The 127514-nt window shown below is 38.9% G+C and overlaps 1 protein-coding gene across 1 annotated transcript; it reads left to right on the forward strand.

Moving 5' to 3' along the window:
- The first annotated feature begins 20420 nt into the window (after positions 1–20420).
- On the forward strand, positions 20421–120213 carry LOC130924415 (short transient receptor potential channel 7-like). The gene is made up of 12 exons (XM_057850966.1): positions 20421–20974; positions 30004–30766; positions 44633–44815; positions 49173–49337; positions 53157–53373; positions 54591–54824; positions 60549–60813; positions 91636–91831; positions 94275–94496; positions 100593–100679; positions 107468–107543; positions 114128–120213. The coding sequence occupies exons 1-12, from the start codon at positions 20505–20507 to the stop codon at positions 114265–114267; spliced, it is 3018 nt and encodes a 1005-aa protein (XP_057706949.1). The 5' UTR covers positions 20421–20504; the 3' UTR covers positions 114268–120213.
- Positions 120214–127514: the final 7301 nt, after the last annotated feature.

Here is a 127514-nt window from a genome sequence, read left to right on the forward strand (position 1 = left end):
AATTACTTAGACAACTTCCTGTTTGGCTGCTGGAGTAAACCTGCAGAGTGAAGCAAACATCCCTTCAGATAGGTAGAGCGTGACAGTTGAACAATCTTGACAGTGAAAAGTTTTTTGCTTTTTTTTTTTTTTCTGGTTTTCCCACCAAGATCCAAAACTATTGAAAATATTGCAAAAAGACAAAAGTCAAACTAAAAGCTTGACATTTCTCTGGATTGATGATTTCACCTGTTGGCCTTTTTTTCTTTGCTGTCATGGAAGACGAGGAAGCAAATGATGACTTGGAATGATGTTGACTTTTGAAAGACACTACACTTTGACTTCACTGATGTTGTTTTGTCATACCGATGAAGATTTATCGCAGTCTTCTTTGGTTACTTGAGCTCTAAACTCGATAGAGACACATAAAAGATTTTGATGCCAAATTTTCTGTCGTCAAGTTCCTAACTTCTACCTATCGTCTCTTTCAATGTCTGAACATTAATGTAATCAATTCAGTTTTCTTTTCCTTCATTTTTGTCCCAACATTCAAAGTACTCTATCACCTCCTTGCTTTCTCTTGCAATTCAGACATTCCTCCTAAAACACATGGCAATTCCTAGTCTGAGTTAACCATCCTCATATTGAATTTGCTCTCCACTTTTTTCTGTATTTTTTTTTCTTTTTCGCTCGTATTTGTCAAGCGACCCTAGCTCCCCAGTTCAATCCAAATTGCATTTAAATGTCGTGCAAAAATGGGGCTGTGCTGACGTTCAAAGATCTTTGGATTTCTGCCCCCCCACCCACCCACTATAAAAGGACTAAGTCCTGCCAGTGGCTATTTGGTGTTATTGCAATTTCCTCATTCATAACTTGGCTATCAGTCTATGCCAACAAGTTACAAACCCTCCAAAATACTTCTCTCGGTCCTTGTGTTCTATGTTATTTGGCTTTCTCTAATATTGCACAGCCAGACAACTGTCTAGCCACAACACAACACAGCGAAGGAGGAGTGAATGTAATTAAAAAAAAAACAACAACAAAAAAAAACAGCATTCCGTGATGCAAGGATGCCTCTGAGGCATGTAGTGCATCGTCCAGCCAAACAGGTTTGAATTATCTAGGTTTTATTACAAGGCACATTTGCCAACCAGTATATCACAAAATTAGCAATTAAACTATAACCATAATCCAAGCGTTGCTTGCCGAGGTAGCCACAAGGTATGCCCGAGAGACGTTCTCCTCTCGTATGCATACACAGAGCTCAGGTGCCGTGGAGGCGGGCAGAAAATTTGGCTGAGAGATGCTTCACCCCACGTACACGCTCACACAGCCTAATGGCATGCTATTTGAGTTATTCAGATATACAGTCCCTGACAAAAGTCTTGTCGCTTATCAATTTTGTAGAAACAGTTGCTAATAACCTGACTTTTAATTATTCATTTGGTTTCAGAAATGGCTCATATGAAAGCTAAGACCCTCCCAAATCACGTTGAATGTACAAAAATATATTTGTTTCACCGAAAAAAGATTTATCATTTAATGAAGACATAAAGGTCAAATTTTTGCAAGACAAAAGTTTTGTCGCCTACAGAAAGTAGTGTAATAATTGAACAAAAAATGTATTTCAGATACAAAAATATGTATATGTATAAAAATAACACTGACAAAATGACACTTTGACACAATGAAAAGTAGTCTGTGTGCAGCTTATATTATAAAGTTAATTTATTTTCCTCTCTATATAAGTCAAAATATAGCCATTAATATCTAGACCCCCCCACTTTTGTTGCCAGTGTTGTCCCATGAAAAGAAATACTTAAATATCTACAGAAATGTGCGGTGTGTACTCACTTTTGTTATACACTGTAGATATTGGGTAAATATTGTCACTTGTTTCACATTTGCTGTTGCACCCTTATACAAATTCAATCATTTTCCATAATGCTTATCCATTCCCTTTAATTCTTGTCTCTAGTGTTCTTTACAGTGTCCTGTTTTATCATCCTAATTCCCACTTTTTGAACGGAATGGAAATTTATTATTGAATTTGCACAGTGTACAACGAAATACCATTTACCTTTGATTGCCTATTGACCTCTGAATTGCCTGTAGCTGCAAGTGGGTTCCTGTTGGATTGGAGTTTGCTTTCTTTGCTTCTTGAAATCTTGAAATAATGCTTGGTGTTTGGAGAGGGGTAATTGCATTTCTTTATTGTCCAAAACATGAATGATGAATCATGAACCATATTCAGCTGCAGCAGCTATTAAAAATAATCTGCAGTTAGCTGTGGTTGTCAGCTGATTTCTGTCACGGTTAAGACAAAAAACATTTGCTTTTTGGGCCTGCCGAGCAGTTTTTATCAACAATTCTCGAACAATTACTGGAGGAGACTGTCACTTTTCCTCATTTTAATGCAGAGAGAAATTGATGCATGCTGTATCATTTGAATTCCAGCTTTAGCTGGGCAGTGGAGCATTTATAAATACCGCTGAGCCACTTGGTTTGTTTATCTGGGAAACTAGCACATTCTAGGTCTAGCTCCCAGAATATTGGCTCTGGAGATATGTTACTTGATATTAAAACTGAGCATGATCTGCATCACTCGTCATCAGGGCTTGAGTTATTACAAATTTGATGTCGTTGTGTCAGTATTTTTCTGCATGCCTTGAGTGAGTGATTGACATGCATGACTGAGAACCATAGTCTTGGGTGCACATGCTTTATATGCTAATATCACAGATCAAGGCCGGCCCAGCCTATAAACAGACTATGCAGCTGCTTAGGGCCCCTGACCACTAGGGCCCCCCCCAATCTGGCAACCTCATTTTTTACGTTGTTAATAGAGCATCGTGAATAATGTGGCGCGCATTGCCGTTTATCTATGCAAACATCCGTTTACTACAGTTTGCTTTATTTGACTTTTGTGAGTTTTGATACTTGATTACAAGCTTAAAAAATAAAAGTTCTTCATTAACTTATTTCTTTTCCTCTTTTGGAAAACGGTTTGGCGCCATCTACTGTAAGTATTGACAATCATTTGGGGTGAGAAGTTTGAAGTATGCAGTGCAACAAAATCTGATTAATATATAAAATATGGACGTATGGGTTGGATTGCATGTATGGGTTTCACAGTATACTGTGACGAAATGGTGGGCCAAAAATACGGGCCCCTTGGCATTATTTTTCTTAGGGCCCCCAAATGGCCTGGGCCGGCCCTGTCACAGATTTAAATTCCAAGTCAGCACAGATGAGCGTGAAACGATAAATTATCAAGCTCTAGCTCATTAGCAGCCACATAGTGTACATACAAATATATTCTCACTGGTGAGTGGCCAAAACATTAGGTTCCCTTGTTTAATCCAATGAAAGAGCAGCATCTACAATTCTGCCTTGACAGAGATAATAATGCGCACCACTGAACTTGACAACCACAATAATAAAATTGTTCAATGAATACTTTTCCTCTCTGACACAATACATCAAAGCTGAACAACGAAACGAAAACATTATGAGGTGTTTTAATATAAAATTTCTATAACTTGCTCTAACATTTATCTTTTAAGAACTACAAGTCTTTCTATCCATGGATCGCTTTAACAGAATTTTAATGTTAATGCCATTTTGTTGATTTATTGTTATAATAAACAAATACAGTACTGATGTACAGTATGTTGAATGTATATATCCGTCTTGTCTTATCTTTCCATTCCAACAATAATTTACAGAAAAATATGGCATATTTTATAGATGGTTTGAATTGAGAATAATTATGATTCATTAATTTTTAAACTGTGATTAACTAGATTAAAAATTTTAATCGTTTGACATCCCTAATTAGATTTATTTTTTTTTCCCCAGCGAAACCTAGAGTAGCTTTACCAAGTTCACCAATGAGATGTTGCAACAATGATCACATGACTTAATTATACGCAATTAGACGCAAGCTTGCCGTTCTATGATCACAACAGCCTGTTCAATCACTTGGCGTCTTTAAAGCTTCGTAAAAAATGAAGTATTTGACAAAGAGCGCTTCCCTCAACATGACTCACAAGCGCGGGTTTTAACCTCTCTTCCGGTCTTGATTTGGCAGCGATTGACCATGGAAAACTGGAGATATGATCCTTTTAATTTCATAATAGTAACTATGGAAGAACTATTATTCACTATTCAAACTAGGAACTATTTCTCCACTAGAGGGCACCCATGCCTTTTGGACAATAATGCTTCATCTCTGTCATTTCCTTTCTCTTGCATTAATTTGGCTTACTTTGGCTTAATGTGGTTATGTAATGGGTTATTGTACAGTATCATTGTAATACCAGTTCATATAGATGCCTTTTGCTGTGAAAAAAATAGCATTGTTTAAAAAAAAAAAAAAAAAAAAAAGTCAAACTACTTGAGTATTCTTTTCACCAAATACCTTTTCACTTGTACTTGAGTACATTTTTGGATGACCACTTTTAGTTGAGTAATATTATTTTGATATTTCATTGATATTTCAATGCCATTGACGCAAATGGACATCCAATCCATCTGAAGTGGAAGCGGCTGGGAGCGATTACTGGTCCATAATTCAAATGGAATTGACTGTTGCAGTCGGTGGCAGCGAAGGTATGAATAATTTAGTTGTGTCCTTTCATTTTGCTGTATATTTTAGTGAACCTGATTGAACATCAGTTGTCATCAGAGGTGGGCAGGAAAGTGCTATAGTAACTGTTATAGTTACTTTTAGAGATGAATTTCACTTGCCTGTGTAGTTTTATTATGACTTTCTTTTTGCTTCTATATGGAATTTTATTGAGAAGAAACTTTTGCACTAGGCAAGGCATATTTATTTATATAGCACAATTCAACACAATGCAATTCAAAGTGCTTTACATCACATGAAGATCATAAAAATCACTTTAAAATCAATAGAACGTAAAACCAAAGACAATCGAAATAGGAAATAAAATTATACATAAAAATCGCATTTAGTCACGAATAGAATAAAACATAAATAAATAAAAAAAATAAAACAAATACTAACTTCTACTACTGCTAATAATTGAAATCAGCAATGGAGATAAGCACAAGAGGAATAAAAAGCAAATACATTGACATATATAGAGTGTTATGGACATGCAGTGTTAAACAAAAGCATTTTTAGCCCTGATTTAAAGGAGCTAACAGTTTGGCCATACTTCAGACCTTCAGGTAACGCGTTCCAGAGGTGAGGAGCATAATAACTAAATGCTGCCTCACCCTGCTTGGTTCTTGTTCTTGGAACATACAGGAGACCGGTTCCAGATGACCTCAGGGGTCTAGATGTTTCATAGGACTCTAACAAATCAAGCATGTATTTTGGTCCAAGGCCATTAAGTGTTTTGTAGATGAGCAGTAGTATTTTATAGTCTATCCTTTGACTCACTGGAAGCCAGTGTAACGATTTCAAAACTGGTGTAATGTGGTCCAGTTTCCTTGTATTCGTGAGGACTCTGACTGCAGCATTCTGTACTAGCTGCAGCTTCCTGACTGATTTTTTAACAAGACCTGTAAATATACCGTTGCAGTAGTCCAATCTGCTGAAAATGAATGCATGCGTAAGTTTTTCCATGTCTTGTTGAATCAGAAACCCCTTAATTCTGGCTACATTTTTTAGGTTGTAATGAGCAGATTTAGTGAAGGACTTTAGATGGCTATCAAATTTTAGGTCTGAGTCAATAATTACGCCAAGGTTTTTGACTTGATTTGTAGCTGTAAGCGACATTTTGCTAAGGTACCTGCTTATCTTTGACCTTTCCGTTTTTGGCCTAAAAATGATCACTTCTGTCTTCTCCACATTTAACTGGAGAAAATTCTAGCACATCCATTCATTGATTTGATGAATGCATTTACTCAAGGAGACTAAGGAATTATAATCATGTGGGGGACACAGAAATGTACACTGTAAAAAATTTCAGCGTAAAATAACGGTAAAGAGTTGGCAGCAGGGTTGCCATTTATATACTGTTCTTCTACAGTCTTGGTAATGTAAAAATGTTTCACAGTAATAGTCCGTAATCCAGAAAAACTCTTGATACCTGTATTTATAGAAAATAAAATAAAAGTCCGTCAGCAGGATTGCCATTACCAGACTGTTATTTTACAGTCTTGGTAGTGTAAAAATGTTTCACAGTAATAGTCCGTAATCCAGAAAAACTGTTGATTCCTGTTTTATAGAGAACACAGTAAAAGTCCGTCAGCAGGATTGCCATTACCAGACTGTTATTTTACAGTCTTGGTAATGTAAAAATATTTAATAGTCTGTAATCCAGGAAAAACTGTATATTCCTGTATCACCAGAATTCACAGTAAAGAGCAGGCAACTGAGGAGCTGCAGTATGTTGCATTTTTAACGATATACTGTGTTCTAACAGTATTATTTGGGAAAATGACTTTACAGTGCATGAATGCATATATTTCCGTCTAGTACAGAAAAAAATGCGGATGTCAGGTTTGAAACAGAACAGGTTTTATTTCATCGTGTTGGCAGGCAGTGAAAACTGACAGGAACTAGAGAGATGGTGCAGTTGGGTCGTGTAGGTCAGGCTGGAGATCTGGCGTAATCGGGTCAAGCAGGACAGGCTGGGTCAGAAGTGGTGATCGGTCAAGGACAAACGACAAGCAGGAGTGTCCTGAATCGTTGACGAACTGATACCGACTTTGGGAGGCCGTGCCTTTTTTTTTTTCTTTTATTTGAGCAATGTGGAAACCTTTCTCCATTAGGTGAAAACCCTCAATAAACAATACAAAAAGAAAATGTCAACAGTTGCATTTGACTAAATTCAACATTAACATTGAATCTCTAGCACTTAAACTACAACTATTTTAGAACAGTCAATGAACTCTTTAAATTGCACAGTCAATAACTAATTTCAAATGACAGTGTTTAAATCTCTCCTTTTTAAATATTTAAACTTTTATACCATAAAAGGACAAATTCATTACATTGTTTTAATTAACACAACAACAAAAAGTGAAAGCTAGAATAAATTACATGTGAATGTCAATTTTAAAACAGTGTCTCAAATCCCAAATTACCCCTAAAATATATATATACTACAATTGTCCAAACATTTCCATCGGTGAGTCAAGCAATGTGGTAATGGCCGCTGCTGGCACATTTAATCTTTTAATTCTGCTGCTTACCGGCTGCCTCTCTGGTTATCTTTTGCCAACGTCTCCAGCTGCACAGGACTGCAAGTTTCAATAGCCAAACCAGGGTGCCATCTTCCTTTCCTGCTTTTATAGCTCTGGGTTGCTTATGGGTTGATTGGCCAATCTCTTCCAGCTGTGCATCGTTTCCATAGTGCTTGCATGCCGGTGATTTTCCAGTTCACACCCTGGTTGTCTGCTCAATGCTTTTTTGTTGATTATCAGGGTTTGACTTTACAATGGTTGAAAAATAATTGTCCATGTTGTTCTTCAATATGAAGAAGTTAGAGTTTGTAAAAAAAAAATTGAAGCAAAAAAGCACCTGTCTAATTTACTCCAAATGTAAACATTGGTCACATGTGTGACGTGGGGACAAAGTTTGTTACAGCCAGTGACATTTCCACAGTAATTCACCGCCATACCACTAGATTGATGTGGCTTTGGTCTTTGCATGGTTTTGGGGGACTCTTGTCAAATTCCTTTAATTTTCCACCAGTCATCGACAGCAATGGCAATGGAGATGGAACGTGTGCATTTACAGCTGCAGCTAATTAATATTAAACAACAAATGTTGTCAATACAAATGTTGAAGCATAGGCGACACAGAAGTCGTTTGCGAATGTTTGAAAATGGTGTTGTTGTTGTTGTGCTAAACCGGAAACAATGTTCTGAGCGGACCAATCAGTCCTTCGACGTTCACGTCACGCGCGTTGATGTGATGTGTAGTCAGGACTTTTTAGAGGTGCACATTAGGCTATGGCGTAGGGTCGTAATCGGGTCTGCGTTAATGGCGTAGGTCTGCCGTCACCGCTATGCAGAGGCATAAATCAGCCTTCATAGTGATGGAATGCTACAATTTTTGGAGAGGGGCCAGTTTAGATCAGAGTGGGGATACATCAAGAAACATAACATATGAGTAGAATAGAATGGAGGCGACGTTAAATAATATAATCATACAGCATATAGGCCAACCAAACATCCAGTCTGGTGTTTGCGTCGATGTGATTGTGTTGTAGTCTGAGGCTCAACACCCATACATCATCCGGTACAGCTAACGCTAATGCATTTAGCTAACATTTGCAACATCAAAATTTAAAACTACTAACAAAATCAAAGCATAAACATAATACATTTATTAAATAAATATTAATATAAATAGAGAAATAATTAAAAATAAATTGTATCGTATTGTAACTCCACTGTTGGATACATATGAGACACTTTTATTTATTTCCCCAAAAAATTCTCTCAGCTGCATCTTTTGCTCAGAACTTTAGTTTAATATAAAAAATTTTTAGGTAATATGAGTAAGACTTAATTAACTTACCGTTTATAAATAGGTACATATAAATCCCAATATAAGTTGAACAACAAGCAATGAAGAGCAGCAAATGTCATCTAAAGTCATTCTCTGAAGAGTCTCCAACATCCAAATTATGGGTAAATAAGTCCTCCGGGATTTGATGGCAAATTATTTGCGGTGTCTAGTTATTTTCATTTAAATTGGCAAAAAACATAGTCTATATTGCCACAATGCTCCAAATTTCCAGTCAAAACTCAGTTTCCAAAAAATACGGTAGTGTCATGTAATTTAAAGATTAACATACCGTTTACAGCATTTGTCTGGTTGCTTTAATGTTGGTAACCCACAATGCATTGCTAACTACCCACAATGCATTGCTAACTACGGTAATAAACTGTTTAACATAAAAACGGTATTTTAGTGTTCAAAATTGGCCGTAAATTTACAGCAATTTTTTACAGTGTAGAGTTGTGTGTCATCTGCATAGGTGTGATAGGAGATGCCATACTGAATCCATAATCTGAGCTAGGGGAAGCATATAAATGTTCAATAAGAGTGGTCCAAGAATTGACCCTTGAGGGACTCCACATGTGAATTTGGTTCGTTCTGATTGATGGTTTCCGATTGACACAAAGAAATCCCTATCATGTAAATAAGATGTGAACCACTGAAAAACAGTGTCAGTGAGCCCTACCCACTGTTCCAATCTGCTGAGCAGTATGTTGTGATCAACCGTGTCGAATGCGGCGCTGAGATCCAATAGTTGCAGAACAGATGATTTGCCTGCATCGGTATTCCGACGAATATCATTTAGGACTTTGATAAGCACGGTCTCGGTGCTGTGTTGTGGCCGAAATCCAGACTAAAATGAGTTAAAAAGATTGTTTTGCATCATAAAAACCTGGATCTGTTCAAACACAACCCTCTCGATAATTTTCCCCAACTACCTAGCCACTTATCCTTAACCATATTATTACAGTTAACTCTTTGAGTTCCTGGTGCTATTTTCATGTAGTATCACATTTTTATATCAACAACCTTTCAAGCTAAAAATATTTACTAACCTTTTTACCTCCACAGGATCATTGTACAGAGGCCGCAGGTAGTTGACTTCTGCAATTGCAGCCATGACGCATTTTCCCATCTTCAGAAGAGAGAAATGGTAATCTAGCCATTCGCTTCATTCTCTCTGGACCTTTTTCAATTTGTGCAATGGATTTCCATGGCAGTGACTGGGTGAGGCTGGGATGATTTACACGCACACACACAACGACTCACGTACACACAACACAAACACAGTGAAGCTTGTGTGGTTTGGTAGGTGCATAAATGCTTTAAAGATGATGGAAATGGGGAAAAAAATCAAATAGTTTCAGGTGATAAAAAAGACATCTGATTTATCTGATGCTTATCAAATATTCAACAACTATATCTAAAAAAGTAATTGAACCACACTTGACATCGTAATGTTAAGGGGACCCATTTCGTATTCCCTATACCGCTAATCTTAAATGATGTTGTCGCAAAACCTTGATGGATGAATGCAAAAAAATCGTTTTGACTCCATGGTAGACTTGATGTGTTTTGAAGAGATAGCTATGGAATGTGTGTGAGTGATGATGTAGTTCTGGGTTCCTTGCAGGCTGCATAGAAAACCATTACTAGAATGAAGTATTAGTTTGTTTGCTGTCAGATCTTTAACGGAAGATCTATCATTATCATTTAAAACTTTTTTTTTTTTTCTTACATGTATTGTATATCCTAAAAAGGATAATGCAATGTGTATCTTTCATGTAGTACCCGCCTTCCCAAAAACAGACATTGATGCGCAAAATCTGATAGGGGCATCTTTCATATTGAGTACAGTGCATTAAATGATGTAGAAAGATCACAGTCTGGCTGTTGACAACAAAAGATTAATGTGTTGTCCATTAATTTAACTTGCAGACATGAAGCCAGTGTTCAAGGAAGTTACATTTGTTGCCATTATATGCTTATTAATGTCACAGTCCAACAGCAGCTGTTGTCTAGGTTATTGGGTTGAAAACATGAAAATGTAAAATTTAATGTTGCATGATCAGATCAATGTTAGATAATATTATTGCATGCGATTGGATTATATTGGAATGTTGCAATGTAAAGAAGCACACACTCTTGTCAGACATTGAACTTGACTGAAGCAGCAAGGAATGATCATTCCTTCAGGAATGAGTTGAATACATTTAGACAAATACATTTGTAATTGCTGCAAAATAAAAAAATATGATTCAAGTATTTCAATTTACAGTGAAGAAAATAAATATTTGAACACCTTGCTATTTTGCAAGTTCTTCCACTTAGAAATCATAAGGGGGTCTGAAATTTTCATCGTAGGTGCATGTCAGTAGGATGATGTTCTTCAGATAGTAGTCATCGTTCTTTTTCCTCCAAGCACGGTTAGTGGAATTATGACCAAAAAGTTCTATTTTACTCTCATCTGACCACAAAACCTGCTCCCATGACTCCTTGGCATCATCCAAATGAACAATTTTGTCTCTGATGTCTTTGGACAGCTGTTTAGTCATGACCGTGTTACAAGTATGAGTCTAACTGATTGTATGGGGTGGACAGGTGTCTTTATGTTGCTATCAACCTCAAACAAGTGCATCTGATTCAGGATAATACATGGAGTGGAGGTGGACTCTTAATAGGGTTTAACAGGTCTTTCAGGGTCGGAATTCTAGCTGTCAGACAGGTGTTAAAATACTTATTTGCTGCTATATCAGGATGTATAACTTGCAAAATAGCAGGGTGTACAAATACTTATTTTCTTCACTGTCGGTCTACTGAGGTGTGTGGCTAGTGAAGATGATGTGTTGACATCATACATATTCAGTCCTATTATTAAAAATAGACACATGCAGAGAGAATCCCTAAAAGGACCTCTCGACTTTTTTACCTGATATCGTTGTCCATTGCTTTCGCCGTTTGGCTGAAGGCCAAATCTACAACTACTGTAGCGACTCTGTTGATGCTCTTTTCATGGCCCACTGACGAGGATAATTAATGGTTAGGTCTGACTCTTGATTCACTTGATTCACTCTGCACCAAGGAATGAAGCCACAGAGGCATTTCAGTCTTCACCTCATAGAGGCCACCAGGTAGGTTCTGCTACCACCGAGCCAAAATGCATTGGCTACAGTATACAGTACAGCGGTGCGTTCAGATATAAGTTGAATTCTTTATGTGACCATGCTTGTAACTCATTCGTATTCTAATTAATGAAAATGACAATAATCAATTCAAATTGAAAATAGCTCTCTGTGATACAATGTGATTCAACACATTTTTGCTTCAGTTTACCTAGCATTGCCCTGCTCCTTCTGTTGTGTATGCATTAGCCACCAGTAGTGGCAGTATAAAAAGCTATAGGCTACATACATTTGTGTTCAAAATTATTCAACCCCAACAGTAGGTAAGTGTTTTTGCAAGTTTGACATTCATTTTTTCATGTCGTTTATAATCACATCAAATAATGACATGTCAAATAGACAAATACAACTGAAATAAAAAAAAAATTTTTTTTTGTAATATTCCAATTAAGTCTTTCTGTGATTACCTCATTGACAAAATTATTCAACCCCCCAAGTCCACCACTCTTAAGAACAAAGGTTTCCATCAGGTTTTAAACAGATGATAAAACCATCTGTAGATGTGAAGGGAACCCTAATGAAGAGCAATTAAGCAGATTTAAAAGGTCTGTGACACATGGCTCTTCTTGGCAGTTAATGACATCTTTACAACATGGTGAAGTCCACGGAATGGTCAAAAAAAGTTCAGAGAGGATGTCATTTCACTTCATAAGCAAGGATATGGATATAAAAAGATAGCAAAAGGACTAAAAATTCCAAGAGACACAATTAGGAGCATAGTCCGCAAGTTAAAAGCTAAAGGCACAGTGGAAAGGCTACCTGGGCGTGGTAGAAAGAGGTAACTGTCTGCAACTGCTGTGCGATACTTGAAGTTTAAGGTGGAGAAAAATCTTAGGGTGACAGCTGAGGAACTACAACAGGACTTGTCATAGGAAGGTATTCAGTTTTCATCCCCGACAATAAGATGCACACTGCGAAAAGATGTCTTCCATGCAAGAACTCCCAGGTGCACCCCCCTGCTGACTCCAAAGTACAAGAAGTATGCCAAAAAACCATGTGGGCAAACCACAAAGGTTTTGGGATACTGTTCTCTGGAGTGAGACCAAACTGAAACTTTTTGGACCAATGGATCAACGGTACGTGTGGAGGAGAAAGAATGATGCCTGTAAAGAAAAGAACACCCTATCTACTGTGAAGCAGGGTGGGGGGGAGTCAGTCATGCTCTGGAGTTGTTTTGCTTCTTCAGGTACAGGGAATCTTCAGTGTGTGCAAGTTATTATGAATTCAGTTCAATACCAGGAGATGTTGGATGCAAATATCATCAGTTATTGACAAAGTTGGGTGAGTTTGGAATTTCCAACAGGACAATGATCCTAAGCCTACCTAAACATCTACCGCATTTTGGTTGCAAGAAGTGCTGGAAGATTCTGGAGTGGCCATCGCAATCGCCAGACTTAAATCCCATTGAAAAACTCTGGTTGTGCGTGAAGAAGGCAGTTGCAGCACGCAAGCTCCAAAAATGTTAATTAACTGGAGGCCTTTGCCCATTAGGAATGGGCAAAGATACCTGTGGATGGCTGCAAGAAACTTGTGTCAAGCTATGCTTCATGTCTAAAGGATGTTGTTGTTGAAAAGGATGTTGTACTAAGTACTGAAATTATACATACCTAAGGGATTGAATAATTTTGTCAATGACGTAATCACAGAAAGGCCATAAATTGGAATATTCCCAAAAATATTTTTGTGATTTCAGTTGTATTTGTGTATTTGACATGTCATTATTTAATGTGATTATAAAGAAGATGAAAAACAAAAGTCAAACTTGCAAAAACACTTATATACTTTTAGGGTTGAATCATTTTGAACACAACTGTAGATGCACAAATGTGCACACACAAGAAGAGTTTCCCAACTAACTCTGTAAGCTACAGTGATGGTGGGCATCTTAGTAAAGTTTAAAGATATGCCTAGAATATGTTTGATCACTTCAGGATAACACCCTTGCATATTGAGATCGATGCTGTCTTTGTGCCTCTTGGGTGCTATTAACCACTGGGAAAAATCAAATCACACAGCAAAAGTCAGTGTGGCCTCATGAAGCTAAATCATTTTCACCATTTACCTCTTACCTGTATTTATTTATTTATTTTGTAAAATATATTTCTTCACCCTCCCTCATAAATGTGGAAATCATAAAAGAAAAGAAGCCATCACTTCCTGTATTGGTTTGTCAAGGTATTTCAGTATTAAGTGCTGTGTTGAGTAGATGAATTTGTTTGTCGCACACCAATAAAAATGTCTGTCATTGATTGATTGATTGATTGGTTGAGTGACCTTCAGCTATATCGTGAACGAACACTTGTTCCTGATGTTGTTTCACTGAGAAATTAGAATATGGCTGATTGGATGATGATCATGATGGATGATTTACTCAACGCTGGGCATTTTGGACAGGACTGAGGATTTATTTATTTTTAGATCAATTATTATTCATCTAGGAGTGTCAAACAATTAAAATTTTTAATCGAGTTAATTACAGCTTAAAAATAATCGTAATTAATCGCAATTAATCGCAATTCAAACCATCTATAAAATATGCCATATTTTTCTGTAAATTATTGTTGGAATGTAAAGATGAGACACAAGATGGATATATACATTCAAGATACGGTACATAAGTACTGTATTTGTTTATTATAACAATAAATCAACAAGATGGCATTACCATTATTAACATTCTGTTAAAGCAATCAATGGATAGAAAGACTTGTAGTTCCTAAAAGATAAATGTTAGTACAAATTATAGAAATTTCATATTAAAACCCCTCTTAATGTTTTCGTTTTAATAAAATTTGTAAAATTTTCATTCAAAAAATAAACTAGTAGCCCGCCATTGTTGATGCCAATAATTACTTACACAATGCTCACGGGTGCTGAAGCCTATAAAATCAGTCGCACCCAAGCGCCAGCAGAGGGCGACAAAACTCCGAAAAACACAACAAGTACACATTTCACTGTGCTGTCATTTTAATGTTTGAGCGGGGCATGTGTGTTAATTGCATCAAATATTTGGTAACACTTTATAATAACTATCCGTTTTACTAGTTAATAGATCATTAGTAAACTGTTAATAAATGATTTATGGTTGATTTGTGAAGTATTTGTTAACAGTTTGTTAAGCATTTACAGGGTGTTCCAATATGGTTGACCCCATTCTAAATGCCCATGCTAGTTGATGGATCTTAATAAAACGATATACACTTTATGTTGAAGGTCATAAGAAGGTCATAAATGTGCAACATGAGCGCTGCCTGCAAAATGCCTTATCAAAATGCCTTTTCTTTTGAAGTGAACGGCATTTCTTAACCTGAAAAGATAGAAATGCCAAACGTTACACACAAAAACTTGAAACGTTTGTACACAAACTGTGTTTCAGGTTAACAACACCCTGTAAATGCTTAACAAAGTGTTAAAAAAATACTTCACAAATCAACAATAAATCATTTATCAACAGTTTACTAATGATTTATTAACTAGTAAAACGGATAGTTATTATAAAGTGTTACCAAATATTTTAACGGGATTAATTTTAAAAATTAATTACAGCCCGTTAACGCGATAATTTTGACAGCCCAATATTATTTTTTTTACCAACTGATAAACATTGAAATATTTTTTTCCTTTTTATAATTTGAAATGGATGCTGGACAATAATGTTATTTTAAAATTAAATTGAGTGTTTGGCTTAAAGAGCATATAGTGATGACCAGTGCAGCAAAATTTAGGGACGCTATAAACACTTACATGGTGTGGTGGTCTAATAAATATTTCAAGCACTGTGTATATTCTGACCCCTCAGCTAGAATGATTGTACTTGCCTTCATTATTGTGAGTCTGTTGCATTCATTCATTCCAAGATATTGTTTTAGCAAATCAACATACTCAACAAATCAGTCTTTTAGCAATAAATCAAAATCCCATTGACATGACCCTATTTAGTGTTGAAAAGTATATTTTGATAATGGGATTTTTAAGAAGTACATTGGGTCCAATATACTTTTGTTCACAGTTGATTGGGCCATTATTCTTGGTATCAGCTATGGAAACAAAAAGGATTGATGGGGAACCTGTAATTACATTAGTTTACACAAATCACCAGATCTAGTGGGTTGAAATACATCAGAGACCAATTGGAATGTTGCACCGAGTGATTTGGAATAAGGGAAGGCTGAGAAACTAACTTGCTTTTACTTCTATTGACTTCAAGAAGCCAATTGGTGTCATGTCAGAAGATGAATGACACAAAAACAAATCACGCCCTTCATCGATCCAATGATAATTTTACCAGTCACTTGATCAATCACGCATGAGGTCTTCAGTGTGGACAGAAGCCCCCTTGGGTAAAAATGTGACAACTGTGACGTTTCCCTCCAGCCATTTGGTTAAATTCACTCAATTAACATCATGTCTCCCTCTTCTCACATCAGCGAAATATGATACCAACAGAAAGTCCAATACATGCATATTTTATATTCAATGGTAGAACAAGAGATGCTGTGTAGTATTTCAAAACTTTTATTATCCTGTGGGGTGTGATAAACAACTGTAGATGTGTTATTGCTGTGGGCACACTGTATAGCCATGTAAAACACTTACTTACATTGCTGGATTTATAGCATTGTAATACATACCAAACATTTATATCTTTCTTTTTATGTAATCCGTATTCTATATACACATTCATTTTGTGCTTGTAAATATGACTCGTTATTGAAAACTGAAATAAGACAGTCTTTTGTTTGTTTCAACACTAATCCACCTCGACTTCAACACTTGCCCGACACAATACTGACTTCGATACATTGTTTACTTTCTGTATACTAGTAATCCAATCAGGAAAATAATGATTATTTAAATGAAAATTGCAGAAATGCATGTCATTCAGTAAGCTTTAACGCAACCATACACGGCCATTAAAGCTTAATTTTGAAAACCATTGATTGCTATGTTGTTTAAAACATTGTATAATCACTACAAGGTTACCTGAGAATGCAAAGAATATAGGCTACACCCCACCAACATAGAGTGAGAATACCCCAAATATACCTGCAGAAACAAACTGTGATGAGATCAGGAAAACACACCTACCTTCCAAAACATCAGGGAGTTGATTACAACTACCCAAGGACTCACAAAATTCTGACAGCAACAACACAATGACAATTACATAAGCCAAATAACAAAATAATTTCTTAATTAGTCTCTACTGTAGCAACTGTGTCACAGTCACACACCAGACACCCTCACAATAAAGGGATTACACAACTTGCATTAGAGCCAACAAGGGGAGCGTCCTACCAGAAACCTCAAATGCATTAACATGCTCCCTCTCAATCTCTTTCATTAAATTAATACATCTGCCACTCCCTGTAAGCATTCACAAACCAGCATATGTTCCGTTATCATGTCATCCGTTTTCATGTAGCAGTTGTGATTAGTTAAATTACACTTGCATGCCATTCTGCCACTATTGAGAAAGTTCAACCGCTATCAAAACTATCCTGTGAAACGAATCAGAATCATGTTAATCTATTTGCCCAAACAGCCTGTGCCATGCTAGACTTAACCATCCATTTATCTGTTATTGTTCTCATTTGGGTCACAAGCTGGACCCTTACACTGTTGACTTCGTGGAAGACGTGATGAACACCCACATAACTCGATATTCCAAACGCAATTTCTGAACAAACTGCATACAGATGTTCATTGTTTTTTAAGCTGTTAATTAGAATGAAATATTTGACTACGACTGCAGCTACATTCCATTCACTCTTGTACAAAGCTTTCCAAATTTGGTGGTGGGGGGCAGGCAATCTCTAAACGAGAGTGTAATATAGGTTAACATTCAGTTAACCTCCAAATCATCTTTTTCACCCTAATCAATGTTAGAGGCCAATAGGGCATCAGAATGAATTGAGTCGTTTTGCATTATTTAAGCATTCATTTATTCTTTCACCTTACATTGCCTGTCTTTGAGCCTTCATGTTTAGCTGGTTTGGTGCAGTGAACACTCGCTAGGTTTCTGGCACAAGGCTCTAAGAAATATATACAGTATGTATATAATTTGATCACTAGGTCTCAACGCAAGCTACATCTTTAGTGGCCTCGCTAAAAGAAAGCACACAACAGTTTAATCAACAAAGTGTAATGTTTTCAGTGCCTCTGGGCTTCTTCACTGCAGGACTGAGCCAGATCTCTAAATTGACATGCAGCGACAAAATGTCTCGGTGTGGACAACTGGATAATTGTTTACTGTATTTGGTGGATCATTTAGTCACAAGTACTAAAGCGTAGTTCAAGTCACAAAAAGAAGTCCTGTATGTGTTTATTCACAATGTAGACATAAGCATATCTGTGTCGCGGTAAAGTTAAAACTGAATGAGGGTCAGACTTACAAATTTAGGAGCTAAAATTTTACATTCTAGTAAAGTATTAACGCACTTTCACATTAGACCAAGAGGACCAGGGTCTAGTTGGAGAGTTACCTCGCAACAACACTTGCAAATGACTTGTTGAAAAGGTTCAGTATTCACACTGTGCCAACCGAACTTTCGAGTAGCATCATAGGGACGAAAGCCGCACTCATTGATTGGACAAATTTAGAAAAGGAAATACTTCCCTCCAGGGAGGGGAGGAAGCGTGGAGCGTCACAGACGCTGCACGTAATGTCGCATAAGCAGACCGAGACCCATGATTTTTGGAAATCAGTGTTTTTTTTTTCCTGACAAAATGTTTGAAGCAACTCTTTAATCTTTAGCGTTGGTCTTCCTTTTTGTAGATGGTAATCCAGTTTTGAAGACTTTGGTTAGATAAAATGTTTTCTCTAAGTGGTTGTCATTTAAAGCAGCAACTGATAGCAGCTAGCTCCCAGGGAGGCAAAAGTACAGTCAGCTTCAGTCAGCGCATTTTTTTTTGCAGTTTTTTGTTTTTGTTTTGTTTTATTTAAATTCAATCAGGAATATTATTCAAGTATATAAGGTCACTTTCGCAATGTACAATATACATGGCAAGGCACTCTGGTCTTCTATGGTTTCAATTGGATTTCCACTTCAGTCCATTATGGACCGATGAATCACACCATGCGAGGTGTGACTTTGTGATAAGTCTTAAGGGGAGTGTAGGCTTCTATCTATTTTACAATCCTGGGGTTTTGGAAGGTGTTGTGCGTTCTCATCTATTTTCCCCTTTTATTCGACAAGAAGGCTGTTGTAGGGGACCCAATAACACTTTTTTGTCAGTGTCTTGCGACTGTTTGTACGACAGTCTTGTTCGAAGTGTGAGAGAACACCAAACATTGCACATACGTTCCAACTTGCTGTCAAACTGAGTCAAAGGTAGACCTAAGTTTGCAAATCTTTAAAACAGACTTTTGGTTTTATTCAACAAAACAAAATCTATTCTTTAAAAAAAAAAAAAAAAAAAAAAAAAAAAAAAAAAAATATATATATATATATATATATATATATATATATATATATATATATATATATATATATATATATATATAAAAGATGATGATATTGAACTTTTGATCGTTTCGATAACTTGTGCTTAGCAAATCGTGATATCGATCCAAATCAATTAACTTTTATACCCCTACAATGTGTATTCTGAAACAGACACATTCCCATTACCAACCTCCTCAACTCCGTTTGGGAGGGACTACGCCATTTAAAATTAGGCTCACTTGCCCACTGTCTTACATCCATAAGCGGGGATTAAGGGGAGGGGGGGGCATAGCCGCCCCCTGGTAGCCGAAATTGTCATTGTATGTAATTGACTTTCTTATACATTAATTTAAAATTAAGACTTAGCCTGTAAAATGTTGCCTATAAAAGTTGTAAAGCAATAAAACAAACAACAAAAATGAATGAAATGGATCCAAATTAATTTTCGAACAGATCATGTGACGAGCACCTTTGCTTAGCCAAAACCACTTGAGAAAAAAAGAAACAAAATAGATATACGTAGTTTATTTCTAACCTAAGCTTTCAAAAGCGACAACTACTGAGCAAGAACCAAAGTTTGAAGGTGTGAACCAAGAAATGCCGGAGAGCACCGCCAAAATGGTGAGCGGAGTTTCAGTTTGTCCACTAAGGACGCTAATTGTACAACAGAGCCAAAACTGGGGTAACCATATTCAAGGGTGTGAGTGACTGGAAAAACTTGGCATAAAACTGGATATCTCCGCGGAACGCAAAAATTGGCGTCTACTTGTCCACAGAAAAACACGCGTGCTCACACTCGCACGAACACGCGCACACACATAACTGGGATGCCTGTATTTACAAGTATGGGCTAAGCTACTAACCTAGCATATATCGTGTAAGTTAATTTTATTGCTGACCCTGCGTTTCGGGGACAGCAACATGTTTTGCCAACCCTGCCACAAAAGTCAAACCCCGCCTTGCTCACTTCACATACCTATCATGTGTTTGTAAAAGAAATATATAAATTCAACAAATCAAGAACATTTATTGGATTAAAAAAAAAAAAAAAAAACTATAAGCAGACAATATAATATAAAATAAATAATTGTATTAATTCTCTTTCGGTGTTGTTGTTGACTCTTCAAGATTGCTCCCCCTAACCACAATAAATTATATGGACAACGACCGCAACAGATGTCACTTTTGATTAGTGTCTTCCATTTTAGAAAGGGCTGGTTCCTCGTGCGCGCGCTGAGCGCGCGTGCGCATTGACGTAAAGAGAGCTGGACTCCACGTTACCGCGCAGCTAGGATGAAACTTGTCAGGATGAAACTTTACCACGGGGAGCGCAATGTCCGTCACATAAAGTAAGATTGTCTTGGGGTGGAAAAAAACACTTATTCAGTGCCCACAACTCTGTCAATGTCTGACGACGGAGAGCTCGAAGGCGACGGCCGCGAGAAAGAGCGTCGCTCCAAGTCTCCTTCTCCGTCTTTGTGTCTCCCACAAGGATCACCTTCCTGTCGGCGGCCCCCGGATCTCTTTTCCTCGGCCTCTCCGCTCCTAGAAGACACGGACCCCCCGTACCTGGCTTCACCGGAGTGTCTTCACTCGTCACCGGATAACCGAGAGCCCCACGACTCCCCTCACCTCACGCCGTCAAAGTTCCGCAACCACGCGGGGGACTCTCCGAGCCAGTACGGGCATCTCGACGTGGTGTGCGAGCACTACGACCAGCAGCTGCCCCACTGGAAGGGACGCGGCCCCGGGAGCGACGGGAGCCTTCAGCACCGCGGACAGAGATCCCACAGAGCCCAAGAGTCATCGGAATATGGGAACCACCACGCCAATGAGCACATGAACACCGAGCTCAACTCCGACTCCCGGCAATCGTGAGTTTTTTTTTTTAATTAACTTGTATTTTTGTTGTTGTTGGGGGGTGATCAAAAGATTGCATGTTAAATGTCGTTAGACGTCATTCTGGAATTGGATGTCAATTTAAGAACCAATATTCTTTAAATAATGACCTTAAATGATTTTAATCTTTTCAAGAAAAAAGTATATCACTGAACAATAATGTAATTCAACTCTCAATGTACTTTTTATGAGTTGTTTTATTTCTTATTGTTGGCGCTTGACCCTATACTCAGATATCTGGAAAGCATTTTGAGTGTATTTGTAGTTAAATAAAGACTGGAAAATTTTATCGAATACTTATTTATTGTCACGGTTGACCACATCGTTTTCATAGTTCGGTATATGTGTACACATCAATGTACACATTTATTTCAGAAAAACTCGCCTGTTCACATCTGTTCCTAACAATTTAGTTTTTTGGGGGGTGTTGAGGGCTGCAAATTATTGTTAATAATATATTTTTGCTATGAGTCTCTTCCCAAATATTTGGGCGCATAGTATGTATAGTATATTTGTGTTTTTAAACTATTAATGTGGGTGACTTTAATCACCTGGGAGAGTTGAATCATAGTCAGGCTCGAACCCTATACTTAGGGAATGGCATGGCTAGAATTACAGTGTTGCAAAGCAATGCTAATGTCAGACAATTTTTAGAGTAAGTGTGTTATGCTAACTAATCAAAAGGAAACTCGGTTACTGGTCAAAATAAAACGACAAAATCTACACATTATAAAGAAACAGGCATTTAAAAAAAAAAAAAAAAATCATAATGAGCAGAAAGGCATTGAGAACAATTGTTTCACATATCAGCCGCACAGTTCTCAGATTTTAGGTTCTCCAGGTAATAGGATGTCCTCCCACTGCCCAAAAACATGCATGTTAACTTGCCAAGTTAATTGAATACTAGTTTTACAATAGATGTGTTTATTTATCAATTCCAACCTTGGATTTATTGTTGACCACTTGAGGGTCTACCCCACCTCTCGCCTCTAGTCAGCACAAGACATCAGATCCAGCCTCTTGACCCCAATGAGGTTAAACAATTAAAAAAATATATATGATATAGCTGCAAAAATGGAGATTCTTTTTTCTACCTGAATGTCTCTCTGACATTTTCAACTGTCTATGGAAAATAAACAGGACTTATACCAAAGTGATTGAAGTGAATGATTTGCACAATTCAAATAGTTCATGACAACAACAAACTTAATCAATACTCCCAACGTGTCAATAGAATTATCATATGTAAGTCTTCCTAATGTTGTCATAGCAATTTGATCAACTGTCCCAGAAGGAGCTCTAAAAGGTAGAAGTCAAGCAATAAAGATCTCTGGTGCTCCATTGATGATTATGTACACTAGTAATTCCATCAATAGAATGGAGCTTCTTGAATCAAAAGTACTTATCCAACCTGCTGCACTGGTTGACCCTCATTTGAACAGCACAAGTCTCTCTTAAGTGGGCCACTTTGCCTTTTTGGATTGACTGCTATTTGTTTTCCTCAAATATTGTGTTGTACTCTCTGAGCTTTTCCTTTTCCCCTATTAACCGGCAAGAACAATGTGTTCACGTTATGCAACTATATTAGTTCAACTGAATTAGTGTCTGGAAAATGTGTTATTTTTCCAATCCAGAATTTGTCACCTTCACATTTAAAAACTCAAATGCTTGATTCATTCAACCACCTGACTGCTTAGGCTGCAGTCAACAGGAATTGTTTCAATTCTCCTATATGCTGAACCCATTCACTGTGAAAATTAACAATTGGATGAGTACAGTGCATATGTGATAGGTGAGAAGTGTGCACAATGCAAGGAGTAATGTGACTTGAATGGTGATTGCATAATCATGGTGCCCTGGCGACTCAGGCAGGACAATCAGATATTAAGAGTGGCAGGTCATACTGCTGGCTCTTTGATCTGGTCGGGCCTGCAGCTTTGATACACCAATGTTGAGCTTGAAAGGGCTTGAAAGACGCTCAGGATGCTCAAAATGAGTAGACTGGGTGAACATGTCTGTTTCCCATTACCAGTGAAACATGATGAGCAACGTGGCTTTGATCCGTCAAATGAGCTGTTAGTGCATGCAAGTGTGCTGTTCACCTCCTTCACAGTCTAGATTAAAAAAAAAAAAAAATCATCCTTGATTGCACCTGTTTATTTTTAGTCCTAATAAAAATTGGCTAATCTTTTCAGTCGTTCAGTTTGGTAGAATTGCTGGATTGTTAGAGTGAAAGAAAAGCCAAGAGAAACGGGTGGTTTCATAACCTTACCATTTCATGTAAGAAACAATTTTACGAAATTGCCTTTTTTTCTTTGCTCATTTGAAATACAGTCTTGTTTAAATAGAATTACTCTAAGCTCTCTAACTCCATCTTTTTATACCTAAATTTGAACTCTATAACAATGGATGATATAAAAAGTCTTCACACCCTGTTTGAATGCCAGGTTTTCGTGTTAAAATGAAAACAAGATAAATCCCGCTTAACAAAAAAAAAAAAAAATCCACAATAAATATGACCTATACCTACACAACAAAATAGAAAACTAAAATATTTTCAAGAAGGGATGCAAAAATACACATCCGAAATAACATAGATGCTCAAGTGTGCAAAACCTCTTCTAAATGAAACGTGACTGTATTCAGAATTCGGCAATGTCATTCAAATAAAGACTAGTGCTGCTTGATTTTGACAAAAAAAAAAAAAACTAATTGCAATTTTCCTGACAAATATTGCAGGTGCTATTCTATATGCGATTTTTACCTTTCATACTTTTAAATGAAGAAAACCAGAATTTTGAAAGAAAGAACTCATTGCTTCTACAACAGTGTTACATGGATTATGTTGACAAACATGAAAACGTGACTGGTGATGGCTCCAGTGTAACACGATGACATGCATGGGATGTGGCTTAATGCAGTTCTACACTCCTGATGCTTTACAGAATCACAGAAGATCATGCGAACTACAAAAACAAATGTGTACTTTTATTACTCAGTTTTCTTTACAGATCTGCAACACAGTTGAAGTCGACGAATGGTGAAATCACGTTTGATCGCAGGCAGTTTTTGTTTCACATTCCTCTCGCTTCTGTCTAAAAAAACTGCATTTTTAAACAAAAGTGTGGTTATATAGTGATAGTGAAAATACAGTTTATAAATCGGAATACAAATCATAACTTACGTTTCCCTATTTTATCAAACCAAACAGCATGAAACAATGAAAAAAAACTCTCATTCATGGTTGCAACATCGGCGGCTTTTGCAGAGCTGTGAGCCCACACTAATAATACAAACTATTGTAGAGGAGCACCCAGAGAGAGCAGACTCCCGCCTAAACAGCCAAATTCAAAGCATCGTCATATTTGGTAGATGCCCCAAAATGTCACTCTTGAGTTAAATAGGCTAATATGATATAAAGATATTGCAAAATTCCTTTTCTTTCCTATATGACCTTTGCCCTCATTACCCCAGTTTCATTTCATATTACAAACATTCTGTATATTGCAAGTTTGATAATTATCCCTTTATTTGTTCTTGAGTTATTTTAAACACAAACAAACAGACAGACAGAACCGAATACACAACCTCTTTCTTCCTTAGGTTTTACATACAGGTGAAAGTAATGAATATAAAATAATGCTTAAACAACACTGAAATGCACAATACTGATCGTGAGATGCCTACGAACACTGCGCACACCACATCGTCAGGTGTTTTGAAGTTTGATTCAGTAATTCATAAAAAAAGCTTGATCTAAATTATGAGTGTGTCTGTGGACACTTTTGAAACCATAATGTTTATTTTTTACCTCCTTGATAATATGACAACGCACTATTGAAGTGAGTTGTACAGGAATATTCACAAATTGAATGGTAGCTTTTGAAAGGATTTATCTCAGTCTCATTTTTATACCACAATTGGTTGTCATTTGAACATGCGTGTGCTAATCTTTAATATCAGCTGTATTTATTTCTCACCTGCTAGAATTCTGAAGGAACAAGGTGTTTATGGAGACAATTTAGACAATGTACCATCAGATTGGTGTGGCATTAGTTTACTGTTTACCTGTACCTGGAATGTAACCAACCACTGGTAGGAAATGGACAGCTTGCAATGAGCAAAATCAATCTATCTCACCACTGCGCACATCCTGGACCCAGGAGGGACATGCATTGATTAAAGGACAAATTAAATGTCCAACTGCACTTCACGGTACATCAACTAGAACCTCAAGTCCTGGCACCTGGCTATAGACTATGTTTTGCAATTCCTGCTTTAATGGATCAACAGGATCCATAACTAGTTCCACTGTCTGATATGCCACAATAAAATATCAAATGATCCAAAAGGAGTTGTAGCAGGAAATTGTTTTGAAAATACAACTGAAATAGTCATATTTTATAAAGATTCATCACAAGATGGATGATGGATTGCCTACAATGAAGAGAAAAAAGTTTCAATTGTTATTTATATACTTAGTTGTCAACAAAAAATAACATTCTGGATGATTTATAATGTTTCCAAGTGCAACTGAATGAAAACAAACGCAGGCTGAGTAATCTTCTCGAGGGTCGCAGATGTTATCCACAGTATGTCACCTGGTTGCTCAAAACTGCTGATAACGCAGTAGCAAAAACGCACCATTTGAACACATTATATTGATCTATTTTGCAGCACACGCACATGTGTCAAAACGTTCTTTGTTACTCTCATTGTAAGTCAAATTCAGATCTGAATTACAAAAAGTCAAGAAGAAGAAATGAAAATATGATGGAACCTAACAATAAGGCAAGGCAAGAATAATTTTCTCAAGTGTAGGCATATGCTAGAATACAATCATTTACTGTATACAGTAGCTACTTGTAGATGTAATTTGTCATTCAAGCACTTTTAATTGTAGTCATATACAGTAAATCTATGAGAGAGTGAAATTAACCGCGGTATAATCCAAGATTTATCACTGTGAATAAAACACAGACACTAATACACTGTCAATAACAACATATTGATTTTCACACTTCCAGATTGTTTGAAAGTCCAAAAAGAATTAAAAAATGGCATCATTTTGCACCTGTTGTTTGTAACCTTTATGACATTGGCTCACCTCGTCCTGCTTCAAAAGAATAGAAACTAAACAGGTGAGCATGTGTCCCTCACACACGAGTTGGGAATGTCCATCTAAACTGACAATATTAATAAACAGCTGAACAAGCCCGCATTATCTGTAACTTGAACATACCACATAGTTTCCATGGAGCACAACTCCCTTTCGATCGTACCACAGAGTTCATTACCTGCTTGCAAGTGTGCAGGCTCCTTTCCATGGTGTCATTTCAAAGCGGGAATGGCATGGCTCTTTTGTACCACCATCCTTTGAACATTTTTCCATTTCATTCCTTACAGGAGCTACTCTCATATTCTTATGGTGTCTTGTAAAGTTGGACCATTTATCAACTAGCCAAATGAAAATTTCTTTTGACATTATCTACTATATGTCTAAGTTTTTGGCTATAGCACAATGAGCACATTGACATGAGACTTTTTGGGGAGTGAGTTTGCCACAAGAAAATAGCTTTTTTTTTTTTTTTTTTTTTTTTTTTATGGCAAAGGTTGATGAATAAAAGAGAAATATAAAATAAATATAATGTTTAGTATAAATTCGATAGAGATAAACATACAGTACAGTGCCAAAGGTTTGGAGACACCTTATTCGTGTGTTTTCTTTATTCTCATGACTATTTACATTGTAATTTCTCACTGAAGGTTATAAAGCTATGAATGAACCCGTGTGGAATTATGTACTTAGGAAAAAAGGTGAAATAATCAAAAACATGTATAACATCTTCAATATTTCAAATAATCTTCAAAGTAGCCACTGTTTGCCTGATTACCGTACTTTTTTGCACACTCTTGCAATTTTCTTTATGAGTTTCAAGAGGGAGTCACCTAAAATGTTTTTTGACTTCACATGTATGTCTTTTCAGGGTTAATTTGTGGATTTTATTGCTTTATCATTGGGGTTAGGACCTTCTTTTGTGTTGCATTGAATGAGGTGTGTCCAAACCTTTAGCCTGGATTGTAGAAAACATTTTTTTTTCATTTCTTTTTTAAATTTCCTTTTAAAAATATTTTCATTTATTGAAAAGAAATATTAACATCATGCCTCCCTGGAGAGGTGTCCGGGCATGTCCCACCGGCAGTAGGCCCCAGGGATGACGCAAGACACGCTGGAGAGACCATGTCTCTCGGCTGGCTTGAGAAAGCCTTGGGATTCTGCCGGAGGAACCGGTTAAAGTGGCTGGTCCCCCCAGCGACCTGACCCCAGATTAAGCGGTAGATAATGGATGGATGGACTTTGTGTGTGGGCATAGACTTTATAATGTATTGACGGGAAACGGGGCGCAGGGCCGATAAATAGGGGGCCTGCATTGTATGTGAGGCTGTCAAAGCTGACCAAGTGGAATCACAGATAAAGAGCTTTTCTTGTTGAAAATTCTTGTGAATAAATGCTTTAATCCCCGAATTCTTTATTAATATGGACGTAAAACAGTCCCGGTTCTTGGTTGAAAGAAACAACAACAAAAACGTGCAGTTAGCATTTATTTTACGTAAATATGTCGAAGTACAATGCTAGTCTGTTAGTAAATGTAGCTAGCAGCCGCCTGATGTAAACAGAGCTTTTTTGGTGAAAATTTTTGTGAATAAATGCTTAAATCCTCGAATTCTTTATAGATATGGACGTAAAACAGTCTCGATTCTTGGTTAAAAGCAAAAAAAAAAAAAAACATACAGTTAGCATTTATTTTACGTAAATATTCCGAACTATGATGCCAATGCAGTAGCGGCTAATTTCTCCCAGTGATTTTCTTCACAACGTTTCAAAATGCATGCATGGTACGAAAAATATAATAATTACCTTGAGTCCTCCAACAAATCACTCCTGAGACAATCCTTCCTGTTTGTATGCGGTACAGCTTTTGTACTTTTTCAATAGAAATCCGGCGTTAGATAGCTGTGTGCGTGTGTTTGTGAATAGCTCCTGTCGATGTAGGCGGCCCCCTACTTGAATGTGAGGCGCAGTGCATGACTGATCTGTGCCGTCAATACATTAAGAAGTCAGTGGTGTGGGAGTGCGTGTGTGTGTACATTGAACGTATAGACTAGCTACTAATATGTTGGTGCTATCTTCAGCTATATGTACTGTATTTCCGGTTAACACCATTTGGGGGCCTGTTGACCAGTGAAAGAGGGGGACGGGGGTGGGGGTGTCTATAAGCTAAGTGATTGACAGGGGTAGAGTGTACACAAATCAGTTCTGTGATCTAGAACCCAGTAATTGTGTGAATCCTTTGTGAGTGTAAGCCTGTTGGCGACCGACCCTACCCCGCCCCATCGCCAATCCCGGCACCGGGACCCCCCCACCCGAGTGCACCCTAACACATCTCGCCGCACGAATATTAATTTGAAACTCCAAGAACTAGCATAGAAAATCCAATTTTCCCTTTTCCCCCAAACAACGCTGGGCCATTCTGCTAGTATTTAAATAATCTTGTAGGAAAAACATAGTCAGCAGTTACATAATAGTGTGTAGCTATTAATGATAGCCTAATGCTCTAAATAGTTTTCTCATATTAGCGATATTGAATTAGCAACTTGCCACAGGCCAAATTACCTGGAGATAGGTTACATCACCATAGCCGGTCATTCATTTGTTATTATCATTGTTTGTTTAATATAAAACCATAAAACATCCCTCTCACCCCTTGTGAGGTGGTGTCTGATTCATCCTCAAGCTCGGGTCCTCTACCAGAGGCCTGGGAGTTTGAGGGTTCTGCGCGGTATCTTAGCTGTTCCTAGGACTGGACTCTTCTTGACTGAGGCTTCAGTTGTTGTTCTGGGATCTACTGGAGCCATTCTCCCATTTTGGGGGTTCCTGTCCCGAGTGCTCCCTTTACCACAAGAACCACGCATCCCTCCACCTGCTGTTTCAGCCCATGGTATTTCTCCACCTTCTCGTGTTCCTCTTCCTGATGTTGGCATCAGCTGGTTTTGCCACATCTCACTGTCACTCTCTTCTGCTCTTTGTCCACCACCAAAATGTCCAGTCGGTTAGCCTGGAGCTGTTTGTCAGTCTAGAAGCTGAAGTCCCACAGAACCTTGGCCTTGTTGTTTTCATCCACCCTCTGTAGCGTGACACATAGGGATCTGGGCACCTGTATTTCATACTGGTTACAGACGTTCCTGTTTATTATAAACACCACTTGATTGTGCCTTTCCATGTATGCTGATCCATCTACCATCTTTCACCCTACTACGATATGTTAGACTGTCTCCAGAGCATTTTTGCACAGCCTGCACCTCGGGTCTGATCTACTCTGATAGATCTTGGCCTCTATGGCCCTTGTACCTAGGGCCTGTTCTTGTGCAGCCATGATTTGAGCCTTTGTGCTGTCTGTCAGTCCAGCGTACTCCAGCCACTGGTAGGATTTCGTGATGTCAACCACTTCTTCAACTTGTGGTTGAAGTTGGTGGTTGTACAACTAAGCAACTTCGAAGAGGGTGGTAGGAACCATGCCACATAAAGATACTCCAAAAGTGCTGCCTGCTTTACAGCATATGTCACTTGCGCATTTCCCCATTTGTTGCATTGTCATATGATATTGTTTAGCTTCAAATAGATTCATTACCTTATCGCTATTTGTTCTTCACACAGCCACTGGATACACAAATGTAGTTCAGTCCGACTGCAGGCGACCGGGAGATCAGAACTTTACGACACTTGCTCAGGTCCTCATGGGAAATGTGGTCAGCCGTTAGGCAAAACACAACGGCTTTTGTCCATTGCCATTGCCAAAATCACAGAAAACTGAAAGTTATTAAGTTTTGTTTTGAATCGTGAAGTATGGTGCATTTAATGATACTACTTCCTTGTATTGTTGCCTTGCTATTTTGAAGCTATAATACCTTGAATGTTCCTCATCATTTCCCTCTATTTCTACAGGGTGGAGGTGATGCACCGTCGCCACACCACACTGAGGGAGAAGGGGCGTCGCCAAGCAGTCCGGGGCCCAGCCTACATGTTCAATGAGCGCGGTTCAGCTCTCACTGCAGAAGAGGAACGATTTTTAGATGCTGCAGAGTATGGGAATATTCCTGTAGTACGTAAAATGTTAGAAGATTCCAAAACTCTCAACTTTAATTGTGTGGACTACATGGGCCAGAATGCATTGCAGCTGGCTGTAGGAAATGAGCATCTGGAGGTAACTGAGCTGCTCCTGAAAAAGGATGGCTTGGCAAGGATTGGAGACGGCCTCCTTCTGGCTATTTCCAAGGGTTACGTTCGTATCGTCGAAGCCATCCTTGGACACCATGCCTTCGGTGGGGGTCTCCGTTTGGCTCTGAGTCCCCTAGAGCAGGAGATGCGTGATGACGACTTCTACGCTTATGACGAGGATGGGACACGCTTTTCGCATGATGTCACACCCATTATTCTGGCTGCTCACTGCCAAGAGTACGAGATAGTCCATATTCTTTTGACCAAAGGGGCTCGCATTGAGAGACCTCATGACTACTTCTGCAAGTGCTTAGAGTGTGTGGAAAAACAGAAAAAAGACTCATTCAGCCATTCACGCTCAAGGATGAATGCTTACAAGGGTCTGGCAAGTGCAGCTTATCTGTCACTCAGCAGTGAAGATCCAGTATTGACCGCCCTGGAGCTCAGCAACGAACTGGCTAGACTGGCCAACATTGAGACAGAGTTTAAGGTAATTTACAGTCATTTAATTTAGATTAGTCTAATCTAAGACTTCTAGCTTTATGATAATGTGCTTGTTGCACACTAGGTTTTCAGTGTAACATTGTCATCCTGAAAGGGAATCCACTCTTCTCAAGGTTTTTTTTATTTTTCCTTAAATGAGTTATTGAGGTTTTCCTTGCCCTGATGGAGCATTAGATCAGGGGATGGATGTTTTCAAAAATATGTCCTCGTTTCTGTTTTTCGTATTTTTATGTAAATAGTTAGCCTTGATCGAATGTCTTGACCTTCCCGAATAAACCTAGCTATTGATACAATAAAAATAAGGCATTAGATAAAAATCTTCATTACATTATAGCAGTTTACAAAAAAAAAAGTGACTGTAATATACTGGCAACTGCGGTTGCCAGAATTATCCTGTTGAAAAAAACAGGGAAAACAACAAACTATAATGAAAATAGCTATATAGTCAGGGGTGCACATAATTTTTTTGCCCAGGTTCTCAGAGGAGGACCTGGAGATGTGACTTGGTCCTCATTGAGCTTGAGAGCCAACCCGCCTGATGCGATAAATTTATGACAAGCTTTACTTAGAGCCAATTAACTTTAATTAATTATATTAACAATTAATGCTAGATTAACATCAACTGGCACAACAAAATTGCCATTACTTTGAAATGTAAAGAAATAAAAAGCACCAATTCAAAATAAAGGGCATTATGCGGCTCCCACATTAACTCCAAGCCTTTTTAAAAGTGGGATGTCCTCCTCATAAGACCTTATTGAACGTGCATGTTTAGCTTTGTAAAATGCGAGCAAAAACACGTTTGTCAGTGCATGTCGCTGTTCATTACCTTTATTCCGCCACTTGTCCATAGGGCGAGCGGGGTCCTGTTTAACATCGATAGTTTGCTTAATTGCCACATGCTCTCTGTTTCTTTCGTGCTTTTCAAAGTTTGGATGGCTGAAATTCTTTGACCCTACATAAAATGCGCTGCTCTTATCGGCGACATTGGGATTCTCACAGCACATTTTGTACCGCATTTCCGTGCGAGCATCATTTGCTTCTAGCCATGGTACCTCCTAATTTTCAGCAAAAGTCCTTTTTTTCGGTAGCTCCGGTGACGTCTCTGTCGTCTGTCTGTCTTTTGACGGGGGTGGGGGAACACGGAAGTAATTACTCAGTGTGGCCTGCCTCTTTGACATTTTGAGAAGTTATTTTCTCGTGTCCGCCGCAAATACGGTGGTCAGCCATCGGTACGCAAAAGCATATGGAAGTCGTTGAGGGCCAGCGCGTTTGTCTACGTCCGGTATGCATGCGCGCATGCGGACCACTTATGTGCACCCCTGTATATAGTATTGTATACAGTGGGGCAAATAAGTATTTAGTCAACCACCAATTGTGCAAGCTCTCCTACTAAAGATTAGACAGGCCTGTAATTGTCAGCATGGGTAAACGTCAACCATGAGAGACATAATGTGAAAAAAAAAAAAAAAACAGAAAATCACACTGTTTGATTTTTAAAGAATTTATTTCCAAATTAGAGTGGAAAATTAGTATTTGGTTACCTACAAACAAGCAAGATTTCTGTCTGTCAAAGAGGTCTAACTTCTTCTAACGAGGTCTAACGAGGCTCCACTCGTTACCTGTAATAATGATACCTGGTTTAACTCATTATCGGTATAAAAGACACCTGTCCACAACTTCAGTCAGTCACACTCCAAACTCCACCATGGCCAAGACCAAAGAGCTGTCGAAGGACACCAGAGACAAAATTGTAGACCTGCACCAGGCTGGGAAGACTGAATCTGCAATAGGTAAAACGCTTGGTGTAAAGAAATCAACTGGGGGAGCAATTATTAGAAAATGGAAGACATACAAGACCACTGATAATCTCCCTCGATCTGGGGCTCCATGCAAGATCTCACCACGTGGCGTCAAAATGATAACAAGAACGGTGAGCAAAAATCCCTGAACCACACAGGGGGACCTCGTGAATAACCTACAGAGAGCTGGGACCACAGTAAAAAAGGCTACTATCATTAACACAATGCGCCGCCAGGGACTCAAATCCTGCACTGCCAGACGTGTCCCCCTGCTGAAGCCAGTACACATCCAGGCCCGTCTGCAGTTCGCTAAAGAGCATTTGGATGATCCAGAAGAGAACTGGGAGAATGTGTTATGGTCAGATGAAACCAAAATAGAACTTTTTGGTAGAAACACAGGTTGTCATGTTTGGAGGAGAAAGAATACTGAATAGCATCCAAAGAACACCATACCCACTGTGAAGCATGGGGGTGGAAATATCATGCTTTGGGGCTGTTTTTCTGCAAAGGGACCAGGACAACTGATCTGTGTAAAGGAAAGAATGAATGGGGCCATGTATCGAGAGATTTTGAGTGAAAATCTCCTTCCATCAGCAAGGGCATTGAAGATGAGACGTAGATGGGTCTTTCGGCATGACAATGATCCCAAACACACAGCCAGGGCAACAAAGGAGTGGCTTCGTAAGAAGCATTTCAATGTCCTGGAGTGGCCTAGCCAGTCTCCAGATCTTAACCCCATAGAAAATCTGTGGAGGGAGTTGAAAGTCCGTGTTGCCCAACGACAGCCCCAAAACATCACTGCTCTAGAGGAGATCTGGATAGAGGAATGGGCCAAAATACCAGCAACAGTGTGTGAAAAGCTTGTGAAGAGTTACAGAAAACGTTTGGCCTCCGTTATTGCCAGCAAAGGGTACATAACGAAGTATTGAGATGAACTTTTGGTATTGACCAAATACTTATTTTCCACCATGATTTGCAAATAAATTCTTTGAAAATCAAACAATGTGATTTTCTGTTTTTTTTTTCCTTCACATTCTGTCTCTCATGGTTGAGGTTTACCCATGTTGACAATTACAGGCTCTCTAATATATTTTCAAGTGAGAGAACTTGCACAATTAGTGGTTGACTAAATACTTATTTGCCCCACTGTATTTCTGTAATGTATAACTTTCACTTTACATTAAATGACGGCGATAAGTACATATATGTAGTCGCGGTGACGTCACAGTGCTCCAGTTCTTGTTTTCTCCATACTCCAATCCAAACTGTCACTGTGGCAGTTATGTGTGCTGACTACTGAGCAAATAGCACAGTCTAACTGCCAGCACACTGTTGTGAGCTGTCAGGGAGTCATGTTTTTCAAACCTTCTGAATGCATAGTAGTTCCTCCTACTGGTCTGTAATGGCGTCTATTCAAGACTGGAGAGACATTATGTTACCACTATCATGTAGGGATGTCCCGATGCGGATTTTTTTTACTTCCGATCCGATTATTTTCCAAGATATGTTTTGCCAATACTGATCCAATGCTAATCCGATGCCGATCTGATACCTATATTTTCAGACCAGTAAAGATATGCAAAAAAAAAACAACAACATTTTTTCTATTAAACTGAGTTGTACTGGTACCTCCTCATGACACACATGATTACATGATTTACTATCATTACTTTTTAAAGAGCAGTCGTCTCACTCAGCGAACATATTTGCCTAGTTGATTGATTTACAGCAGCCGAAAAGCACGATCTTGTGACCAAAACCGACACTGGCCAATACTCCAAAAAATTGCCGTATCTGGTACCGATACAGAGTCTCAGATTGGGACATCAAGCCAGGTTACAGTATAAAAGGTAACAACATACAGTATATTTTCAGTTTAAATATTTCTACAAAAATCAACCATAAATTTTAGGGTTACCGTTCGAAGCACTATACCACAGGTGTCAAACCGATTCCAGAAAGGGCCTAGTGGATGATGGATTTTGTTCCAACCGATAACGCGCAGAGAGTTTAACCAATGAACTTCCTGCTGAAACAAGCAGCACCTGACAAAGTTTAACTGATTACACCTGTAAAAGATCTAATTGGTGAAAAGGCGTTCTCTTCATTGGTTGGAAAGCAAACCTGCACTCACTAGGCCCTTTCTGGAATCGGTTTGACACCTGTGCACTATACCATTTTACAGTGTATATTAAGTGGTGTTGCAAAGGTACCATTTTTGGCCCCGATACTAATACCTGGCTGTGCAGTATTGGCCGATATCATACCTGTTTCACATTGTTTGAAATTCAAATACAGTATAGACTAGAGATGTCCCGATCGATCGGGTCCGATCACATCATTTTCAAAGTATCGGAATCGGCAAAAAAAATATCGGCCATGCCTTTTTTAAATATATATATATATATATTTTAATTAAAACGTTTTCTAATTGTATTTAACGTTACAAACATAATATGTTACACTCATCCAGAGTCTTTAGTTTAGGCTTAAGGTAGGGTTATCAAATTTATCCCAATAACGGCAGTAATTAATTTTTTCAAAAATGTATTACATTAAAATATTTAACGCAATTAATGCATGCCCTGCATGACCCACCCACGCATTGTCGCGCTCAATCCGTAATGGCGCCGTTTTACCTATATAGAGAGATAAAAGGCAGTATAAAATGAGTAGAGTGAATTTTGGCAGCCTTTTAAGCCTTTTTTAAATTAGCTAAAACCTTACAATCCCTCTCCCTACAATTAGAAATATCATGGGAAGCAATGAGGGGAAGCAAGGTAACAGATGATCTTTTTCTTAACACCTTATATTATTTCCCAATGCAGAGAAGATATATCAATTGGTAGCGCACAGTCATGGTTCCACTTCCCATCATGCATTTGGGCATGGCTGCAGTATCATTTACTGAAAGCTCAACAAATACACTAGATGGCGATATTTAGTCACAATATACAAAGTCACAAGTCTTTCTATCCGTGGATCCCTCTCACAGAAAGAATGTTAATAATGTAAATGCCATCTTGAGGATTTATTGTCATAATAAACAAATACAGTACTTAGGTACTGTATGTTGAATGTATATATTTTTCCGAGTTTTATTCATTTTTTTCTTAATGCATTGCCAAAATGTATATGATCGGGAAAAATTATCGGGAATGATTGGAATTGAATCGGGAGCAAAAAAAAGCAATCGGATGGGGAAATATCAGGATCGGCAGATACTCAAACTAAAACAATCGGGATCGGATCGGGTGCAAAAAAACATGATCGGAACAACCCTAGTATAGACACAAAGTGACTCCAGATGAACTTTTTATTGCATACCTGGTATGTGTTTCAAAACTGCAGCTATCACTCCAATCCTCAAGAAACGACCACTCCGACTTCAATAACTTCCGCCCCATATCCAAGCTCCCTTTCATTTCCCAAATCCTTGAAACAACAGTCGCCTCCCAACTCCACTCTCACCTATCCCAGAATAACCTTTATGAACAGTTTCAATCTGGTTTTCGCCCACTACACAGCACTGAAACAGCACTCGTTAAAATAACTAATGACCTCCTCATGGCAGCTGATTCTGGACTACTCTCCATCCTCATCCTCCTAGACCTATCTGCAGCCTTTGATACTATTAGTCACCCCACACTCCTCCACCGGCTTTCCACTATCGGCATCACCCGCACCCCGTTTAACTGGTTTTCTTCCTACCTTTCTGAGCGCAGCCAATATATCCAACTAAAGTCATTTAAATCTAAACCCTCCCCTGTTACCTCCGGTGTGCCTCAGGGCTCTGTCCTGGGGCCCCTACTTTTCATCATATACCTACTTCCCCTTGGCAATATTTTTCGTAAATTCAACATCCACTTACACTGCTATGCCGACGACACCCAACTTTACCTCAATTCTGAACCCTCCTCCTCTCTCCCGCCCTCATCTCTGACTGACTGTATCACTGAAATAAAAATCTGGTTTACCCACAACTTACTAAAACTTAACAGTAGTAAAACTGAGGTGCTCCTCGTTGGTTCTAAATTCACCCTCTCAAAAAACCATAACATTTCCTTTACCATTGGCAACTCCACTGTTTCACCTCCCCCCCAAGTCAAGAGCCTAGGAGTAATCCTAGACAACACACTTTCCTTTCGATCGCACATCTACGTATAACATCACCCGGATTTCCCACTTTCACCTCCGCACCATTAATCGCCTCGGCCCTTCCCTCACCCCATATTCTGCTGCAATTCTGGTCCACAGTCTTGTCACTTCCCGCCTGGAGTACTGCAACTCTCTCCTCTTCGGCCTCCCTCATAAAACTCATAAACTACAACTGGTCCAGAATTCAGCTGCCCATCATAACCCGTACCCCATCCATCCACCACATCACTCCAGTCCTCCAACAGCTTCACTGGCTCCCGGTCTACTTTTGAATTCAGTTCAAAGTTCTCCTCACATTCAAGGCCATCCATAACCTTGCCCCTCCATACTTGTCCGATCACATTCATGTTACTACTCCCTCCTGTGCCCTTAGATCCTCCTCCTCCATACACTTGTCTGTCCCCCCTGCTCGCCTCACCACCATGGGGAGGCGACCGTTCAGGCGCTCGGCTCCCCGGCTTTGGAATTCACTTCCACCCGACCTCAGGAACACAGATTCCCTCCCCCTTTTTCAATCAAAACTCAAAACTCACCTGTTTAGACTAGCCTATCCACAATAATCAATAAGTTCTGTTTTTTTAACTGCCCATATATCTCTTTTAGTATTTTAAATGTACTTAAACGTTCTATACATTCATTTTCTGACTTTTAATATGTTTAAATGTTTTAAATGATTGTACGGTGAACTTGAGTCCCAGAAAGGCGCCTTCAAATAAAATGTATTAATATTATTATTATTAATAGTTAAATAAACCTTTGGCTCTCAAAGGCCAAAGTAGTGCTAAATTTGTGAAATTAAAACATGTATAATACTAGCCCAACAGTAAGAAAGTAAAAATACAATGAATGAATAGTGAATACAATTTTGTTAAACCCTGAGTTTTCACTCTCAAAGGCCAAACAGTGCAACTCTCATGAAATTATACGTAATAATAATTGACTACAGCATCCTGTCTCTCTATTAGCCTCCCTCTCTGTGCACCAGCAGCAACACACACATAGCCACTAAGCTTAGCTTACTTTGCTCAAATCTACAGCACTTTTGAATAGGCTTGCCAACCGTCCTTTGAAATAAGAAATCGTTCCGAACTGGGAATTAAAAGTTGCGTTCCTTCCGTATTGAACCAATACGGAATACAGTGGTACTTCGACATATGATCGCTTCGACACACGATCTTTTAACATCCGACGTATAATTTGTTTCTACGTCCGACGACATGCTCTAAATACGACGATCTATGACAGCACCGCAGTTTCTTTGTTTTCCTGCAAGGCGGACGCATGGTAGATTGTCTTGTGAGAGAAAGCAACATGGGTTACAACAATGTTAGTGCAGGTGGTGAAAAAAAAGGAAAAAAAGGTGATGCTTACCATTACCATTGACATGAAGATAGATATGATAGAAAAATAGGAGCATGGGGTGCGCATCCGTGATATGGCTCGCTCAACAATACAGCCGTAGACTGTCTATGACGGTCCTCCTCCGTTCACCAGTCTTTAGAAGTTAAAGTGGCAATTATTATTGTGGTAACATCGCCAAAGAAATCGCCAGCTTCGTCAGGTTTCTAATCATTTATTCCATCAACTTGTGCCTAGTGTCCCCCGCCCACAGCAAGTAAACCAAGTGAAAGTGAAACTAAAAAGGCTCACCAATTGGGCCAGCCACGCGATGCGTTCAGGTACACCACCACGCAAACACATTCGCCATATTAGAACCCGTTTGTTACATTATTACAGGTATTATTATTATTATTGCTATTATTATATTAGTATTCTGATTTTTATTCATAATGTATTTGTTTTGCTCTTTGTAAATTATGTTTGCAATAGTAAAATCAATATTTATTGAAAATTTAGCGTAGGTTTTCGGGCTGTGGAACGAATTAATGGAATTATATTGTATTCTCGTGTGAAAATCCTGCTCGACATACAACCATTTCGACTTACAAACAAGATCCTGGAACGAATTAACTTCGTATGTAGAGGTACCACTGTATATATAAATAGACACATTTCTATGCATTTAAGAGTTTTGGTGATGTCCCTTTTTTTTTCGTTGCCTGTACGGCTTTGAGCACGAGGAAGGCGTCCCTTATTTCTATTTCTTAAGGGTGGCAACCCTACTTTTGAAACAGGTCTCAAATTACTGCGGCATTTTTTTCAGTAAAAGACAGTAAAAGTAAATTAGATGAAGTGAGCTTACCAGGGTTTGTAGCTCCGGTCCAGCCCCCTTTTCTCTTGGTAGCAGTTGCTGCTGTTGTAGCCTCAAACTCTTTGTGTTCGTTCACGTTTGGTCTTCAAATGTATTATTAAGGTCGAGGTATTGAAACTGGTCGATTTAACTCCACTTTTCGAAACTTTCAGGCCACAAATCTTGTATGCAGCCATTGTATTCGACGGACATTATAAGCTGAAATATTTTCAGACCGCCGACATTTTCCTCTCGTAGTTTGTTTTTCCTACATATAAAAAAGCTGCCCCGGCATTGGTTACGAGCAGCCATTGGCCCACTTTCATTGGTTTGGAGCAAGCCAATAGCAATAGTTTTTTGGCATGCAAAGTGATCACGTGTCTTCACACAACAACTAGTGTAGTGAGCGTCAGGAGAAAAAAAGGCTGTGGTCATGTTTTATAATACTGGACCGACAAATGGTATCGGTGCCCTCTTTGTTGGTACTCACCGATACCGATACCACCATTTTGGGCCGGATCGGCCCCCTTTGCCGATACTGGTATCGGTGCATCTTTAATATTAAGCAATTCCCATTTTTTTAAACAGAACCTGGCAAAACATTTGTCAATATTTCACCGTAAATGTAATTTTATATGTTTGTTCTTACGCCACAAATACATGTGAGCTGCTGGACATTTGTACCTAAACTCAATGTAAATCTATCTACCTGCCATTCTTTACTTTCCGATTACCTTTTCTCTTTTTAAAAGTAAGTTCGTTGAAACAACACTTATTGACATAATTAGTCAATCAGGTTTGGTAATGGTTCTGAATTCCCGTTGAATCTTAATTTTCCTTCTTATCAGTCTATTCTGTACAATTGCATTTGTGTCGGAAGACTCGGGGAAAGCACATTTCTGCTCCAGGATTGTGTGTACAGTGCACAATGCGAGTGCCATAAAGGAATTCCCAAATGAGCGAAAGCTATCATAGCAGTAAAGGGGAGGCTGATGTATTTTTCTATTTTCTCCTCCAATGGATGTAATGGCTGAGATTCCCAATACATTTGTTCACATTGTGTTGTTCAGGTTGATTACACACTACATTGTATTTACAGTTTAATCATCACATGAGATAACAGTGATCTGATAACAATTTCAATTTCGCTGATGAATCGTCTCCTCCCTTATCAGCCCATGTGCTTTTTCTCTTTTAATTTCTCCCTCACCTCATTCATCCGCTCATCCTTCTCTCCGTCCAATCTTGTTTGTCATCCAGCCTCTCCACTCGTCACTGTTCTTCTCGTCTCCAGACAAGTTAATGAGAAGGGCGCACCTAAGGGAACAGAGTTGTGTCGGCGCTCATCTGTCTCATTACCATTTCATTATCACCAGCCTGTCATCTCTCCCTGTCTTTTTCCCAAAAATATTTTTGGTCATCATTTCACTATGGCACAATGTCTGAAAATGGGGAATCTGGGAAGTTTGGAAAAAGGAGACCCTGGCTAGGGTTCTCAAGGGTGGGCAGGTGGTGGAATCCAGTAATGGAGTTGAAGAGCTGAACAGTCCTGTTCACAAATGTTGCTATCCTACTGCAACACAAACATCAGAAACACATCCTGAGGGAAGCCACACGAGATAGGAGGACTGATGAGATGGCGGTGCCTCTCATCCATGTGTTTGTGTTTGTGTCTGGGGGGAGGGGGCATCCGACTGATACAAAATACAAACAGCAAAACAACCTTTACCAAGGGAAAAGAATAATTTTTCTGTGTCTGACCTTGATTTCACTACTCACGGAAAGCTTTGCTGGCTTTTGACATGGTTGTAATCAATCATATGATTCAGTCTCATCCTCAGTGTCAACAACCTGATTAAATGCATATACTATAGTTAGGCTTTATGAGATGTTTGCCCACACAAAAGGGCGGGTTTAATGTTATGAGCACAAAGTCAAGTGCAAACAAGCCGCACAAACACAACGTGTCAGAGCACAGTGATGAGAGCAGTTTATGAAAACATGGATCAGGACTTTCCCTGGCAGCAGAATATTTATCTCCGAACAACATGCTTTCCAAGACAGCACATCAATTTCTCATGAGAGCCCATGGACACATGCAGACACTTAAACTCTCAATCATTTGGAGGGGCCTCACCAGGATGAGGGGCAAATGAAGGTGATGTGATCTACAGTAAGCTAAAATGCATGTCACTACTAATTGAGGTTGTTTAAAAAAGGTAAAATATGCAAGTTGTAGCTAAATCCTTAAACAACATTTTTTAACAAAAAATGAACATGAAAGAGTGATGTTAGCCTTTTTATAAGAATAACACAACCTATGCTTTTTGGTAAACCCATCTTCACACATCCTGCATGACTTCACTTTATATTTCAGTCACTCAACAGTAACCGTTTTCCCTCTACTTCACACAACTGGCTCCATTTTCATTCTCACAACAGAATTTCTTTATCTCAACCTCATGCCCCACGGCACCAACCACAGACCCTGAATCGTGAGTCTAATTTCATACGTACAGTGTATCATAAAAGTGAGTAGACCTCTCGCATTTCTGCAGATATTTAAGTATATCTTTTCATGGGACAACACTGACAAAATGACACTTTGACACAATGAAAAGCAGTCTTTGTGCAGTTTATATAATAGAGTTAATTTATTTTCCCCTCAAAATAACCCAAAATATAACCATCAATAATTAAACGCCTGGCAACAAAAGTGAGTAAACCCCTATGAAAAAACGTACATCCCTAAATGTCCAAATTGAGTACTGCTTGTCATTTTCCCTCCAAAATGTCACGTGACTCGTTACAGGAGTGCTGTCTGCATTGCTGCAGCGATTGAAGAGGTGGGGGGTCAGCCTGTTAGTGCTCAGACCATATGCCACACTCTACATCAAATTGGTGTGCATGGCTGTCACCCCGAGAGGAAGCCTCTTCTGAAGACAGTACACATTAAAAGCCCACAAACAGTTTGCTGAAGACGTATCAACAAAGCATATGGATTACTGGAACCATGTTCTATGGTCTGATGAGACGGGTGGGCTTTCTTGTGTACCGTCTTCAGAAGAGCTTCATCCTGGGGTCACAGCCATGCACACCAATTTAATGTAGAGTGCGTCGTATGGTCTGAGCGCTAACAGGCTGACCCCCCACGTCTTCAATCTCTGCAGCAATATTGACAGCACTCCTGTAATGAGTCACATGACATTTTGGAGGGAAAATGACAACCAGTACTCAATTTGGACATTTAGGGATGTGCGTTTTTTCATAGGGGTGTACTCACTTTTGTTGCTAGGGGTTTATACATTAATGGCTATATTTTGAGTTATTTTGAGGGGAAAGTAAATGACCTCTATTATATAAGTTGCACACAGACTACTTTTCATTGTGTCAAAGTGTCATTTTGTGAGTGTTGTCCCATGAAAAGATATACTTAAATATCTGCAGAAATGCGAGAGGTGTACTCACTTTTGTGATACACTGTATAGGTGTACTAACCTGATGCAGGTCTTTTCATGCAAACATTACTTAATAATAATAATAATACATTTTATTTGTAGAGCGCTTTTACCAATGCTCAAAGACGCTTTACAGTAGGAACAGAAACAGCAAACAACGTGGACAGAACAAAACAAGAAAATAATTATAAGTTAAAAGCTAGTTTAAAAAGGTGAGTTTTTAACAGTTTTTTGAATGTGGGAAGGTCTGAACATGAACGAATGGGTTTTGGGAGTGAGTTCCAAAGGGAGGGGGCGGCAGCGGAGAAGGCTCTGTCCCCCCTAGTTCGGTGTGTTCTTTGTTTGGGCGGTGCGAGGATGTTTCTGTTAGAAGAGCGGAGGTGACGGGAAGGGGTGTGGGGACAGAGAAGGTCTGTGAGGTAGGGCGGGGCCAAGTTATTGAGTGCTTTGTAAGTGAGAAGGATGATTTTGAACTGAATTCTGTATGAAATAGGAAGCCAGTGCAGTTTGTGGAGGACGGGGGTAATGTGGTTCCTATAGGGGGTCTGGGTGAGAAGGCGTGCAGCAGAGTTTTGGATATATTGTAGTTTTTTGATGAGTTTGGATGGAGAACCGAAGAGAATGCTGTTGCAGTAGTCAAGTCTGGAGGTTATGAAGGCATGGATGAGGGTTTCAGCAGTAGAGAAGGTGAGGGAGGGGCGAAGACGGGCTATGTTCTTGAGGTGGAAGAAGGCAGTTCTGGTGATATGGTTGACGTGGTGGTCGAATCTGAGTTTATTGTCAAAAATGATACCAAGGTTGCGGGAATGTGTTGAGAAAGGCAGGGTGCAGTTGTTGAGGGTGAGGGAAAATTGACTGTCTATGATGTGGGCTGCAGGGTCGAAGATGATTATGTCTGATTTGTTACTGTTGAGTTGAAGATAGTTTTCTTGCATCCAGGAATTAATTTCACTGAGGCAGTTTTGAAGTGTGGATTGGGTGCTGTGCGAGATTTGTTGTGTGGTTATGTAAATTTGGATGTCGTCAGCGTAGCAGTGAAATTGGAGTCCATGTTTGCGGATGATCTGACCAAGGGGGAGGATGTAGAGAATGAAGAGGAGGGGACCTAGAACTGAACCTTGGGGGACACCTTGTGGTAGGGGAGCAGGAGGGGATGTGCAATGATTGATGGCGATGAATTGTTGTCGGTCAGTGAGGTAGGAGCGAAACCAGGAAAGTGCGGTACCAGTGATGTGTAAAGATTCTAATCTGGAGAGCAGGATGGTGTGGTTGATTGTGTCGAAGGCAGCAGTGAGGTCCAGAAGGATGAGGATGGTGAGTTGTCCGGAATCCAAGGAGAGAAGAATATCGTTGGTTATTTTGAGAAGGGCTGTTTCGGTGCTGTGCTGTGATCGGAAGCCAGATTGAAAGAGTTCAAACAGGTTATTATTGGTGAGGTGGGTTTTGAGTTGAGAGGCCACGGCCCTTTCCAGGATTTTTTACTTACATTCTTATACACTATACATTCTACCCTGAAGTCTTGTCTTTCTCTTTTTCTTGGGAACAAGCATGATTGTTATCGAGATAAAGACTCATGTTATGTCTCATAGAGAAAGTATGCTTAACTTTTGGATTATTATCATTACACTGCTAAAATGTTAGATTAAATGAAAAATATAAATCGGACAGTATCTTCTGGTTGCAATGCTTCCAACTGTTTTTGTTGAAAGTCATATAATGTATTGTTGATCTGTTTTTATGACTGTCCCAATTATTATTTATTTGATCATTATTTACTCTTTTAACTCCAATATTGATTTTATTCATTCAGCTGAACAGACATAAGTGATTTGGTCCTGTTCATTTATCTTCTTTTTTTTATTCATTTTTTTTCATACCCAACATAAAACAGGAGACTTTCCCCACTGGCAAACAATATCATGAAAACCACTAGCATATTATAGTATTCCTTTTTATAATGTCAGGCAATATTTCATAAAGAAGAGTGAAACAAATCCCAATATAACCCTGTCTAACCTTTACACTTATATTAAAAGAATTTTGTATTATATTATATTTGTACTTTTAATAGATGCAAGCCTAGGCGATCATTTGTGTGATGGCAATGATGCTTATAACTAGGACAATTCAAATTCAATTCAGAATCAAATGAGTCAAAGATTCTAAACCACATTGTGATGAATCTGTAAAAAATATACTGAATATGACATTTAGTTCAGCTCTATCTTCCTCCCACTTTTCAGAATGATTACCGTAAGCTGTCCATGCAGTGTAAAGACTTTGTGGTGGGGGTGCTGGACCTTTGTCGGGACACGGAGGAAGTGGAAGCCATTGTGAACGGCGATGTTGACCTGTGTCCGCCAAGCCCCTACAACCGTCCCTGCCTCAGCCGTGTCAAACTGGCTATCAAGTATGAAGTGAAGAAGGTAAAAAAGTCGGACACGGTAATTTAAGCACTATCAGGCGCACCTGCCAACCACCAAATCTGATACGAAAACAGCATTTGTTCATAGATAAAGCGTACTGGACTATAATCCGCAGCTGTCCTCACTGTATTATGGGATATTTACACCAAAAGATATTACCGGTACCCCTTTATTTGACATTATATGAATGTCATAAGACCAAATGAACCACCATGAAGCTTTGAACCAATTGGCTGCAAAGCTTCATTGCTTCAAGAAGCTTCATTTGGCCATCACTGCTCCCTTGGGGGAGATAGTCAACCTCTGATGCCACCTGCTGTCAACACTGTTGTTGTCCAACATGCCTCCTAGCATGCATTGCAGTGCTACAGATGTAAAAAACAATCAAAATTCATATACTGTGCTAAATATTTCTTCACTGACTGTTCCAGTTGTTTCATTAATTGCTAGTTATGGTATTTGGTAACACTTTATTTGACAGTGGCGCCATTAGACTGTCATTAGACTATCACAATTATGACATGACACTATCATGAGCATTAATACATGCTTATAACAGATGTCATTTAGTGTTAACCGGCAAATTATTTTACTTTTGAATGGATGTAAAAGATCCAAGCTGAACATAAATGGAGTTAGTGATGACACTTAATGACACAAGCATTCAGTAATAATTATAGTGTCATGTCATAATTATGACGGTCTTATGACAGTCTTATGACACTGCTGTCAAATAAAGTGGTACCTATTAACCCAAATAAATCAACAAATAAACTGCACTGCACTGCACTATAAACTACAGGATTCAAAATGAAGGAAAAAATTAGCGGTTCTTTGACCATTAAGACTTGAATTTCAGACTTTTTTTTTTTTGTATTTTGTTGCAAGAGCCAACTTGCCAAATGGAATAGGAAATATTAGTCCTCCATCTTTCACACTACTGACACTTTATTACACAATCTCATGAGATTTATTCAAAACAGCTTTATTAAAAATTATGCCCTCACGAAGATAATAATGGTCAGTTGGAGAGATATTACTTTAATTACTCACTAGGGGATGCTCATTAATATTTCACTCCTGTTATAAATAAGGGAGACAAAATATTGGAAATACTTTTCTATGGGCTGTTTTACATAGTCTGTCAAATCAAGCATTTTAATCCAGGTGATCCTAAGTGAGGCTTCAGACTGAGTTCTGTCTCCTACTCAATTGCTAAATCCAAGAATACCCGGACCTTAAAGTTAATTTCCCGTTTTTACTCCGTTGCGAGAATCTTGACACTCAGACTCGTCGCTTTTTTAACGGTGTTTTGCCTGTATTTTATCTGAGTTGTACACCCCAGTTTGAATGCCTGATTTTCATGTAATAGACATCAAATTACATAGTTTTAAAACTTTTTCCACCATTAGCGTGACTCTTGATATTTCATCATCAATCTCATGTTAAAGTGCTTCTGATTAACGCCAAATTAAGTCCAGCTGTTCTAGTAAGCTTTTCCTGACATTTTTTCAAGATTTTTTAAATTCTGTCTACCGTAATTTCCCGAATATAACGCGCACTTTTCCCCCCCCAAAATCGACTTGTAAAACAGCCATGTTGTGTTGAAGAAACGTATGCAGCGATCTGTTGCCGACCATTATGGAACATGACGTCACCATTTTGTTTCGGTCGTGGCGAGCTAGGGAAGGAGTTGGAGGGGGACTATCAAACAACGGAGCTAATCCGCATTGCTTTATTGACATTTAGGCTGCAACAAAATACGCTAGCAATGTCTGTCTCACATGCAACCCGCGGAATATAACTATCTTTCCGGCTGTTCCCTCAACAAAATACCTCCCCCCGGGAACTATACAACGTGTCAACATAAGTTCCGCCGGTGAATTCTGTTATAACTCATCACACGGTAATACTTCACTCTGATTGTTCGAATGATTTCGTCTGTGTTAAATTCTGCTTTTTTCACTCTTCATAAAGCACAGAATTTAGTTTCTTGAACTCATTTGAGTCGACATTTATTGCAGCTCCGCAATAAAGAGAGACAAAACACAGACTTTCTGTGTCCTTCAACTATATATGTCCCTTGGGAAACTCAAACCCAAAAAAGAATAGTTCCTCTTGTTAGTCTACAGCGATTGGCTCTCACGGATTTCCAATTTACGTTCTCACTTTCATTTTACCGTTTCTATCCATGGAGGAAACATTTAATCATCATGATGAAACGAGCAAGTTATACAGCAGTCTTTAAAAGAAAAGCCACATCTGTTTTGTTTTCTCCTGGATTCTGGTAAGTTGGAGAAGTTGTCAAATCATATTATTACCGTACATATTGTCATTTTACGGTAATGTTTTGAACTACCAATGTGCTATGCTTGTGCTGTGTTTCACCAGTCAGTAAAATGACATTTCTGTATCTGTACACGAGCTCTGTTTTCTTGTATTCTTCTATTTATTGGTGCTAAAATTAGGGTGCGCGTTATACACGGCTACACTAATTTTCCCTCGATTTTACAAGTAAATTTGGGGTGCGCGTTATACACGGATGTGCCTTATATTCGGGAAATTACGGTAATTTTGCCTTTTTTTTTTTTTTTTTTTTTCTAAATATACTTTTTAATGGCTATAATTCCATCCTTGACTAAGGTGGATAAGGACTCTTTGTTAGAGGTTAAAACAATGGTGGAAAAAATGTTTTGAAATTTTTTTTTTTTTTTTTCCCCATTTATAAAATAGATAAAAATCTGGTGTGTAGACTTTTCGATACGTATTCAGCCAAATTTAGGGATAAAAATCAGTCAAAATCAGCCACGGGCAGCTTAACGCAAGCTCAATTCAGTTTTGCAGTCTGAATGCAGAGGGGATGTTTTTGTGCTTTTTGGATGTATGTGCTGGGAATGTATGATTTAGCCTGTATACCAGAGTGTAAGTTAAAGGTTGCTGGAAACCAGAAATCATTTTCAAGGCATTTGATTAGAGGAAGACCACTCAATGAGATATCTGAGTGACTTGGCCTTTTAGACTGCAGCCACATTCATTCTAGACCACCTGTAAGTCACCGCATGCTGGTAAGCTGCTCTATACCTTTCTTTCCATGTGCAAGACTCTTTCATTATGTACAAGGTCTTCGGAGTTTTCCATTGCAAACTGGACTCTATGCTTGATTAAATGTCAGACCAATCACCAATTCCCATTACTGATATCTCTGTTTTTTTCTCTCACACACAGTTGAACTATGTGACCTTCTATCTTCTCTCCTCTGACAAATCCCTCATTTATATATGCACATGTAGTGCGTTAGCTAGACTGTTTATGTCTGACTTAATTTTGTACAAGCAAGCATGACCAATACTCGGAGATAATTGCACAGGAGACAAACTCAAAGGGAGGGGGCCGATTGCCATGGAAACCAGGTGGCGCATGACTGTTTGTGATGCATGTTGCTGCTTTCGGGGATGGGAATTGTTTTGGGTCAATGCGTATAAATCAATGTGCTGAATGGTCAGTGGAGTGTGTGTTTTGGAAAATTGCCGCATCCAAATTAGCACAGATTCACACTTTATGAAAATGATGAAGCAGACTCATGGATAAAGGACAAAAGGTTAGATTGAGAGTTGGATTAAATTTAGTGTCGTTTTATCAATTTGACACTCAAATGAGTGCATTTGACTTTAACTGCTGATTACTATAGCTAATTTGGACCCAAACTACTTCCCTTTTCCAATGGTCATGTGATTTTCTGTGTGAAATAGAGGAAAAGTTCAAGGCATGTGTGTATGTGTAGTCCTTATGAGCCCATAATGTCTATTATAATTTCGATGGTTAATTTGTACCATTATGGTGTAAGAATTTAAGACCAAAAAATGGAATTAACAAGGACAAAGTATCTATTTTTTTTCATGCCATGTAATCAACTTGAAAATCAATAAATGTCAGCGGCTCTTGATTGTCGTATGGTGACACTGAAGTATTAAGCAAAGTGTTACTGGTTCCTTTTCTAGTTTTTCTATTTCAAATTTTCAGTTAAATGCTTAGGTATTAGTATAAGCAGATTAGTATATCCTGGTTTTATTTCTTAAGGGTTTTTAATGTTTTCAGATTTTATCTGTTTTATTGTCTTATTTGCTGTCTGACTTTTATCGTGATGCGTTTTTTTTTTTTTTTTCTGAGATCTGTCTTGTGACGGTTTAAAACAAGATACAAAGCAAGAAAGGGAATGAAAGAACAAGAAAGATTAATTATAAATGTCAGTCTGTACTGCATGTGCCAAAAAACAGCATTTTCCAGTCATTGCCTACTTTCTGAATTTATAATGAAATTACCTGTTAAAAAAACACTCTGTTTGGTCCTCTCTCCTTAGTTTGTGGCCCATCCGAATTGTCAACAGCAGCTCCTGACTATTTGGTATGAGAACCTTCCTGGTCTCCGGCAGCAGTCAATTGGGGTTAAATGCTGGACTGTGCTGGGGGTGACTGTTGGTCTACCGTTCTTAGCTGTTGCCTACTGGATCATGCCATGTAGCAAGGTGAGCACACCCACCCATTCACTGTTTCCTTAACCATCAAGACAATATTTTAAAAACAGTTGAATTCGGGAATAATAGAAATTACGGCATGGTTTGTTTTGTCTGGTCTTGTATCCCTTGCCTGCATTTGGTAGATTAGAATCTAAAGTGACAGGCTGTAATATGACATATACTCATGAGGTGAGTGAGCTGTTATGCAAATCTCCAGATAACTTTGATTTATAATCTTTTAATCCTCGGCGTTATCATTATAAATTTACCACTGTCCCGCATGTGTGTACATAGGTGTGCAGTAGGATTCATAAACCCTGCACGGGACCTCTTAAGTGCTTCAAATGTGTGACTGATTAATTTTTTAGACAAGGTGAGAGGGGTGTTTGCTTTCAGAGGTTTTTCATGCTGAGAGTGAGTAAAAGATTAACTTTGGGTTTAATTGTGCAATCATTTTCATAAATGTGAAAGAGATTTTGTTATATATCTTCGAGAAAAATGGAGGACTTCTCTGGAAATATTTAGCTGAGAGTTTGAGGAATTCTTATCATTTGTATATGCATGACAAATAGGATTAATATTACAGTCCAGCCATAGACTTCGTACTGATATTGACGGGTCAGATTCGACCTTCACTGCGCCACTTCCTTCAAGTACGGTGCCATCCCACAATTCGCTTCAGTTATTCGCATTCGGTCGCAGCGACACATACAGCGATCCAACGCCGGATTTATGTTGAAAAAGTACGAAAGCTGTACCATATACAAACAGGAAGGATCTTCTCAGGAGTGATTAGTTCCGAGGATTCAAGGTAAATTATTATATTTTTCGTTTTTTCACAAGAGTTTTCAATGTAAAAAGCTCTTTGTTGTAAGGCTGCTGCCACATTGACTAACAGACAAGCATCGACATTTTTACGAAAAATAAATGCTAACTGCACCTTTTTTTGTGTTGCTTTTAACCAAGAATCGGGACTATTTTACATCAATTTCTATAAAGAATTCAGGGATTTAAGCATTTATTCACAAGAATTTTCAACGAAAAAAACTCTTTGTGATTCTACTTGGTCAGCTTTGACGGCCACGCCAACAATGCAGGCCCCTTATTAATCAACCCCGCGCCCCGTGTCCTGTCAATATCATTATGAAATCTATGGTCCAGCTTTGTCAAATGTATTGCTTTTGTCTAACTATCTTTTATTGTAGTTTTGGGTTCTCGCCCTATATAGCTGCCCTGTTTTAGACCCTGTTTGTACTTTTTCTAACTCGTTTCGTGAGAGATTTAAAACCAAGGCGCCACAAGAGAGAATCCATGAATCAAAACCCACGTGCCCGACATGAAGGTTGTAGTGTTTTTAAGGGACTGTGGGATCATGAGGCTTCAAATACCCTGAACTGAGACTTTGAGCCTCATCTATTAAAATTAATGTTCTCTTTTGTTGTAAACATTTGAAAGAATTTTGAGAACATCTGTTACCATAGCTTTGGGGTTATTATTGCCAGTGGGCAGAGGTGGGTAGAGTAGAAAAAAATTGTACTCAAATAAGAGTAGCGTTACTTCACAATAATATTACTCAATTAAAAGTAGAATTAGTCATCAAAAATGTACTCAAGTACAAAAAAAAAGGTATAATACACAAGTAATTAGTAACATTGTGAGTTACTGCTTATTCTTGTTTTTTTTTTTTTTTTTTTTTTTTTTTTTTTAATAATGGTATTTTTTTGTCTCAGTACAAACTTATCTATATGAACTTTTGTTATAATGATACTGCATAATTAATAACCCATTACAGAAATACAAAAAAAATCAAATCAAATCATTGAATTCCAGCATTATTCATTCCCAGAGCATGAGTGCCCCTCTCATGCTGTCAAGGTTTAGGGTTTGTCCATGCAGTCCATGATTAATTTAGAATATCCTTGCATATCTGGTGAGCCTTTCACTTTTCACACGCAGCACATTTTTACTAGTTGGTTGAATTATGCTCACTTTTTTTTGCAAAAGTCATTTACCGTTTTCTGTGTAGGAAGAGTGTATCATTTAAGCAGGGGATGATGTGTATCAATGCAATCAGCACAGCATCTCGGAGCTTGAAGTAATGCTGGTCTCGTGACATGGAAATGTTTCGAGGAGGATTTTGCAAAATGCGTGTTTTCGTGTGTGCACACACATGGCACTGAAACCACAGTGTGACCTTATGTGCTGCAATGCCTGCAGACAGTAGTGGTGGTCTCCTGTGGGACGCTAATATTGAACACAGCAGGTTTGAAGAGTGAATCTGGAACCACGCGCAAGTACAGTATGTTATAGCACATTTTTTATTCAGTTGACACACCTTGGAATTTTTATTGCCAGAATTTTTATTAGCAGAACCCGCTTGCATTTTCTGTCTCCACTGAGTTCCTAATTGTTAAGCATATGCTCTTTTTGTTAATTTTTCCAAATAGTCAAGACATTATAGAGTGAATACACTTTTCAATTCAAATTTTTCATAACTCATCTTCGGCCTCAGTTGCAGCAGAAAACCAGCTGCAAAGCATGATACTGCAACCACAATGCATATGTATGTAGGATAGAGTTCTTTTATTCATGAGAAGTATTTTTATTGTGCCAGACATCCAAAAAGTCCCCGTTGCTTTCATCGGAGCATAACAAATAATCAGATGTGTTTTCGGGATGTGTATGGAAGGGCTGCAACAAACGATTCTGATTCTTTTTATAATTGATTAATCGGACGATTAATTAAACGATAAATCGATTCATCGAATAAATGTCACTTTTTTCAATTACCTTCACAATATAACTTGAAGTAATTTTAGGCATGTGTAAACAACAGTGAAGACAAGATGGATGATTATTTCTTTCAAAAATAAATATTTTATTACAGCTTCCTGACTTAACTGTGGTCTACAATTGTACTGGTTTAAGTTCATAGAACTTGTTCAAGTTTTTTATGAAGGTTCTGAGTATAAAAGATTAAAAAAAAAAAAAATCTCCGTACACATATCAGACAAAAGTCCTGTTCATTCAAATTTTAAAAAAGTGCTGCTGATTGACACTTTGTTGACATTTCTTGAGGGCAAAGCGCTGATATAAATTGTGTCAATGACTGATTTAATTTCTTTAAAACAAACTAAACAACAAAATCAAATAAGGAATAGGCAGACTGAAATAATTGTTTTCTTTATCAAACAGCTGTTCACAAATACAATGCAAATCCAATTTCAAAGCACACTCTTGTATGACAATTTACAGCTTGAATAGGAGTTTGTGTTGAAAGTTGTTGAATGAATGGGTTTTTGTGTGTGGTTTCTTTATAAAAAGAAATGACACTTTACTATCTAACACATGCTATTCAAGTGTCATCAAGTGCTTATATGCTTCTCCAAAAGACAATACAAACGGACACTTAAGACACGAATTGGCATAAGCATTAACTAGCTTAGCACGCCATGCTAAGAAGTAACAAAGAATACAAACTCTACACTTGGCTTCGTTTATTCACCTCTGATGGAGGCACATGGGATCTAACAACAAAAAAGACAATGCAACTCTTTACTTCGTAATATTATTGATTCAGCAACCGAGCAACAGCAGCAGTGAATTCTCTCTCCCTTGCTCGAATCACTGGCACGCAAGCACAGCCTCACATTACACACAAACAAGGACCCAAACGGGACTGGTCATAGCTGCTGGCGAAAAACGATTATCAAATTAGTTGGAAACTAATTTATTAATCGTTTTATTTTTTGCAGCATAGTGTATGGTATAATGATGGTGTAACTTTGTTCGGTGTACTTTAACTTTTTCCTGTCTTTCGTCTTCCAGCTGGGTCAGATACTCCGGAGCCCATTCATGAAATTTGTGGCTCATGCTGTTTCCTTCACCATCTTCCTGGGACTCCTGGTTGTCAACGCCTCTGACCGCTTTGAGGGTGTCAAGAACCTGCCCAATGAGACCATCACAGACCACCCACGGCAGGTGTTCCGAGTCAAGACCACTCAATTTTCCTGGACAGAAATGCTGATCATGAAGTGGGTGTTGGGTAAGTTGTGACAGGTTTATAGGAAGAGACCATTATGGTACTTTTATTCACCATCTTTATTTTAAAACCAGACAAGGCAAGGCAGCACCAACTAATCAAACCCAAGTGGTGTGTTTACATCTTCATGTTGAAGAAATTATTCAGAAAAGATGTTATTTTTCTTGCTTATTGTTTTTTAATGATGTCAGTTATGTCTGCATTGTCACAAAACTTAAAGTGGTGCAACCTTCACAGCAGAAAGATATCAAGGTTGTCACTAAACATAAAAAAAATAGCAACAGAAATATGCATACAAACAAATCTACACCAATTTAATCAAGATGGAGGGAATTTAAAAAAAGATTTGCATTTTCAATTAGATTGAAATCCATATCGTTGGTCTATCTATGATAAAGCAAGCTGAAGAATCCAGTCAGCCTTTTCATAGTCTAATTGAATCTATATTATACATTTTCTGCACCATGATGATAAGCCGGTGTAGCTCCTTCCCAATTTGATATGAAGTAGAATTACACAGCGAATGCATCAGTCAAGTTTTATTTCTTTAAGTTGCCAGCGTGAAGCCGACTTACAGAAGTAGAGTCCTGACAAAAAGCAGGATGGACTTGCGACCTCGGCAGAGCAGCACAATGTGGCGTAATGAGAACAGATAGAGCCCAGTGAAAAACGAAATGGTACTAGACAACAACAAAGGAAATGTGAGGATGGAAAGATAATCAAGTGCAATTTCTGCCAGACTACAGCTGCTTCACTACCTGCTGTTTGCCATTTCATACACACACTCAAACATATTCATATACCGTATTGGGATTCAGACAATGGTTCCATTGTTTATCATATTAGTTGACAGTACTGTGCTTCAATGACAATCTACGGACCCACTATGTGCTTGCGTATAGGTGCATTAAATGGTCAATTGGTTTGGGTAGAACACAGTTATTATGATTCCAGCAGCTTCCTTTCAAGTCACAGTCATTGTTGCAGGGATTACACCGATGGTTGCATCGCAAATAAGCAATTTGTCCCTCGTTTCAGCTTCAAAGGGAGCACACACGTGTTTTTTTTGCTTTTTTTTTTCCCCCAATGACAACATGTTTGAATCTCAAGTGGTGAAGTCTTTATAAATGATGTGCTTAAAAGTGAACATCTGCTTATTTGCGTTCATCTAATCATGAGAACCTTCTGTGTGCTTATGTATTTGGAACTGACATCAACAGGTATGATTTGGTCTGAGTGCAAGGAGATCTGGAGCGATGGTCCCAGAGAGTACATCATGCACCTGTGGAATGTTCTGGACTTTGGCATGCTCTCCATCTTCGTGGCGTCCTTCACAGCACGGTTCATGGCATTCCTCAAGGCGTCCAAAGCCCAGCAATACGTGGACATGCATGTGCCTGATGAAGACCTCAGCAATGCCTCGCTTCCTGACGAGATTGCCTACTTTACATTCGGTGAGCTATTTGCTGTTTTTGCTTTTCAAAGGTAAATGACTTCAAATGTCGTTTAAAACAAGATTTTCAAGATGTTTTACTTGGTGTGTAAGACTCTCACCTTAGGCTACGTCCACACTCAGACTGATAAGTCCTTAAAACTAATGTATATATGGCCAATACCCCATGTCGTTCACACCAATTTACAGTATCCTCATTTTGAGGCCACCTGGAAAGGAGGTCTGAAGTTATCGCTTTGAGTCGTGTTTAACAAACGATAGTGGAAGGATTCTAATTGGTCCTTGTGTCCTTTGATTTTTATCTGAAAGCGGCCCTTGGAGTAAAAAGTTCGGACACCCGTCGTCTATAGCAACGTAAAACAGCCTTTTCCATATCTCATTGTTTACTCGATTTAATACGAGCTGGGTTGTCATGACCCTCTGAAATACAAAGGGGTAACGGAAATTTCGATAAACCTCTCAAATATCGCAAAGAAAGTTTTTACACTTAAGTGTTTTCCAGACATTTCGATATTATCATACTATATATCTCAAAAGCAGACATTATTTGAATGGAAGCAGCAGGATGCGGTGTGAGTTACGAGGTTTGTTTTGAAAAACAGCTTTCAATGGAAGCATGCTCAAGTCCCAATTATACTTTATCGAATTTTTTTAAATATCACTTTTATTTTGCGATAATGTGTAATGGAAATCCCCCAACCAATATCCATGTACTGTATTTTTACATAGTAATCATGTTCATGTGTTCATCTATCCATCCATTCGCATAGGCAGCAGCTGTAGCAAGGAAGCCCAGACTTCCCTTTCCCCACTCCCCAGCTATTTCAAACAACTCCTCCTGCAGGGTCCTAAGGTGTTCCCAAGCTAGCCGAGAGACATAGTCTCTCCAGCATGTCCTAGGCCAGGGGTTTTCAACCCAGTCCTCAAGGCACACTGTGGGTCCTGGTTTTTGTTCCAGCCGATCCAGCAGAGACAGTTGAACCAATGAGGCTTCTGCTAAAACAAGCCACACCTGACTGCAATCAACTGATTGCACTTGTAAAACACCAGATTGGGGAAAAAGTGTTGTCATCTTGTTTGGTAAGAATGAAATCCTGCACCCACAGTGTGCCTTAGTGGAATAGGTTGGGAACCCCTGTCCTAGGCGCCCGCCCGTCTCATCAGACCATAGGACATGGTTCCAGTAATCCATGTGCTTTGTTGACATGTCTTCAGCAAACTGTTTGCGGGCTTTCTTGTGTACAGTCTTCAGAAGAGGCTTCCTCCTGGGGTGACAGCCATGCACACTAATTTGATGTAGAGTGTGGCGTATGGTCTGAGCACTAACAGGCTGAACCCCCACCTCTTCAATCTCTACAGCAATGCTTACAACACTCCTATACAGGGGTCGCGTTAACCGAATATTTTCCGTCGTTGACCGATTTTTTAAAATGGTGACGGAAAAAACTGAAGTCCATCTGTCATTTTGACAGGTTGCAATTCACACCCCAGACCACAGGGTGGCGAGTGAGCATATTAATTAGCTATTGTCTCTCTTGATGCATGACGTCGTTGGCCTTACTCTGAAAAATGTCAAGGCAACTGAGTGTCCGAAGCCCCAAAACGACGATGGTGTTGATAAAAGAGGTGAAAAAAGAGGGACTGCACAAGCGGGTACACAATTCAAGTCCACTCGCACCAGGACGAAAGTGTGAGACAGCGTTCAGGCCACAGCAGTTGAACTGTTAATTTCATTGTTCCATATGTAACCTCATCTGCTTGATGTGTGATGATGGCACGGTGTGGATTCTCTGTTAAGCTTGTTCGGACAGAATATTAATTTAAAATGAATGAAAACTAAATACTATTGAATAAGTTGAAGCGGTATGCAATGTTAAGAGTCTTGTTAGCTCGAATTGCTGTGTCCAGTAGTGATGTGCCCTACTGTGCCGAGGCGCCGATGCGTGTGCCGAGTAAACCGGAAAAAAAAATCTGCAAAGCGCGCATCGAGGCATGTGTTGATCACGCTTGTGGCCACGCCCAAAGCCTCGGAAGGCACGTTGCTACGTCCGAAGCCTCACGAGACGGGCTTCCTACGTCATCGCCAACACATGGTTTCGCGGGTGATTCGAAATAAACTGGCGCACCGAGACGACAATGAGCTGACAGGTGACACTGACACACCTAACTCACGTCTTCAAACCTCAATTCAATTGGATTCGTTTTGCAATGGACGCACCATCCACAACGAAAAAGAAGAGAACATCCCCTGTCTGGGATCATTTTGAGCAGTTCTCTTACAAAAGTTCAAATTATAATAACCAGTGTGAATATATATTGTAAATTATTGGAACAACACAGTGTATCCCTCGTTTTAATGTCTTTCTTCTACTTGCTGATTTTTCAAAAGGTGAAGTGTAAACTTTGTTCTAAAGAACTTTGGTATACCAAGAGAACACTTCATCTATGTTGAGGCATTGTACCCCGGCCTCATCCATCCCTTGCGAAAGACTATTTTCAAAAGAAATCCTATCTAAAAAAAAAAAAAACGCTTACAGCCAAAAACTTTGGAAATGCTAGTTTTCCTCTATAAAAATGAATGAAAGGTTTGTCTTGTTCCTTGTTTATACTGTATGTCAATGTCTAAAACAAAGCAAACATTCTTTCAAGTCGAGCCTTGATCTTGAGCTCGGGTCGGGCCCAAAATGTCAATCATTTACGTTCGGGTCTGGTCGGGTCGGGCCGGACTTCTCTCGCTAACTTTTTTAAAACAAATATACTGTATATTTATTTTATATGGATTTTAAACTAAGGAATACTTGTTATAAAATAAATAGATTGTATAAAACAGAGAAAGGGCGCTGTCATGAGCCACAGGAGAGCCAGTGCATTGTTTGCGCACATGAACGCTCTGGGGCTCTCCGCGAGTCTGCAACTCTGCATCCTTTCCTTTTCGAATTTCGATACGGATATGATATTAGTCAAACATCTTTATTATCATTTGTTTTGAGGGCCGCACCTCTTCGTGAGAAGGTGGACATCTTGAAGTTCATGGTGTTCCTTAAAATGTTCTTATTTTGTTTCAGTGTTCCTTAAGGCAGGTTGTTCTTTTGTGTGTTCTGATCCGAGTCATTAAAATAATGTCATTTAAAAGTATTTTAGTTTATTTTTGTATATGCTGCTGTTCTCTCCTTTTCAGAGAGGTGCGCCCATGAGAGCACAATATCCCACACAGAAATATATTTAACAAACCTATCCAGCGTTATTTCGTTGTGTACATGCATTGATAATGATCAAAAAAGTATGTAGACTATTTAAACATTATGAAAAATTGCATTTTTTTCTGCCAACTCGAAGGAATTAAAATAAATGTCTGTTGCTGCATTTTGCCAAGGAAATGAAGCATGAACTATCCACCTGATAGAACAGACACACAAATATAAAAGATATAAATGTTTATTGAATATGCGTTTTACAGTCTTGTTTAACTGGGAGAATTTGTTACAAAAGACAGGCTTTAATTTGTTATCATTATGCACATAGGCGTCGTCACAAATGTGATCACACAAAACACAACCATTTTCCAAGCAGTGCTCTGTCCAGGTCTGACTAATGCATTGCATCCCCGCATTTCCTGCTTCTGGGTCCTCATAAATAAAAAAATAAAAATTTGGCTTTTTTTCCTGGCTCGGCCATGCAAGTTAAGTTAATTTCTCGGGCTCGGGCTTTAATACACGCGGGCCGGGTCGGGTCGGGCTGGATTTTTTAGGCCCGATCTAGGCTCTACTGTCAAGTAACACATGCACATTCATTCACATCACAACTCCCTGCTGTTTTGACCCCATCAAATCCATGGTATCATTTTAATCACTCTGCCTGTCATGACCTTTATTTTCCACATGATGGCGCAATAGAACAAATGAAGCCTCATGATGCTTCGGCCCAGGAGCAAACCAGTTTGATGGAAAGCCTCATTGCTTCATGATGCTTCAGTTTGCCATCACTGGTGTCCAGCCGCTGTAGCTCTGCTGCTCTCTGTGAACTCTCTATTCAAACAGGTGTAGAGGTGTAGAACAACGGAACGCGCGCGGCTCTTAAGTGTCTCTGTCACGTGACTGTGTCGTAGCCGGTAACGCGCTCGGCCAAATGGACACACAAGTACGGAAGGTGAATTGTGCCAAACAAAGGGTCACCACAATGTCATTATCGTCATTTAAAAAAATTAAGTGACGGGTAAAAATAGATTATGACCGGATTTTTATGACCCTGTCAGTCAAAATGACAGACAACGATAAAATCTAGCGCAACCTCTGCTCCTATAACAACTCACATGACATTTGGGAGGGAAAATGACAAGTAGTGCTCAATTTGGACATTTAGGGATGTACGTAGTTTCTATGGGGTGTACTCATTTTTGTTGCCAGGGGTTTGGATATTAATGGCTATATTTTGAGTTATTTTGAGGGGAAAATAAATTAACTCTATTACATAAGCTGCACACAGACTACTTTTCATTGTGTCAAAGTGTTATTTTGTCAGTGTTGTCCCATAAAAAGATATACTTAAATAAATGCAGAAATGTGAGGGGTGTACTCATTTTTGTGATACTCTGTACATTAGATAGCTACTAATACATATACCGTATACAACTGAAGCCTTAAGAATCTACTCTATCTAGATACCATATACAACTGAAGCCTTAAGAGTCTACTCTATCTGGAACAATAAAAGAATGTAATTATTGCTGAAAAACATACAAACGTACATTAGAACTGTCAACTCCCAAGACTAGGTTTCACATGCATGAAATACATATAGTCATTGTTGTACAATAACTAAAAGGGAAAGTAAAAAAAAATAATTGCAAATGATGGCAATTAAAGCCTACAAGATAAGATAGTGAATGTGAGTTTCATGTTTAAAATATCAGTAATCTGATTTGATCTTGAAAAAAGGATTGTAGTGACTGCGAGGACAAATTTCCAACAACAATCATCATCAAATCTTTCTGTACTCTTCTCGCATTTTTTGGAAAATGAAATCTTATTCATTTTAGGAAATGACACACAACATGAGTATACAGTACAATAAACGACTCCGATGGCATACCCACACAAATGTATATTGAGCCAAGAATCTGCTTCATGCATGTTGGGAAAGTAGAGAATCTTCATCAGTGCTGTCATCTAGTGGCATGACTCTGTCACAACATATTAATGCAGCTCACTGGAAGCAGATGATTTATTGTCTACCCCATTGTGGGTTATCATCACCTTTAACTGCTCTCCATATGTCTTTCCAGGGCCACCATAAGTATTCCCACTAGCCTTTCCGTCTTCCTTCTTAACATGTGCCTTCTGTTGTTTTTCTTTGCTTTATTTACTTTTTATCTAAAGCCTATTATTCTCTCCTGCCTGGTGTGTCTACTCTTAATTCTCACCAGACTCTCTCTCTTTATCCCTCCTCTTTGTTCTCCAAAGATCTCACATCCATCGCTTGTCACTTCCTACCCTTGCTCTGCTTCGTCTCAGCAACACTTTCCCTTTCATCTCGTTGCTTCACAAAATGGGCAGATCACATCAAATCTATACTGTGAACATGCAAAAATTACTGCTTTCATTAAACGTTTGAACATTAGACACTGTCAGAGTTTTGTTGACTCTTCACCATCAATTTTTCAAAAGTCTTTTGTTACTGCATTTTCTCAGATGCAATGTGATTTGAAAATCTTTCCCTCTTTTTCCAGCCAGGAACAAGTGGCGCCCTTCAGACCCCCAGATCATCTCGGAGGGTCTGTACGCCATTGCGGTTGTGCTGAGCTTCTCGCGCATCGCCTATATCCTCCCAGCCAACGAGAGCTTTGGCCCCCTGCAGATCTCGCTGGGACGCACAGTCAAAGACATCTTCAAGTTCATGGTCATCTTCATCATGGTGTTTGTGGCCTTCATGATTGGCATGTTCAACCTGTATTCTTATTACCTGGGAGCCAAGTACAATCCAGCCTTCACCACGTGAGTTAAACCTCCTTTGTTTGTGCGTGGGTGTTTTTGTTTCAACTGTGACACAATCGATTTTAGTCCTTAAACATGCTCATAACTCAAAGCACTCCTATCTAAAATTGTATTCTTTCAAATGACTGGAGATGCCTCTAATCCATTCCAGTGCCCCCCAAAATACCATTTGCTTTTTAAAGTGTATCTTAAAAGTTAAAATATAAATCTAAAGTAGTAAACATATGCAAAAACACACACTATATTGCATAATGCAAAATACAATAAGAAAAAAAAATGGTTGCGCATCCGATTTCAATAATTGTTTGTGTCACTACACTACAACACACATTTTACAAGTAGATTTAACAATGAACAATGGCAATTGCATTACTGTATATTTCGGACTATAAGTCGCACCTGAATATAAGTCGCACCAGCCCAAAAATGCGCAATGAAGAGGGGAAAAAAACATATAAGTCGCAACGGCGTACATATAAGTCCAATTTTTGGGGGACATTTACTTGATAAAATCCAACACATGAAACAGATATGTCATCTTGGCAGGCAATTTAAAATAAAAATACAATACAGAACAATATTCTGAAGAAGTGTATAGTATGATAATGTTACCATGATGCATGAACAACGAAATGCGAACGTGGCCGGTATGTTAACGTAACATAGCCATTAAGAGTTATTCAGATAACTATAGCATAAAGAATATTCTAACAAGTTTACCAAACCATCAGTGTCACTCCAAAACACAAAAATAACATGTGAAATGATATAATGTGTTAATAATTTCACACATAAGTCGCTCCAAAGTATAAGTCGCACTCCCAGCCAAACTATGGAAAAAAATTCCGACTTATAGTCCAAAAAATACGGTAGTTGTTTGGGTTTTTTTGCTTGTTACACAAGAAAAAAACATTTTATTGTGTTTTGACTTGTAAACACACAACACAAACATAAACTCATCTAAAGCATTTTGCATTCGTGTTAGCGTAAAGCTAACCAAATTTCAAAAAACAGCACCATTTAGTTACGTAGACATTGCATATTTTATTTATTTTATTTTTTTAAATAAATTTCATTCAGGAGTAAAGTAAACTGCTTGAAATAAACAGTTGGCCTTTAAAACAAATGGTTACAATTTCTGTGAAAAACCACATAAATAAATTGAGACACTACATGTCCCAGGACTGGCACAATTGGATCCATATTTAGAGTGTTAAAGAAAAAATAAGCAGGTAATATGCAATATTATAGGAGGTAAATTTGAGGTAGTGTTGTACCATTGCTGAAGTTTAAGAGCAGAATGAAATGGCAAAGTCTCAGCTTTTTTTGTGGGTTAGAGTATTAACTCAGGCTTGGAAAGCTTTCAAAACAAACAGGCTTCAAGCGCTAATGTTGTGTATCTCCTCAAAAATGTGAGGATTAGTTGAATGTTATGACAAGCAGTGTTGTCTCAACCTCATTAAAATAAATAGGCCACTTGATTTTATGGAAACTAAAGTTTAATATTTTCCTAACCTCTTCAAAACAATCATGTTTGTGATAATTAGATTAAAATACAATCTAAACCAACAAAACATGGAGTACCATAAAAAGAAGTTAATAAACAACTCGCTTTTTTTGCATATTTCTATGCTATTTGTTTTAATAGCAATACTGTAACGCTTTGCTGTTAGTCTTATTATTTATTCTGTCATATGCTGTCATATCTTTTTTTTTTGGTCAGAAGATGAAATTGCACATTTGTTCTCAATCTGATAGGACTGTTTGTAATTTGCATAAATTACTCTATTTGGCTCCTACAACTGTTGAGGACAAATGAGGGAAATTGAACATGTGCATCAGTTCGGCATGAGATGGGTCATTTTGACAGTTTATGTTAGCTGCTCTTGTTTGTTGAATTGCTGCCAGCAAATAACATCTGTATCCTTTGTTGCACTTAATAGCCTTTGTTTTTTACTTATGGTTGATACCCTAACATTGTCAGCAAAATGCTGATGTAGATAAAGGTCTAGGTTTGGGCCTAAAGAACAAGGACTCAATTTTCCATACCTGTGCTATGCATATAGAGCAGTTCTTCTTTCTAGCTGCTGCACAGGCATCTTAGAGGTGGTAAGTTCTGCTTGGCTGCTCATACAGAGCCAAAGATCCAGGCTATGAGATGAGCAGACAGACACCAGCTGTAATAGAGAGAGTCACCCTAAAGGAAAGGAGACAGATGGGCAGGAAGTATTCCACTGCTTGAATGTTTTTTTTTTTTTTTTTTTCTTTTTCCTATTTTTTTTTTTTTTTTTTTTTTAATCCTGTTTAGAGGTTTCTCGTGTGATATTTAAATACACCCATATTAGTCAAATAGCAATCAAGGAACACGGGATAACAAGTCGAGCAAAACTGGATTGTAAAATCAATGAAAAACCTATCTCCAATTAGCTACAATTTGCTCTGGTTCACCTTCCCGTTTAATTGCTCTTTGTTTTGTGAAAGGTTTGAGGAGAAAGAGTAAAGATTAGTACGTTACGGTTGTTACATAGACCACCAGGGGTCAGTGTGGTTTTGGGTGTTAGCCTGCAGCGTTGTTTGTCTCAAATATGCCCCCAGCTGACCTAGACTCATAATGTAATCTCTCTTCCAGCTTTGTGGAAACAATTTCTGGAATATAATTTTCTTTTACAGAATTTCCAGAGAGTAGTACAGAAAGTGAGGTGCATTGCAATATGCTTGGAGTTGTTTGGTATGGAGAACTTGACCCTATAAACCTGACAAAACATGAGAACCGTTTTTAAACTGGACCCCTTGCTTAGGTCCTTCAGCTAATCCATTGGCGTTGTTAGGCGTAATTTAGAGGGGCTTCAGCCCCCCTCAAATATTCTTAAGACCCCTTAATAATTTGGTGTCGTTTTATTATTATTATTTTTAAATGCTGACATGTCCACTATGAAGTTGCCATGATATTAGTTTAATTCAGTAGTCATATAACCTGTCATTATTAACTTAAATATGACCATAAATCTGTCAGTTTCCCCTCCCTTCATAGAGTAAGGTAGAGAGCCCCTTCATTGCGTTGTTATAGAATCCATTCCACTTGTTCATATAGAGAACATGCAAATTACTGATAATCCAGTCTGCGTTTTCCCTGTGACCTTGCTCGGAGTCAGTACCAGCAGCGTGTGTGTACCTCTAGTGCACACAGAGCAGAGCGTGAATAGATGGATGACGGATGGACATAAGAAGGTTTTTCAAGAAAGTGAGTATTTATCACTGCTGGTAGTAACAGTTAGTTAGCTCCAGCCCCCAGCTAACAGCACAAAGTGTAATTAAAATAACCAAATGCTCCGTGTTTGACAAATAAAAATCTGGCTTGCACACTGCGCACATCTTTTGAATGTAGATTTGTGTCAGTTAGTCATTAGTCAGTTAAAAAAAAGAAAAGTGTTTGAATGTAAAAAATAAATTTGAGACTTAAAAATTTGCATTTGAACACTATTTTCCTTTCATTTTTTTAATTTTGTTTTATTATTTTTTTTAGATTTTTTGGGGGGGTTGAAGTGAAGGTTTTTTATTTTATTTTATTTTTTTTTAATGAAGTAATGTAGTTTTATGTATGGACCCCATTTTGGGTATGACATTTGTGTCTTTATAATTCAATAAAAAAAAATTAATTAAGTGGCTACACCTATGGCGTATTTCTGAAAAGGCCCAGAAAGGTGAAGCTGAAGCCCACAAGATACGCAGAGGCAAACATTTCATAACAGCGGGTTTGAAAAGCACAACTGGTTTAAATATTAGCTGTTTGTGAAGCCTTGTACTTGTACACTGCGTTCACTACATTCCTGTGTTTCTCCTGGGGGCTAAGCCCCCCCTTTTCTTAAAACCTAGTAACGCCCCTGATCTAATCTCACAGTTTTTGCTCTGTGTGAATAGACAAGAACTCAGACGGACACACTCTTAAATCTTTAGGCAAGTGGGTTTGTGACACAAATTACCCAAATAATGATTTTTTTGAGACAAGAGCTGTCAATCGATTGAATTATTTACATTCTATTTAATTGTGTTATGATATGTTATAGGTGCACTATTTTTATTATTATAAAACATTTTCTGTGGGTGTGGGGTCTTAGGAAGGCTGGAAACAGATTATTGCCATTAAGTATGTTTTCAGATTAGGGGGTGAAATGCATCACAACAAAGGTAAACTTTTAAAACAAAAATTAGAACTCAGATGTGCTAAATGTAAGAAAGATGTGGTAAACATTATCCACTATGTTGCCCAAGTACTTCAGGTTATACTGTAGCTGTCACATAATTGCCAACCCCTTTCTCTCTAAGTCTTGACAGCATGTTGTCATGGATATGTATGTCTGAGGCTTAAGCTGTCTACCAAAGCACATATGTTTGATGCTCTGAAACAGGAAGATGAGGTGTGAGCCAGGTGGAGGTGCTAATGACACCCAGGAGGGTCCATTTGGGCAGGAAGATTTAGGATGGGAAGGTTATATGGAGAAACATGACATTAATGGCATTTCCTCAAACATCACCTTACTGTTTTTTGTTTGTTTGTTTGTTTTTCGGTTTGTTTTTGCCTATACCTAATGCAGATGACCTGTCACAATGTTAATAAGATATAAGTTGTATAGAAAAAAAAACAATCTGCCTTTACAAAGAAAAAAATACTACATACAGTGGGGCAAATAAGTATTTAGTCAACCACTAATTGTGCAAGTTCTCCCACCAGAAAATATTAGAGAGGCCTGTAATTGTCAACATGGGTAAACCTCAACCATGAGGGACAGAATGTGGGAAAAAAAACAGAAAATCACATTGTTTGATTTTTAAAGAATTTATTTGCAAATCACGGTGGAAAATAAGTATTTGGTCAATACCAAAAGTTCATCTCAATACTTTGTTATGTAGCCTACCCATCATTGCCAATAACGGAGGCCAAACGTTTTCTGTAACTCTTCACAAGCTTTTCACATACTGTTGCTGGTATTTTTGCCCATTCCTCCATGCAGATCTCCTCTAGAGCAGTGATGTTTTGGGGCTGTCGTTGGACAACACGGGCTTTCAACTCCCTCCACAGATTTTCTATGGGGTTGAGATCTGGAGACTGTCTAGACCACTCCAGAACCTTGAAATGCTTCTTATGAAGGTACTCCTTTGTTGCCCTGGCTGTGTGTTTGGGATAATTGTCATGCTGAAAGACCCAGCCCAGTCTCATCTTCAATGGGGATGGTGTGGCTCAGTGGTAGAGTAGTTGTCCCCCAACCCAAAGGTTGTGAGTTCGATTCTCTGCCCTGATGAACTCGCCTAAGTATCCTTCAGCAAGATACAGAACCCCACATTGCTCCTGGTGCTGTGTCACCAGTAGGTAGATGGCAATGTAGTGTACAGCACTTTGAGCACCTTAAAAGGTGGAAAGGCGCTATACAAGCATAACACCATTTACCATCAATGCCCTTGCTGATGGAAGGAGATTTTCACTCAAAATCTCTCGATACAAGGCCCCATTCATTCTTTCCTTTACACATATCAGTCGTCCTGGTCCCTTTGCAGAAAAACAGCCCCAAAGCATGATGTTTCCACCTCCATGCTTCAGAGTGGGTATGGTGTTCTTCGGATCCAATTCAGTATTCTTTCTCCTCCAAACACGAGAACCTGTGTTTCTACTAAAATGTTCTATTTTGGTTTCATCTGACCATAACACATTCTCTCAGTCCTTTTCTGGATCATCCAAATGCTCTCTAGCGAACCGTAAACATTCCTGGACATGTACTTTCTTCAGCAGGGGGACACGTCTGGCAGTGCAGGATTTGAGTCCTTGACGGCGCATTGTGTTACTGATAGTAGCCTTTGTTACTGTGGTCCCAGCTCTCTGTAGGTCATTGACTAGGTCCTCCCGTGTGGTTCTGGGATTTTTGCTCACCGTTCTTGTTATCATTTTGATGCCACGCGGTGAGCTCTTGCATGGAGCCCCAGATCGAGGGAGATTATCAGTGTTTTTGTGTCTTCCATTTTCTAATAATTGCTCCTACAGGTGATTTCTTTACGCCAAGCGTTTTACCTATTGCAGATTCTGTCTTCCCAGCCTGGTGCAGGTCTACAATTTTGTCTCTGGTGTCCTTCGACAGCTCTATGGTCTTGGCCATAATAGAGTTTGGAGTGTGACTGACTGAGATTGTGGACAGGTGTCTTTTATATCGATAATCAGTTGAAACAAGTGCCATTAATACAGGTAACGAGTAGAGCCTCATTAGATCTCGTTAGACCTCGTTAGAAGAAGTTAGACCTCTTTGACAGCCAGAAATCTTGCTTGTTTATAGGTGACCAAATACTTATTTTCCACTCTAATTTGGAAATAAATTCTTTAATAATCAAACAATTTGATTTTCTGTTGTTTTTTTCCCACATTCTGTCTCTCATGGTTGAGGTTTACCCATGTTGACAATTACAGGCCTCTCCAATCTTTTCAAGTAGGAGAACTTGCACAATTGGTGGTTGACTAAATACTTATTTGCCCCACTGTATTAAGATTTGATTTGTATTTATTATGGAACATGTTTAGTGTAGCTCTCTCACGCTGCTAAATAAGTTACATAAAACATCGCACCTCTCATGCTGTGCCTGACCTCGTAAAATAGCAATAACAAAATACAACTACTCTAATAATTACTGTAAATGTGTGTGTGTGTGTGGGGGGGGGGGGTTGATACAGCTTTTGTATCAGATTGTATGTGTTATTCAAGTGAATTTTCTCGCAACTGTTTTTCCTCCGAGGCCATATAAAACATATGTTAAGATAATTGTGTCAATCTTCAAACAAATACTCTTATTTTGGACTCACTGACCACTTTATTAGGTACACCTGTCCAACCGCTCTTTAACTCAAATTTTTAATCATTCAATCACATGGCAGCAACGCATTGCACGGAAGTATGTAGACATGGTCAAGACGATCTGCTGCTGTTCAAACTTATCAACCGAAAGGGGAAGAAAGTTGCTTGAAGTGACTTTGAACATGGCATAGTTGTTCGTACCTGACGGGGTAGTCTGAGTATTTCCGAAACTACCGATCTACTGGGAATCTCACAAACAATCATCTCTGGAGTTTACAGAGAAAGGTTCGCAAATGAGAAAACATCCAGTGAACAGTAGTTCTGTGGGTGAAAATGCCTTGTTGATGCCAGAGGTCAGAGGAGAATGGTCAGAGTGGTTCGTGATGATAGAAAAGGCAACAGTAACTCAAATAATAACTTGTTAAAACCTAGGTATGCAGTAGAAACTGTCTGAAAGCACAACACTTATAACCTTGAGACAGATGGGCAACAGCAGCAGAGGACCACACAAGGTTCCAATCCTGTCAGCTAACACCGGGAAACTGAGGCTACAATTTGCACAGGCGTACCAAAATTAGACAACTGAAGTATGGAAAAATGTTGCACGATTTGATGAGTCTTGATTTCTGCTGCAACATTAAGATATTGAGGTCAGAATTTAGAACATGAATGCATGGTTCTATCCTGCCTTTTATTAGCGGTTGAGGCTGCTGATGGTGTAATGGTGTTGGGGATTTTTTTCTTGGCATACTTCGGGCCCCTTAGTAACAATTGAGCATTGACGCAACACCACATCCTACCTGAGCACTGTTGCTGACCATGTCGCTCCCTTTATGACCATGTTCTGATGGCTACTTCCAGCAGGATAACACATAATGTAATACAGCTCGAATCAGCACAGACTGGTTGACAATGAGTTCACTGTATTCAAATGACCGCCACAGTCACTGGATCTCAAGCCAATAGAGCACTTTTGGGATGTGGTGGAACAGAAGATTTGCATCATGGATGTGCAGCTGAAAAATATCCAGCAATTTGCTATCGTGGCCAATGTTCCCTATATGCTTGAACATACTCAGCGCACAAGAAAATCTATGCAGCGCACAAAATAAAATACAACAGAAACATATTGTAGCGTCAACAGGACTACTGTTTGTCAGTGCAGCAGTGATGTTTCAGCGCGACACTCCAATTGTTGCGTTCGATTCAGCAACGCGACTAGGACAATTGTCGGCACCGCTGTGATGTGTCAGCGTGACACTCCGATTGGTACGTTCGATTAAGCAACGCGACGCTCCCATTGGTGGAGAAAAGTGAGCCTGATCCCTGTGCTGATTTACTGAAGCAACATTCCGCTGCCAATCTTTGCATGCGCTACAGTATTAATTCCTATCTCATTTTAGAACTGATATAATCAGGGGTGCACATAATTTTTTTGCCCAGGTTCTCAGAGGAGGACCTGGAGATGTGACTTGGTCCTCATTGAGCTTGAGAGCCGACCCGCCTGATGCGATAAATTTATGACAAGCTTTACTTAGAGCCAATTAACTTTAATTAATTATATTAACAATTAATGCTTGATTAACATCAACTGGCACAACAAAATTGCCATTACTTTGAAGTGAAATGTAAAGAAATAAGAAGCACCAATTCAAAATAAAGGGCATTATGCGGCTCCCACATTAACTCCAAGCCTTTTTAAAAGTGGGATATCCTCCTCATAAGACCTCATTGAACGTGCATGTTTAGCTTTGTAAAATGCGAGCAAAAACACGTTTGTTAGTGCATGTCGCTGTTCATTACCTTTATTCCGCCACTTGTCCATAGGGCGAGTGGGGTCCTGTTTGACATCGATAGTTTGCTTAATTGCCACATGCTCTCTGTTTTTTTCGTGCTTTTCAAAGTTTGGATGGCTGAAATTCTTTGACCCTACATAAAATGCGCTGCTCTTATCGGCGACATTGGGATTCTCACGGCACATTTTGTACCGCATTTCCGTGCGAGCATCATTTGCTTCTAGCAATGGTACCTCCTGTAGCCACTTTTCAGCAAAAGTCCTTTTTTTCGGTAGCTCCGGTGACGTCTCTGTCGTCTGTCTGTCTTTTGACGGGGGTGGGGGAACACGGAAGTAATTTAGTGATGGCCAAATGAAGCCTCATGAAGCAATGAAGCTTTGCAGCCAATTGGTTTGCACATGTAGCAAAGCTTCATGGTGCTTCATTTACCCTATGGCGCCATCAAGTGGTCTAGAAGCCCAAGAGGTCAACATTGTTAAGAATTCAATGGCTATTTGCTTAAGACAAAGATATGAATGTGCTTGTGTTAGTAATTTAGTATGTGAACAAAATACAACAAGTGCTAAGGGTAATTTGTTATTCATTTTTATTTAGAAATAATAGCTTTCCCACAGTGGCTGGCTTTAAACGGTTTCTTTTTTTTTTTGGAAAATATTTCACCAGCTTCAGAAAATATTCTTTCACAAGGCACAGATGAAGCTGGGTGCAGAGAAATGTGAGTGCCAGTTTATATAAATTTGGGTAGGTATTCTTTTGTGCCTCCCAGTACACTAATGGATTGTTCATTCTGTTGATGTTTGGTTCAGATAGGTACACACACACACTCACATTTATATTAAAGTAGTTTTTCTCCCTTACCTTATTGAAAGCAATCACATCAAAATGTTCCCATACAGGGGAGGATCGCTCTTTTCGCGCAGGTTCCATCGCAAGCAAAGGACAAGGCTCGAAAAAAGATTGCACTGGTTGCACTGTTGCGCACAGATGTAACAAGTACAGGAGCCCGAAATCCACAAAATGTGAGATAACAGGCGATCGCCATTGCATTTTGCAACCAATTTATACCGTAGTCTGTCCTGTTTTTGCAACGTTGGATCACTTCCAAAGCACTCACGAGATTCAACCGGCCGCCGGCCACCGGCCGCCGGCGAGGCTTCCAACGTCATCATTTCCAGGTTTTGCCGAAATGAAGCGCGCCTCGCTACAAGCTTCGTGGAAACCCCCCTCCCATTACTCGACACAAGCTTCGGAACCTCGGCTCATTTCGTCCCATCGCTAAAGTAATTACTCAGTGTGGCCTGCCTCTTCAAAATTTTGAGAAGTTATTTTCTTGTGTCCGCCGCAAATACAGTGGTCAGCCATCGGTACGCAAAAGCGTATGGAAGCCGTTGAGGGTCAGCGCATTTGTCTACGTCCAGTACGCATGCGCGCATGCGGACCGATATGAAGAGAACCGATATGTCATCTTGAAAGGCAATTTAAAATACAAATACAATAGAGAACAACATGCTGAATAAGTGTACAGTATGATAATTGTAAAATAAAACATGATGCATGCACAGCGAAATACGAACGTGGCCGGTATGTTAATGTAACATAGGTATTAAGAGTTATTCAGATAACTATAGCATAAAGAACATGCTAACAAGTTTACCAAACACTCAGTGTCACTCCAAAACACCAAAATAACATGTGAAATGATTTGATAATATGTTAATAATTTCACACATAAGTCGCTCCAGAGTATAAGTCGCACCCCCAGCCAAACTATGAAAAAAAATCTGCGAAAAATAAGGTACAAATAATGTTTTGCACAATAGCTATTCTTGAATTAAGGCCATTTCTCACCTTTCAAAGCTTTTTAAAGATTAAATATATTAATTTATTGCTTAAAATAAGTATTTTAAGCTTATTTTCATTCATTCATTTTCCGAGCCGCTTATCCTCACGAGGGATTTTTCTTCAAGAAATCTGAATAAAATTTACTTGAAGCACTGGCGGATAATTTCACTTTTTTTTTTTTTTTTTTTTAAGTAAATTTACAGTGAAAACAAAGGAATTGATCTAGTTTTAAGGAGGTGTGTTTTTGCAGTGTAGCTGGTCAGACACTGAGAATAGGAATCTTGAGTGTCTTTAATGTCTGAACAGTTTTAATGTAGGAGTTTGTATACTGTACTCCCATTGTGGTTGTTCATTTTGTTGTATTTATTAACTCACCCATGCCAGAACTGGACCTTAGCCAGGCCAAAGGAGGACTCTTGGTATGGTTAAAGCAAGACTCACATATGTCATAGTACACATCTAATGAACAACACAATTTTGGTCTTTTTCATTTTAAGTGGGCCAAATCCATAATATTTAAAGTAAAATAATGAAAATTGTTGCTGTAATTTAATTCTTAAGCCATGTAACTTGCTGTGATCCTAGGTTTTTTTTTGTTTTTGTTTTTTTTTTATTTAAACCTGTCCTGTTCAGCTGTTTGACACAGAGAATGGAAGTCTAAGTGCCCGGGTTGTCTGAACAGTTTTAATGTTTCACATTGAGAGTCTGATATACTCCCATTGTGATCATTCAAAATACCTTTTTATTATGAAAGAGCAGCGAACAGGAAGGGATTATGGGGGGACAGAAGAAAAGCAACACAAGAGAAGAAAGAAAAGAAACACATACACAAACAACAACAAGAAATACATACATCTAGACTAATTATTAATATGCTGGTGCCATCGTCAGCGAGATGTATTTCCGGTTTACACCATGTGGGGGCCTATTGGCCAGTGAAAGAGGGGGACAGGGGCGGGGGTGTCTATAAGCTAAGTGACTGAAAGAGGTAGAGTGTACACAAATCAGTTCTGTGATCTCGAACCCAGTAATCATGTGAATCTCTTATGAATGTAAGCCCGTTGGCGACCAACCCTATGCCGCCCCATCGCCAATCCCAGCACCAGGACCCCCAACCCGAGCATGCCATACCGCATCCCGCAGCACGCGAGCCCCACCGGACGCGCGATAGCCACGCAGACGGGCGGAGAAGCCGCGCGGGAGCCAACCCAGGGCCACGGCCCCCACCCAGCCAGCCCGGGGAGGGAGGGTGGTTGGGGTATCGGGGGGTTCAAGCGCAGCCCATCCCTCCTCCCGCAGCCCAGCAAAGGAGCCATCGGCCCCCCCCGGGATCCAGGGTGGTCCTCCGGGCCACCCGTGCACACATCAACCGGCCTTCAGGGATGGCAGGAGGGGACGCACCACCAACCCCAGGTCTATCCCCACCCCCAAGGGGCCATGAGCCACAGCCGCAGCCCCCCAACCGGCACGGCACGCCACGGGAACCCCAGCGGCCCACTAAGCCCAAGGCAGGGCAGGGCCCCCCGACGGTGCAGGCAACACCCCGATCCTAAATTTTGAACTGGCGCAATACTGGTGTGCAGCCACCGTGTACACATCTGATGTTGCTCACCGTGGTCCGCAGTGTGCTCAGGGAGCTAGTGTGTCTGCTCAGACACATGAAAAATTAGAGGGAACATTGATCGTGGCTATATGGACCAAACTCTCTAAGAAATATTTCCAGTACCTTGTTGAAGCAATGCCACCCAGGATAAGTTAGTTCTGAATGCAAAAGGCGGTCCAAACCATTACTAGAAAAGTGTACCTAATAAAATGGACTGTGAGATTATATTAAACATTTATGGGTTAATAGTTATGAGGATTTTTATAATAGTTCTTCTGAGGTTTCATTTGTTTTTAGAACTGCATGGCTGGCCGGTTTAAAGGCTCTCCTGGGCCGCACATACTGTAATAAGTGGGTACCTCACAGTGGCCTTAGACTGAGCCGGTATACCTATTTTGGTGGTCAGTAAATGTATCCCATATGTGCAAATACACTGAGATACACACAGGCATAACAACTGCAGTTTGCATAATTTAGCAGGTGTTCAAACAAAATGGCTGTACAGTTGAAATAACACGCACGGAAACCCTGTTATCAGGATTCACATTTGGTCAGTGCTGCTGAAGCAATTGGACCTGCATGTCCCCAACTTCATATATGGTCAGTTATATGTGGCAGCACTGTACAGAGTAGTAAAATGGATCATTTGAAAGAATTTCAAACAACAAAATTATTGATTTTTAAAAAATGAAAGCAGCAAAATTATGGTGACTCGATCAATTGCAATCAGAGGGAGATTGCAATGGAACAAACAAAAGGGGATGAAGTCTCCGATGCAGGAAAGAGGAGGCGGACAATGGGAGATGGACAGAACAGAGGATGGAAAGAGAAACACAGGGAGGGATGCAGATTTCTAGCGAAGGGCGTTTAGAGCTCTGCAGTTTATTCAGGCAAAAAATGTGGGAAAACTGCCAGGGTGCAAAAACAAAGGAGGGGAAAATGAGTGGGGAGAATGACAGAAGATGAGAGAAGGTCAAGCTGACTGAGCAGCAAATAGAAGCATTACTTGTTACTCATTGTCAATGCATGTATTTTGTGATCATAACTGGTTGGACATCAAAATCTATACATAACTTTGAATATGGTGTGGCCTTTGTGTATATTTTGCCAATTGTCAGCCAACTGCAATGGACACGCTAGGAATTCTAAGTGGAGCAGGGTAAAGTAGCTATAAAAGAGCTCGAAAGAAATGTAGGAGTGAGGGTGTTGGCTGGAATATAAAGTTAATGCGACAAGTAACAGAGGGTGACACCATAAAGAAGATAAAATAAGGAAGCGTGACTGAAGGTCTTGCTTGTCGGTGAGGGTGGCAGAGTTGGAGCATGATGGTGATCCTAGTGAGAGAATAAGAGGATAAGATAATAGCAGAGAGGGGTGAGCAAGAGAGGAAATTTTATTAGCTCGGAGGGGTGCCGAGCTCAACTTCCGCCAGCCTGAGAAAAAAAAAAACTAAAAAGGGTTGGGCGCAAGAGAGGAGAATCTGTTGTGGCTAAGACAAAATAGATCGTTAAAAAAATAAAACGTGATGAGAAAATGCAATAAAATTATCCTTGCTTCTCATGAATTTTTCATGGATTTTGTATTAAAATGCATAATCACACTCACCAGAACATTTCCCATGTAGCTAAGTAACCAAAGGCTGTAAGTTTAATATGTTAACAGCGCAGTGAAGACGCCCTGCAAGCACCGTGCATTAACTCGTCAGCTCATGTATATGTACCGTATTCCAAAATATGTGCTGTGGTAGTTAGTCAAATACAGTATATATTAAACACCGATTAATGGCAATGGACGGCGATCATTCACTCCCAACCTCTCCCAGTCAAAACATATTAGATGTTTACTGCCGTTAATGGTAGCCAAATACTTAATTAAATATTGTTGATTTGGTGTAAATATGAAGGGTCAATACCACTGTAAAGTGTCCTTTGTCCTCAACAGAATCACTTAAACATGAAAATGATATAATGAATAATGAAACTTATATTTTAAGTGGTCAACCATTTGTACACGGCATAACACAATGATAAGTCTCTTGAAATGTGTTCCGCTCATTTTATACAAATTCTATTTTGAAGGCCTGTTAAGTCGCCGCTCATGTTATCGTTGGTGTGTACAGCATCATTTTTTAAATTTATCCATTCCTCTGTTATTCATGCACAGAACATAAAGTGAAATGTGTTATGTACTGTATGTTCTATGTGCACGGTCAATGCCCATCAAACCTAGGAGCTATTTCCCAGAGTTTCCTCCTAATTAGTACCTAATCAAACAATGAAAGTCAATCAGATGTCTATTTTCAGTTAATACGCATCAGATCATCTTGAAACTTTATAAATATATTCTAGAGGAGAATATTTATACTTCACTGATTAATTAGCCATTTATGCACTAATTTGTTAGCCATTTTAGATAGTTTTCAAAAGCTTATTCATCCCTTAATAACTGATGGACTGATCTGAAACTTCACAATTCATGTTGACACGCTAAGCCCAATTTTTGTTAATTCGAATCCAATCGATTTTCAATACCATGACAAAATAATCGGGTTTGGTATTAAACCATTTGGAAACGAGCGTAGGACACATCTGCACATTTTACGGAACGTTACTCACCATTTAAAATCACATACTAAAAAAACATGCCACATGCCAAAATCCATTTTGCCACATACCAAAAAATGCCACATGGCAAAATCAATTTTGCCACATACCAAATACCACTTTTTGTTCTCGGCCCTGCTGGAATGATTGCCACATTTGTACACAAAGTCATTATGTTAAAAAAAAAAAAAAAAAATCTTCTCACAAATCCAATAAACTGAATTCACAACAAATATCTTTCCTTTTGAGTTGCTTTTCACATTGGAAAATGAAATTAAACTAGATTAATTTCACACCGTTTCAATTTTTTTTTTTTCACGTTGACATTCTCACTCTATGACATCCTTGCTTCACATGCTATTTTCATGGTGTAAAATGTGACGCAAATGTTTTTTTTTTAAGTCAATGCAGTGCGTGCCGCCCATAGGTCTGTTGTACTTCCTCATACCAATTAAGAGTCAACCATCCACGGAGAGAACCAGTTTCTACCCTCCATCAGATAGATGAATAGAAGAATTGGAATAATGCCCGTATATTGGGGACTAAGCACTCCAAAACCTGTTCTAAAACGTCACTTTGCCAAGATTTAGCCAGCGTTCCAAATATAGGGCCGTGAGTGGCATAACCTTCACCGAACCCCTGAGACTGCCTCACCGAACCCCTGGGGATCGATCGAACCCAGGTTAAGAACCACTGTCCTAGATTAACTGTCCATGGTAAAAAGCATAATTTTTGCCATCACACAGCTTTAGATATTAAAATGGACGTTGCATACTCACTGTTAGGGACCCTCATATTCATCTAAATGCAGATTTTTCTTTTCTTTTTAAATGCTTTTTAACTGTTTATCCTCATCAAGAATCTTGGTTGTAAAAACAAAAAACATTTTTTGTCATTTAATGGGTGTCAATCAAGGGCGTAGGTTTGCATAGGAACGGTAGGGACAAAACACTACTAACTTTTCAAGATGCTCATATTGTCCCCACCAACTTATAAGCACTCTAAGAAATTGGCATTATATAATGACTTCAGTTATATAGGTAATTTAGATTATTAAGTGATTTATTCTCGTTATGTCGCTTACATTTACCCCTTTTTCTTGCTGAATGTGCCGGTCCATTTTTCCCCTCTTCAAATGCACGTTTGATCGACTGATGACTAGACCCCCCCACCCCCCTTATTCCCTCTTCCAACACAAACGCACATGCACAACCTCGACAGAAATACATGCCTCCTCCTCCGCCTCCTGTGACGAGTAGGAATATTAGTAGTCCTTTCGGCCACCACCGCCAGCAGCCACTGTAATTAATGTAAAAAGACGTCAATGTTGTGGACGGTGACAAACATCCCACTAACTTTGCTACTGACAGTCCGACCTGCATCAGAGTTAGCATAGCATTAAACTGTGTAAACTTGTTAATCTGCAAAACTCGAGTAGACTGCAAGAATACACCTCCTTAAAACAAGTTAAATTCCCTTGTTTTCAGTGTAAAGCTACCAGAAATAAGTGAAATTATCTGCCAGCGCTTCAAGTAAATTTTACTCAGATTTCTTGAAAAGACAACAATAGCTGGCTGAAAGTAAAATTGACGGACATTATATAAAGATAATCATACATTAGGCTGGCAACCAGTTTGGGTGTACCCTGCCTACTGCCCGTAGTTAGCTGGGATAAGCTCCAGCACCTCCGCAACCCCCTCGTAAGGATAAGCAGCTTGGAAAATGAATGTATGAATGAATGAATGATCATACATTAATCATAATCGAGATAAAAAGTTTAATGCCTATTGAGAATTTTTTTTTCCCATAATTGCTCAACCCACTGATGCACTTTAGAGCTGAAAATAAGGGAAAAGAAGATGATAGAGACAACCAATTGAAACAACGTATTACTCTTGTGGTGAAGGACAATGTAGGCTAACATGTAGTTCCATGCATAGGTTAAGTAGTACCCCCTCCAAAAATACAAAAACAAAACAACAGCCACTGTAAATTTCCTCTATAGACCCCACTCACCAACGTCACACAATGACGTGTCGCTGTATCTGGCCGCCATATTGTCCGTCATTGTTTATCCGTATTCTCAATGGTTTCAATATGTCATGCAATTTATAGTGCAATTCATGGAAGCCCCGGTGCTTTCAGACGCTGTAAACTCATTGGATGCATTGCATAAAAGGCGTTATGTGGAAAAGCTTCAGTCTATCCATTCGCCAGATCCATATTTGATGCCTAAATCGATATTTTTCGACCCGCTGTCTTCGCCGTCTCTGCCTGACATCTGCTACCCTGATATCTACAACTATCTTGTCCACAGAAACTCAGCCTATTCTCAAGAAACTTTGAAAAACTTTAAGAGCAGCACTCTAAGCAACATTACCCCGTGTTACCCTTTACTTCCAATTTTCTAAAACTGCGACAATCAATAAAAAAAAAAAAGTTGACTGCGATGGCCAACGCTTCAAGGATAGGTGGATATTGGACTATTTATTCAATAAAATACGTAACATACGTATACGCCTCATTTGCAAAGAGACATTCGCTGTTTTCAAAGAGTTTGATGTGACGCGATATTACCAAACAAGACACGCGGACATGTACAACATTACAGGGAAGATACGTAGCGAGAAATTATAGTAACTTGAAGCTAGTTTAATTTCACAGCAGCAGTATTCCGCAAGAGCCCGAGTGAAATTATGAATTAAAAAAATAATAATAAAGCAAATGTGACACGCAGAAGGGCTTGCTAAAATTTGTTTAAATATATTGTTCTACGTAAATCAGCCAAGGTAGCTCCCCACATTTTTACCATTGAAAGGTGGAAAAGCACTATATAAGTATAACACCATAACACCAAATCCGGCCCCCTTTGCAAAAAGTTTGGAAACCCCTGTTTAACTGATGATCCGGAGACAAGGCCGGCTTCTTTCACTTGGTACCAGCTAAATATTATTCAAAAAATAATGATGGTGGAAGAAGTAAACATCTTGAATTTGAAACTGTACGTTGTCGGCGATTAGCCTTGCAATGATCTTAATTGTGGTTGTCAGCCCAAAACCCTCTAAATATATATTAAATGCATCTTACTAGATATAAAATGACAACTACATAATCTGTGGTGATCGTTTGGTGCCCAGTTTTCTCGTCGTATTGCAGCAGTCCATCTCGCTCTCCTCTCCGGGTCTCTCGGAATACGGTAGAACTTCAAGTCTCTCCGACTATCTTCTCTGTTACTGCAATCAACCGCCACACACGCCTTCGCCATTTTGATTATTAATGTTAACGAGCAGAAAAACACACCATAATAGGAGGAATTTACGTAGCGGTAATGCGTTAACACGACAAACTGACGGACAATATTGCGCGGAGGCGTGGTTGTGACGTCATGTGAGTGGGGTCTATATGACGCAAGGGGCAATTCCCCTATTTTGAAAAAAAACTTTCTCCCATTAAAATAATAATTTTTACTTTTGTCCTTTTTTACGAAGGAAACATATCAGCATATTCGTGGGAAATGTAACACTGACCTCTGTTCTCCTAATCTGTTTGTCTTTTTAATGTCCTGTCCTCAGCAAAAAGTGTACATGCAGCTTATGCTGTTACAGCATCTCTACCTACCAATGTTGAGACCAAACGTATGCCCTTGGTGTCAATTATTCAAAGATTTTCTCTATTTGCTGTGGGTCAAGGTCTCCATCCCCCAGAGAGTCAACTGTATAAGTTAGTAAAACGCCAAGATGGTACCATTATTTTACTTCCACTGTAACCTGATTTTTTGGATTCCAAATGATTGCTCGGACTATAAGTCGCAGTGTTATTCATAATTTGGCTGGGGGTGCGACTTATACTCTGGAGCCACTTATGTGTGAAATTATTAACATATTATCATATCATTTCACATGTTATTTTCAAATCAAATCAAATCAAATTTATTTATATAGCCCTTTACAAAACCCGAAAGGTCCCCAAAGTGCTTTACAACAAAGACAAACATGGCACATAGTAAATAAAAGGCAGGAAAGTATTATATATTTATACATATTTACATATATTTGGTGTTTTGGAGTGACACTGATGGTTTGGTAAACTTGTTAGCATATTCTTTATGCTACAGTTATCTGAATAACTCTTGATAGCTACGTTACATTAACATACCGGCCACGTTCACATTTCGTTGTTCATGCATCATGTAACATTATATACTGTACACTTATTCATTGTTGTTGTCTATTACATTTTTATTTTAAATTGCCTCTCAAGATGACATATCTGTTCTATGTGTTGGATTTTATCAAGTAAATTTCCCCCCAAAATGCGATTTATAATCCGGTGCGACTTATGTTTTCTTTTTTCCTCTTCATTGCGCATTTTTGAGCTGTTGCGACTTATAGTCCAGAAAAAATGGTATATAGATTAATTATAGATCATCTTTAATCCTACTAAAGCCGCCTTGGCTTTGCAATCATTGAATAAAGGTCATGTTGCCCCACACAGAGTTGGAAAAATGTCACTGTAAACTACGTTAACGCATCACTCAAAAACTAATTTGCTGCTGCAGCTACGTCTCAGGTGGTAGAGTGGCTGCCTAATAATTGGAAAGGGCTTCATTCCTCCTCAAACTTTCCAAGGTGGCTCGAACAGGATAGTGAAGCTGTCATCAGCACCTACACATGGGAACAGCGTAGTACTCGTCATTCTTTGTTAGCACCAGCCACATCATTATGTCACTATTTGTATTAACAAGGCCACTTCATAAAACTGCTCCAGTGGGAATTGAAAGACTGTGTGAATGCAGCCTATTCACTATATAAATACAAAGAAATGTTTTTTTTTGAGGTATGATTCCACAAAAACAGATAAATTCAACATGTTATGCCAAATTGGAAATTAGAAATCCAAACAAAAACAGTAAGAACTACTTCACACAAATGCTTAAATTTGCTCTTATGCTGCTTTCGAACTTTCTTGAAAGCAACATATGCTTGTCTCCCATCTCTCCTATCGCCTTTGTGAGAGGGATTGTGACACCAGAAATTGACAGTTCATTTCAAATGAATATTTAATGTATGAACTATATTTGTCTGTCAGCTTGAAGAGATGAAAAGAGGTCAGTCGCTATCAAAAATGACATGTTCAATATTATATACAGTGTGAGATATTTGCAAAAGGCTAAAGGGCCTAAATTAAGGAGCAGTGATAGACTATCCCCTAGCAAATTCTACATTAAGTATAAGCTATGTGAGAATGTCCCTGTAGATCATAAATAGAGGAATGTCTGAGTTGTATGCTTGTGGGGGAAATAATATAATTCAAAGAAATAGACGGAGGTTGGAGTAATGGCTGAAAGCTGGCGGGAAGCACAAGTGTGCCAAGGGTGATTGGAAGACGGATATAAAAGCAATAGCAATGGGATTATTATGAAGAATTGCATGATGGAGAGAGCAAATGAAAGAGAGTGTGACAGCAGAGCAAAGACAACGGCAGAGTGGCGTCAAAAGCAAAGATCAAGAAGTACAAGAACCATGTCTCTGAGGGGGATCAGGTTGATTTGGGCCTTTCTGTGATTAGGATGGAGAAGCTCTTGCTGAGAGAAGGTGATTCACACACGTACAAGCTTGCCTCTGCAGGACATTAGCACTCTGATCTCTGCCACATGCATTCAACATGGTGTCTATGTGTGTGTGTTATCGTGACAGCATTGTCCAAGCATCAGTGAAGCAGCAGGGGAAGTGGACATCTGGTGACAGAGATGGACGACGTGCTATTATCTATTATTAAGAGTGGCAGCTCCCAGAAGGCTGTATAATGGGGCACACATAGACACGTTCATAAGAGGGACTTGTGTAACCATAACAACTCAATGCTTTAGTAACTATAAACCAGCCACTTGCATCCTGCCTTTCTTCAGGGCCCGTTGTGGTCACATACAAAATCCACTGGACCCACAGATTACTGTATGGGGACTCACGGTACATAGTCTATAGTTATCACACATTCTAAGCCAGAGTTTCTGACACATTCAAAGGCATGAGGTTGTATGATTAGAGTTTAACCAAATATTTCTAAGTCACATTAAAATGCAAATCTTGGTCTGCTCTCTCATCGCTTTTCAATTCAGTAAGTGTCGAAAGGATGAACTCCAACAATTTATTGCCTTTCCACTTGCTTTAGTATCCAGGGGTTGGACAAAATAATGGAAACACCAAACATTTTGGCATCATGATCATTGAACATAATTGTTAAAGAATAGCATGAAGAACAATCTAATGAAGTTGAGTATCTCGGATGGCCGGCACAATCCCCAGACCTCAACATTATTGAGCATTAATGATCAATTTTAGAGATTCAATTAAGACATCGATTTCCGCCACCATCGTCTCTAAAAGTGTTAGAGCGAATTCTAACTGAAGAATGGCTTAAAATTCCTTTGGAAACAATTCACAAATTGTTGGAAACCAAGGCCGGCCCAGCCTATACGCAGACTATGCAGCTGCTTAGGGCCACCACTAGAGGGCCCCAATCTGGCAACCTTATTTTATACGTTGTTAATAGAGCATCGTGAATTGTTGCCGTTTATCTATGCAAACATCCATTTTCTTGTCATTACAATCTGGCAACCTGGGGAGTGAAGTTGAACCTGCTTTGCGATGATTGGTGCTCAAACTTGCTTGGAAAATAGATACACGAATATGTCGAAGACAATTTATCATTCTGGAGCAGAGAAACGAAAGAAGAAGAAAATCGGAAAAGAAAAGAAACAACAGTATCAACGTAATAGAGCATGTTTTTGATGTTGCTGTTGCTGTTATTGTGCAAGACACTACGACTTGAACGTTGTTGTCAGCTGAGCTTGTCAATATGTCGTACTGGAGATTGCCATTAGCCGCAGGGCGGAGGCCCGGAGCGAATCAAGTAAAGCCGAGCAAGTTGTCACCTGCCGTCCTCTTCACAAGATGATGATTTCCCCAAATGTACAATTCAAGGTAAAGCTCGGCAATGTCGTGTACATAGTTATGAGATCAAGAATCAAGAGAGATGAACATAAAGTTCCAATTTTAATATATTTTTACAAAAATATGGGCCCCTAGGCATTATTTTGCTTAAGGCCCCCAAATGGCCTGGCCCTGTTGGAATCAATACCTTGGAGAATTGAGACTATAATTGCCGCAAAAGGCGGATATACACCATATTAAATTCCTTTTTGTTGATTTTTTAAGGTGTTTCCTGTCAGGGTGCATGGGACGAGGTGGGCCCAATCGCAGGGAAAAAAGTAGTGATATAATGAGGTACGTCGAGCCTTTGTGTGTCGAGTAATGAAGGCATATTTCCGCAAAGTGCATACCGACTCCCGAGGCTCGCTTCTTTTAAGGGAGGTTCCGAAAACGATGACGTCCGAAGCCTTGCTGCCCAGCTGTATCACGTGATTGCTTCAGGGAGTGCTTTAGATTTTGCCGCGCGGTCTGACAGCTCGCTACAGTATATAAACACCTCTGGCTACATTCAAAATGTGGGTGTTTGAAAGAGAGTTGCAATCAGGTGAGAGTATGGATAATTTGGAGGTGGTTTGGAGAGTGAAAGGTTAAGGAGTGGTATAGTAGTTGATAGGATGGAGCCAGCAAGAAAGAGGACTTTCCCCTGCGTGGAAAAATCTTGTTTATGAATGAAAATGAATGAACCGCACCCCCTCCCCTTGCTGTACATCAATGTTCAAGTTACATTTTTACTGTTCTCTGCCTGATTAAGCTCATGTCAATTTCAGAAAAAAACATTGCACAACCTGTCATAATAATACCATTTGAGGAATCATTTTCACACCCAAACACTACACACTATTTATTACAGTAATCCCTTGCTTCTTCGTGACTCAACTTTTGCACAGTCAGTGCATCACAGATTTTTTAAACTTGTTATAAATATCTTGTTATAGGAATAAGAGTTCTAAAAACATATTTATGTGCACTTGATATTCATCTACGTATTTATCTACACTTACATACATCCCCACACATATATCATGAGAGAATGAATGCACAGTATGTATTATTTATATCTTATTTTATGAATGTCTTTTATACTAATAATATTTTATTTGTTTCAAATTATTCTTAATGTTCTAACGATAACATATGCATTTTTAGGATTTTATATACACTTATTTATATCATATACTAGTATATACTCCAAAAAAAGGTATGTTAAAAATGGGTGGGGGGCGTGACCTTATTTCGCAGTTTTTCCACTTTACGTGGTCGGTTCCAGTCCCCATTAACAGTAATAAGTGAGGGATCACTGTATATACATATGTGATAATCTATGTAAATAGATGATTTGGTAAAACCATATTTTGTAAATTAATTCCTTCCTAACAGATACACACACACAAAATCAACGAATCACTCATATGGTTGAGAGACAACTGACTGTGATCATACACTTAACCAGTAGGTGGTACTGTGCTCACATGAAGCTTCGAGAAATGAACCCTTTATCGAACCAATTGGCTCAAGTGGTTCAATGCCTCACAAGGCTTCATCTCACCATCACTAGAAAAAAGGCAAAAACACAAGGCAGGGAGTGTGGGAACTCAAAATGTGTGAAATCAATGGGTGATCACATGGATAAGAAACACTAGGGCACAAACTGAACAGAATTTAACTCAAATGACAGATTCCATTATTTTGTCCAACCCCTGTAGATCAGTGTTCACCAAATCCGGACCTCAACGTGTTTTCCACGTTCCTCTCACACCTGAATCAAATGATTAAGTCATAAGAAAGCGCTCCTGAAGCCTGATAAAGTTCCAGATTATTTGATTCAGGTACAGTATGTTGGAGGAGGGAGACATGGAAAACATGACTGGAAACGTGGCCCCAAGGTCCAGATTTGGTGAACCCTGGTATCGATGCTACAGGAGTGTAAATTATGGAAAAGAGTCAAATGTAAATTCATTGATGTGTTGTGATACAGGTGCGTCTATTTGTAAGATCTTAGGAGATACGAGCTATCGTTTGAAAAATGTGTTTGCTTTCATTTGCAAGCTAAACATCAATATTCAAGCACTGTTTTCTGGCAGCAAACTATACTCACTTCACAAGCAGCGATTTGGCAGATTCAGATTTTTTTTTTTTTTTTTTTTTTTTTTAATAAGGCTGCGCCATTTCATACCACTCATATTTGAAGTTTACTGTCAAACTGAACATAACACAAAGAGTTATACATTGTGCATTTAGAACTTAAGGTCTTATAAATCAAGCCTAGAGAATGACACCTTACAAGGAAATTTTTAATCTACTTGCACCTGTGTGACCACCAATTTTGTTGACTTTTTTTTTCTTTAAAAAAAAAAAGTATGTTTTTTTTTTTTTTTTTTTAACAGAACTGGAACAAATTACCCATCCATTTAGATGGAGAATAATGAGATACATGCAAATGTATCAATTCTATTTCAAGTCACCACTGTACACTGCTGTCCACAAGCAATGTAATTTATTGTAACAAAGTGAAAACACGTCCCTGCATTGGCTGCTCTGTACTGCATGGCAAACTTGGAAATACAGGTAATAAAACCGTGCCATTAGTCTTGATTTAAAGATGCCCTGGAGAATGGGCAGAAATTCTTTCTCTGCAGGTTTATCGCTGACTTAAAATGTAAAACGCACAATTTGGATATCAGCCAGTAACACAGCATGTTTGATAATTAAGGTCCACTGTAACAGTAATTGTAACCTCAAAATGGGATAGTAAATTTTATAAATATTTACAGTAAGACATTTTTCCAAAATCTAATTCCATATATACATACTGTATGTCGCTGTACCTAGTACACGAGAATTCCATTTCCATTGACTTGACTAATGAAAGCCTAGAAAGTGTTCGGTGGCTTGTACTGCACGTGGTATTCTCCAACCATTTGGCCAATTGATCCTGTATTTGGTCAATGTGAAGACACATTGCACTCTGCTGGTAAGAGAAAACGCTTTCAGAGATGACTCACAGAATCTTTGATGTGACATAAAAAGAAATGACTGTAAATTAGCCTTGGGTCAGTAGTACATAAGACAACTTTCAAAGCCATATTGTATATACACATAGTGAGGTCAGTCTTCGAGACCTTTATTTCCTCCACTGACTTTACCTAACAGTTCCTTCAGGTGGACATAGAAATGGTCTTTACGGTGGATGCACATTTTTATGATTACCTGTATGCCTACAGTACATTTGTCCCTGAGTGTTGGATTTTGTGATACATGTACAAACTTTATAACCCATCATCCTTACTCATATGCTCCAATACTTTATGTGATGGGAATACCCAATCTGAAATGCGTTTTAAAAAGGCAGGATGGAGAATAATTTTATTAAAATGTAATGGGGATAACATATCATCAAACCCAGCAATTAGCCTTTGTGTTTCAATGTGTCACATTTCAAAGTGAGAGGGAATTGCGTTTTGAAAGAGGAGAGTGCAGATAAGAGATGAAACGTTATTTCAAAAGTGAAAGGCTCCAAATAACAGGCTTTCAAGGCAAAGTCCAACAAAATCACCTTGCTCAGCTGTCCTCGTGACAGCCTGTTTTTTGGCTGCGTGTGATGAGAATAGTCAGGAAGCTTTTCTAATGTTTACAAAATACATCACAGCTGCACAAAGATAAAAACATGGGGAGAGAGGAATCACTGGTGTCGACAAGGACTGGAATACCTTATGTCACCAAAATGTGTTGCATATTATGCTAACAGAAATTGTGTAATCGCTTTTTCTAGCACTAAATGCTCAGATATTCTATTCTTCGTATTATTTGCACTGTAGTGTGAATGGCTCTTTATACTGTGTGTGCCATGTTATTAGCGGATGACCAGTCCAGGCTTGACCTCGCTTCTCACCCAATCTCATTAAGGATAGGCTCAAATTTACCCTTAACCTGAGGACAAACAGCGTTGAAAATTTTAAAGTAGTCAAGCTTCTCATTTATTATTGTTGCAGCGGAATGCTGTTCATGACTCTATTTTCTTCCTCTGATCCTGAGTTGGTGTGTTGTCAATTTAGTAAATCGAGGCCAGTCAGAATTTATAAAACGGGCAACTCCGTGAAACAAAAGGTAACATAAAATTGCGCAAATAAAGATGAATGGGAGTGTGTGAACCAGCAACTATGTAAGCTATTTAACTCAAAATATTTTTAAAAGCATCAAGAACCCTTTTGTTGGTTGTATTTGATCATAGTATGCATCTTTCACAGTTGAATTTATGTCCTTTTTTTTAACTTACAGATGCTCTTTGAATATGCTTCTGATGTGTTTGCACATACACAATGTATTAAGAAAAATAGATGAGTGCATGGAAGTGTAACAAGTTTGATTTACTTTTCCCCTTAAATTGAAGTAGTCAGCAGAGGGTCCTTTTTAGGAATGCAGGCGAAAAGAGAAGTCAGTGTGTATTTTGTTCCCCTCCAACTTGAAGAGACTCTCCCCCCACAAGCCTTCATCTGGTTCTCTGTGTGCCATCAAAACTGTCCCTTTGAACCAAGTCGATTTGGAAGACACCCACAGAGCCTTACGGGGGAGCTGACAGATCCTCCGGCCATTCCCTCTACCTGCCTGCAGCCATCCAACCTGACAGCGCCCTGTTTTCCCACTATCCCATACCACCCTAAGTCCAGCTCCTACTTGCCAAAACATGAAGACAAGACTACCTGAATGTGAATGTTACAGTTTCTTAATCTCTTTTCTGTCTTTTTGGATTAACAGGCAATGTCAATGAGAGGTCTGCAGTCTGTTTTAATTAACCATTAAAGCAATTATATTGATCCGAACTCAAGTAAGTGGAGTGATTTCTCCCTTACCACAACTTCATTATGCTTAGTGAGTGTTAAAGAGGTGATGACTCATTTTTCGCTTGATATGGTTTGTAGTGTACTGGCTCAATTTTTATGTTTTCAAAGGTTAGCCCCACAGGGAATACTCATTTCTACATTGAATACAAAGAATCTAAAACACATTCGAAGGGAAGGAGTGTATTGAATGCATTGAGTTCATATTTGTCACAAGATGATGGAGAACGCTAAACTGTAGCAGTCCAAGTCCTAATGGATTGATGAGGTCTGGTGTTGAATCTCAGGGTTACTTAGCTCTTATTGTCAGCCTCTAATGCTAAACCGTGAGAGGAGAAATTCACTATCCACCCCTGTGAGTGTTGTTGAGGATAAAGTCTACGGTCATGTGAAAAAATCGGGACATCCCATGAAATATTCAGTTCTTTATTAAGAAATGTTCTGTTTCATCTTGTTTTTCTTTATCTCCGGAAAAGAAAGTGATTTAAATGCCGGTAAACAACAAAAATTAACATTGTTTTACTCATTAAACCAAATATATCAACAAAAATGCATATTCTAAATGAGGAAAAAGTTAGGACACCCTGCCAACTAATAATTTTTACCCCCTTTGGTTGAAATAACTTCAGTGAGACGCTTTTTGTAGCCATTTACCAGTCTTTTACATCGGTCCGCAGAAAGCCCTCGGCCTTGACTCGGCCATTCCAGGACTTTCCATTTCTTCCTTTTCAGCCAGTCCTTGGTGGATTTGACGGTATGTTTTGTGTCATAATCTTGTTGCAGGGTCCAGTTTCGCTTTAGCTTTGATTTTTTTCACCAATGATCTCACATGTTCCTCAACCACCCTCTGATACACGATAGAATTCATGGTGGATTCTATGATGTGATCTAGCCAGGTCCTGCTGTAGCAAAGCATCCCCAAACCATGACACTTCCACCTCCATGCTTCACAGTTGGTATGAGGTTCTTTTCCTGGAACGCTGTATTGGGTTTGCGCCAAACATTGTTCTGGTGTCCAAATAATTCAATTTTAGATTCATCGGTCGAAAGAGCACTACATTCACTCTGGCAAACTTTAGTCTGGCCTTCATGTGCATCTTCACGTAAACTAGAAAGACTTTGGCGCCGTTCCAACACAGAGCACACTCTCTCTGCCTGGAAACACAGATTAGTGACCTATAAACAAGCCTTGCGTATGACTAAAACCAGATATTACTCATCCTTAATAGATGAAAACAAAAATAACCCTAGATATCTGTTCAGCACTGTAGCAAGGCTGACAGTCACAGCTCAATAGAACCTTATATACCAATCACCCTTAGCTGTGATGACTTCCTAAAATGTTTTAACAATAAAATCGCAACTATTAGAAATAAAATAAATGAATTACTTCCAACTTTTAGGTCTGATAAAGTGCAGACTAAAAATTCAGAATCTCCTATAAACCCCTCTAAAATATTAAATAACTTTACCACTGTAGACCAGATTGATGTGATTTCAATTATAATGTCCTCCAAACCATCAACGTGCCTCCTAGACCCGATCCCAACCAAACTTTTTAAAGAGACCCTGCCTCTAACTATTGATATTTTCTTAAATATGATAAATACCTCATTAGTTACTGGCCACGTGCCGCAGTCCTTTAAATATGCAGTTATTAAACCGCTTTTGAAAAAACCTACTCTTGATCCTGATATTTTGGCCAATTATAGACCTATCTCTAATTTACCATTTCTCTCCAAAGTCCTTGAAACAGTGGTAATTAAACAGCTCTGTCAGCACCTGCAGGACAATAGTTTATTTGAACATTTCCAGCCTGGCTTTCGAGCTAATCATAGCACTGAAACTGCATTGGTCAAAGTAACTAATGACTTGTTACTAGCCGCTGACGTTGGATTAGTCTCGATCCTGGTTCTGTTGGACCTGAGTGCAGCCTTTGACACAATCGACCATAATATCTTATTGCAGAGATTAGAATGTGACATAGGCATTAGAGGAGCAGCTCTCTGCTGGTTTAAATCATATTTATCTAATAGGTACCAGGTTGTCAATGTAAACCAGCAATCATCACCGTACTCCAGAGTTAGTTATGGTGTGCCGCAAGGATCGGTCCTCGGGCCCATCTTGTTTACGCTGTATATGCTTCCTCTAGGTAATATCATCAGAAAACATAGCATTAACTTTCATTGTTACGCTGACGACACACAACTGTATTTATCAACCTATAAACCTGAGCAGATCAGGCAAGTGGACAAACTAAGCACCTGTGTCCGAGATATAAATACCTGGATGAGCACTATCTTCTACTTAATCCTGAAAAGACAGAAGTCCTTATAATAGGCCCGAAAAGTGTGAGAGACTCTTTAGCTGCCCAGTTAGTCACTCTGGACAATGTAAGTGTAGCCTCCAGCACCACAGTTAAAAACCTAGGAGTTTTATTCGACTCTGACTTATCGTTTAAAGCTCACATTAAACAAACCTGCAGAACGGCCTTCTTTCACCTGCGCAACATAGCCAAAATTAGAAATATTTTATCTAAAAGCGATGCAGAAAAATTAATTCACGCGTTGGTGACATCGAGATTGGATTACTGTAACTCCCTACTTGCAGCTTGTCCTAAAAGTTCTCTAAAAGGTCTTCAGCTTGTCCAAAACGCAGCAGCAAGACTTTTAACAGGAACCAATAGAAGAGAGCACATCACCCCTGTGCTCCAGGCCCTTCACTGGCTTCCAGTCGAATTTAGAATTAAATGTAAAATCCTCCTTCTTACATTTAAAACCATTAATGGGTTGGGGCCATCTTATCTCACCGATGCTCTGGTTCCATACCGCCCCAACAGAACACTCCGCTCTCAGAATGCAGATCTACTGGTAGTTCCCAGGGTTTCTAAAAGTACTGTCGGAGCGAGAGCCTTTAGCCACCAAGCCTCTGTTTTATGGAATCAGGTTCCAGCTAATATTAAAGAAGCCGAGACAGCCTGCACATTTAAGATTAGATTGAAAACGTTCCTATTCAACAAAGCTTATGGTCAGGCTAGTTGAAGTCGGAGTAGACTCAAAGTTTAGTCTAAGCTGCACTAGAAGCTATAAAGCTGGGGGAAGTACAGCCACTGAGTTCTATCTCCTTTTTCTCACTCTACCTACCACTTATCTTACTTTATTTCTATTTTCCAATGTTAATATCTAGTTGTCTAGTCTCTTCATCACTAGTCACCCGGTGTCCCCTTTCCCCCCTCCCCTCTGGGGAGGGGCTATTTTTCAGCTGCAGCCTCCTGACTTTCCGGACCCCACGCTGGATGGACGTCCTCGTTGCTACCCCCGTCTCATCTGGCTAAATGGACTGCTTCTTGTTCCTTTACTCCACTGCATCTTTACGGACTGTAACTTCGCCTGCTAATTCCCATTAGCGGTCCTGGGGCTTCCTGTCTATCCGTCCTGGGAGTGGATCTCTCCTGAATGTGGTACTCCCCAAGGTTTCTCATTTTTCTTCCGAAGACTCTGGAGTTTTTGGAGTTTTTCCCTGCCGACATGGAGGGTCTAAGGATGGGGGAAACCCAGGACTTGAATTTATTTATTCATCTTTGTTGCTTCATTTGCTGTTTCTGATTGTGTATCATATTGCCTCTGCAAAGCCCTTTGAGACAACGTTGTTGTGATCCAGGGCTATACAAATAAAATTGAATTGAATTGAATCTTGCTGTGTGCTCTCGGGGTGAACTTGCTTGGACGGCCAGACATGGGCATGTTGGCAGTTGTTCTGAATGTCCTCCACTTGGAGACTATTTTTCGGACAGTGGAATGGCTGATTTTATATTCTTTTGAGGTTTTTTTTTAAATCCCATACCAGACTCATAAGCGTCTACAATCTTCTTTCTGAAGACCTCAGACAGCTCCTTTGATATCACCATGGTGTTTTCTCTCACTTCAACAGTCAGGGGCACACCAAACTAAATGTGAGGTCTAAATAAGGCAAGCCTCCTTCAAAACACGATGGATAATGATGTTCTAATCATATGCACCTTATGTGATACACCTGTGTGTCCTAATTTATTCCTCAACAGAAATTGAATTTATTTAAAATTACATTTTACAGAAGTTTATAAATATATATATATATATATATCAGGTTTGTTAACAGTGATATTAAATATCCTTATGACCAAATATGTTAAAACACGCACAGGCTTCCATAGGGTGTCCTAATTTTTTCACATGCCACACATACAGTATTCATGTGGGAAAAACACAACAACTAACAAAAATGTTGGTTGTTGTTGCTTACCATATAGCCCTTTCCTTACCACTTCTGTTTCTCTTTGCAGAGTCGAGGAGAGTTTCAAGACTCTATTCTGGTCAATCTTCGGGTTATCTGAAGTGATCTCAGTAGTGCTGAAGTATGATCATAAGTTCATAGAAAACATTGGTTATGTGCTGTATGGGGTCTACAACGTCACCATGGTGGTCGTTCTTCTCAACATGCTCATTGCCATGATAAACAGCTCCTACCAGGAAATTGAGGTAAATGTTCGTATTCACTGCAGTTGAGTAATTACTGATTTCGTACTGATGGATGGTGGTATGCTTTTCTAGTTTAAATCATAGACTTCACTATCAGTTGACAGAAAATGGGGTGCAGGGCCGATCCGTCAACTAATTTATTCAGCGATTTAATCATTTAGTTGTTGCAGCCTTATTTATAAGCTAGTTTAGACAGTAAGATGTCCGAAAATTGGCAAAAACGTTAATTGTTGTTTTCCAAAGTAAAATCAGATTTTTGTTCTTCTGCTACTTTGACTTAAAAATATAATGAGGAAATCAGATAACATATACAACTGAGAAGTTAAATATATGTTATGATTTCAAGAATTTAGACAAGTTTAAGGTGAAGAAGGTCCTAAACGATTAATTGGTTATCAGAATAGTTGTCGAGTAATTTGCTAATCAATTAGTTGTCGATTAATCGATTAATTGTTGCACCTATACACTGAACTATAAGCCGCAGGTGTCCCCGTTGTATTATGGTTCAGTATATTCACACCAAAGCTCAACAGCCTGTAATCTGCTTGCTTTCTTTCAGTAACGAGTAATCTAACGCGTTCATTTTTCAGTCATCGCTCCAAGTTGGCAAGTTTTGTTTACATCATATTCGTGTTGCACATTTATGCCGTGAGGTGATGTGTTCGTTTAGCATCTTTGGGATTTGTTGTAAGTCCGATTGAGTGTAAGGTGCTTAGTTGCCTCTAAGTGTTGTGGCCAAATTGACCACCTGTGGGTACAGCTTACTTCCGTGTTGTGTGCGCGTATCCGTGCCCGCCTCCATCTTTGTATTTATTGCACTGTATAATTCATTTGTGTGTTGTTGATTATTCTGCAGTCAATTTGCATTGTTTTACATTGGCACTGATATGCTTTTAACCCTAACCCAAAATTCAGAATTTTTGACATTAGGCTTAATCATCGAGTTAGCGGGGTTTAATTAGTCGGTGGAGTTTAATTCAACAAATTCCATGCAGTTTGTCGGTTATTTGTTAGTTTCAGGGCTACAGAGTGGCTAAGCTTGCACGTGTCAATGGTGTTTGAAATCAACTCCATCGACTAATTAAACCCCCGCCACCTCAAAGATTAAGCCTTATGTGAAAAATTCTGTTCTTTCCCTTTAAATTCAATGATTGGAAAGTCATTTACATGCGATGACATTTTTCTGTTGTCATTCTTATGTTGAGGCGGCAAAGGGAGAAAAATAGGTAAAAAGTAACTGATAAATTACTTTTAAAGTAACTTAGTTACTTTAATAATAGAGTAATCAGTAAAGCAACTAGATTACTTTTTTGAGGCATAATCAGTAATTACTTTTATTTTTCAAGTAATCTGTGACAACACCGGTAGTCAATAAATAAGATATTTGGATTCTAGAAAGTTTTACACAGTTGAAGTGCTAATACAGAATGGGGCAGCCCAAGTTTCTCTTGCGATATTCCTCCTGCAGAGATTATAATAATAGACGCCTTTGCAAATGCTGGTACAGAACACATTTCTCCAACGCAACTGTGTTTTAAGAAATTGGCTGCTTCAATTCACATGCTCACTGAGTTCTGCATATAAAGTAAATGCTATAAATTGTCAGATTTTCTGCTAAAGCATTGCTCTTGAGTAAGCTCCATTTCCAATCTGTTGTATAATTTTTGTTGCACATCACAAAAAGAAGTGGACCATACAATTGCAGACATGCAAGGAAAGATGTCTGAGTGATAGGGTGCACATACAGTGACTGCAACAACTGGTTGCAATTACTTTTGTCCGCTGTGAGACTTGATCCGTGACCCTCCATTTCCAAAGCTGAGGTCCTTACGGAACTACTGTTATGAACCACTGTGGCCCTGTTTTATTACTATTTGTCAGTAACTTTTTTTAAAAACACTCAAGAAGCTTGTTTACAATTTAGCTTATCACCTTAACTTTCTGTCTTGTGCAACTGTCCTCAAACAGATTTGAGCTATGAGATGGCGTGGCCAAAAATGGTAGATGTATTTTGATCACATCTCATTAGCATACAGCAAATGCACAGTTGCTCTAAAGATTTAAAGGTTTTACCTGATTACATTAATAAGATTCTTCCTTTGCAATGACTTCTAGTAAAATTCAAGTGAAATGAGACCTATGAGTAGACCTAAGATAATATTTTTCAAATAAAAGGACTGCCCTGCATCAGGGAAGGTCACCATAGTTGTTGTGCTCGATTCCAAGCACAGCAGAAAATGGAGTGAAAATAAAACTTGGATCTGTGTCTGAGGGCCCTTGAAAGCGCACTGCGGTGTTCATCGCAAGCCATTTTGAAACTCATTGCACCTGCTTAACTCGTCCTGGTTATCATTTTATTCGCATATCAGTGCGCTCCTTTAGAACCTCCTGGTATGAATGCTATTTTCTTTGACTTGACATTTCAAACACTCTGTGTCTGCAGGAGGACGCTGACGTGGAATGGAAGTTCGCTCGGGCTAAGCTGTGGCTCTCCTACTTTGATGAGGGCCGCACTTTGCCCGCCCCCTTCAACCTGGTTCCCAGCCCAAAATCCTTCTACTACCTGGTCCTGCGCATCAAGTCAGGCTTGTTAGGAATATGCAATGTGAGCAGACAACCACACCGCAATGAATTGGAGCTTGGTATGCTGAACTCTCAGGCCAAGGTAACTATCACTGTACAAAGTTGGTTAATTAGTAAATCGATGGGAAACTAAATTATGTGGCTTTCAAAAGCAACATGATTTTTTTTTTAATTGCAGTGGGTGTTTATGAAGCAAATTGTGGCTATGGAAGTTTTCAGGAATTGCTGTGGGTTTTTTTGTGCGGTACTTTGTTTCAGCAATTGAATTCACTCCTACCAAGCACATTATTGTCAGAAAATATCAGATAGTAATATCACCAGATGGCTGTGTGTATCTCATTTGCTATTAGAGCTAATTATCTTTGTTCCTGTACATCTTGCACATATCATTTGTAACTTTTATATTATGATCAGTGGAAAATGCAAATAAAGGTTCAGTATCAGATTTATTCCAAATGAAAAGTTACAAAAATATTCAAAAATTATATTAATACAATCTAGATACAGTATTTGCCAGTTAATGCTTCCTCAACAACTACATGACAATTTATGGCTTTTTATGTTTTTAATATTTTAATATGGAACGTTAAAAAAAAAAAAAAAATCTGACTATAGAGCGCACCTTATTATAAACTGTACTGCCCAACAATAATTTCAGAAAAAATCCAAATACCGTATTGGCCCGAATATAAGACAACCCCTCTCTTTGAACACCAAAAATCATTTTTATACAGAAAATAATTACCGGCACAGTACATCCAAAACAAATGATTATAACAATATATTTGAGAGAAAAAGCAAGTTATTTTGCCTCATTCAAATCTTAATATCTGAACATTTAAATATGTAAACTAAAGTGCAATCACATTCGTAAATGAATGGCTTCTGGTTTTTAAAATGTAAATAAACCAATCTATTGTGATAAAACAACAAAATTGCAATAACTGCATTAACCATCAAAGTGAAGTCTAACTGTAACTGTAGTCTTGAAACAAATCTGAATAAGGAAAAACATTGCAATAAAATAACGCAAACTTGTTAAACTTGAGAGTAGCTGAGATCCGTCATGACACAACATTGCTTCAATGATATCTGGCGCCATCTAGTGTCGTGAATGGGTATAACGTCTAGACCGCGAATATAAGACGACCCCCTCTTTTTCAGTCTAATTTTAATGCAAAAAACATCGTCTCGTATTCGGTCCAATACTGTATATGCCGCGGATGTCCATATCTTAATATGGGGTATTTACATAGAGATATTTGATTGATGAAAAATATCTTCATTAACTAAATAATCTCAAATCAACACGTCAATTTGCGTCTTCTACATTCATACACTACTTACTCAGGGGAGTCAGACACCACAAGTTCCACTCTTGTTCTTTGGCTCTGTTAGAAACCTTTTAAAAAACAACAACAACAACTACATTTACAAAGAAGAAAACATAAAATCCACGTACCTTGCCTTCTAGGCTTGCTGTGGACAAAGTCCTCTTAAAAATCCCGGTCACCATTTTATATATTCTGTGCTAATGGCTATGAGCACGAGCCATACAATAGCAGCTTTGTTATAGCACACTCTGGCAATCTGTCCTCTTTAAATCAAAACAAAGTCTAAACACCCAGGAGTAGCCTTAACCTGTTCTTCTGCAATGTCATCAGGCATCGGATGGAGCCCTCGTCAGCGTTAAAGTCCTCTTAGTGCTGATTGAAAACGGCTAACGGTGCTAGCGTAGCATCTCTTGTCGTAGCAAACAGTCGATATCTACCATTTTAAATGGGTTCTTTTGTATCTGCATATAGCACCAGATTAAGTCATTTGTCTATGAAATCTGCAGAGATTAAGTTTTACAAAGCTTCTGGCAAGATTTTTCAGCCGTAGTTTAGCAGCAGAGAGCAATGTCAATTGTCATGGCAAAATCTGGATATCCATTCTTTTAAAATGTGTGTAATTATATACATGGTTAGAGTTAAATGGTTCTTCTGTCGTGGCAAAAAGAGTCTTCTCTTGACAAGAAGTGTCTTCTCTTGACAAGAAGTAAGCATGCACCTGAAATTAACTAGTTTTCTCTAAAACAGAGCCTATGGAGCTATCAATAGCTAACAGTGTGTTTGGAGTATAGAATACACACCTAACTCACACGGATACCCATGGGAACTTGAGTTTTTTCATAAAGGAACAATCACTGTAGTCGTTAGAGACTTTGAAGGCACCCTAAGTGGCAAGTTCATCATCATTATGCTCCGGGCCGTGGAGCGAAAGAAATGAAAACATAATTTTTAAATGCAAAAATATTAACTTCTTTTTTAAAAAAAAAAAAAAAAAATCTAAAGCCTCTTTGTCATAAAAGTCACAGAGTACAGAGAGAAAAAAAGCAGCGGCTTATTTGCCTGGCACGGCCAGACTGTTCTCCCTGTGTTTTTCAAACACTGAGAGTATAGTCTGGGGCCCAGCCCATTAACGGCCTCTCGAGGAAGTACAAAATCAATCGACAAATCAGATTTGTTTATTTGCGTGACGTGTTCTTAACGAGCAACGTCACGCTTCCGCGTCGGAAGTCGTCTCCACAACAACACAGATGGCGAAAGGGAGAGCCGAGAATATGTTCCAATCCACGGTAAAATCAGTTTTAAATTACCAAAAACACATCGACACAAGTCATTGACAACAGTCTGTCTCGCGCTAGCCATGTTGAATAAACTCCGCTCTCCTCGTATGTTTACTTCCGCGCGCAAGTCCCTCGTCCCACCCGTCGCAGATTGGTCCACTCCGCTGTCTGTTTGCTGTGGCTTGCTCCGTCCTGGAAATTTTATCCGCTTAATGGTGGACAGACTCAATAGATGGAACAGCGGTGAGTCTGGTGTACCAGGTTAGCGGCTTATTGTTTGGAAAAATAGAGTAATTTTCTGCTGATGCCACAATTACTTGGCATGGTAACGTTTTTTTAAAACAACTATTGTATGCAGCTCTAATTTTCTCAAATGTCAAAATAATAAGTCTGAACTAAATGCTTGCCAACATATTATTTGGCATTATTGGACCACTAGCAAAAAGAATAAAATCCCACTGAGTTACAAGCACAGGCCATTGGACTGTCACATTTCCTCTTTTCGGATTCATTGACGCAAATATGTCAGTCCGGCACATCAGCTAAACTATTAGCGAGGTTGTTAGACTTGCCCTTGCCTGTTTTAAGACATTGTCCGCTTTTAGATGGAGACAAGATGTGTTTCACCTTGGCGCCTCGCCTGGCTCTCAAATTCTCTGCAGTACTGACACTTGAAGTGTAAAGCCGAGCAGGTGCAGCAAGCAATCAATAGATTTGCTCACACTGTGGTGCTGCAATTTTTTTCCCTATCAAACATTTGGAGTTCCTCAAATGGAACTTTATCCACTTATGTCAGATAGAACAGATGTGCTACTAAATTACCCTTGAAAGGAAAGAAATTGATTGTAAAATACATGAGAGAACCCACAGAGTACTTTTGCTTCTCGCCACAAGATATGTTGATATGTGAATACATCGTGGTTGGCCATATGTTGATTACTTGGATCTTTGATTACTCGATGTGATCCATCTCTTTATACTATCACCCCTAGTCACAATCCTAAAAAAAATAATATACAATCCAACAGCATGCTACATTGTGACGTGGAGCAGTTTAGAATCAATATCCAATACTGCGGTATTTGATCTATTTCTATTTTAGATATTACTAAAGGAAGGAACAATATAAACAGATGCACTCAATAGAATTTTTGTTGCAACATTTTATTGGATCAAGTGTGTTTCTAAGTGTTCATGAATGTTTTATTTTGTAGATTATTTAATAAGTGCTGTATTTTACTGTAAAAAGCTAAAAAAAAAAACCTGTAATATTTCCAGTATGATAGTCTTTTTATATCATTTTGCTTCACAGCATACTAAGTAGTAGGTGTCAGATCATTGCCATGTGACCACAGCTGGTTTCTTGCGGTGCAGTGTTAAAATGACACGTTCGCGCAAATAAGGTCTGGGCTCTTAGAGAAGATGGTTAATTAAGCTTCATGCTCATCGTTTTTCTCTCTTCATACGTTGTCCTATCCTGAAAATCATGTGGCAGAAAACACTCAGGTGACTTGATGTTCCGCTCTGAGACCCTCAATTTGGCCAAATTTCAAAATTGTCTGATATGCTTGTGTGATACATCATTGGAAAGCTTAAAATCTCAATTTTCTGGGGAAAGAAACATTTTGAACAGGAGTTTTTTTTTTTTTTTTTTTTTTTAAAAAGAAAAATGTTTTTCAAACAGCAAAACCCTATCTGGAGGTGAGAGCACGCGAGAGCAGAATTACAGACACCATGACTTTAACGAGATATTATCGCGTACTTAACTTGTTTCGATCCAAAACGCCATGTAGCATGTATCACTGAGTGTCAAGACACAGCTGTGAATGGCCACAGCTCGATTTTTGGGGGATTTTATGGGTGAAACATGGTAATATAACAACGGTCGCGATGCAGAAATCGCAGACATCAAGGAGTGGTCGAGAAGTTCTTTTTCATATATTTACCCTTTTAAACGTTTTTGTTTGTTTGTTTGTTTTTTATTTGTTTGGATCGATTATTTCTCATCTAACATATTGGAGAAAATGCAACAGTGACAAAAAAATACAATTAAGCGATAGTTATGAGGTAGATATCTGTGACTTTTTTACAGACACCATATTTTTCATTGTCACGTCATTTGTCTAAAAGTTTAAAATATGCGAGTGAATAATTTTTTAAAGTCGTTTTTTTTTTTTTTTTTTTTTTTTTAAACGAAACATTAGACTTCAATTAATGATTCGAAGCTCAAAATGACATTTTGAATATTAAATATTAGGGTTGTTCCCATCATGTTTTTTTGCTCCCGATCCGATCCCGATCGTTTTAGTTTGAGTATCTGCCGATCCCGATAATTCCCGATCCGATTGCTTTTTTTTTGCTCAATCACGATAATTTTTCCCGATCATATACATTTTGGCAATGCATTAAGAAAAAAATGAATAAAACTCGGACGAATATATACATTCAACATACAGTACATAAGTACTGTATTTGTTTATTATGACAATAAATCCTCAAGATGGCATTTACATTATTAACATTCTTTCTGTGAGAGGGATCCACGGATAGAAAGACGTGACTTTGTATATTGTGACTAAATATTGCCATCTAGTGTATTTGTTGAGCTTTCAGTAAATGATACTGTAGCCATGCCCAAATGCATGATGGGAAGTGGAACCATGACTGTGCGTAGTGCTACCAATTGATATATCTTTGTTGTTCTGCGTTGGGAAATAACATATGGTGTTAAGAAAAAGATCAATTGCTACCTTGCTTCCCCACATTGCTTCCCATGATATTTCTAATAGTAGGGAGAGGGATTGTAAGGCTTTAGCCAATTAAAAAAGGCTCCAAAGGCTGCCAAAATTCACTCTACTCATTTTACGATGCCTATTATCTCTCTATATAGGTAAAACGGCGCCATTACAGGTTGAGTGCGACAATGCGAGAGTGGGTCGTGCAGTGCATGCATTAATTGCATTAAATATTTTAACGTGATACATTTTTTAAAAAATTAATTACCGCCGTTATCGGGATAAATTTGAAAACCCTACCTTAAGCCTAAACTAAAGACTCTGGATAAGTGTAACATATTATGTCTGTAATGTTAAATACATTTAGAAAACGATTTAATAAAAAATATATATATAATATATAATAATATACTGTATATATATTAAAAAAAGGCATGGCCGATATTTGTTTGCCGTTTCCGTTACTTTGAAAATGACGTGATCGGAACCGATCGTTCGGCATCCCGCTCGATCAGGACATCTCTATTAAATATAATTAATTACCTTTGTTTTGTGGCTGGGTTGAAACAAAAGCGGTTGCGCGACGTCTGTAAATGGGGGTTTCCAGGGTAAGCGGACAAATTAAAAATAGTTCAGGGGCTTAATGCTCCATGAATCTGCTATGGCAGCATATAGATATATTGTTCTTTCAAACACAACAGTTGTTTTGGCTTAAAATACAGCAGTTTCTTTTAAAGAGGAATGCAAGAGCAGAAACTATTTTTCAGTCTTGTCTGTGTTTTCCGCCATATAACAATCATATAAGATTCACTATTGTTTGCATGTGCACCAGGGGGAACACTTCAGGTCCTACTTGCCCCCGGGAGAGGATTTTCAGAATTTATCCAGAAATTCTAGAAAACATCCAACCAGATATGAGGTGAGTTCATGGTATAGGAGCTTACATAAGCACAAATACATCAGGAGAAATAAGACACAATGGCCTTATAGACCTCACAAAAGCATGAACTTCAGTCCACTCTATTCTGAAGCAGTTTGCAAGTCTACTTTTCTCATTTTAGCCATAAATCAGTTATTTCTCGCGTTAAAAGTCCGAACCACGAAAACAACAGTGCATGAGCACAACAGTTTTGACCGCTCTGCAAACATCTTGTGAGCTGATTCAAAAAAAATGCTTTCGGTAAAAAAATAGAATACAATAAAGATGAACCAAAAAATAGTTAGTGGTCCGCAGAAAAATTGCCATGGTACGGACTTGGACCATTGGGGATCTCTCATTAGGCGACAACTTTTTGAATAGAAATGAAAAGAAAAGCAGTGTTTTAAGCTTCCCAGAAACTTTTTATGTGTGTAAGAGGCTGATTCCATGACAACGGCAGCAGGGGTGACAACGCAAAAACCTTTCCAGAAAGCCCTATCGTTTACACGGCGATGGCATTTTGGGGGCTGAAAACTTTGAAAGTGCCTTCCTGGGTGTAAATCTTGATATGGACTTCCGGACTCTGCAACAGTAGGTGACGATAATGCTCCAATATATTTGGCAGTGAAGATACTGACGACATTAGTACACGTGAACAGTCCGACAGTGTCTTCACCTTGTACACGGCCTAGCTGCGTTCAACATTATTCAAGAATCTAGTCAATTATTAACTACTCTAATTACAGCCTGAAGCACTTCATCATGTTTTTATTTGACCAGGACGAAAGAGGAAACGGCAGAAGATAAGGTGTTGGGACCACCCCTCTGTTATTGAAAGTAGGGGTAGAACCTCTTGGTACCTCACGATACAATGTGATTTGCGATACAAAGCTCACAATAAGGATGATCTCACAATATGGCGATATAACGATTATCAATACACTGCTGGACAAAAGTATCGGCCCCCTTGCAATTCTGTCAGATAATGCTCAATTCCTCCCAGAAAATGATTGCAATTTCAAATGCTTTGGTAGTAATACAGTATCTTCATTTATTTTGCTTGCAATGAAAAAACACAAAAAGAATGGGGGAAAAAATTAAATCATTATCATTTTACACAAAAATGAGCCGGACAAAAGTCTTGGCACCCTTTGAAAAATCATGTGATGCTTCTTTAATTTGTGTAATTTACAGCACCTGTTACTTACCTGTGGCACATAACAGGTAGTGGCAATAACGAAATCACACTTGCAGCCAATCAAAATGGATTGAAGTTGACTCAACCTCTGTCCTGTGTCCTTTTGCGTACCACATTGAGCATGGAGAAAAGAAAGAAGACCAAAGAACTGTCTGAGGACTTGAGAACCAAAACTGTGAGGAAGCATGGGCAATCTCAAGGCTACAAGTGTATATCCAAAGACATGAATGTTCCTGTGTCTACCGTTCGCAGTGTCATCGATAAGTGTGAAGCCCATGGCACTGTGGCTAACGTCCCTAGATGTGGACAGAAAAGAGAAATTGACGAGAGATTTCAATGAACGATTGTGCGGATGGAGGATAAAAAACCTCGACTAACATACAAACAAGTTCAAGCTATCCTGCAGTCCGAGGGTACAACACTGTTAACCCGTACTATTTGTTGGGGTCTGAATGAAAAGGGACTCTATGGTAGGATACCCAGGAAGACCCCACTTCTGATCCAGAGACATAAAAAAGCCAGGCTGGAGTTTTGAAGAATGTTTCCTGGTCAGATGAGACAAAAGTAGAGCTTTTTGGGAAAAGGCATCAACATAGAGTTTACTGAAACAAAACGAGGCTTTCAAAGAAAAGAACACGGTCCCCACAGTCAAACATGGCGGAGGTTCCCTAATGTTTTGGGGTTGCTTTGCTTCCTCTGGCACTGGACTCCTTGACCATGTGCATGGCATTTTAAAGTCTGAAGACTAACAAACAAATTTTGCAGCATAATGCAGGGCCCAGTGTGAGAAAGCTGGGTCTCCCTCAGAGGTAATGGGTCTTCCAGCAGGACAATGACCCAAAACACAGCAAAAAGCACTAGAAAATGGTTTGAGAAAAAGCACTGGAGACTTCTAAAGTGGCCACCAATGAGTCCAGACCTGAATCCCATAGAACACCTGTGGAGAGATATGAAAATGGCAGTTTGGAGAAGGCACCCTTCAAATCTCAGAGACCTGGAGCGGTTGGCCAAAGAAGAATAGTATAAATTCCAGCAGAGCATTGTAAGAAACTCATTGATGGATACCGTAAGCGGTTGTTCGCAGTTATTTTGTCTAAAGGTTGTGGTACCTGTCAGGATACGCGGTTAGTGTATGTAGGGTGTAGGTGTGTGTAGTGTAGGGGTCGCGTGGCTCAGTGGTAGAGTAGTTGTCCCCCCAACCCAGTGTGGGTTCAATTCTCCGCCCTGATGAACTCGTCTAAGTGTCCTTGAGCAAGACCCTGAACCCCAAGTTGCTCCTGGTGCTGCGTCACCAGTAGGTGGATGGTGAGATAGTGTAAAGCGCTTTGAGCGCCTTGAAAAGGTGGAAAAGCACTATATAAGTATAACACCATTTACCATTTAGTGTGGACCCAAATGCAGGAAACGGGAGGCGAGACAGATGAACCATGCAAAAATGGTTTAATTAAAGCAAACAAAAAACAAAGTACAAAACAAAGGCTGTGATGATCCAAAGAAAGTACAGAGGCAAACAAAACTGTTACTAACAAAAGACTGGGTATCAAAAACTTACTGTGGAACACAAGGGCTTGGACGGCGAAAACTGTGGAGAACAAACGCTGACGAGCACACGGGCACTGACAAAGACGCAACAAGGAGTGAAAAGAAACTGGGAGCTTATATACACATAGAGACAAGGGGTAACGAGACAACAAGGAACAGATGGGTGACACAGAAGGATGAAGATTGGCAGATACACTAGGAGCAGGCATAACAGGTGAAATCAATGGGCAATCACAGGAACACACTAGGAGGGAACCAACACAAAACCTAACAGGTACCAAGTACTAGGATCAGGGTGCCAATACTTTTGTCCAGCCCATTTTTGTAGTTTTGTGTAAAATGATAATGATTTGATTTTTTTCCATTCTCTATTGTGTTTTTTTCATTCCAAGCAAAATGAATGAAGATATTACTACCCAAGCATTTGTAATTACAATCATTTTCTGGGAGAAATTGAGCATTATCTGACATGCAGGGGTGCCAATACTTTTGGCCAGCAGTGTACATTCGTCAGGAAATCATTCTAGGATATTCTATGAAACAACTAATAAACAGAAAAATAAGATATCTTCATCCCTCTGGTGTGAGTTTTATCACTAGTAGACATCCAATCCATTTGAACTGGGAGGGTGTTAGCGAATTAACCTCTCCCTCTTCAAACGGGCCTCTCCGACTTCTATGGCTGCCAGTGGTGGCCAATGCCAGGCAATCAGGTCATTTTGGGCCATGTCAGGTAGATAACCTGATTATTTTTAGTCACTTGATGTTGATTTTGGGGTATTTCAGGGTCACTTCCTGTTGATTTGGGGGCATTTTATAGGTCACTTCTTGTTGCTTTCAAGTTATAGAACAGGAAGTGACCCGGGAACGAGTCAGACGAGCTGTAACTTGCTCGCCGACGGGCGAGTTGCCGATCAGCGAAGACAATTGACAACCCCGCCGCCGTGTGATAGTTTTCGGTGATTTTTCACTTTAAAGCCGAGAATAAACTTCGAAACATCACTCGGTTCGGGTTAGCATGTCAGCTAGCTGTCACACCTCCTTGTTTGTTTACGCTCTCCGAAGCCAGGGCAGGGAAATGACAAAAGCCGGACTAACTCCGGTGGCATAAAATATAGTTTGGGAGGTGCAATAAGTGGACAGTTTGGAACATTATGGAGTAATTTTGCCATGTCGTACTGAATAAATGCATTTTTAATATTTCATATTCCATTTAGCACAAGACTGTTATTTGTCATTCCCATCCTATTTATTTAGCAATTTGGGGAAAATACTTCGATATGGCTGAATTCTAAAATAGATGAAACCATGACCCTGCCGACGTCATCCTCCTGTTGGGGGCGCTAGAGCCCTATAAAGGTAGGCGTGGCTAAACGGCAGATAAAAAGACTAATTTCTCGTCATCTGCGCTTTGCCAAATTGTTGTATATTGTCGAATCGTATCAAAATATGATTCTAATTCACGTGATAATGCTATTTAAGACTTTTTTTATCCTGTCGTAAGCACTTTAAATTAATATAACGGCAAAACACCTCTTTTGAGTTGTTGCGTAAGACCGTTTTTGTGTAAACATGGCCCAAGACCGCAGTGTGCACATGCCCGATGGTGTTGAGTGAAACAGCATTTGCTTTGGTTTTGTTAAGTAAGTGGATGACGAGGCGGCCGGTTTTATTTTTCTTTCGCTATAGTTATCACATGCTGTGACACAAAGCCCATCTGGCAATAAAGCCATCCAGCTAGCACAACTCAGTGTGGTCATTGTCTCCCGCTGAAAACGGCATGAGGGCAATCAACGAGGGAAGTACCCCCCGAAAGAAAGTTGTTTTCGAGCCCGTAGAGCATCTCCTGATGGTGAACTGGCAACGGCCACAGGGAACGATTACAGCAGCATGATAATGAAACAAAAGAAAGTTACCCAAACGTATAAGAGGAAATATGACAAGGCGTATGTAAAAATCGGCTCACTGCTTAAATAAGGATTTTTAAAATTATTTCAGGCAAATTGATGCACTTTTGAATCTTTTATGTTTCTGATTAACACTATTAATAAAGTCATTCTTTGTTGTAAAGTCGTTTGTCGTTTTCTTTAATGAATACAACGTTATGCCTAGGATTACTAAATTCTAACTACGCGGTGGGGTTGCAAAGTGTTTTCTTCTGGAACATACCGTATTTTTCGGACTATAAGTCGCAGTTTTTTTCATAGTTTGGCTGGGGGTGCGACATATACTCAGGAGCGACTTATGTGTGAAATTATTAACACATTATGATATCATTGCACATGTTATTTTGGTGTTTTGGAGTGACACTGATGGTTTGGTAAACTTGTTAGCATGTTCTTTATGTGTGTTCAATGTGTGTTCAATTGTATTTTTGACTTTTTATATTGATATGCCTGCTTTTAGTTTGTGGCGATTTCACGCCCACATGGGGGCGCACTCGCACTTGTTTACGTGAAGAAGAGCGCTCACACGCCAGAAGAAGACCGACAGCTACGTAGTTCTGAGTGAGTGGGCGAGTTAGTGAGAGAGAAACACCGCTGCGAACCTACGTTCATTGTTATGCTTCTAAAATATCTCTACAGAGGCAACGCCTATGTGTATCATCTTTTCTGTTGTTGTTGTGTGTTTTCCACCCGCGATCGGACACATAGAGCCAGTTGTGTGTTTGTTTGAACGATGCGCTAATGCTAGCGAACGCATGCTAACCGTTTGTGTCATGTCATTGCTGTAAAAGCACCTAATTATCATTTATTTACGTCGATGCGAACCTGTTTGGTATTGAGGACGAAATTGATTCAGCAAATTATACGGACGTCCAGCATCGTCATTTGGGAGTTTAGCCCGCTGAATAGCCAGGACCGAGCCGTAGCGTCCTGGTGAGGACAGTACTGTATATTCGCATTTCGTTGTTCATGCACTGTACACTTATTCAGCATGCTGTTCTCTATTGTATTTCTATATCAAATTGCCTTTGAAGATGACATGTCTGTTCTATGTGTTGGATTTTATCAAGTAAATTTCCCCCAAAAATGTGACTTATACTCCAGTGCGACGTGTATATGTTTTTGTTCTCTTCGTTGGGCATTTTATGGCTGGTGCGACTTATACTGAGGTGCGACTTGTAGTCCGAAAAATACGGTAACAGAAAATATTTGAAAATCACTGGTCTATGCTGGATGGATGCATGGATAGATGCGCTCTGTGATTGGTTGTTTCAGCTCATCCATGGCCCTGTTGTACATTCATTTTCTATCCCACGACTAAGCGTGGGATAGAAAAGGAATGAACAAGTTAAAAGACTGTCAAGTTCCAACATTTTGTGAAGTATGCACAGTGTTTTGTGTGGATTCTCAGTAAAATTCAATGATCCCTTTTTGGTTAGAATGCTTACTCATCAAAAATAATGTTGCTCACAGACCAACTTTCTCATGAATTAATGAAAAATTGTAACCAAGTAAAGAATACTATACAAGGCCGAGAAGAAATAGAAGTGAAATAGATATGAATATGATTGGAAATGAAGCATTTTAAAAGGCTATCATGAAAGGCAGTGACAGAAGTGAAGTGTGAATAAGACGTGGCAAGTGAAGTGGTGAGAAAGACAGCACCAGATAATGAGGACGAAATGACCCTTGTGAGCTCGCTGATGTGGACACAATTCTCCAAATAAGCATGCAAGAGAGATCAGACCTTCCTCTAATTTGTCAACCTATCACTGCCATCCTGATAGATTTAAAAAAAAAAAAAAAAAAAAAAGAAAAAGAAGAAAGAAAGAAAAAAAGAACATTCCTCCCACCGATTTTCAAGGCATTCTCAAGTCTGCCAGTTTGTGAGACAGATGCCAGAAAAGGAGACGATTAAATATTAAATAGTAAAGGTCTGTTGCTGGCACAGCGATCAATAGTCAACATCTCTATTCGTGCCGAAGCTGCTTGTGTGTGTGGTAAAAGTTTAATGAGGTTCTTGTTTGCTGTCTAAATATACAAGTGTTGCTGTATCACCTCGCCACCTCCTCATTTTGTCATCCTCTCTCTTCCCCCTGCAGAAGATCATGAAGCGACTCATTAAGCGTTATGTTCTAAAGGCCCAAGTGGACCGAGAGAGTGATGAAGTCAACGAAGGTAATGGCCACATTTTGTGTTTATTTTCTTACACTGCACAAGTCCTGAACTGAATGTACAGTTCAATGAATCTTTGTGCTTCATATTCTATACAACGGGACACATATTGTTCCTTGTAGTGAATCCTAATCACTGTAAATTAAAATATCCAAACCGAAAATTATAAAAATCACCTTTCAGTGTCATACAATCTGTAATACAAAAATCAATCAGCTGTTAAATGTTTATTTTATTTTTTTAACTGTGGCAATTAAAATTGGATTGAATTACGGTAGTTATTCAGGCAGGGTGAGACACTAACTATTCAGCAGTGGTGGATGATGATCTTTCTTTGTTTTTCAAATATTTTTACTGAATTTTTCCATGTATATAGGCCCGTGCTTCTCAATTATTTTCTGTTACGCCCCCCCAAGAAAGACGTAAATGTTTCGCGCCCCCCCCAAACTCTGCCGCCACGGTAAATAGTATCATTTGTCTATAATATTACTATTATAAGTACGCCTCAGCCTCACATTGTCATTTTTTTTCTATTACAGAAAATAACAGAGATCAACTTATAAAGTATAACTTTATCAACATTGTTTTGTTTTTAACAGAAAAGACAACGCGCATCAATTTGCCTGAATTAGAAAAAAAAAAAGTCACATCCAAACTGTAAAAATACACTCAAGGTACATTTTTAACATTTGATACTGAAAAATAAAATCAGTAAATAATAACAAATTCAAATTGATTAGAAACATTAACTCATGAGGACAATATACCAAAAAATTTGACCGAAAAAACAAAACTGAATGGGGGGGGGGGGGTGTCTTTGGACAAAAGGACTTTTTATTTTCGCTGCTCGATGCTCACAGCATCACCTCCAGTTTGCAATAGTGTGGGGTTATTTTCCACTGAGCATGCTAACAGTGCTCACTGGTTTACTGATATAACACTGACAAAGCGAGACGATTGTTGGCAATATTCGGCACGTTTTCGCTGAAAAACAACCAAGCGGCTTTTCAATGAGATTGGGGTCTAATGTCTTTAAGTGGCGTCTTAATTGATTTGGCTTCCAGCTGTCCGCTATAATCATTTTTAGACACAGTAAACAGTGTTCTTTCCTCACCTACCACCGTATTAAATGTCAAAGCCAAAAGGCAAACGGCCCGAAAAAAGCGCATTCTCGGCGGCCGAAGGAGAACCGTAGGTGACGGCGGTCGTCGTGACGATCCCAAGCCGAAAATGGCACGTCTCGGGCGGACACGTGAGAACCAGAGAAGACAGTGGGTCGCTGCGTGAGTCCGGTCGGTAAACGGCTTTCGAAAACGGCGCACAGCTCTTCATATCTCTCGTCTGTGTGCTCTTGCTTACTTCAAAAATACTGCACGCACTTTGAAAATGAGAGCGCCACTGCCACCCACTGAGTGGATGCGCAAGTACACTTTATTCTAGTATGCCAAAAGAAAAAAAAAAGCATGTTCCCCGAGGTCACATGCGCCACCCCTGGCATCGCCCCACTATTTGAGAAGTACTGATATAGGCAAACAGAAATTTAAAAACAAGATAACACAAGATAACCCCACCCCACCCACAACCCCAAATGTCCTTAATAACTATAGTGTTTAGGCAAACAAATACATACCAATGATGAGTTATAAGCAGTGCATCACAAAATAAAAGTTGTTGCATTTATGTCCATAACTGTATATATCTTCATCTTTAGAGAGAGGGAAAAAGAAAAAAGAGGAGGAGAGTGATTATATTTATCCATACGTCTCAACGGTTCCCTCCGAACATATGAGCATATCTCATGGCTTTGTTTGAGTGTTGTGAAAATACGTCAGAAAATGATCCCACGTCATATGAAACCTTCTCCTTGACCTGGATGCTGATCTTTGAATGAGGGGAATCCCAAAGTGGGGCTGAGCGGCACCTGCTGCTCGGTAGGGACAGAAAGTGCAGAGCGATAGAAGTCAATCTCCAAACACAAGCAGCTACAAAAAATAAAAAAGAAAGAGATGATTAGGAAATTCTCCACTCTCAAAACAAAAGAATTAAAATTGAAAAATGCTACCACGGACGTTTCCACCACAATATCGCTGATTTGCTCATTTCGCCGTCAATCAAAAATGGATTCAGCCTCAGACAGATCATCCAGTGCTTCTCAATTATTTTCTGTTACCCCCCCCCCCCCCCGCCCCAACTCTGTCGCCACTGTAAATAGTATCATTTGTGGATAAAATTATTTCCATACACCTCTGCATACCATTAAGTCCTTGTTAACACTAAAGAAAAAAGTATTTTAGATCAACTTACAATAAAGTATAACCCTATTCACATTGTTTTTGTTTCTAACAGAAAAGACTTCAAGTGCATACATTTTCCTGAATTAAAAATAAATAGATAAATTAAAAAATCATATCCAAACTGTAAACATACACTCAAGGTACATTTTATGACCATTTGATAATGAAAAATAACATTTAATCAAATCAATAACTCAGAGAACAATATGCTAAACAATTTGACTGAAAATACAAAAATACAAGACGACAGTGTCATTGGACAGAGGGACAGTTTTTATTTTTGCAGCACATGTATTATCCAGCATGACCAAGATCATGTCTAATGCTGCCGTATAAGCTCCTTTGCTATGTCAAGGGGTTATTTTGCACTGAGCAACTTGTATGTGACCTTATATCATGCTAACTGCTAACTCGCTGGTTTACTGATGTAGCACTCACAAAGCGGGATGATAATTATTTTATTTTATTTATCTATATTTAATCAGGCAGTCTCATTGAGATTAATATCTCTTTTACAAGAGAGGCCTGAGCACAAAGAAACATTCACAAATATCAAACAACACGAAATACACTAACGGAAACAGTTACAATAATCAGTGAAAACATCAGACAAAAGAGATTTAAAATCACCAAGATGAATGATTGACTGTAGTTTAAGAGTGGTTTGCAATTCGTTCCATTTTAGAGGAGCATAGTAGCTAAAGCCAGTTCTGCCAACATTAGTGCGAGTGGATGGAATGTTTAGGGTTAAGTAGTTGGATGAACGTGTTTTGTAGTCACTGGATTTGAATGACAGGAGAGATGTGAGGTAGTTCGGAAGTTTGTACAATAAAGCCTTATAGATGAATAACATGATATGGATATTTCTTCTTGACTGTAGTGAGGACCAACCAACGTTTTGATAAAGGGTACAATGATGAGTGAAGAAATTGTCATTGGTGATGAAACGTAGTGCACTGTGATAGACCGGGTTTAACTGTTGAGGAGTTGATGGAGCTGCATGGCAGTACAGGATGTCCCCATAATCAAGAACAGAAACAAAAGAAGATAATACAATGGTTTTTCGGTTAGAAGTTGACAGACAGCGTTTGATTCTATACAGGAAGCTAAATTTAAATATAAGTTTACGGATTAGATGATGAATATGAGTTTTGAATGATAAATTACTGTCAATCCAAATTCCTAAGTATTTGTATGAATCAGTGAGAGTAATTTGAGTCCCATTTAGGGATTTGATTCCGGGTAAGTCATTGTCTGTAAGAGTGGAAGTGGAGAAAAACCATGTATTTAGTTTTTTCAGAATTTAAAACTAATCTGTGATTATGAAGAGATATTTGTAAGATATCAAAAGCAGTCTGTAAATGAGTCAGAGCTAGAGATGGGGAAGAACCGGGCGCATATAGAATACAATCATCAGCAAAAAAGTGGACATTACAATATTGATTAGGAAGAAAAATATTATTAATGTATAACGTAAAAAGGAGTGGTCCAAGGACAGACCCTTGCGGCACCCCATTTTTAATAGTAAGTGGACTTGATTGAACACCGTCAGCAGCAATAGTTTGTATTCTGTCTGTAAGGTAGGACTTAAACCAGTTGAGGGCATTAACGTCTAAACCTATGGCCTGCAGTTTATGAAGTAGAATTTTATGATCAACGGTATCGAATGCTTTTGAAAGATCAATGAAAAGAGCAGCACAGAACTGTTTATTATCAAGAAAGGAGACAATGTTATTTAGGACAGAAACTGAAGCTGTAATTGTACTGTGACCTGAGCGAAAACCAGACTGTTGCGGCTGAAGTATGTTAGATGAGTCAATAAAAGAACGTAGTTGAGAATTGATCAATGATTCAAGAATGTTTGATAAAAATGGAAGCTTAGATATTGGACAGTAATTATTGAGGTCTGAGATATCACCATTTTTATGTAGCGTGATTACAGTAGCAGTTTTCCAAGGGGATGGGATGATGCCGGAAAGAAGGGTTTGGTTAAAAATGTGAGCTAAATATGGACTGATAAAATGAGCACTTAATTGAAGAAGATATGGATCTAGGTGGTCTGCACCAGTATTTTTGGAAGCCTTCCCTTTCCTCAAGATTTTATTTTAATTTTAATTGGCAATATTTGGCATGTTTTCGCTAAAAGCATCATTGTAATTGTGGTCTAATGTCTTTAAGTGACATCTTAATTGATTTGGCTTCATGTTGTCAGCTGCCAGCATTTTTAAACATAGTAATCATACCAGTCTAGCCTTGACTTCCATTGTTTTAAAAGTGAAGCCAAACACTTCATATGCTTTGTCATATTTCCTCGTATTAGCTTTCGGGAGATATCTCCAACATCCTTGTCAAATATTTTTTTCATGTTGTTGCTGAAAGAACCACTGGTGACAAAATATGTTCAATGCACTTCATCGCTCCCGCTCTTTGCTGTGTGGTCTTGTTTGGTGTAAAAATACTGCGCACACTCTGAAAATGAGAGTGTCAGTGCCACCCACTGAGTGGATGTGCAATTACACTTTATTCTAGACCGGTGTAGGGGAAGCTGAGCTTCCCTTGAAGTCTTAGAGCAATTGCCACTGCTATACAGGTGTATCTTGATTAATGTATAGTGTGTGCTTTGGTTCGCAGTCTATGATAATCGTAATTAAAACATTTTTTTTTAATGTTTATAAAGTATTTATGTGTGGTGAACGTATGTAAAGTGAGTATCAGCGTCTTTGAGCATCTGTAAAAATAAAAACTATTGTTATCAATTTTTAGTATTGAAAGCCTGAAATTTCGTTTTTCTAACTATTCTAACTGGTTGATATGTACAGTATATATACACAAAATTCAATATAATCATTTTAGAAAAACAAAATTAAATTTTGAAAATCATTAATTTCAGAAAAAAATGTATTTATAGAAACACACACAATTATTAACACGATAAGAGTTCATACATATATATACAGTAGTTGTAACTAGACGTGCCGATTACCGGTTTCAAGGTATACCGTGGTATGAAAACATCAAGGTTTCAAAACCGCAAAAATTTTCTGTCATACCGTCCCTAAAGTATTAGCTATTTTTTATGTCCCAAAAATGCATGGAGAAATCCCTCACTTGTCGCTGCAAGGCTCAACCCTCCCCCACAGGTGGTTGCTCAGTGTCGGTCAGTCAGCTGTGCTACACAATGGATGAAACTCATGAACTTTTTTCCCCCATCGAAGATAATGAAATCGCTCTTATGGGAATACTTCGGCTACAGAAAAGTTACAGACTGCCGCGGCTTAGAGGAGGAGGGCCCACCGACATGTAAAACATGTTTGCAGAAGGTGGCTGCCGAGGAGATAATACCTCCATTATAATTTCACGTTTATACAAAATTAAAGGTTAGTAAACACTGTCATGAACGTTTCCCGCTAGCTATGAAAGTTAACTCCAGCGTGTTTAGTGTGTCTAGCGGTGGTAAAACGTGAGGTGTTTTTTTTTCTCTCTGGCAACTGTCTGTGTTAAGAAAGAGAGTGTGTGTATAATGTAAACATGATACGAGTCATACATACATGCTTTCTATGGAAAATAATTCAATTATTTTTGTTCTGATGGTAATAATGTTGAGCTTTGGCCGTGGGTTTAGGGTCACCTAAAGGACTGCATTCATTTTGATTTTATTTAGAATATTTTGTTATTTTGTTTTATGTATTTTAACTTAACATTATACTTATGTTCCAATTTGCTTATATGTTTTTAATATCTCTAACACATTTTGGAGTTGTACCGTGATACTGTGAAACAGTGATATTTAAGTTTATCATACCGTCAGAATATCATACCGACACATGTCTACTTGTAACCTTTTCACAATGAGTTAAAATCAAAATGTTTTTACAGTTTTTTGTTGGTTTATTAAAAATATATCTTGAAGTCTTTTCGAGGAGTAAGAAGTATAAAAAACATACTTTCACTTGTTTTTAAACCTCAACTTTAAAAAAAATAATAATAATAATCAATTTTACGCGAATTTTCTTGAAAAATATATAATAGTATTAATAGTATTACTTGAAAACACCCAATCTATTTTGTAAACCAATTAAAGATGAGTTTTCGTACACATGTTTGAGTGGTCCATCAAAAATGGCAGTGGGTTGGGTAAAGTTGAGGTCAAGCGTCAATGAGTAAAAAGATACAAGTGTAGACAAACTTGCCCATAAGTGAAGATGTCCAAATTTTTGACTTGTTCTATTTGCAAGTATGTGCATTTTCCGACAGTTTCTCTGCGCTGAAGTTGTTATTGTTCCGAATTCATAGGTGAGCTGAAGGAAATCAAGCAGGACATTTCCAGCCTTCGTTACGAGCTGCTGGAAGAGAAGTCAGAGGCTGCTGGGGAGCTGTCTCTGCTGATTCAGCAACTGGGCGAGAAATTTGGCAAGAACACCATGAGGCACTGACGGGACGCGAAGGACAGTCGGAAAATTGGGCTTTGATTTTGCAAAAGAGACCGAGAGAGAGAGAGAGTGAGTGGGGGACGGGAAGCAGGATGTTTATGAGAGACAGAAGGACAAAAGTGCAAGCAAAGCGTTGAGAAAACAAATTTGAGTTTTAGTAACGTTTCCCGTCTTCGGGCAAAAAATAAAAGAAAATGTTTGCATTTCCAGGGCCAAGTAAACTCAGCTGGGGAGTTTTGTGTTGACTGTGTGATTCTAATTAAAATAGAAGTAAGTCTGGTTATTAGATAAATCTAAGCAAATGCAGAGAAAAAATGAAGAAGACAAATGCACTGCCAGGGGATATGACTTCATGTCCAACAGTAACAGATGATGGATTGGAGAAAACTGAGGGGAGAAATCACACTGTAAAGTCACACTGCACAGGCTTGTGTTTTCTCATGACAGGCATGTCAGGAGACTACACAGCCCTTTATACACCAGGCAGTCTAATTAATTCATTCTCTTCCCTTTTGTACAACTAGGGGGAAAGTGATTATCTAGGAAAAATATTTGATTTATTCGCTCCGTTGAAAATACTTCATTGAAAGAAAAAAAAACATGACCTTGCACTTCAAATACAACGTGCTGTTTGAACACACAGCTCAACATGAAGTGAGTCTGAACGAAACAGCAGGGTACACACATAACGATCCTGACTGATGATTGTACTGTACTGTACATGCGGGAGGAGTGATTGCACGCCGTGGAAGAAAGTAATTCCAAGCAGTTGGTTTAAAAACAACTGTCTTGCAATATTAAACTATGTTTTCGCAGGGTGGTGACTACGCATTGTCCACATGAACATTTTTAGAGTCCTTTGATGGGGTATTTGATTGGTTGGGAGATCACGACTAGAGACCAAGCAATGAAAATAAATGAATCCCAAAATTACTATACGCATTACAGCGACAGGGCAATTTCCAGAAATGTTTAACTTCTCATTTAATATACTGACCATGTGTCCTTTGGAAACGATTTTTCTATAGTGTGTCACGCTGTTAGATTTCAATGCCTATATAAACTTGTAGTCTAAGACCACCTTTAGATTTTGCAGCGCATTTAAGATAACACACTTTAGCCAAGTGTTTATTACCAAGACCTGTGAGAGTCAGCGCGATGCAATGCAGAGCATTCAAAAAAAGGTTAATATCCCACCTTTAGATGCTGCGAAAATTTTGGGCCAAAATGTGGTTTTGGTCCAAAAGATTTATTTATTCATTCATTTTAACCGAAGTTACATTACTCAAACTGAAAAGATGCCTTGACGCAAGCGAATAGCTCGGTAGCATGCATTTTTATGCTTACTAAAGAGGCAAAATGTTTGGTGAATGAATGTGTGTTGGCTCTGTACAGCTACATTCAGTGGAGGAGCACCCACAATATTCACTTCTCTCTTCCAGGTTGTTTTTCTGGATTCGGAAACTTATTTTGTTCTTGTTACCACATGTGGGCAACAACAGCCTACCTCCCTTTTCTCAAGGTGACTCAGGGTGTGTTGCATTCAAGTGTCAGAAAAGAGTTTCCAAATGAAATCCCTTAAATGATCGTGACAGAACAACAAAATATAATACAAATAGTGAAAATGAAGTACAAAGGAGATGTATGTGAACCAATAACAAATTATTATTATTACTCTATAGTGGGCCATTTTGTGTTAAATCTTATTTTATATTGTGCTTTGTTGAAATGTCAGAAGCAAATAAAATACAAAATAAATATTTTTGTAATTCTAAGCATTAAGAGTTCATATTTAAAATAAATAAATAAATGAATACATAAATGAATAAAATACAAAAGAAAACTGAATAATAATTAGCTTAATTGTGCTTTTTATATGTATAAATATATGCAATATATTCACAAAAACAAATTTTAATGATTGGTCACGGTTTTCGGCTTTCAGTTTCCTCATTTTTCTCATATTTGGTTTTGGCAAAGAATATTAATTCCGGTGCATCCCTAATCCAAACCCCAGTTTTGCACTAGGCACGTCTGCTGACGCACCACTGTCACTCTCCCCCAATTTCAACAGGATGCGTTTTACGAGCAGAGCGTCTGTGGAGCAGCTCGATCGAGTCACTCGAGGATTGCAAGATCGCACGAGAGTCCGAGAGTAGCGGGTATTTAAAGATAACAGTACAACAACCATTTGCCTTTCAGACCTCGCGTGTTGGTCAGCTTTATTTCTGAGAGAAAGAAGAAAAAAAATCATGTGCTAAACAGAAAAACAACTGCAATGACAAAGAAACATTTTAATATATTTTCAAAATCAAATGCCTCAATGTATCATTTTTTTTCTTCCGAAAGGTTCCAAAAGGCTATATTGATAAATTTTCTCAAGTTAAAGTGCCACACAGAAATTATTTTTGTCTAAAGGCTGATAATATAGGTGAATTATATTGCATAATTAAAAGTTCTACTCTGTTATTCGTGGACGGATACGAATAAAATTTGGAATGTATATTCTAGGGATGTATTGGCATCTATCCTCGGATCCCCATTTTTTACTTTTTCTCTCAGAGCTGATTGAATTGGTTGATTGCAGAATTGAAATTGCGTTTCCTCCGTCATTAGTGGATTGATCATATTTGGTAGGGACATTCTAGGGATGTTTTTAGGCATCCATCTTCGGAGACCTTTTTTTTTTTTTTTTCTTGTCTAAGGGCTGATTATATGTATAGTGTAACTAATTGTAGATTTATGGTTGCCCGTAGGTTCCGAGTTCATTTAAAAATTTTTAAAATTTAGTTTCGTATAGACTAGGAATCGTTTCAAGAAATGTGTGTGTACACAGAAGAGGACAAAATACTGTCACAGGAAGTAACCAAAAAGAGGAGAAGAGGGCTATGTGATATGAACATCCAACTACGTATTATGGGGAATTCGAAGTTGTGTGCATTCTGCTCATCTGCAAAGGATTTAAATGTTAAAATGTGATTATTTGTATGTGTGTACCCTGCTCTATTTTGTTTTAATGTGATCATTAAATCACTCCATGCAGCCTTTTACCTCGTGTGCCAGTAAGTGTATGCAAACAAAAAATACAAAAAAATACATTTTTAACAGTCTTATACATTGAAAACGCACATAAAGAACTGACAGTCTGTCTGTCTGTATGTATGTATATATAATCTATATACAGTCATGTGAAAAAATTAGGACACCCCATCAAATATTCAGTTCTTTATTAGGAAATGTTCACATATCAATGTCTGATCTTGTTTTTCTTTATCTCTGGAAAAGAAAGTGATTCAGTTGCAGGTAAACAAAAAAAAAAGTTAAGATTGTTTTACTCATTAAACGAAACATATCAACAAATATGCATATTCTAACTGAGGAAAAAGTTAGGACGCCCTACCACCTAATAGCTAGTGTTACCCCCTTGGTTGAAATAACTTCAGTGAAACTCTTTTTGTAGCCATCTACCAGTCTTTGACATCGGTCTGAAGAAGAAGAAAAGAAAAAAAAGACATTGAAATGTGAACATTTCTCAATAAATATCTGAATATTTCATGGGATGTCCTAATTTTTTCACACGACTGCATACACACACACACACACATACATACTATATACAATTGATCCTCAGAGGCCAACACAATTTGTGCTAAACTTCGCTTTGGTAGATAATAGATTGCATCACCTTCTTAAATTATTACCTCCATCAGAAAAATATCTGAATTGCTCTGTTTAACTCCAACTTTAGATGTAATGAAATAAGAACCGGTAAAATCTATCTAAGTTGCCTTGCCAACTTCTGTAGTCACTTCATGCATACCTAATCACAGAACATTAAACTCCTCCAAATAGACGCTAATCAGAATAATAAAATACATTGTGGCTGGACTGAACTCAGACATTCAACGAAATATAGTTGATACAAACCATATTTTTCAAGCACACCAAGTGTTCTTCTGAGGGTTCAAAGGTCCATGTGTGTTTTTTAACTTTGGGAGAGAACTCACTCGAGCACACGCAGAACAAGCAAACTGCACAAAGAACTACGAGTGAGCATGATACCTTTTTGTTGTGCTAACCTCTCGACCACTGTGTTGCCCAGGAAAAAAATATGAGTTGCTTCAGCAAAAGTGTTGCCAGGTGTAATTTTACGTAAAGGAAGATAAAACTTCTAATCCAAGGGGAGTCATTGCTTCGCTCTACTAGAACTCTATGTCTATGTTATCATTTCTCTAACTGCTCGCAATGCCTACTTACACCCTGACAGTGGTCGACAAGTTTTGTGTTGACTCACCTTTATCGATGACTTGCTCACTCTGCCCCTGAAGTCGACCAGCCATTAGCGTACCCTGCTTGCTGCAGTAAGTACCCCCGGTGTACCGATTAATCTACATCTAATGACACACTTCTGGCTCATCTCTAAATGTTACAAAAGGGGAAAATTGTGTTGATCACTTCCTCAATTGCTCACTGGCAATTTTATTTAATTGTTCCCATCATTCAAAGGCAAAGTGATTGTGCAACACAGGTTTCCTAAGAATGGGTCGTTGTGTCCCGTCCCATCACTTGCCAGTAATTGCCTCATTTCCAGAACAAAAGCAGCTGTAGGATATCTGAAAGCCTTCAAGCCCTCCTTTTCGAGTGCACTAGTTAGAAAAGCCACATGACATTGGCAAATTTTAGTTTTACAACTACACCTTTGCCGAATCTTCTTCATCTGCGTGCTTCCGCTTGCTACATTTTGAGGATTGCTCCCAGCCCTTCAGTGGCTAAATATCTTATGTCTGCTACTAATGGTTACCATTATTTGGCTAGCAACAATCATGCTAGATGAAATATCACTAAAATACATCTCCTTGCAATTTATTTGCTTAAATCTCACAGTTAAACCTATCATTTATGACATTTTCTCAATTAAAAAGCAGGGATTGCGGCATTGTCAATGATGTATGCGCAGGGGTAGCGGACTTCAATAGTTCCTTAAAAGTTTTGGTCTATATATATTCCTGAGGTAATGGAAACCTGGGATTCTAACCTACCAACATTAAATTTGCTGTAACTGTCAATTTCTAAGTTACTTTCATGTATTAATTGTTATTTCAAAAGAAATTTATCGTAAAATTACAATACATGAATCTCAATTTGTATGTATGTTTAAACAAGTAAAGACCTATTCGACACAGCCCTTCAACAATCTTTTCTATTGTGCCGAATCAGAGCAAAAACAGCCGAATCACTAAAACATATTTTTGGGTACCAATAAAGTCTCAGCTGTACACATAGCATTTAATATACTTTAGCGCCTCATTTTAAAATTCCAACTGCTCCCACAATATTTGCCGAAGCCATTAAATTTGTGAATATTACATCTTGGCAAACAGTAAGCCATGTGCGACTTAATTTGTCCTTCTGTTGTTTATGTTTATTGTTTTTAAAGCCCGAAGATGCTTATGAAGATCACATGGAAGCTAAAAAACTTTCTGTTCTTCCTGATAGTGCCAGGCCAAACAAATTTTTGTTATTCGAAAAATGGGAGAAATCACGTATGTTCAGTGAGAGATTTGCATTTATAGCAATTGACATGAATGTTTCTGTTGCATTATGTATTGTGATTTTTCTTTTTTTGTGTGTGTACAATGTATTGCTTCTTGCACAACAAATTTGAATCTAGGTGATTAATTCATTGTCAATCTGATTCAAACTAAGGTCACAGCATCTTGCCATTAGGGAGATTATAAAAGAAATATCATTTTACACATTTAAACATCATAAGAATAAGATGCACAAGAGCCACAGACGCTGTGATGAGTTGTTCCAGGTTTTGATTTTAAACATGACAAAAACAACATAAGCCAAGCCATTATTTGCCATAGCTATGGGAACATTGACCTGAAATACTGTACTTTTTAATACTTATTGAAATTAAACCTTACAGTATATTGTCATATTTTTGGGGAGCTTGAAATAAAAAATAAGCTCAAAACTGCTTAGTATGTCACTGTCTTCATTTTGAATTCTTTGCAGCTTGTTTTGCAGCACTACCTTTGTTACTTGTTTGATGCCATTTAAAGCAGAAATATGAAGTAATTTCATAACATGCCAAATAGGGTCACAATTGAAGTAATTAAACATTATCCAACAAATAAAGCATGAAAAAATAATTAATATGTTGTATATTTGACAAAATAATCGTGTTTCCGAAGTTCGAGCCTGAAAGGGGACGAACCCGGAAGTGATACGTCACACCGAGAACAGCGATGGCAGCGCTCCATACATACGGCCGCCATACAAAGCCCTTCAAACAATGATTTAAACAGCGATATAAGCAATAGATCGTACGCAAGGGAGGAGATCCAAGTTTTTGAAGAGTTGGATGAAGAATACGAGGTTGGAATTTAATGTTGGACCTAACATGTATTAGCCAGACGCTAATCAGGATGCAAACAATGTGCCTAGACTACCTGACATGGAATGGAGACAAGACCCATCGAGATTAGAAGATTGGTAAAATATGGGCTGTTATTATATACCCTACCCACCGACGTCACAAAACCACGTGCTCGCTGTATGGTTCCGCCCACTTGTCCGTCATTTTGTCTCTGTATTAGCATTGGTTTCAATTGATCGAGGAATTTAAAATGCATTTCATGGAAGACCCGGTGCTTTCTGATGCCGTAAACTCACTGGATGTGTTGCATAAAAGGCGTTATGTGGAAAAGCTTCGTTCTATACAGTCGCCAGATCCATATTTGATGCCTAAATCGATGATTTTTGACCGGCTGCCTTCGCCGTCTCTGCCTGACCCTGATATTTACAACTATCTTGTCCACACAAAATCAGCCTATTCTCACGAAAGTTTGTTAAACTTTAAGAGCTTGGAGGCTTATAAATGCTACGTTGCTGGTTGGGTGAAACAGGTCCTCGTACACGAAAATTCGGCAGGAATCTTGTGCTCGGAAGGTGAGTTACGAAATTTTCAATTCAAAATCTTTTGTTCTTGCTAACATCCACTGTCAAGTCTAATGTATTTCATGTCATTTGTCAATGGAGCTAGGGCTTTTAATGTTTATATGGATTAGCGATAGCACTCTCACTACATACATACGTGTATGTTGTCGGCGATTAGCCTAGCAATGATCTTAATTGTGGTTGTCAGCCCAAAACCCTCTAAATATATATTAAATGCATCTTACCAGATATAAAATGACTACTACATAATCTGTGGTAATCGTTTGGAGCCCAGTTTTCTCGTCGAATTGCAGCAGCCCATCTCGCTCTCTCCTCTCCGTGTCTCTCGGAATCCGGTAGAACTTCAAGTCTCTCCGTCTATCTTCTCTGTTATTGCAACCGACCACCACACACGCCTTCACCATTTGATTATTAATGTTAACGAGCAGAAAAACACGCCGTAAATAGGAGGAATGTACGTAGCCGTAACAGGTCAACACGATGTGTTGACGGACAAGTGGGCGGCACCAGTCAGGAGAGCGGAGTTGTGACGTCACGTGGGTAGGGTCTATTTTCATGATTTGAAGATGCAGGCATTTGCACATAATTTTATGTTTTTGTCTATCTGATGACATTGTTTAAAAAAATAATAATCATACTTCATGTTCATTTTGGCAGATCCGGCAGCTTTCGTGCATATAAAATATAAAAACGTTGGGGGGAAAGAAGGAGATGAGTTGTTGATGGCTTTCTCCACTTTATTGTGGCAACAATAAGAAAACAAAATAATACCGGACTGCCACCACATTCGACCGCGAAGTTTTGCTTCTCACTCATCTTCCTCTCGCCTCCTACTACTCACAGCTCTCCAGTCCTAGCGTTCTTTTAAACGGATCGTGCTTAGTGTCTTGTTATGAGCTTTTTGTTGACAAAGGTATCGAACACACGACGTGCTGACAACTTTGTTTCTTTATTAACACATGGAGCTAACAGTACGAACACAGCTTGGGGCTCTCGGCAGGAAGTGGCGTCTAATGGTATGAGGAAATGTAGTTTTTTTCACACAAGTGAACAGATTACAAAGCACCACTTCAGTGTTGTCCCGAGACTATATTTCCCATGATTCATTGTGTGACCTGTGCGCTTGCTGATTCGCTGCGAGACATTAAAACCAACATGCTTGTTGTCACCTGTCAGTGGCTCTCGTAAAACACAAACTAGAAGGCTACCAAGCGATCACCGTGAAAGAAATGCCGAACCGTACAAATGCAATGCAATGCTTGAAGCATGAAGATGGAAATACATAATACAAATAATGTGCACAAACGTGTGCCGGCGATGTGTGTCTCCTATGGCAACGTGACCGTGAATTACCGCGACGCCGACCCGCTTATATGCACATACACATCCCTTTCCCGATTGACAGTGGATTAACCCTTTCGGACAAGATCGAAGATGAAGCACAATTTAAACAGGCTTAACCTAGCGAACGCAACAACAACTATGATCGGGGATTGCCACGAGTTAGCTTTTGGCTAACGTCGTTAGCTTTTACTCTTCATTCCACAACAGTTGGCAGCTCTGCTTTGACAAAGTCATCAGTTATCTATCCAAAAATCACACTTTTTGGCAAATCCTTGATCATAAGTAGACCGGTTAAGGAAGCAGGCATCTTCGAAGTGTTTGTAGCAGAGAACACTACTCGATGATGGCGTGATATTCATTCGCTTCGTGCGAACGAAAGATGTCCATTTACGTACCTTGCTATCCTTTGGCCACTCATACAACTTTTCGTTTGAGTGAGAACAAAACATCGCCACACACCGCAGTGGCATCTTACCGAGAAGTAATGCAATAAACAATACTGTCTTCGCACTTCTCAGTGTGACGTAATTTCCGAAGATTGCCGAAGAAAAGCATTTTCGTTGTCAAGGATGTTGCTATGGGTTAAACAAAGAATCTTGCGTTTAAAAAAAAAAAAAATGAAAATATGCTTATAATTGTTTAGCCATTGATATTATTCAAAAATATGGTTGGCCAACCTTACTTCACATTTCTGCTTTAACGGGCAACTGTAACAACTAGGGATGGGAATTGATAGGATTTTTACGATTCCGATTCCATTATCGATATTGCTTAACGATTCGATTCTTTATCGATTCTCTTATCGATTCTAATTTGGGGAAAAAGAACAACAAACGTTTTGATTGGCATCGAGTTTGTTTAATCAGAACTCACAACCTTACAAACTCACAACGAGATCAAAAGAGGCCCAAAGCCTCAATGTTAACTATGGCAATAAGTGGCAAATACACAAGAATGTATAACATTTTACTGAAACATTTATCTAATAGAAATAAAAAATATTGGTATATATTGGGAGATAGGTTGTTGTTCTGCGTTTGGCAATATGTGTTAAAGCAGGGGTCCCCAAACCTTTTCCTGTGAGGGCCACATAACTTTTCCCTTCTCTGATGAGGGGCCGGGGTCAGTTTGTAACAAAAAAAGTGTGACGATTGCAGAAGTGCATAAATGTAAAAAAAATATTGTTTTTCAGAAAGCCACAATCAAATAACCCTTTCTGGATTCTTCACGGAATGAAAGTAAATAAAATAAAAATAATAATGTAATAATAATAATTAATAATAAATACACTATTAATTAAATAGATAATAACCAAATAACCCGCTCTGAATTCTTCAAGGAAAAAGGCCAGGAAATAAATAACACGATTGAGAAAAAAAAAAAATTTTTTAATGGCCGGACCAAATGTGGAGGCGGGCCGTATTTGGGCCGCGGGCCGCAGTTTGGGCACCCGAAGAAATGCCGCATCCAAGCGAGTGAGCGTGCGAAGTGAGAGAGGGAAACACTTCTACGAGCCTACGTTCTTTGTTAATGTTAATATCTACAGAGGCAACGCCTGTATGTATAATCTTTTGTGTTGTTGTTGTTGTGTTTCCACTCGCGATCGGACACTTAAATCCAGTTGTGTAGTGGTTTGAACGATGTGCTAATGCTAGCGAACGAATGCTAACCATACTGTTATTAGCAGCTAATCATCGTTGATTTACGTTGATGCAAACCTGTTTGTTATTGGGGACGAAATTGATTTGTTTCATTTCTATTTTTAGTTTCACTCTTCAAGTGATGGTTGAATAAAGTCAGCAAATTATACCAACGTCTTCTGTATCGTCATTTCGGAGTTTAGCTAGCTGTATAGCTGTCTCGGTGAGGACAGTGCAGTCTATTCCCTCCCGATGCAGTTATCTCCACCTTGCAATGACTGCAAGTCGCTTTGTTGTAATTTTTCCTCGTGAAGTGAAGACACACTTTCGAGCGTTTGAACCTACGTGCTGTCATTGTTATGTTTATGGCTGCAATGCTCGTGCTTACCCGTCGTAACCTTTCATTTTCACACTCTTTCCTGGTGAAGTGTAGTCCAACTTTGGAGCGAGTCGTTCTTGGCGCCATGCTAGTTTGATGCGTCTGGACAACAAGACACTTCGCGACACAATACGCGTCTTTAGGAATCGTTAAAGGGATCGTTAAGGCTTTTTCATTGTGATGTCGAGGCCTCGAAACACTCGGAACCGGTTCCGAATTGGAATCGGATTTCGATTCCCATCCCTCGTAACAACACATCTGTCCAAATTTCAATGTTATTGGAAAAAAAGTGGTGTGTTTCCAAGAACCTGTTAAACATTTCAATGTTCATAATCTACACTAGCCTGCAATCACAGCTGTTACCTGCTGATCAGAGTTGTCAGATGTAGTATACATCTGAAAAATGCAGCTATCTACTTTAAAAAAAACTCTTCTTGAGGGTCCTGCGCAGTATCTTACCCTTTTGCTAAGAGTGTGCTCTTCTGGGCGGAGATGTCTGATGTTTCTCTAGGTCAGTGTTTTTCAACCGGTGTGCCGCGGCACGCTAGTGTGCCGTGAGAGATCGTCAGGTGTGCCGCGAAAAGTTATCCCATATATATATTTTTTTAATGTCGTCGGGCGGAGTTTGCAGCAGTCACCTCCTTAAATGGTGCTCCTCCCGACATCCACCACGCGATGGCGCTGCTTTATTTACATTCAATATAGTGTGAACGCGTATGTGCGAACCGCTGAGCTCCCGAGTGACGAGTGGTCGAGGTGGATTTATTTATTTATTTATTTTTTTTTGTGAATAAATGAGCATAAGTGGAAGCTTCCCCCCTTTTTTTACTTTTATGCACGCATCCTACTTACCACGCGTTACAAGATGCAGGAGGAAAGGAGGAGTAGGTAGAAGCGTGCGGTCGTGTGCAAATGAGCAATGTATTGGTCGTGTGGCGTTCAAGAACTGCACAGATTTTTAACCATTAGCTACCTTGCTGTCCACGAAAATGTGGACCCCAGCACGTCTACTGTACATCATTTGATCAGATTCGTCAAGTGTCAATATAGAAGGAAGTGTCCTTTCCATTTCATTCATATTTGAGACCATCAATCCTTCCCCTGTGTTTTATTCCAAGTCATTGTTGAGGACAGCAAGGTAGCTGATGGCTAAAAATCCGAGCAGTTCTTGAACGTGACGCGAGCAGTTGCATTTGCTCTCGTTTCAAAACAAGTCGATTGAATATTTTGATCGTCTCCATGAAAACACAGAGCGAAAAAAGGCCATTTTTTTGAGAAACACTACAAAGGTAAATGAGAAAGTCCTCAAGCCAGTTACCTTGTTGCTAAACTCCTGCTAAACTGTTGCTGAATCCAAAAAGAGATAATACTACCTGCCTGCAAAGCCATTGTCAGTGAGAATCTTGCCCCTGATGCGATTAAAGACATTTCTAAAGTCTACCCGTCTGACAATTCTGAGCTTTTCAAGCCTAACTGCAATAAAAATAAAAAATAAAAACACAGACTAAGCGCTGTTGATGAAGATTCCTGCAAGGATATCGGGTTTGTTTTCATCCATACAGGCTCAAGTTTCACACGGAGTAAGTATAAATATTGAGAAATTATTTCATAATTAAATATACTGTACAGAACATTTGGTTTGTGGTGTACCGCGAGATTTTTTCCAATGTAAAAACGTGCCGTGACACAGAAAAGGTTCAAAAACACTGCTCTATGTATCTGCTGGAGCCACTTCACCAGTGTGGGGGACACAGCTGGTGTGACCACGGTCACTACAGTCGCTTTCACCTGCCTTTCTTTAGTTTCTCGTGTTCCTTTTTCCTGATATTGCCATCATTAGGGATGCTTACATCGATCACTGCTTATCTAAGATCACGTTGTCCGGTTTGTTTGGCCACGACCAGCTTCTCAGTTTGAATCCGGAAGTCCCACAGGATCTTAGCCCTCTCATTTTCCACCACCTTTGGAGTAGTTTCCAATTGAGATCTAGGGGTCTCCAGTCAATACTTTGCACAGATGTTTTTGTACACTATACCGGCTACTTGATTATGGCTTCCCATGTATTTTTTTCCTCACAGTATCTTACACATGCTATTATGTGTTGGACTGTTGCAGGGGCCTCTTTGCACAGCCTACTCCTGGGATCCTGCCTGGTGTGATGTATCTGGGCCTTTATTGCTCTGGTGCCCAAGGACTGCTCCCGTGCTGCCATGATTAGTGCCTCTGTGCTGTCTTTCAGTCCAACTCTCTCTAACCATTAGTAGGACTTGCTCATATCTGCCACTCCAGTTATTATTCGTTGATACATGTCATGAAGGGGTTTTTCCTCCCATGATGGTTCCTCCAACTCCTCCTTTACAATTTTCCAGTGCCTGAGACATTCATTAAATGCTTCATCTCTTGGGGCCATCTTCGTGATGTATTCGTGGAGCTTGCCTTGGATAGTGGTCCTGATGCTCACTCATCCTCGGCCTCCTTCCTTGTGCTTAGCATATAGCCTCTGGAGACTGGATTTTGGGTGGAACCCTCCGTGCGTGGTGAGAAGCTTCTGTGTTTTCACATCTGTGGTCTGAACTTCTTCCTCTGGCCATCTTTTTATCCCAGCAGGGTACCTGATCAACCTAGCCATAAAAAGAAGGTTAGTAATCGTATTTATATTCGAAATGTATGTCATTTTAAGCTTAGATTCATTAATTGATGTCTAATATTTAGTTTAAAATAAAAAATTACTTTAAAAATGATTCACTCGCATATTTTAAACTTTTAAACAAATTACGTCACAGTGAAAAAAAATTGCGTCTGTAAATAAGTCATAGATCTTTACCTCATAACTATCAATTAATTGTATTTTTTTCATTACTGTCGCATTTTCCCCAATATTTTAGATGATAAATAATCGACCCAAACACAGAAAAATT

The sequence above is a fragment of the Corythoichthys intestinalis genome, chromosome 11 (genome assembly GCF_030265065.1).
Source record: "Corythoichthys intestinalis isolate RoL2023-P3 chromosome 11, ASM3026506v1, whole genome shotgun sequence".
Taxonomy (NCBI): domain Eukaryota; kingdom Metazoa; phylum Chordata; class Actinopteri; order Syngnathiformes; family Syngnathidae; genus Corythoichthys; species Corythoichthys intestinalis.

Coding starts and splice junctions, on each gene's coding strand:
- LOC130924415 (XM_057850966.1), top strand. CDS start 20,505: ATGTCTGACGACGGAGAGCTCGAAGGCGACGGCCGCGAGAAAGAGCGT. Junction 94,497..100,592: donor TGCTGAACTCTCAGGCCAAG/GTAACTATCACT, acceptor CATGTGCACCAG/GGGGAACACTTCAGGTCCTA. Junction 100,680..107,467: donor AACATCCAACCAGATATGAG/GTGAGTTCATGG, acceptor TTCCCCCTGCAG/AAGATCATGAAGCGACTCAT.